At 35.4% G+C, this 144,179-nt stretch overlaps 7 protein-coding genes and 1 pseudogene across 9 annotated transcripts; 5 read left to right on the top strand and 3 right to left on the bottom strand.

Moving 5' to 3' along the window:
* Positions 1-87,633: 87,633 nt before the first annotated feature.
* On the top strand, positions 87,634-93,768 carry LOC141674685 (putative transcription elongation factor SPT5 homolog 1). Its single transcript, XM_074481390.1, has 17 exons — positions 87,634-88,184; positions 89,724-89,962; positions 90,050-90,196; positions 90,295-90,456; positions 90,542-90,625; positions 91,027-91,097; positions 91,202-91,565; positions 91,732-91,887; positions 92,008-92,105; positions 92,183-92,231; positions 92,307-92,459; positions 92,545-92,685; positions 92,782-92,872; positions 93,080-93,238; positions 93,327-93,375; positions 93,454-93,548; positions 93,641-93,768. Exons 1-17 carry the CDS (start codon positions 87,863-87,865, stop codon positions 93,766-93,768), a joined length of 2,508 nt encoding a protein of 835 aa, XP_074337491.1. The 5' UTR covers positions 87,634-87,862.
* Positions 93,769-93,947: 179 nt separating this feature from the next.
* Positions 93,948-95,955, top strand: LOC141674684 (putative transcription elongation factor SPT5 homolog 1). The gene is made up of 6 exons (XM_074481389.1): positions 93,948-93,991; positions 94,233-94,287; positions 94,385-94,502; positions 94,609-94,752; positions 94,937-95,037; positions 95,426-95,955. The coding sequence occupies exons 1-6, from the start codon at positions 93,948-93,950 to the stop codon at positions 95,453-95,455; spliced, it is 492 nt and encodes a 163-aa protein (XP_074337490.1). The 3' UTR covers positions 95,456-95,955.
* Positions 95,956-96,034: 79 nt separating this feature from the next.
* LOC141674683 (protein TRACHEARY ELEMENT DIFFERENTIATION-RELATED 7A-like) lies at positions 96,035-96,391 on the bottom strand. The gene has a single exon (XM_074481388.1). It carries the CDS (start codon positions 96,389-96,391, stop codon positions 96,035-96,037), a length of 357 nt encoding a protein of 118 aa, XP_074337489.1.
* Positions 96,392-96,546: 155 nt separating this feature from the next.
* Positions 96,547-100,550, bottom strand: LOC141670674 (pentatricopeptide repeat-containing protein At3g09040, mitochondrial). Its single transcript, XM_074476625.1, has one exon. The coding sequence runs from the start codon at positions 100,449-100,451 to the stop codon at positions 97,449-97,451; it is 3,003 nt and encodes a 1,000-aa protein (XP_074332726.1). The 5' UTR covers positions 100,452-100,550; the 3' UTR covers positions 96,547-97,448.
* A 982-nt stretch (positions 100,551-101,532) lies between these two features.
* Positions 101,533-102,457, top strand: LOC141674682 (uncharacterized). The gene is made up of 2 exons (XM_074481387.1): positions 101,533-101,636; positions 101,731-102,457. The coding sequence occupies exons 1-2, from the start codon at positions 101,533-101,535 to the stop codon at positions 102,455-102,457; spliced, it is 831 nt and encodes a 276-aa protein (XP_074337488.1).
* Positions 102,458-113,730: 11,273 nt separating this feature from the next.
* Positions 113,731-118,095, top strand: LOC141672014 (disease resistance protein RUN1-like; annotated as a pseudogene).
* LOC141672013 (serine carboxypeptidase-like 42) lies at positions 117,069-122,388 on the bottom strand. Of its 3 annotated transcripts, XR_012555323.1 has the most exons (11): positions 121,706-122,387; positions 121,214-121,321; positions 120,999-121,091; positions 120,784-120,876; positions 120,171-120,256; positions 119,725-120,003; positions 119,494-119,627; positions 118,957-119,049; positions 118,749-118,866; positions 118,204-118,500; positions 117,069-117,204 (listed from the first exon to the last, which is right to left on the bottom strand). XR_012555323.1 is itself a non-coding variant. In XM_074478496.1 (10 exons), the coding sequence occupies exons 1-10, from the start codon at positions 121,935-121,937 to the stop codon at positions 118,333-118,335; spliced, it is 1,404 nt and encodes a 467-aa protein (XP_074334597.1). In that variant the 5' UTR covers positions 121,938-122,387; the 3' UTR covers positions 118,108-118,332. The 3 variants fall into 3 exon arrangements, 2 of the variants coding, with proteins under 2 accessions (XP_074334597.1, XP_074334598.1); XM_074478496.1 differs by lacking the exon at positions 117,069-117,204 and having other exon boundaries at positions 118,108-118,500; XM_074478497.1 differs by lacking the exons at positions 117,069-117,204; positions 118,957-119,049 and having other exon boundaries at positions 118,108-118,500; positions 121,706-122,388.
* A 1,890-nt stretch (positions 122,389-124,278) lies between these two features.
* On the top strand, positions 124,279-125,430 carry LOC141674680 (protein FAR1-RELATED SEQUENCE 5-like). The gene is made up of 3 exons (XM_074481386.1): positions 124,279-124,482; positions 124,567-124,833; positions 124,876-125,430. Exons 1-3 carry the CDS (start codon positions 124,279-124,281, stop codon positions 125,428-125,430), a joined length of 1,026 nt encoding a protein of 341 aa, XP_074337487.1.
* The last annotated feature ends 18,749 nt before the right edge of the window (positions 125,431-144,179 follow it).

The raw sequence follows: 144,179 nt of genomic DNA, 5'->3' as shown, positions 1-144,179 counted from the left end.
ACATGGTTTGTTCTTCTCATGGTATTGTCCAACCAACTGAGATGCATTCCTGAATGACTTCAGTTTTACTTCATTCTTCTCCAACTTTTCCCTCAACACTGCTTCTATTTCACTTGCAAAACTGAGCTTGTTCTTCAGATATTCATTTTCTTGCTTGACAATTTCAAACTCAACAAGCTGCAGTTCCAATTCTTGCTTCTCAATCTCAAGGTTCTCATTTAACTTTGACAGTCTACTCACTTCCTCAGTAGCTGCCACTATGCTTGTGTGGATATGAAACATCTCTACACTCATCTTTTCAACAGTTTCTTTATATTGGCCTGTATTTAAATCAATGGTAGTTAAAGTTGCTACCTCTGATTTTGATGAGTATGATTCTCCTTGATCAAGATCCATAAGTGCATAGTTTCCAAACTCTTCATTCTCATCTTCATCATCAGTGTCATCCCAACTCTTGCCTTCATCTATGTAAGCCTTTCCTTGTTTTTTTATTTGAGCTTCATACTTTGCCTCCAATTCCAAATAGGCTTTATCCTTCTTCAATTTCTTTGGCTTCCTACACTCAGTAGCAAAGTGACCCAACTCATCATAGTTGAAGCACCTTATCTTTGATCTGTCAACAGATCCATTCTTATAGCCACCTTTGCTAGCTGAGTTATACTGAGCTTTTGGTTTCCAATTGTTGTTGTTGGAAGACTATCCATTTTTCTTGAAAAACCTTGGTTTTTTGACCCTTATGTTAAAAAAAATTCTAGCCAAGTAAGCCATAGATTGGTCCATCTCATTTAGCTCATCAAGGGTGTAGAACTCATCTTTCTATAGCTCCAAAATAACTTGCTTCTGAGGTCCTTTGTTCTTTTACTCCACAACATGAATAATTGGAACCTGAGCATCTTGTTCATCTTCACTGTCATTTACAGCTAAGGCACCAGAACCATCAACCATATGTCCTTGGTTTGCCTTTAATGACTTTCTTTGCAACATTTCAACTCATAAGTTTTCAAGATCCCATATAAAACTTCCAGTGTTATTCTGCTCAAGTCTCTTCCTTCTCTAATAGCTGATAATTTCTGTTCAAGGTGGTCAGGATGAGCTAGCAAGAACTTTAGGTTAACCTCCTCAGTTTCATAATATTTATCATAAAGTTGCAAGTCATTTATCAATTTGTTAAACCTTTCAAAAACTTCAGTAATTCCTTCTTTAGGATTTTCCATGAAACCCTCATACTGAAACATCAGTATTCTCCTTTGATTTGATCTAACTTCCTATGTACCCTCACACAAAATCTCAATCTTCTCCCAAATCTATTCGACTGTGTCACAATTGACAATATTATTTGTTAGATATATTTGATAATGTCATGGCTAATATAATTTATGTTTAGATTTCAGATCTTACTTAACAGGACAAATCAGTACTTAACCGTTGATCAGTACTTATACTGGAAGTCAGGACTTAAGGATATCAATACTTATATTATCAGGAGATAATCATAATAAGTTAGATAACAGAACTTAAGTGCTGAAGGACGATCAGATAAGGACAGTAGCTGATTAAAGGAAAGAAGATCCAGATAAACATAAGAAGAGATATGCATGAAGAAGGAATTCCGTGAAGAATGGAATACTTGGAAGAAAAGATATCTGATTGATATATTTTAGGAAGCAGAATTATATTCCATATCAATTAGCGATTATCTTGTAACTGTGTAGTATATAAACACAGACATAGGGTTTACACTATAAGTGTTATCATATTCGAGAAGATTATTCATTGTAACCCTAGCAGCTCTCGTGATATTTGTTCATCACTGAGAGGTAACAGTTCCATACTGTAACAGAGTTTATTGTTTCAATAAAGTTTGTTTTCTGTTACTTAAGATTTTAAAGTTCGATTTGATTGTATTATACACTGTATTCACCCCTTCTATAGTGTGTGTGACCTAACAAGTGGTATCAGAGCCTATCTGTTAACACACATACAGTTAAAGATCTAAACACAATCATGTCTGACACAGAAACTCCAACTAAGCCTACCAAAACTGAGGAACCACCAAAGACACATATTCAAAGTCGGTATGAGACTATCAAAGTTCCCATACTGAGACCATCTGAATATCCCATATGGAAGGTAAGGATGACCATGTTTCTGGAAGCAACAGATCCAGAATACCTTGATAGAATCAAGGAAGGGCCTCACAAACCAACCAAGCTCGCAGTTGCAGTTGCAGGTGAAGCAGCAAAGACCGTACCAAAGGAGAAGAGTGATTATACTGCTGAAGATATAGCATCAATTGCTAAGGATGCTAAGGTACGACACTTACTGCATAGTGCCATTGATAATGTAATGTCAAACAGGGTAATCAACTGCAAGACTGCTAAGGAGATATGGGATGCTCTGGAAATAAGGTGTCAGGGAACTGACACAATTAAGAAGAATAGGAAGACAATACTCACTCAAGAGTATGAACATTTTGACTCAAAGACTAATGAGTCATTGAATGATTTATATGATAAATTTGTCAAACTTTTGAATGATTTGTCATTGGTTGATAAAGAGTATGATCTTGAAGATTCAAACCTTAAATTCCGGTTAGCTCTTCCTGAATGCTGGGATTTGAAGGCAACAACAATAAGAGACAACTACAATCTTGATGAAACAACTCTTGATGAAATCTATGGAATGCTCAAGACTCATGAACTTGAGATGGAACAAAGAAGCAAGAGGAAAGGAGGAAAGTCAAGGACAGTTGCTCTTAAGGCTGAAGAAGAATCCCCCAAAGCAGCTTCCTCAAGGAAAGACAAGGGTAAAGCTCTTTTCATAAAGTCTGATATTGAGTCATCAAGTTCTGAAAGTGATGATGACTCAGATTCTGAAAGCTTGCCTGAGACTGATGCTGATGAGGAGATGATGAAGCTGTGTGCTCTTATGGTGAAAGGAATCACAAAGATTGCATACCGGAAGTTCAGGAAGGGAAAGAAGTTTTCCAGGAAAGGCATAAGTCCTGATAAGAAGAATTTCAGAAGATGTGAAGGCAGAGGAGGAAAGTCTGACAGAGGAGATTATACCAATGTTAAATGCTATAACTGTGGTGAGAAAGGCCACATTTCTCCTGATTGCAAGAAGGTAAAGGGTGACAAAGACAAGGCTCTTGTCACAATGCAGAAAACCTGGACAGACACCTCAGACTCTGAAAGTGAGGAAAACTATGCATTGATGGCAAATGCTGATAAAGAAAGTGCTGAGAGCAGTTCTGAAGCTGCTGAAACAAAGGTACCTCAGACTACTTATGCTTTTCATACTGATGATATTAATGAGTTGAGAAGATATCTTAAAACCATGTTTGTTAGTTATAGAGATCAAACTTTAACATGTGAAAGATTAACTTCTGAAAATCTTGCTTTTAAGAAAAGAAATGATTTCTTAGAAAAAGAGTTAGTCATGTTTCATCAAACTCAGAAGGATAGAGATGATACTTTCTATGTTAGGGATGAAGTGCTAAAAATGAATGAATCTCTAAAAACTGAGTTAGAAAAGGAAAGAGAGATTATCAGGACTTGGACTAATTCTGGCAAAACAACTCAAAATTTGCTAAGTAGTAGAAACTGGAAAGAGGGCTTAGGTTATGGAGATGATAAGAATGATAAAGGAACTGAAGAAATTAAGCCTGTAGTTAAGCAAAAGCCAAAGTTAAAACCTGTTAATTTTGTAACTGTAAAGTCTGAAAATGAGAAATCAGAAGTTAAAGAGGAATTAACTTCTGACAAACTAAAACTGGAAAAGACAGCTGAAGTGAACATAGGCTTAATGACAAAGAAGCAGCTTAAGCATATGTTGAAAGATGTTAAGAATGCAAACAAGGTAAAATCACCTAGGAAAAATAGGAATGGAAAGGAAGGTGTGAATAAAAGCAATGATTATAAACCTGTTCCTGATGCTCCTAGGAAAACATGTCATAACTGTGGAAGTTCTAACCATCTGGCTTCTTTTTGCAGGAAGAATAAGAATATTAACTCCTTACCTTCAAAATCAGGAGTTAAGAGTCAGTCTGTTAGATACAAACCACAAAATCCTTGTTTTCATTGTGGTAGTTTATGGCATTCCATTTATACTTGTAAGGAATATCATAGTTTGTACTATGATAATTATCAAATAAAACCTTCTTTGAAGAAAGTTTCCATTGTTCCTTCCAGTGTAAATTCTGATTCAAAGTCTGATAGTGTAAGTTCTGATAAGAAAAATGTTAACATAAACTCTGATGCTAAATCCGTTGCAAATGTTAACAAACTTAATAAGACCAAAGGATCCAAGCAAGTGTGGGTCCTTAAAACTAATAATTAGTGGTCTTTGTGATTGCAGGGCAACAGGAAAAATATTCTAGTTCTGGACAGTGGATGTTCAGGACATATGACTGGAAATAAGGCCCTGCTATCAGACTTTGTGAAGAAAGTTGGCCCAAGTGTTTCTTACGGAGATGGCAATATTGGAAAAATATTGGGATATGGCAATATCAATCTTGGGAATGTCATAATTAAACATGTAGCTCTGGTCTCAGAACTTAAACACAATCTGCTGAGTATAAGTCAAATCTGTGACAGAGGTTATCATGTTGATTTCTTTGAAGAACACTGTGAAATTATGAGTAAATCTAAAGGCAAAGTTGTTCTGAAAGGATACAGGCGTGGTAACATTTATGAAGCTAAGCTTTCAACAAGTACTGATGGTTCTGCAATTTGTCTGATGAGTAGAGCATCAATTGAAGAAAGCTGGAATTGGCACAAGAAACTCTCTCATTTAAATTTCAACAATATAAATGAACTGGTCAAGAAAGAACTTGTGAGAGGACTGCCAAAGTCAGTATTTGCTCCTGATTGCCTTTGTGATTCCTGTCAGAAGGCCAAATAAAGAAAATCTTCATTCAAGAGCAAGACTGAATCATCAATTCTTGAGCCTTATCATCTACTACATGTTGATCTATTTGGTCCAGTGAATGTCATGTCTATTGCAAAGAAGAAATATGCGTTGGTCATAGTGGATGAGTTCACGAGATACACATGGGTATATTTCTTGCACACAAAAAGTGAAACTGCATCTATCTTGATTGATCATGTCAAACATCTGGATAAATTGGTCAAAGATTCTGTGAAAATCTTAAGGAGTGATAATTGTAAATCATATGTCATAGACCTATTTGTATATTCGAGGATTCAACTCAACTCAAATAAGAATGTAATAAGTAAATAGTGGATCTACCGTCAGAGAGATCTCGCAAAGTAATATCTGTCAAAGGATTCAGAGACAAGGTTCATCTACAGACTTGAGGAGTTAATTCACTGGAAGAAGTTCAAGAAGTTGATCATGCCTCAGTGATATAAATCAAGATCGTGGATTTAATCAAGTGACAGAGATCTCGTCAGAGTATCAATTAATTACAAGGATTTAATCTGAAGAAAATCAAAGTGTCAAAGTCAAGACATGAAGAAACGTCACGGAAGTTAGTCACTCATGAACCAGACAGTACATCGAGTGTCAACGTTGAAGTGATGGAATTGATTCATAATTTTCAGTGATTTTCAGAAGATTTGCAGAAGAATGGTTGCTGCTCAAGACTAGAATTAATTCTCTATTAATTAATTAAGTCATCTAATTTAATTAAGAAAATAAATTATATCTGCGAAGAATAATTTATTTATTAATTGAATTAATTGATTAATTAATTCTGAATTAATTCTAGGAATTTTAGGAATTTTCAGAAGCTTAATTGGATTAAATTCAAGCATTAAATCAGCAAGACAATTGAAAATGAACTAGCATGACAATCAGGATTGTCATACCGATTGTCATGCTAGGCCATATTCAATTGTCACACCGAAAGTTACTCTAGGAGGATGATTGTCTTGCTAGTTCATTCTGATTGTCATGCTAGTTCATTCTGATTGTCATGCTAGTTCATTCAGATTGTCTTGCTAGTTCATTCAATTGTCTCACCGAAAGTCTTGCCAGCTATAGGATTGTCATGCCAAGTCAATTCTATTCGTTTGTTGATTTAAAAAGAAGCAGAGAAGCAGCAACTTAATATCAAGAACACAGAAGTCAAGAAACAAGGCAGAAAAGAAAATCAAGAAGAAATATTTCATCTTTTCATCTGCATACTTCAAGATTAAATTTCTAGATTGTAAAGTTAAATCCAATCCACTAGAAATCTTTATCTTGCTCTTGTGTATCAATCTAGCGGATCAAAATCCCTAGAACTTAATCTCAAATTGCGTTTAGCATTTGAATCTTTTTTATTACAAAAATAGAAAAAGTTCATGTCGAATTTATTCTAGATTTGTGATAATTAATTTGAGATTAATTCCTTGTAATCGATACAGTTGTTGTAACACCTTTCAAGTTTAATAATATTTTTATTTAACTTGAATTTTGTTTCACATTTTTTATTCCGCATTTAATTCGATTATTCGGTACTGTTTGTATTCAACCCCCCCTTCTACAAACACATTGGGACCTAACAATTGGTATCAGAGCCTTCTGATTAACGAACAAATCAAGATCCTAGACTTTTGTGATTTTTCAACTCCTTGAATTTTTATTTATTCAAAAATTCATAATGACTTCACATAAAGTTGGAACCGTTAAAATTCCACAATTTGATAAAGAGAATTATATCATGTGGAAGAAGAAGATGCTATTATTTTTACAAGTTGCAAATCCCAAATATTCAAACTTGTTAAAGAAGGGTATAAAAACTCCGATGGTTATTGAACCGGAGGTAATAATAGATGGTGTGGTGACTACTGAAGCTAGAACCTATCCAAAAGAGCCTGAAGATTTTACTCCTGCTGAGAAGGAAGAAGCCTCCTTGGATGCCAGCCTTCAATTAATATTAATTGATTTCCTTGATCCCTTGATGAACAGACATGTGATGAACTGTAAAAATTCCAAACACATGTGGGAAACTATTGAGGTAATTAATGAAGGCACAGAGGAAGTTAGGGAGAACAAGTTGGAAATCCTAACCTCTGAATATGAACATTTCAAATCAAATCCAGGAGAAGGAATTACTGAAGTGTTTGAGAGGTACAATGCGTTGATCAACAACCTGAACATTAATGGAAAGTATTATTCAATCAGGGAGGTCAACAAAAAGTTCCTTTTAACACTGCCAGCTCATCTTGAACATAGAATCACTGCCATTAGAGAAGCTAGAGATCTGAGTGAGATTTCTTTGGACAGGCTCTATGGAGTGTTAAAAACCTATGAGTTGGAGCAGATTCAACAGAAGGAAGTCTACGGGAATGATAGAATGGTCAGCACATCTACTGCACTTGTAGCTGAAGGTCAACAACAACAACAATCTCAACAGTTAGAAAGAATGGTACAGTTTTCCAAGGGTGAGGAAAATGAGTTAGTAGCAGAATATGATCCTCCTACTACAAATCAATCAAGTGATGATTTTTATTCCTTGGAAGAGCTGGAGCAATTGGAAGATGAATCAATGGCCCAAATTGTCAAGAGATTCTCCCATGTCAGATTCAGGAGGAATCCCAAGCTTAAGTACAAGTCCAACTACAACAAATTCCAGAAAGGTGGATCTTCATCCTCTAACACCAGCAGTGGTGGGTACAAAACAGGGATGGTTGATCGAAGCACCATTAGATGCTATAACTGCAATGAGTTGGGACACTTTGCCACAGAATGTAGGAAGCCAAAGCAAGTAAGAAAGAACTCTGAAAGGGCTTATCTGGCAAAGGGAAGAAGCTGGGATGATACTGACAGTGAAGATGAAGATGAAGGAAATCTTGCTCTTATGGCTATTGATGGAAAAGCTTCATCGTCAAGAATAGAGGTAAAACTTTCTGATGCTGAAATGGTTTATCATCTAAGAGGTAACTTAGATTGTGCACGTCGTGATAATGAACTGTTAAGTTTACAGATCACAGACCTTGAGAAAGAGGTCAATGAATTAAGACTTGTGCACATTAATCAAGACAAATTAAAAGAACAGGTATCTTTTCTAGAGAATAGAGTTGACTGTTATAGAAAACTCGAAACTATTCTCAAAGACAAGATCACCGGTCTTGAGACTAAGGTTAGAGCCTACTTCAATTCTTGTTCGAAGGCTAAAGAGTTCTACAGTAAGCAAGCTGTTAATCAAACATCTGGAATAGGTTATGATTACAATGCTGCTATTGGAGAATTAGGCATAAACTCCCCTCCTCATGTATGTGCTAAAGGGAGGGAAGTACCACATGTGCTTAAGGGTGTTGATGAACCCCTCTATAAAGCATCAATTGCTGAACCATTTGATGCGACCTCTTCTGTTATTCAAGAAGAAATACGTGCTGAAGATCATGCTAATGAGAAGATTGTTTCCAAGTCAAGTGAGTCGAAAGTTCCAGTCAAAGTTGTAAAAGCAACTGAGACTAACTCAGACACACATGAGTTGGATAACAATAATGCCATGTCTGCCATGCATAAATTGCCTGCTGTTAATCACTCTCATAAAGCATGTGGTGTTGCTAATTGTATGTCTTGTGCTTTTAATATGATGTATGCTTATTTTAATGGTAAGCATGTGTCTAATGATAAGACTACTCCTCGTCAGCATGTGAATAACAAGAAGCATGATAGGTCTAAGACTGCTAGTCCTTCTAAGGCTAGAAAGGAGACATTTGTGCCTAAGCTTAAACAGAAATTTGTTAACGCTGTTTACAAGGTCAAATGTTCAGTCATTGAGAAAGTTGAGGCAATTAAAATTAAAAATGTTGTTTTGCCTGACAAAGGACAGTTCTACAAGTATGCCGGGCCCAACCAAGTTTGGGTTCCGAAGAAGGGTTAATCCATTTGTGTTGCAGGGCATTAAAACAGGTGAAACCGGAAGTGTGGATTCTTGACAATGGATCATCAAGACATATGACCGGAGATAGAGCCCTGCTATCAAATGTGGATTGAGAAAGCTGGCCCCCTGATTACCTTTGGAGATAACAGCAAAGGTTTATCCGAGGGATATGGCTGTTTGCAAGCTGGGAATGTTATCATTATAATTTTGTATATTGTGCTAGGTTATTTTCAGGAAGCATCATCTAACATATAGCACCAGTGACGAGACTTGAGAATATTACGACATATCAGACACCTGCTGCACATTACACTTGGAATTGTACTCTAGTAAGATGTGTACAAATGTACTCCTGATTGGTAAGTCAAAAGAGGAAGTCAATGCACCACAGTTCATGGACTTTGCAGCTGCAGATCTATTGGACTATGCAATTTCGTCTTCACAATCTCACTTCAGGTTGGTATGAACTAGTATACTGCTCAAGCAATCGTCAAGGACATGGTATGGCACTCTAACAGAAATTGTAATTTTATATGAACTAGTAGAGTCGTCATAATTATGCAACATAACAATTAGTATCTAAAGTACTTGACAAGTATCGGTCAATGATATGTTGTTAACATTATGTTGCAGATATTTGTAAGCTTTTGATATGAATGAGAATTACTTAGACTTTACCCTAAGTGATCAATGTTTTATCAAAAACTCATTCATATTGAAAAACAAAATTAAACTTCTTTCTACATTAGTGATTTCTTATTTCATGTAAAATCTTTTGAAATCACTATTGTAAATCATTTTCTCTCTATTACCATATGTTCTGTGTTACAGGTTCAGTCTCCAATGACTTTCTTTCATTGACAGTCATGAGGTTGAAAACCCACAACGTCTATCCCAGACTGTAAAGACAAACACAAAAACAGAACCAACCAACACTCTCTTACCACTAAATGTAGTATGAATGAGCGTGAGGGAGATAGTGCCTTAGTGCACCACATAAGGAAGGTTCTGTAGTCAACCCAGTAGCTCTGTCTCCTACATAGATGAGTAGTATTTAAACCGAGACAACTGCTAGCCCCCATACATCTTCTCAAAAAGATGTAATGGCTGAAAAGGCTCAAAAACAGTTACTAGATTCATTCTCTCAACAGGGTGAGTCTATTGAATTTTGCCTGTCGGCCAAGGTATCCGATGTAGTGTCACCACTTCAAACATAATCAATTCTTGATGCACAAGGAGAGGTTACACACACAAAGGATGAGTTGACGGAAACAAGAGTTTCGACCATTTTAAGGTCAGATTCGATTGTTCAAGGTTCGTTAGTGGACCAATTGCCTTTACAGGTGTTAGGAGAGGATACTGATCCAAAATCCATATGTCAGTGGTCAGTGTCTACCTCCCCAGGCTTAAATCCCCTGGATGCATCTGCGGATAGTGGATCTGACATAGGTGCAGATCGGCAACTTGTTGACAATGATTCAGATATTACCTGATAAGTCACAAGGAAGTGTCTTCACAGACATTAGAAGGGAACTTTGATCTTTATGCTAAAATCGTTGGATCATTGTTTACCTTCCCAGAATTCAAATCTGGAACCCTAAAAGGGAAACTAGCAACTTGTAGATTATGACTCAGATTTATCTGACGAGTTTAACAAGGATGGGGATTTGTGAACTCCCATTGCACCACCTGTGACCTCCTTAAGGATGGCTAAGGTGATTTTCCTTGCAGGTACAGCTGATTTTTGGAGCTATGAGAGGAGTGATACACTTGTGAGAATGAGTGTAAACACGAGTGGAGAGAAGAGTGAAACACATGTGAGGTACACTAAAACAGGATCACACACTCACAGTGAGGAAGAAAGAGAAACTACTTGTTATTTCTTTTCCAACCAAGTGAAATATGAGAACTCCTTCAGACGACGGCATACATTCCTTCTTTAAGGGGGAGATAGAAGCTTAAGTAATAGTTTGGAGGATTCCTCAACTAAGGGGGAGAAATAGCAGGGAGTAAGAAAAAGATCCTACTTGTACACTACACCACACCATTGTTGTTTCTAACTACGGATCCTATTGTACGGGAGAGGTGGTAAACACAAGGTGATTTCCTAGTAAGGGAAGAAGCAGTTAGGGGAGTACCATTGGTTTTTATCTGCGGATCCTATTGTACGGGAGAGGTGGTAAAACGAAGGTGATCTTCTTTAATCAGTTGATTCTCATAGGGGGAGAAGCAAGAGATATGGGCTTCTCAACAGGGAAATGTGGTTGTACAAATGAAGATGAAACTACTTGAAGATATGTTCAGTCTAGAGGAACATCTACTTGGAATCTGGAAAATGTTAAATCTCATCCAGAACTTTTCTGCTATTTACTTTGCATGTATATTTATATCTTTTTCTTATTTGTTAGTTGAGTTATCCTCTAGGTATTTGTGTGTTATTGTCTAACAAACAAATAGGGGGAGATTGTAAATCATATGTCATAGACCTATTTGTATATTCGAGGATTCAACTCAACTCAAATAAGAATGTAATAAGTAAATAGTGGATCTACCGTCAGAGAGATCTCGCAAAGTAATATCTGTCAAAGGATTCAGAGACAAGGTTCATCTACAGACTTGAGGAGTTAATTCACTGGAAGAAGTTCAAGAAGTTGATCATGCCTCAGTGATATAAATCAAGATCGTGGATTTAATCAAGTGACAGAGATCTCGTCAGAGTATCAATTAATTACAAGGATTTAATCTGAAGAAAATCAAAGTGTCAAAGTCAAGACATGAAGAAACGTCACGGAAGTTAGTCACTCATGAACCAGACAGTACATCGAGTGTCAACGTTGAAGTGATGGAATTGATTCATAATTTTCAGTGATTTTCAGAAGATTTGCAGAAGAATGGTTGCTGCTCAAGACTAGAATTAATTCTCTATTAATTAATTAAGTCATCTAATTTAATTAAGAAAATAAATTATATCTGCGAAGAATAATTTATTTATTAATTGAATTAATTGATTAATTAATTCTGAATTAATTCTAGGAATTTTAGGAATTTTCAGAAGCTTAATTGGATTAAATTCAAGCATTAAATCAGCAAGACAATTGAAAATGAACTAGCATGACAATCAGGATTGTCATACCGATTGTCATGCTAGGCCATATTCAATTGTCACACCGAAAGTTACTCTAGGAGGATGATTGTCTTGCTAGTTCATTCTGATTGTCATGCTAGTTCATTCTGATTGTCATGCTAGTTCATTCAGATTGTCTTGCTAGTTCATTCAATTGTCTCACCGAAAGTCTTGCCAGCTATAGGATTGTCATGCCAAGTCAATTCTATTCGTTTGTTGATTTAAAAAGAAGCAGAGAAGCAGCAACTTAATATCAAGAACACAGAAGTCAAGAAACAAGGCAGAAAAGAAAATCAAGAAGAAATATTTCATCTTTTCATCTGCATACTTCAAGATTAAATTTCTAGATTATAAAGTTAAATCCAATCCACTAGAAATCTTTATCTTGCTCTTGTGTATCAATCTAGCGGATCAAAATCCCTAGAACTTAATCTCAAATTGCGTTTAGCATTTGAATCTTTTTTATTACAAAAATAGAAAAAGTTCATGTCGAATTTATTCTAGATTTGTGATAATTAATTTGAGATTAATTCCTTGTAATCGATACAGTTGTTGTAACACCTTTCAAGTTTAATAATATTTTTATTTAACTTGAATTTTGTTTCACATTTTTTATTCCGCATTTAATTCGATTATTCGGTACTGTTTGTATTCAACCCCCCCTTCTACAAACACATTGGGACCTAACAATAATGACACTGAGTTCAAGAATTTGATGATGGAAGAGTTCTGCAAAAACCATGAAATAAAGTAGGAATTTTCTGCTCCTGGAACTCCACAGCAAAATGGAGTTGTTGAAAGGAAGAATAGAACTCTCATTAAAGCTGCACGTACAATGCTTGAAGAATCAAAGCTTCCAACCTATTTCTGGGCTGAAGCTGTGCAGCTGCTTGTTTTACTCAAAATGCAACACTCATTAACAAGCATGGAAAAACACCATATGAGATGGTGAAGAAAAAGAAGCCAAATCTGAAATACTTTCATGTATTTGGATGCAAGTGTTTTGTTCTCAAGACTCATCCTGAACAGCTATCCAAGTTTGATCTAAAAGCTGATGAAGGAATCTTTGTTGGATATCCACTTTCCACAAAAGCCTTCAGAGTCTATAATTTGAGAACAAAAGTGGTCATGGAATCTATCAATGTCTCTTTTGATGACAAGAAGATTACTGGTCTTGAAGATTTCATTCATCATGATCAGCTGAGATTTGAAAATGAAGACTCAAATTCTGATACTGAAAATCCTGACAGTCTAAGTCCTGATACTGTAAACTCTGATGGATTAAATTCTGATATTATTGAAACTGTGGTGACTACGTTAAAGGAAGATGCACCAATGCAGGGGGAGCATACTCAAGATCCTACCACATCTCAAGAAACATCAGAACATACATCTGGCTCTTCAAGTTCTGATTCGTCAAGTTCTGATAAGCCAAGTTCTGATAGTGCTGAAAATCTAAATTCTGAAGAATCCAACTCAGAGAGCATAGTTTCAGGGGGAGCATCAGAAAATGAAAATGAAGACAGCATGGATCATGGGGGAGCATCCAGTTCTAGAGAAAACCTTCCATCTGCAAGGAAGTGGACAAAGTCACATACACCTGATTTGATAATTGGAAATCCTGATGCAGGTGTCAGAACTAGAACTGGTACTTCAAATGAATGTCTTTACAATTCTTTTCTCTCTCAGACTGAGCCAAAGAAAGTGGAAGAAGCTCTTCAAGATGTTGATTGGGTGCAAGCAATGCAGGAAGAGTTAAATGAATTTGAAAGAAACAAAGTCTGGACCCTAGTGCCAAGACCAAAGAATAAATCTGTTGTTGGTACAAAGTGGGTATTCAGAAACAAAACTGACAGTGATGGCATAATTACAAGGAATAAGGCAAGGCTGGTTGCAAAAGGATATTCTCAACAGGAGGGAATTGACTATGATGAAACATTTGCACCAGTTGCTAGGTTAGAAGCCATAAGGATATTTTTGGCTTATGCTGCTCACAAAAAGTTTACTGTCTTTCAAATAGATGTGAAAAGTGCTTTTCTCAATGGAGAATTGGAGGAGGAAGTATATGTTGAACAACCTCCAGGCTTTGTAGATTCCAAACATCCAGATTATGTCTACAGGCTTGATAAAGCACTTTATGGACTTAAGCAAGCTCCTAGAGCATGGTATGAGACTTTAGCTCAGTTTCTTCTGGAAAGTGGATTCAACAGAGGAACAATAGACAAAACACTCTTCTACCTCAACCATGGAAAGGACTTACTTCTGGTCCAGATTTATGTTGATGATATCATTTTTGGGTCTACAAATGACAGACTTTGCAAGAAGTTTGCCAAACTGATGCAGTCAAGATATCAAATGAGTATGATGGGGGAACTTAGCTATTTTCTGGGCCTTCAAGTCAAGCAGAATGAAGAAGGCACTTTTATTTGTCAAACTAAGTACACCAGAAACTTGCTAAAGAAATTCGGAATGCAAGATTGTTCAAGTGCATCCACTCCCATGGCCACTGCAACAAAACTGGATAAGGATACTGGTAAATCAGTAGATATTACTGATTACAGAGGTATGATTGGCTCTCTACTCTATCTAACTGCTAGTAGACCTGATATCATGTATGCTACCTGTCTTTGTGCAAGATTTCAAGCAGATCCAAGAGAACCTCACTTAACAGCTGTGAAAAGAATTTTTAAGTATCTTAAAGTAACAGCTGATCTGGGATTGTGGTATCCTAGAGAATCAGATTTTAAACTAATAGGTTACTCAGATGCAGATTTTGCAGGTTGCAAAATTGACAGGAAAAGCACAAGTGGAAGCTGCCAATTTCTTGGAGGCAGATTGGTTTCTTGGTTCAGCAAGAAACAAAAGTCAATTTCCACATCAACTGCAAAAGCAGAGTATATTGCTGCAGGAAGCTGTTGTGCACAGATTCTTTGGATGAAGAATCAGTTACTGGATTATGGGTTAACATATTTCAAAATCCCTATTTACTGTGATAATCAAAGTGCTATTGCTATGACAGGTAATCCAGTTCAACACTCTATGACAAAGCACATCAGCATCAGGTACCACTTCATAAGGGAACATGTGGATGAAGGTACAGTGGAATTGCACTTTGTTCCAACAGATCAACAACTAGCATATATCTTCACAAAACCACTGTGTGAAGCCACTTTTACAAGATTGGTAAATGAACTTGGAATGGTTTCAGGTTCTTTTTCTAAATTTGTCTAGTTTTGTTCTGTTTCATTAGACTTTATGATCAGTATTTACAGAATGTAATCTCTTTGTGTATTCTGTGATTAATTGAAATATGTGTTCAAGTACTGATTGTTGTCTGATATATGTTTCTAAACTCTGATAAGTGATATGTCTGTTTAAGTAACTATTCAATCCTATGAGGATAACCGTGCTAGATACTGACCTAGTAGTCTTCAATAAACAAATGATCCCATGTAAGAAGTAATTATTTCTGTGGAAATCTTATGACACAAGCAAATTCTGATAATTGAGCTTAGTTGAGTTTACTTTGTTTATCTTATTACTAAGTCACAAATTAAAATAATGCTACTCATCTGTTAAGTTCTGATACTAGTAAATCTGCTGAATGTACTAAGTACTGATAAACCTCAATTATCAAAAGAAAAAGCAAAAAGATCAAAGAATAAAATCAGGTACTCCTTTGAGATCTAGAGTAAAAATGTGGAAGGGACGACCCAAGTGCATTGCCGGTATTAAGTAAATATGCATTAGAAAAGCAAAATATTTTCTTGGTGACTTTTCACACTCTATGATTACTGGAGAAATACTCTGATAATAGCATAAATTCTGATAAGTAGTCGTGACTCACTTACACTGAGAAGCCACTGTAAAATAGAATTTAAAAAGATGCATAAAATTAGCACAAAACAGTTGAGGTGGACTCAAGCATGAACTCATTCATCAGTAGGTTTCAGGAAAATGACAGCTCTTTAGCAAAATTTATTTATGCCTTATTTCTAAGATGTACTGAAGTGAATCAGACTTTACTCCTTGTCTGAAATTTAGCTTAATGCACACACTAATCACTCCATCTGAATGATGAAAATTACTGTGGTGGTCTATGTTGTTTTAGATAAACAGTCATTGTGTCACTTTGCACTAACTCTGAGGACACGTTCTGGTTGCATATTCTGACGATTAATGTAATAACCCCAATTTTTGAGAAATTTTGAAACCCTTATGAATAGTGTTTTTGCTGAACGAGAAAACTTTTCATGCCACGCTATGTAGGGGTTCTGTTATGGATATTCTGGGATATTATTAGTACTCTATGAAGTATATAAGTGTATGTAAAGATCGTCAGAATCCAATTCCGAACACTTTGGTTTTTCCCCGGAAATCCACAAGATACGGAGAGAATTGAGTATAAGGTAACATGATAAAAAGGATTGAAATTAAAGGATTATAGGAGAGGATCATAAAAGGAATATAATATATTGAGAAAGGTTAAGGGAACCTAAGTAATAAGGTCCCGGGTATGATCCCTCAAACGATAAACGAGAACGAAAGATAAGCGAACCGTAAAACAAATAAGTGACCAAGAGACAAGCTTGTACAAGAAGCCAGGGATTGTGACATCATCAAACCACAAGGTGTGGACAAGTGGGAGCATTATGACATGTGCAAGGTGACACAAGCATGACAAAGAAGGGAAGGAAGTGTGGTTGAATTATAACCACACAAAATCAAGGTTAATTAAGTCATTAACCAAAAACAACATAAAAATCAACCAACCAAGCAAATCATTTCATTTTCATCAAACAAAACACAAAAATCTCTTTCTTCCCAAGCTAGCTCTCGGCCCATTTCTTAAAATTTGAAGATCCAAGCTCCACCACTTACTATTTAGCAAGGTAATTATCTAAGCTTCCCCATGGATAGTTACATACTTCCTATAAGTTTAAGCTTCTAATTCCAAGCCAATCTTTTTCTATAAATCAAGGAAGAAGATGGTGAATAGTAACCTTCAAGAAATAACTTTAGTTTTCTTGAATTTTTATGAAAGATTAAGGTTATACAAGCAAGGATCAAGGTTCTTTAGGCATTCAAAGCTCTTGGGTTGTGTTAAAAAGCTTCAAGGAAGGTATAATCTCTTAACCAAGCTTTGTTATTGAATGTTAAGAGCATAATATGAGTATTTTAGTTCATGAGAGGCTTGATGGTTGTGTATGTAGAGATTAGTGAGTTTTGGGATGTTGTTGGATTGGTAAATGTTGTTGTTTTGATTAAAAGAACTTAAGTATGGTTAAAGTTAAGCTTAGGCATAAGTATGAATGTTAAACTTGAATTGGTTGGGGCTGTTATGATGTGGTTTGGATGGATGTTGGTTGTATGATTGATTTGAGGTTGAATTGTGATGGTGTTTGAATGGTTTAAATTTGGGAAATCGCGTAAACATAGCCGTCGTAACGTCCGATTTTCTTTAGACTGTTTTTGTGCATAACATTAGGACCCGAGAACCCCCTGCTAGATTATGACCATTGCCATGTCTAGATAGCTCGTGTTACAAGCTTCGTTTTGATATGTAGTTCGTTCGATTCCGATGCACGGTTTAGGAAAAACGACCATTTCAAGTAACGGCGTTTCGCGAACGAAACATTTCCCCTCGCCTTACTTTGAAACATAGGTTAAAGACCAAAAAGGGTTAATTAATGTATGAAACAATTATGGTAAGAGTGTTAGGCAGTTGGTAAGACACTCGCGAAGGAATCGCCTTAAAATTCGTAATGGTTAATTTATTAAAAATGGTGGAGCCGAGGGTACTCGAGTGACTTAAGAAAATCAGTAAGCGCAAAACAAGCGTTAGAGTCTAAGTTAGTTAAAGTATAGATTTACAAGTGACTTTGGTTTAATTCCAACTTACTTGTTGTTTATAGGTTACCAGACTCGTCCCGAGCCATTCGTAACCCCCAGTCGCTCAGGCAAGTTTTCTACCAATTATACTGTTGTTGTGATGAATATATGTATATGCATTATCTTGCGATAGATGCATGTTGGTTAATTAGCAAATGTTGCGATATATTGAAGCATGCTGATATGGTATATATATGCATGCCTGTTTCGTATTCTTGATTTATATATCTGTTGGTTCAAATGCTTATTCGTTGCATAATACCTATGCTAGAGATAAGCGGTATTTGCGTATACCCTTAGTATAGGGACCCAAAGGTGGAAATATTTTCTAAAACCGGGAGTCGAGGATCCCGAGTAGATTTTGTATATATGGATATATATATACTTATATATATATATGTATGGTCATAGTTTTCAAAACTATTAATCGAATAAGGTTTATTCGATTACTTTAACTTTATTTTATTATTGAATATTATTTCGAATATTATTCAAAGGCGTATGACTCCTTTATATTAAATGAATATTATTTTGAATATTCATTCGAGGACTTATGACTCCTTTTATTTTATTAATGAATATTATTTTAAATATTCATTCGAGGACTTATGACTCCTTTTATTTATTTATCTGAATATTATTTGAATATTCATTCGAGGGCTTATGACTCTTTTATATTATTTATTGAATATTATTTGAATATTCATTCGAGGGTTTATGACTCAGTTTATATTATTTAATGAATATTATTGAATATTTATTTGAGGATCTATGACTCCGATTATTTGCTGAGGTATATTCTTTATTTTATTAAAGAATAAGGTGTCAATAATCAAACTTATTTTCGATTATTCAAATAAAGATAGTACTTTCATATAAGTATATCTTTGGTTATTTAATACTCATTTCAAGTATAAGTTTTACAACTTCTACTTCAATTATTTTTATAAAGATTATTCTTTATGGGAATATTATTTAAATAATAATATTCAGATATTCCTTTCATATTGGGACTGATTTTTTTTATAAATCAGCATTACTCCAAACATTCTTAAAAATGTTTTCGAGTCTTCAAAATGAATTTAAAAAGGGTAGAGCGGATCCCAAAACTTGTTTTCAAATTCAAGATCTTCCATTTTAAGGGGACTTGAATACTCGCTCAAAAATCTAAGGGATCCGGCTCTATGGTGTATTTTATATTCGCAACAAGGTTGCAGTTTTGGTAAATGAATTGATTACTTACCCAACGTTCGGGAAGTAAGTCCATCTATTGAGTCGGCATAAGCAACATGGGCTCAGTGGGCGTCCATGATAGTGTAAGTGGCTCAATGGGAGTCCATCAAATGCATAAGTGGCTGAGTGGCAGTCCAGCATAAGGTCCTAATGCGACCAGGGTGATGACCAGTGGGGAATTCGTCCATCTACTAGTAGAAAAGGTTACTTATTGGTATCTTTGTCTGATCAGCAAGATATCAGGTTTATGCCAAGGTTTTCTCCTTTCCAAATTCATTGGATATTGCAACTCTGTTTATAATTTTCATAACCGAGGTTTTCAAGGAGTGTATGAAATGTATATATATAGGTGTATATATATATCGGGATTTAATGAAGTATCTCGTAACTTCATTATTTATAATGATATTCAAAGATTGAATCTATTCAAATCTTGTCTTGTAGTCTCATCTATGTGATGAACTTTTGAACTGATTATAACTTGAACGGTGGTAGTTCAAGTAATATTTGGAAAAGATATAAGTATATTGGGGTATCTTGTAACTTCATCTTTTAAACTTATATCTAGTATATGATTATCTTATGCATGACAAAGATTTTCAGAAAAACGTTGAGACAAGGTTAGATATATGAGATCACCTTGCAACGATATTTTTATACAGTTATAAACTGGAACTCTGTGTATATTATGCATGGAAGAGGACTTCCAAGATTTTGAAAAGTATATATATATATATATATATATATATATATATACTGAATATTTTGCGACTTCATCGCATTAAGATATCAACTTGGTTCATTTCTTTTGACCAAGACTTTCATGAGTACTAAGAGAAGGCTCATATACTATTAATCATTATACATATTATTTTGGTGGGCTTGCTGCTCACCCTTGCTTTCTTCTTTCATCACACAACAACAGATAGAAAGGATGAACAGGACCAAGCTCCCGATTCGCAAGCGATTAGGAGACGTTCCGCAGTTTTGTAGAAGCATTGATGCCGCCGTAGCTGAGGTAGGAACTACCAATAGGCTAGGCTTTCAACTTCTAATGTACCAGATTTATGTATAATTATGAATTGTAATAATGGCAAAGAAATGTAAATTTATTCAGAAAACCTTTTAAGGTGTATTGGCAGATAATTGTGGAATAAAATGACTTGGGGTTATTTTTGGATGTTCATCTCTGAGACTATAACGTATGGTGTGTGTGTTTATTGTGGGGTCACATTACAGAGTAGTTGAGTAATTATTAAGATTGGGTGTTATTAAGGGAAATGGAACTCGTGACAACCCGGATCCCCGACCCCGGATTTGGGGGTGTTACAGAAATGGTATCAGAGCTAAGCGTTATAAACCTCAGAGATGATGTGACGTTAAGATAATAAGTTCACTAAGATAATAAGAACTCTTGCCAAGTTCATAGTCGGGCTACCTAACGTAGCACTGACAGTTAAAACCCTTACGGGAACCCTTATAAGTATCGTGATAGTAACATAGTTCATTCTCGTATAGGGCAGCGGGGCACCGAACCTTGAGGTTCAGGAGCATCAGCATGAGGATGTTTTATTACAAGTTGGAGATCAAATTGTGAATCCGATGGAGTACCCTAATGAGGGACCGGATGAGGTTCAGATAGAGAATGTTGCGGTTGAGGATGTTATTCCGGAAAGGATTGTGGCTGAGGAGGATCTCATGGAGGATCCTGATGAGAATGAAGAGAGGACCGCTGAGGAACAGATGACAGTAGTCAGGGCGACTACCAGAGCAAGAATGGCCGCGAGGGTGGCACTAGAGGATGAAGAGTTACCAAGGGCACAAAGGTTAATGAGGGCAGAAGGAGTGGGGCCTTCCACGACCCCAATTATACCAGTATCAGACCCTCTTCTAGAGGCTCCTGTAGACATCCATGAGGTTCCACCAATTCCTATTCCCTCCCCTGTACAGAGCCCAGCATATATTGAGGAAATGCCACCTTTATCCCCTGCACCATTGTCACCTGATACCGTGCTTGGTTATCCGTTTGGATCTCCTGGGTCTACGCCACCTGCACCCCATGGACTGCTAGATGCTACCACTCAGGCTTCTCTTATCGCTGATTATCATATGACTTTGGGTGGCCTGTCAGAGGCCCGAAATGTTAGGAGTGATCTGTTGGATCGACTTACTGCACCAAGGATTGAGGGTGGGATACTTCCGGCAGGATTAGCGTATAGCATGGAAAGGATTGAGGCTACCACCCGTGTTACAGCTAGAGGCCATCTTGAGGGTCAGGTTGATCCAGCTCTACTTGCGACTATCTTAGACCTCATCACCTCTGTGATGGAGCAGGTTAGGGATGTCGTGCGTGCTCGCATTTCTTGATCCATGGTAGTGTGCAGAGTCAGAGCTATCAGACAAGAATTTCATGCAGCACCACTTTTGGAGGATTAGCCTAAGTTACAGATGATTAGTTTTAATGACGAGATGACTATCTATGGTAGTACTTTTGGGATAGGAGCGATAAGTTCAAATGATGTAATCCTCTTTAATATGTTCAGTTGTTGTACCCTCGAACAAATGGTTATGTATATATTCGTTAATTTCAGTTCAGGTCAGTTTGTTTGTGATAAATCATATTGTTAATTGCTCTATTAACACTTAAGAGAGTGTCATGAAGTTTATCGAACTTAAGAATTCATAATTTGCAATCGTGCAAGGACTAAACGAGGGAAAGACTTAAGCAAAGTAAGTAAGAAAACTATCCGGAGATTCTCAAAATTTTCCAAGTAATATGCCCCCACAAGGAATAAGATTAAGGGCAAACCTGGAACGTGATAATCAGGGAGGTTGTAATTAAGATATAAAGAACCCGGAATATAATAAAGTGGAAAATGAAGATTTTAAATTAAAAGATGACTCCAATTATGGGGAGTAGGAAGAAATATTTAGACTAAGAAAGTAAAAGTCGAGCGAGATAAGGAGACCCGAGACGGTACTCCTATACGGAAATTCATGAACCTGTCTAAACAGAACTTATATTTTATTCCCAACCACCACCTTGAGGAAACAATGTGGTGTGAAATTCTTTCAGGACCTCTAAGTCGCTAAGCTCTCAGAGTTCCAAGGAACAAGCTGACCCAGTCGAGGCAAGAGCCTGGCTAAAGGAAATATAGGAATCATTTGAGATTCTAAATGATTGACGAATCACAAAAGACTGTTTTTATCACTTACCCTCCTAAAAGAGAGGCCACCTGCTGGTGAAAGACCAAGAAAGGCACGGAGCCAGAGGTTAGAATAAACTGATTTAAGTTCAGTCAATTGTTTTCGGGAAAGTAATTCCCAAGGTTATGGAGATAGTGTAAAAGCTTTAGAGTCAGAACAAAGGCAGACGAGTATGATAAATTATGAATCTAAGTTGTAAAAGTTGTCAAGATTCGTTCTGAGGACACGAATCCAGAATGACGGGATGTTTGAAATCAATGCTTATATTGTGATTGGTTTGTGAAATAATGATAAGAGAAAGGAAAAAAAAAAGAAACTGAAGTGGAAAGGAAAATAAAGGCAATAGAGTTTGAGGAATGATAAGGGAGTTGGGTATGAGGAAACCCTAAAGACTCATAGCAATAGAAATAGAAAAGTATGTAATCGTCAGGATGATGATGATCCACCATGAGTTAAAATTGATGGTTGAAGGCATAATAGATACATATATTGTACCCCCTTTAAGTTGGGAGGATTCAAGGAAACCTTTAGATAGTTCGAAGGATAAATAATAAGACGCGGATAGACTAAGGAGACAAGAAAGTAAGAAAGTAGGAAAATTGGATGAAGGAAGTGACCTCCAATAATGTGAAATGTAAGACTGGTGGCTCGATACTCAGAAAGGGAGACGCCGGGTATGAGAGGTATCCCAACTTTGAGATGACTGTTGAGATAAACAACAAAAGTAAATAAGGAATTATTAAGAAGAAGTTCACGTTGAACATGACCAATATCTTCCAGAACATCCATGTTATCATTACCAAATCAGGAAAGAAAAGCGGATGACCATTGTTATCTTTTGGAGGCCATATGGATTGACCTCAATTTGAATAAGGATGCTATTATGAAGTTAGGTATAGACTATCGAGGTGGGAATGATGAATAAGATAATCTATCAAGGATATATGACTTGATTTATCCATGGAAGGATGCAGGTACCTTTTAAAGGTGGAATTAAGGATAGAACATTGGTAACTTAAAATGAATCCTAGGGGACTGCATAACGGTTGGCATGTCACCCTTAATAGGGACAGTATGAGTTTTGACAGTATGATTGGGAAAGGGTTAAAGTAACAACAACCTTTAAGAATCAGTGGAGAAATTTTTCAGAAGAATATAAACAATGGTTCTAGTATTAGTAAATGGTATTGTGATATGCCATGTATCTAGGGAATACAGGAGGAACGATTGAAGGATAACCTTAGAGGTTTTACAAGGAGAAAGGTAATATTCAAAATTCTCAAGAATAGAAATGTTGATAAAGGAAATATGACGTAATTATAATGTTGCCAAGTGGGGCACGTGTTAAACCACGAGAAAGTATGGATCGAACCAGTAATGGTCGAAATTGTTCAGGGCAATTAGGACTTAAGATAAAAGATGTTCTAATTATGATTGAGAGTCAGTCATGACAGTGATTAACCTCTAAAGACTGAGGCAATAACTTATGGAAAAATGGTGATTTTTTTTTTTTACTCATCAGATTTTAAGGAAAGCATTTTCACATAAGCTGTGATTGAAATAAGGTAGAAAATTTATTTGGAGATGGTTAAAGTGACATTGACTGTAAGGAAATTTTACTATCAGGAAAGGCCAAAGAGGTGGCCGACACTTTAAAGGTAAGAGGATAATTATAGGCGCTTGTGCCAAAAGAATATAGTGATGATGGTTAAAACTGTGAAGGTTGTATTATGGTTTGGAAGATTGACATTCCTTCTCATAACTGTGCAATACCCAGCCGTAATAGTAGTTGGTAAAGGTTTAATTCATGTAATCGCCATGAGTGGGCTATCTATCTTAGAAGGTACTATCTTGAGAATGAGCCTGGACCATATTTCAAAAGGACTAAACGAACCTTTGAGATCAGGAGTGTTCTTCATGAATCAGAAATGGTGATTATGTTACCTCCTTAGAAGGATTTGATACGACATGTATGGACTCCGTATGGTTAGCTATTAAGATTTCATGGAAAGTGAATGATGACAGTGGGTCAGTGGTGGACCATAGTAAGGCAGCAATGATTCTGCGAGTAACGAGCTGATTACAACTGTGAGAGTTGTATTGGAATGGATGTTGAGATTGAGTACCACTAAACGGGTCGTGGTAGTGTATAAGTTATCATTGATAGACTAATTAAGTAGAGTATCTACCTATTGAATATTTATTCCCTCTTATGAAAAGAGAGTCGTATTACTATATGAGGAAGGTTGCGGTGCAAGCATAGAACTCTAGTAACGGTGATGTCTAAAATGAGATCCCAGGTTCGATTTTCGAAATCGAGGGAGTTTCAAAGGTGATTGTGTATAAGCTCGAGGAAGAGCATGGGTCTATAGAATGATGGACGGAATAGAAATATTTAGGCATGGGAAATACGATGCTATAATACTTGATGCTGATATAAATACGTATATGTTTTGTTCTCCTATGACAAACCTCTATAGTTCAGAGGTAGGTTCCAAGCCAGATATTTTGTGGCAGTATATTTTTTTATATATACAATTCTCTTCAGTTCGTTCTTTTCTCTTCTTTTCATTTCATGTAAGTTGAGAAGAACAACCCTTCCAGAAGGGGAGGTATTGCCGAATGACTGTCTATCTGTGTGATAGAAGCCTAGTAGGATACCAACTATTGTTTAATTGCTTGTCAAGTACTAAAGGCTGGCCACCTTCTGTACTAACTATGCGAGATAACAAGTGTTCATGATCATAGTGATCTCTCAATAAATTCTTTTACTTCTATATGAAGGATTAAGCTTTCGAAAATAGAAACAGCTGAAAAAGGAGTAGTAAAGTTATGGTGGTATTCAGAATGGGAACACATTCGTAATACTAAGGTTGACGTGGTTATTAAAAGGTTATAGAATGCTAACGAGCAAAAGTATAACCAGTATAATATTAGGAACGGAAGGTAGTAGCGATTACGAACTGGAAAAGAATGGGTATTGAGAAGCAGAAGCTCTAATGCTAAAAGCAATAATGAGAGTCTGTGCAATAGACTTGAAAGAATTTGGAATGATCACTTAATTCGGATTGAGTTATCTTACGACAATAGATCATATGTCATTATCGAGATGTCGCCTTATGAGATCCTTGAGGGAAGACAATGTCGATCTCCCTTATGTTAGGATGAAGTTGTAGAGCGCAAGATGCTCAGACCCGCAGTAGTCCAAAGGACCAAGGATATGATAGATCTAATCAGAGGACGGCTGGTAGTAGCCCAAGATGGACATGATAAGTATGTTGATTTGACACGAAAGGATAAAGAGTATGAAATAGGGGACCTAGTAATGTTATAGGTATCCCTTGGAAAGGATTGATGAGGTTCGGAAAGAAAGGAAAGCTAAGTCTACAATTTGTTGGACCCTTGGATATATTAAGACGTTTGGGAAGTTAGCTTATGAGCTAGCCCTAACCCCGAACATGTAGCAGGTCGTAACGTGTTTCACGTATCAATGTTAAGGGAGTGTAATTCAGATGCCAGATAAATAGAGGCATATGAGCGCATAGATATGCAACCCGACGTAACCTATATGGAGCAACCAGGAAGGGTTATAGAGTGAAAAGGAACAAGTGCTTAGGAGAAGGATTATCAAACTAGGCAGAGTTTGGTGGTAGAACCACAATGTGGGAAAATTGACTCAAGAGTTAGAAAGTGTAATGCTAAGAAAGTATCCCCATTTGTTTCTATCTGATTCCGGGACGGAATCCTTTTAAGGAGGGGAGACTGTAATAACCCCAATTTTTGAGAAATTTTGAAACCCTTATGAATAGTGTTTTTGCTGAACGAGAAAACTTTTCATGCCACGCTATGTAGGGGTTCTGTTATGGATATTTTGGGATATTATTAGTACTCTATGAAGTATATAAGTGTATGTAAAGATCGTCAGAATCCAATTCCGAACACTTTGGTTTTTCCCGGAAATCCACAAGATACGGAGAGAATTGAGTATAAGGTAACAGGATAAAAAGGATTGAAATTAAAGGATTATAGGAGAGGATCATAAAAGGAATATAATATATTGAGAAAGGGGAACCTAAGTAATAAGGTCCCGGGTATGATCCCTCAAACGATAAACGAGAACGAAAGATAAGCGAACCGTAAAACAAATAAGTGACCAAGAGACAAGCTTGTACAAGAAGCCAGGGATTGTGACATCATCAAACCACAAGGTGTGGACAAGTGGGAGCATTATGACATGTGCAAGGTGACACAAGCATGACAAAGAAGGGAAGGAAGTGTGGTTGAATTATAACCACACAAAATCAAGGTTAATTAAGTCATTAACCAAAAACAACACAAAAATCAACCAACCAAGCAAATCATTTCATTTTCATCAAACAAAACACAAAAATCTCTTTCTTCCCAAGCTAGCTCTCGGCCCATTTCTTAAAATTTGAAGATCCAAGCTCCACCACTTACTATTTAGCAAGGTAATTATCTAAGCTTCCCCATGGATAGTTACATACTTCCTATAAGTTTAAGCTTCTAATTCCAAGCCAATCTTTTTCTATAAATCAAGGAAGAAGATGGTGAATAGTAACCTTCAAGAAATAACTTTAGTTTTCTTGAATTTTTATGAAAGATTAAGGTTATACAAGCAAGGATCAAGGTTCTTTAGGCATTCAAAGCTCTTGGGTTGTGTTAAAAAGCTTCAAGGAAGGTATAATCTCTTAACCAAGCTTTGTTATTGAATGTTAAGAGCATAATATGAGTATTTTAGTTCATGAGAGGCTTGATGGTTGTGTATGTAGAGATTAGTGAGTTTTGGGATGTTGTTGGATTGGTAAATGTTGTTGTTTTGATTAAAAGAACTTAAGTATGGTTAAAGTTAAGCTTAGGCATAAGTATGAATGTTAAAATTGAATTGGTTGGGGCTGTTATGATGTGGTTTGGATGGATGTTGGTTGTATGATTGATTTGAGGTTGAATTGTGATGGTGTTTGAATGGTTTAAATTTGGGAAATCGCGTAAACATAGCCGTCGTAACGTCCGATTTTCTTTAGACTGTTTTTGTGCATAACATTAGGACCCGAGAACCCCCTGCTAGATTATGACCATTGCCATGTCTAGATAGCTCGTGTTACAAGCTTCGTTTTGATATGTAGTTCGTTCGATTCCGATGCACGGTTTAGGAGAAACGACCGTTTCAAGTAACGGCGTTTCGCGAACGAAACATTTCCCCTCGCCTTACTTTGAAACATAGGTTAAAGACCAAAAAGGGTTAATTAATGTATGAAACAATTATGGTAAGAGTGTTAGGCAGTTGGTAAGACACTCGTGAAGGAATCGCCTTAAAATTCGTAATGGTTAATTTATTAAAAATGGTGGAGCCGAGGGTACTCGAGTGACTTAAGAAAATCAGTAAGCGCAAAACAAGCGTTAGAGTCTAAGTTAGTTAAAGTATAGATTTACAAGTGACTTTGGTTTAATTCCAACTTACTTGTTGTTTATAGGTTACCAGACTCGTCCCGAGCGATTCGTAACCCCCAGTCGCTCAGGCAAGTTTTCTACCAATTATACTGTTGTTGTGATGAATATATGTATATGCATTATCTTGCGATAGATGCATGTTGGTTAATTAGCAAATGTTGCGATATATTGAAGCATGCTGATATGGTATATATATGCATGCCTGTTTCGTATTCTTGATTTATATATCTGTTGGTTCAAATGCTTATTCGTTACATAATACCTATGCTAGAGATAAGCGGTATTTGCGTATACCCTTAGTATAGGGACCCAAAGGTGGAAATATTTTCTAAAACCGGGAGTCGAGGATCCCGAGTAGATTTTGTATATATGGATATATATATATACTTATATATATATATATATATGGTCATAGTTTTCAAAACTATTAATCGAATAAGGTTTATTCGATTACTTTAACTTTATTTTATTATTGAATATTATTTCGAATATTATTCGAAGGCGTATGACTCCTTTATATTAAATGAATATTATTTTGAATATTCATTCGAGGACTTATGACTCCTTTTATTTTATTAATGAATATTATTTTAAATATTCATTCGAGGACTTATGACTCCTTTTATTTATTTATCTGAATATTATTTGAATATTCATTCGAGGGCTTATGACTCTTTTATATTATTTATTGAATATTATTTGAATATTCATTCGAGGGCTTATGACTCAGTTTATATTATTTAATGAATATTATTGAATATTTATTTGAGGATCTATGACTCCGATTATTTGCTGAGGTATATTCTTTATTTTATTAAAGAATAAGGTGTCAATAATCAAACTTATTTTCGATTATTCAAATAAAGATAGTACTTTCATATAAGTATATCTTTGGTTATTTAATACTCATTTCAAGTATAAGTTTTACAACTTCTACTTCAATTATTTTTATAAAGATTATTCTTTATGGGAATATTATTTAAATAATAATATTCAGATATTCCTTTCATATTGGGACTGATTTATTTTATAAATCAGCATTACTCCAAACATTCTTAAAAATGTTTTCGAGTCTTCAAAATGAATTTAAAAAGGGTAGAGCGGATCCCAAAACTTGTTTTCAAATTCAAGATCTTCCATTTTAAGGGGACTTGAATACTCGCTCAAAAATCTAAGGGATCCGGCTCTATGGTGTATTTTATATTCGCAACAAGGTTGCAGTTTTGGTAAATGAATTGATTACTTACCCAACGTTCGGGAAGTAAGTCCATCTATTGAGTCGGCATAAGCAACATGGGCTCAGTGGGCGTCCATGATAGTGTAAGTGGCTCAGTGGGAGTCCATCAAATGCATAAGTGGCTGAGTGGCAGTCCAGCATAAGGTCCTAATGCGACCAGGGTGATGACCAGTGGGGAATTCGTCCATCTACTAGTAGAAAAGGTTACTTATTGGTATCTTTGTCTGATCAGCAAGATATCAGGTTTATGCCAAGGTTTTCTCCTTTCCAAATTCATTGGATATTGCAACTCTGTTTATAATTTTCATAACCGAGGTTTTCAAGGAGTGTATGAAATGTATATATATAGGTGTATATATATATCGGGATTTAATGAAGTATCTCGTAAATTCATTATTTATAATGATATTCAAAGATTGAATCTATTCAAATCTTGTCTTGTAGTCTCATCTATGTGATGAACTTTTGAACTGATTATAACTTGAACGGTGGTAGTTCAAGTAATATTTGGAAAAGATATAAGTATATTGGGGTATCTTGTAACTTCATCTTTTAAACTTATATCTAGTATATGATTATCTTATGCATGACAAAGATTTTCAGAAAAACGTTGAGACAAGGTTAGATATATGAGATCACCTTGCAACGATATTTTTATACAGTTATAAACTGGAACTCTGTGTATATTATGCATAGAAGAGGACTTCCAAGATTTTGAAAAGTATATATATATATATACTGAATATTTTGCGACTTCATCGCATTAAGATATCAACTTGGTTCATTTCTTTTGACCAAGACTTTCATGAGTACTAAGAGAAGGCTCATATACTATTAATCATTATACATATTATTTTGGTGGGCTTGCTGCTCACCCTTGCTTTCTTCTTTCATCACACAACAACAGATAGAAAGGATGAACAGGACCAAGCTCCCGATTCGCAAGCGATTAGGAGACGTTCCGCAGTTTTCTAGAAGCATTGATGCCGCCGTAGCTGAGGTAGGAACTACCAATAGGCTAGGCTTTCAACTTCTAATGTACCAGATTTATGTATAATTATGAATTGTAATAATGGCAAAGAAATGTAAATTTATTCAGAAAACCTTTTAAGGTGTATTGGCAGATAATTGTGGAATAAAATGACTTGTGGTTATTTTTGGATGTTCATCTCTGAGACTATAACGTATGGTGTGTGTGTTTATTGTGGGGTCACAGTACATAGTAGTTGAGTAATTATTAAGATTGGGTGTTATTAAGGGAAATGGAACTCGTGACAACCCGGATCCCCGACCCCGGATTTGGGGGTGTTACAGAAATGGTATCAGAGCTAAGCGTTATAAACCTCGGAGATGATGTGACGTTAAGATAATAAGTTCACTAAGATAATAAGAACTCTTGACAAGTTCATAGTCGGGCTACCTAACGTAGCACTGACAGTTAAAACCCTTACGGGAACCCTTATAAGTATCGTGATAGTAGCATAGTTCATTCTCGTATAGGGCAGCGGGGCACCGAACCTTGAGGTTCAGGAGCATCAGCATGAGGATGTTTTATTACAAGTTGGAGATCAAATTATGAATCCGATGGAGTACCCTAATGAGGGACCGGATGAGGTTCAGATAGAGAATGTTGCGGTTAAGGATGTTATTCCGGAAAGGATTGTGGCTGAGGAGGATCTCATGGAGGATCCTGATGAGAATGAAGAGAGGACCACTGAGGAACAGATGACAGTAGTCAGGGCGACTACCAGAGCAAGAATGGCCGCGAGGGTGGCACTAGAGGATGAAGAGTTACCAAGGGCACAAAGGTTAATGAGGGCAGAAGGAGTGGGGCCTTCCACGACCCCAATTATACCAGTATCAGACCCTCTTCTAGAGGCTCCTGTAGACATCCATGAGGTTCCACCAATTCCTATTCCCTCCCCTGTACAGAGCCCAACACATATTGAGGAAATGCCACCTTTATCCCCTGCACCATTGTCACCTGATACCGTGCTTGGTTATCCGTTTGGATCTCCTGGGTCTACGCCACCTGCACCCCATGGACTGCTAGATGCTACCACTCAGGCTTCTCTTATCGCTGATTATCATATGACTTTGGGTGGCCTGTCAGAGGCCCGAAATATTAGGAGTGATCTGTTGGATCGACTTACTGCACCAAGGATTGAGGGTGGGATACTTCCGGCAGGATTAGCGTATAGCATGGAAAGGATTGAGGCTACCACCCGTGTTACAGCTAGAGGCCATCTTGAGGGTCAGGTTGATCCAGCTCTACTTGCGACTATCTTAGACCTCATCACCTCTGTGATGGAGCAGGTTAGGGATGTCGTGCGTGCTCGCATTTCTTGATCCATGGTAGTGTGCAGAGTCAGAGCTATCAGACAAGAATTTCATGCAGCACCACTTTTGGAGGATTAGCCTAAGTTACAGATGATTAGTTTTAATGACGAGATGACTATCTATGGTAGTACTTTTGGGATAGGAGCGATAAGTTCAAATGATGTAATCCTCTTTAATATGTTCAGTTGTTGTACCCTCGAACAAATGGTTATGTATATATTCGTTAATTTCAGTTCAGGTCAGTTTGTTTGTGATAAATCATATTGTTAATTGCTCTATTAACACTTAAGAGAGTGTCATGAAGTTTATCGAACTTAAGAATTCATAATTTGCAATCGTGCAAGGACTAAACGAGGGAAAGACTTAAGCAAAGTAAGTAAGAAAACTATCCGGAGATTCTCAAAATTTTCCAAGTAATATGCCCCCACAAGGAATAAGATTAAGGGCAAACCTGGAACGTGATAATCAGGGAGGTTGCAATTAAGATATAAAGAACCCGGAATATAATAAAGTGGAAAATGAAGATTTTAAATTAAAAGATGACTCCAATTATGGGGAGTAGGAAGAAATATTTAGACTAAGAAAGTAAAAGTCGAGCGAGATAAGGAGACCCGAGACGGTACTCCTATACGGAAATTCATGAACCTGTCTAAACAGAACTTATATTTTATTCCCAACCACCACCTTGAGGAAACAATGTGGTGTGAAATTCTTTCAGGACCTCTAAGTCGCTAAGCTCTCAGAGTTCCAAGGAACAAGCTGACCCAGTCGAGGCAAGAGCCTGGCTAAAGGAAATATAGGAATCATTTGAGATTCTAAATGATTGACGAATCACAAAAGACTATTTTTATCACTTACCCTCCTAAAAGAGAGGCCACCTGCTGGTGAAAGACCAAGAAAGGCACGGAGCCAGAGGTTAGAATAAACTGATTTAAGTTCAGTCAATTGTTTTCGGGAAAGTAATTCCCAAGGTTATGGAGATAGTGTAAAAGCTTTAGAGTCAGAACAAAGGCAGACGAGTATGATAAATTATGAATCTAAGTTGTAAAAGTTGTCAAGATTCGTTCTGAGGACACGAATCCAGAATGACGGGATGTTTGAAATCAATGCTTATATTGTGATTGGTTTGTGAAATAATGATAAGAGAAAGGAAAAAAAAAAGAAACTGAAGTGGAAAGGAAAATAAAGGCAATAGAGTTTGAGGAATGATAAGGGAGTTGGGTATGAGGAAACCCTAAAGACTCATAGCAATAGAAATAGAAAAGTATGTAATCGTCAGGATGATGATGATCCACCATGAGTTAAAATTGATGGTTGAAGGCATAAGAGATACATATATTGTACCCCCTTTAAGTTGGGAGGATTCAAGGAAACCTTTAGATAGTTCGAAGGATAAATAATAAGACGCGGATAGACTAAGGAGACAAGAAAGTAAGAAAGTAGGAAAATTGGATGAAGGAAGTGACCTCCAATAATGTGAAATGTAAGACCGGTGGCTCGATACTCAGAAAGGGAGACGCCGGGTATGAGAGGTATCCCAACATTGAGATGACTGTTGAGATAAACAACAAAAGTAAATAAGGAATTATTAAGAAGAAGTTCACGTTGAACATGACCAATATCTTCCAGAACATCCATGTTATCATTACCAAATCAGGAAAGAAAAGCGGATGACCATTGTTATCTTTTGGAGGCCATATGGATTGACCTCAATTTGAATAAGGATGCTATTATGAAGTTAGGTATAGACTATCGAGGTGGGAATGATGAATAAGATAATCTATCAAGGATATATGACTTGATTTATCCATGGAAGGATGCAGGTACCTTTTAAAGGTGGAATTAAGGATAGAACATTGGTAACTTAAAATGAATCCTAGGGGACTGCATAAAGGTTGGCATGTCACCCTTAATAGGGACAGTATGAGTTTTGACAGTATGATTGGGAAAGGGTTAAAGTAACAACAACCTTTAAGAATCAGTGGAGAAATTTTTCAGAAGAATATAAACAATGGTTCTAGTATTAGTAAATGGTATTGTGATATGCCATGTATCTAGGGAATACAGGAGGAACGATTGAAGGATAACCTTAGAGGTTTTACAAGGAGAAAGGTAATATTCAAAATTCTCAAGAATAGAAATGTTGATAAAGGAAATATGACGTAATTATAATGTTGCCAAGTGGGGCACGTGTTAAACCACGAGAAAGTATGGATCGAACCAGTAATGGTCGAAATTGTTCAGGGCAATTAGGACTTAAGATGAAAGATGTTCTAATTATGATTGAGAGTCAGTCATGACAGTGATTAACCTCTAAAGACTGAGGCAATAACTTATGGAAAAATGGTGATTTTTTTTTTTTACTCATCAGATTTTAAGGAAAGCATTTTCACATAAGCTGTGATTGAAATAAGGTAGAAAATTTATTTGGAGATGGTTAAAGTGACATTGACTGTAAGGAAATTTTACTATCAGGAAAGGCCAAAGAGGTGGCCGACACTTTAAAGGTAAGAGGATAATTATAGGCGCTTGTGCCAAAAGAATATAGTGATGATGGTTAAAACTGTGAAGGTTGTATTATGGTTTGGAAGATTGACATTCCTTCTGATAACTGTGCAATACCCAGCCGTAATAGTAGTTGGTAAAGGTTTAATTCATGTAATCGCCATGAGTGGGCTATCTATCTTAGAAGGTACTATCTTGAGAATGAGCCTGGACCATATTTCAAAAGGACTAAACGAACCTTTGAGATCAGGAGTGTTCTTCATGAATCAGAAATGGTGATTATGTTACCTCCTTAGAAGGATTTGATACGACATGTATGGACTCCGTATGGTTAGCTATTAAGATTTCATGGAAAGTGAATGATGACAGTGGGTCAGTGGTGGACCATAGTAAGGCAGCAATGATTCTGCGAGTAACGAGCTGATTACAACCGTGAGAGTTTTATTGGAATGGATGTTGAGATTGAGTACCACTAAACGGGTCGTGGTAGTGTATAAGTTATCATTGATAGACTAATTAAGTAGAGTATCTACCTATTGAATATTTATTCCCTCTTATGAAAAGAGAGTCGTATTACTATATGAGGAAGGTTGCGGTGCAAGCATAGAACTCTAGTAACGGTGATGTCTAAAATGAGATCCCAGGTTCGATTTTCGAAATCGAGGGAGTTTCAAAGGTGATTGTGTATAAGCTCGAGGAAGAGCATGGGTCTATAGAATGATGGACGGAATAGAAATATTTAGGCATGGGAAATACGATGTTATAATACTTGATGCTGATATAAATACGTATATGTTTTGTTCTCCTATGACAAACCTCTATAGTTCAGAGGTAGGTTCCAAGCCAGATATTTTGTGGCAGTATATTTTTTTATATATACAATTCTCTTCAGTTCGTTCTTTTCTCTTCTTTTCATTTCATGTAAGTTGAGAAGAACAACCCTTCCAGAAGGGGAGGTATTGCCGAATGACTGTCTATCTGTGTGATAGAAGCCTAGTAGGATACCAACTATTGTTTAATTGCTTGTCAAGTACTAAAGGCTGGCCACCTTCTGTACTAACTATGCGAGATAACAAGTGTTCATGATCATAGTGATCTCTCAATAAATTCTTTTACTTCTATATGAAGGATTAAGCTTTCGAAAATAGAAACAGCTGAAAAAGGAGTAGTAAAGTTATGGTGGTATTCAGAATGGGAACACATTCGTAATACTAAGGTTGACGTGGTTATTAAAAGGTTATAGAACGCTAACGAGCAAAAGTATAACCAGTATAATATTAGAAACGGAAGGTAGTAGCGATTACGAACTGGAAAAGAATGGGTATTGAGAAGCAGAAGCTCTAATGCTAAAAGCAATAATGAGAGTCTGTGCAATAGACTTGAAAGAATTTGGAATGATCACTTAATTCGGATTGAGTTATCTTACGACAATAGATCATATGTCATTATCGAGATGTCGCCTTATGAGATCCTTGAGGGAAGACAATGTCGATCTCCCTTATGTTAGGATGAAGTTGTAGAGCGCAAGATGCTCGGACCCGCAGTAGTCCAAAGGACCAAGGATATGATAGATCTAATCAGAGGACGGCTGGTAGTAGCCCAAGATGGACATGATAAGTATGTTGATTTGACACGAAAGGATAAAGAGTATGAAATAGGGGACCTAGTAATGTTATAGGTATCCCTTGGAAAGGATTGATGAGGTTCGGAAAGAAAGGAAAGCTAAGTCTACAATTTGTTGGACCCTTGGATATATTAAGACGTTTGGGAAGTTAGCTTATGAGCTAGCCCTAACCCCGAACATGTAGCAGGTCGTAACGTGTTTCACGTATCAATGTTAAGGGAGTGTAATTCAGATGCCAGATAAATAGAGGCATATGAGCGCATAGATATGCAACCCGACGTAACCTATATGGAGCAACCAGGAAGGGTTATAGAGTGAAAAGGAACAAGTGCTTAGGAGAAGGATTATCAAACTAGGCAGGGTTTGGTGGTAGAACCACAATGTGGGAAAATTGACTCAAGAGTTAGAAAGTGTAATGCTAAGAAAGTATCCCCATTTGTTTCTATCTGATTCCGGGACGGAATCCTTTTAAGGAGGGGAGACTGTAATAACCCCAATTTTTGAGAAATTTTGAAACCCTTATGAATAGTGTTTTTGCTGAACGAGAAAACTTTTCATGCCACGCTATGTAGGGGTTCTGTTATGGATATTCTGTGATATTATTAGTACTCTATGAAGTATATAAGTGTATGTAAAGATCGTCAGAATCCAATTCCGAACACTTTGGTTTTTCCCGGAAATCCACAAGATACGGAGAGAATTGAGTATAAGGTAACAGGATAAAAAGGATTGAAATTAAAGGATTATAGGAGAGGATCATAAAAGGAATATAATATATTGAGAAAGGTTAAGGGAACCTAAGTAATAAGGTCCCGGGTATGATCCCTCAAACGATAAACGAGAACGAAAGATAAGCGAACCGTAAAACAAATAAGTGACCAAGAGACAAGCTTGTACAAGAAGCCAGGGATTGTGACATCATCAAACCACAAGGTGTGGACAAGTGGGAGCATTATGACATGTGCAAGGTGACACAAGCATGACAAAAAAGGGAAGGAAGTGTGGTTGAATTATAACCACACAAAATCAAGGTTAATTAAGTCATTAACCAAAAACAACACAAAAATCAACCAACCAAGCAAATCATTTCATTTTCATCAAACAAAACACAAAAATCTCTTTCTTCCCAAGCTAGCTCTCGGCCCATTTCTTAAAATTTGAAGATCCAAGCTCCACCACTTACTATTTAGCAAGGTAATTATCTAAGCTTCCCCATGGATAGTTACATACTTCCTATAAGTTTAAGCTTCTAATTCCAAGCCAATCTTTTTCTATAAATCAAGGAAGAAGATGGTGAATAGTAACCTTCAAGAAATAACTTTAGTTTTCTTGAATTTTTATGAAAGATTAAGGTTATACAAGCAAGGATCAAGGTTCTTTAGGCATTCAAAGCTCTTGGGTTGTGTTAAAAAGCTTCAAGGAAGGTATAATCTCTTAACCAAGCTTTGTTATTGAATGTTAAGAGCATAATATGAGTATTTTAGTTCATGAGAGGCTTGATGGTTGTGTATGTAGAGATTAGTGAGTTTTGGGATGTTGTTGGATTGGTAAATGTTGTTGTTTTGATTAAAAGAACTTAAGTATGGTTAAAGTTAAGCTTAGGCATAAGTATGAATGTTAAACTTGAATTGGTTGGGGCTGTTATGATGTGGTTTGGATGGATGTTGGTTGTATGATTGATTTGAGGTTGAATTGTGATGGTGTTTGAATGGTTTAAATTTGGGAAATCGCGTAAACATAGCCGTCGTAACGTCCGATTTTCTTTAGACTGTTTTTGTGCATAACATTAGGACCCGAGAACCCCCTGCTAGATTATGACCATTGCCATGTCTAGATAGCTCGTGTTACAAGCTTCGTTTTGATATGTAGTTCGTTCGATTCCGATGCACGGTTTAGGAAAAACGACCGTTTCAAGTAACGGCGTTTCGCGAACGAAACATTTCCCCTCGCCTTACTTTGAAACATAGGTTAAAGACCAAAAAGGGTTAATTAATGTATGAAACAATTATGGTAAGAGTGTTAGGCAGTTGGTAAGACACTCGCGAAGGAATCGCCTTAAAATTCGTAATGGTTAATTTATTAAAAATGGTGGAGCCGAGGGTACTCGAGTGACTTAAGAAAATCAGTAAGCGCAAAACAAGCGTTAGAGTCTAAGTTAGTTAAAGTATAGATTTACAAGTGACTTTGGTTTAATTCCAACTTACTTGTTGTTTATAGGTTACCAGACTCGTCCCGAGCCATTCGTAACCCCCAGTCGCTCAGGCAAGTTTTCTACCAATTATACTGTTGTTGTGATGAATATATGTATATGCATTATCTTGCGATAGATGCATGTTGGTTAATTAGCAAATGTTGCGATATATTGAAGCATGCTGATATGGTATATATATGCATGCCTGTTTCGTATTCTTGATTTATATATCTGTTGGTTCAAATGCTTATTCGTTGCATAATACCTATGCTAGAGATAAGCGGTATTTGCGTATACCCTTAGTATAGGGACCCAAAGGTGGAAATATTTTCTAAAACCGGGAGTCGAGGATCCCGAGTAGATTTTGTATATATGGATATATATATACTTATATATATATATATGGTCATAGTTTTCAAAACTATTAATCGAATAAGGTTTATTCGATTACTTTAACTTTATTTTATTATTGAATATTATTTCGAATATTATTCGAAGGCGTATGACTCCTTTATATTAAATGAATATTATTTTGAATATTCATTCGAGGACTTATGACTCCTTTTATTTTATTAATGAATATTATTTTAAATATTCATTCGAGGACTTATGACTCCTTTTATTTATTTATCTGAATATTATTTGAATATTCATTCGAGGGCTTATGACTCTTTTATATTATTTATTGAATATTATTTGAATATTCATTCGAGGGCTTATGACTCAGTTTATATTATTTAATGAATATTATTGAATATTTATTTGAGGATCTATGACTCCGATTATTTGCTGAGGTATATTCTTTATTTTATTAAAGAATAAGGTGTCAATAATCAAACTTATTTTCGATTATTCAAATAAAGATAGTACTTTCATATAAGTATATCTTTGGTTATTTAATACTCATTTCAAGTATAAGTTTTACAACTTCTACTTCAATTATTTTTATAAAGATTATTCTTTATGGGAATATTATTTAAATAATAATATTCAGATATTCCTTTCATATTGGGACTGATTTATTTTATAAATCAGCATTACTCCAAACATTCTTAAAAATGTTTTCGAGTCTTCAAAATGAATTTAAAAAGGGTAGAGCGGATCCCAAAACTTGTTTTCAAATTCAAGATCTTCCATTTTAAGGGGACTTGAATACTCGCTCAAAAATCTAAGGGATCCGGCTCTATGGTGTATTTTATATTCGCAACAAGGTTGCAGTTTTGGTAAATGAATTGATTACTTACCCAACGTTCGGGAAGTAAGTCCATCTATTGAGTCGGCATAAGCAACATGGGCTCAGTGGGCGTCCATGATAGTGTAAGTGGCTCAGTGGGAGTCCATCAAATGCATAAGTGGCTGAGTGGCAGTCCAGCATAAGGTCCTAATGCGACCAGGGTGATGACCAGTGGGGAATTCGTCCATCTACTAGTAGAAAAGGTTACTTATTGGTATCTTTGTCTGATCAGCAAGATATCAGGTTTATGCCAAGGTTTTCTCCTTTCCAAATTCATTGGATATTGCAACTCTGTTTATAATTTTCATAACAGAGGTTTTCAAGGAGTGTATGAAATGTATATATATAGGTGTATATATATATCGGGATTTAATGAAGTATCTCGTAACTTCATTATTTATAATGATATTCAAAGATTGAATCTATTCAAATCTTGTCTTGTAGTCTCATCTATGTGATGAACTTTTGAACTGATTATAACTTGAACGGTGGTAGTTCAAGTAATATTTGGAAAAGATATAAGTATATTGGGGTATCTTGTAACTTCATCTTTTAAACTTATATCTAGTATATGATTATCTTATGCATGACAAAGATTTTCAGAAAAACGTTGAGACAAGGTTAGATATATGAGATCACCTTGCAACGATATTTTTATACAGTTATAAACTGGAACTCTGTGTATATTATGCATGGAAGAGGACTTCCAAGATTTTGAAAAGTATATATATATATATATATATATATATATATATATACTGAATATTTTGCGACTTCATCGCATTAAGATATCAACTTGGTTCATTTCTTTTGACCAAGACTTTCATGAGTACTAAGAGAAGGCTCATATACTATTAATCATTATACATATTATTTTGGTGGGCTTGCTGCTCACCCTTGCTTTCTTCTTTCATCACACAACAACAGATAGAAAGGATGAACAGGACCAAGCTCCCGATTCGCAAGCGATTAGGAGACGTTCCGCAGTTTTCTAGAAGCATTGATGCCGCCGTAGCTGAGGTAGGAACTACCAATAGGCTAGGCTTTCAACTTCTAATGTACCAGATTTATGTATAATTATGAATTGTAATAATGGCAAAGAAATGTAAATTTATTCAGAAAACCTTTTAAGGTGTATTGGCAGATAATTGTGGAATAAAATGACTTGTGGTTATTTTTGGATATTCATCTCTGAGACTATAATGTATGGTGTGTGTGTTTATTGTGGGGTCACAGTACAGAGTAGTTGAGTAATTATTAAGATTGGGTGTTATTAAGGGAAATGGAACTCGTGACAACCCGGATCCCCGACCCCGGATTTGGGGGTGTTACAATTAATTTCTGAAGAGTATAACTCAGAACTTGTATGAGGATTTACTCAGATAGGCATTCCTTTTTCGAGTTAAGAAATTATGTTCTGATGACTGTTAAGTTCTGATATAAGTCTAAGTTCTGATATTACAGTCTAATTCTTTACTTGACTTATCTGTGGATAAAAATTGATAACAGTCTCGGTTCAAACTAGAATATGTTGAAGTGGAAGATTAATAGTCATTATGGTTAGGGTTAATGGTATTCGTACTTGAACAGTCCACTTTTACTTGTTTCTTGTGCGCATTCAACCATGTTTTCTCCTTCCAATGAATGTTATTCTTTTTCCAAGTCTGGGGAGACGAGGTAGAATTAATTCTACCTGTTAGCATTAAATACTTTTACATCTCCTGGCATTCTCTTGCCTATATAAGCAGCCACTTCACATCAGCCTTCCCATCAAATTATTTCTCACAAACTTACCTTCATACTTTTTCTTTCAAAAACACAATGGTCAGATACAACATGTTTTTGAACTACCAAAACTTCAATATGGAGCTAAGTTGTGCCGACTGGCAGCAGGAATGGCACGTCACGGCCATTCCTGAGGAGATATGGGACTCTGTCCCACAGGAGGTACTGACCCACCTCCTGTTCTTCTATATGGACTACCATCGCCATCTGGAGCGATTGGAGGAGGAAAGGATGGAAGCTCTCCGCCAGCAAGAGCGAATCATCCGACTCGCCATTCTGTTTGTCGAGAGTAGGAAGAAGATATGATTTAATCTCGTCTTCTTCCTATTTTTCTTCATCATCAGCCTTGCCCTGCTTCTTGAGCTAGGACAAAGGCAGTTGACGTTAGGTTTAGTAGCTTAGGGAAATCTTGTATAAGTACTGATGTAATTTCAATCTCATGGTTGTATTCACTTGATATATTAATGAAATTTGTTTTTGCTTCAAGATTTTGTCTCTAAGTTATTTTGTAATGCATTGATAAATCCTGATTGATATTCTGATGACCATATAAATTCTGTTTTAATTTAAGTTCTGACTTTTCTTTATCAGTACTTACTCATATGATTTATCTTGGTCATTTTCACTTGATTTCCTTTCCGAATATTGATGTTGCAGTGAAAAATAAATTAACTCAGTGGGAACGGTTTCAATTTTGAATTAAAACTGTTTCACCTTGATTAATGGAATATCTGGGTAAGTGGAACGGTTTTTCCTTAAAAACAGGCAAGTGGGCAAGTAATGATTACTGTTTTCTCGCGCCCAGTAACTATCTGTTCTTACTGCATGTCTGACAGGTGTCCAACGGTAACATTTTTTTCAGAGTATAAGTACGACAGAGAAAGGATTTCTTTAATCTTTTACTTCCTTCATACTTTTTCTCTCTACTTACTTTTACTCTCTCTTTCTCTCTTCTTCTCACGTTGGTTTTTCATACAGACATTTTATCAAACACCTAACAAGTACTCTTCAATCTCAATTTTTCACATGGCACCTAAGGATTTAATCATTGATGGAGCTAAGTTTGTTCCAAACAACTATGCTGTAATTCTTGATCATGCTGAAGCTCCATCTGAATTGCATTTTGTGCAAGATCTTCTTGCACACAGTGAGATTGGGTATGCATTAACCCAGCCTTCAGTCTTTTCGAGCCAACAAGTTCTGATATTTTGGCGGACTGGGCACTTTGATGATGGTGGTAAACATGGGAATCCTAGTATTGTTTTCGAAGTGGGTGATTCTTCTTATGCAGTCACTCCTGGTATAATACGCAAGGCTCTACATCTCCCAGAAAGTTGCACCTTTTCAATTCCAGAAGAATCAGCTCTTCAGGAATTAATGGCAAATTTGGGGTATGAAAAGAGTTTGGAAAAACTTGGGCAGTTGAAACGGGCTCATATCAGAAGAGAATGGAGCTTCTTCTTCAACTGCATCACCAAAGCTTTTGGGAACAAATGTTCGAATTTTGATGCTATCCCAATTCTGAGTCAGCACATCGGGTATGCTATTATCAATCAAACTCATTTTGATTTTGCAACTGGTATAATTGATTTTATTGGGGATAGGATGACAGAGGATAGGAATGTTGTCTATTTTGCTAGATTCTGTCAACTTATTTATACTTTTTGTACTGATGAACCTCAATTAGTTAGTTCCTCAACCCCACCTTTTAAAGTTGCAAAACGCTACTTTAATGACCTGGTAAATGCTAACACTAAGAAATCAGTGGTTAGACCATTACAGATTCCTCAGTCTGTAAAACATATCCTAGTAAATGCTGATCCTGATACTTATAGATCTGTTTACTCTGATGTCCAACCAACAACAAACACTCAAAAACCATCATCCTCAGCACCTACCACTCATTCTACTCAACCTACCCTCAGGAAATATCTCAAATACTATCTCTCCACTTCACAGACTGATCAACCCTCATCCTCAGCACCTACTGTGAAGCCTTCATCCTCCAAGCCAAAGAGGACAAAGACTGTTCCTCAAACACCTCAAAAGAGAAGGAGGATTGCCTTGAGAGATGAATCTGATACTGAGGACCAGGTTCCCTCTTCAGAACCTGTTGTAGGTGAAGCTGAGAAAGAGACTTCTCAGAAGGATTCTGGAATTGGGGGATCTAGGCTTCTCAAAAGGCTTAGAAGAATGACAGTTCCTGAAACTCCCAAGGAATCCAAATCAACAACGAGATACAAGAAACAGAGGGCAAAAAGGCCAGTTTCAGATGATGAAGAGGAAGCAGCTAAGGAAGGGGATCAGGAATCTCTGATCTCACAAGACAAGGAATTTGCTCCAGTCACTTCTTCTCCATCAACTACATCTAAGGAAGCTGTTTCTGAAAAGGCTAACACACCTTCTGTGTCTCCTGTTCATCCAGGCACAAGTGCTGATATTGATGTTCAAAACTTGGTTGTGCCTGAAGTAATTCTCTTAGAAGCTCCAAAAGCAACTAATCCTTCCACAACACATGTTACTGATGCTGTTCAAACTCCAGAGTTATCAACAACACCTTCTCTGTATCATGATGCTGCTGATCAGACTTTAGGTGAGCATCAGGATTTGGCTGTTGATCAGAACTTAGAACCAGATAAGCAACTAGAGGATGTTGAAGCCTCCATTGCTGCTCACACTATTGTTTTATCAGAAGATACTGATTCTGTAAGTTCTGATGCTGCAAATGCTGGAGATACTGGTGATGCTGCTCCAACTGCAGATGTTGATGCAGCAGGTCCTTCAGGACATGTTCCTCAACAAACTATTCTTAAGTCTGAACTTATTAAGAAGTTTGTTACCAGAGAAGCACCAGTACCTTGGAGTGAAACTCCTGCAGGACAGGAGTGGACTAAGGAATGGAACTCAATTTCATGTGTTCCAACTGAAAAGCATCTTGCTGAGCACTTGACTAAAGCTGATGAAATGTTAAATTCTGATGATTTCAAAACCCAGCTTAGAGTCACTGCATTGAGTACTAAACATCTACAAGGTCTTCACTCAACTACTCATGCAGAGCTACACAAGATTCAGGAAGAATTTATCAAACAGGAATAAGTTAAAAAAATTGATAAGAAAAAGTTCTTCCAACCTACCTTTGACAGGATTGCTGATATTGAGAAGACTCAAGATCATCAACAAGCTCAGATTGATGTTATTCTGAAAAATCAAGCTTCTCAGCAATCACAACTTAATGAAATCCAGACCTCAGTGGAATTGCTTATCTCTCTTCTACTACCTGCTGATGCCAAAAAGGGGGAGAAAGTAATTAAGTCCAAATGCAAGACTGACAAGACACTGAAAGGGAAGGATGATGGAAACGATGATCAAGGAAACCCTGGAATGGGTAGAGGTCATAGTCAAGGTAGAGGATTCACATCAAGACAAGCAAGTCACATGACAAATTCTGATACTGGGAAAAGAATAAGTTCTGCTGCTGGTAAAGGATAAGTTCTGATGAACTTTTAGATCTTGATGAGGAAATGTCAAGACAGTTATTTCTTCAGGAAAATCCAGGAATGGACTTGGAAAGTTTAATGGAAGAAGAAGCCAGGCTTAAATCAGAGAAAGTCACATCTAAATCTGAAGCTTCTGGTAAAAAGTCACTTCCAAAACTCAAAGGCATTGTGATCAAAGAAAGGACACATTCTGAAGTAACATTGGCTAGATCACAACCACAGATAGATCCAAGATCCAAGGGTAAAGAAAAGGTTGGTGAACCTATCAAGGTTTATGTGCCTCCTGAGGATGAAGAAATTACTGATGAAAAGGATGATCTTGCTCTGACTTCAAGAAAAGTTCTTAAAACAACCTCTGACATAGCTCAAGTTGTTCAGAGTCAAGAAATTGTAAGTTCTGATATTCAGAAGAAGCAAGTAACCTCTGATATAGCTCTAGTTAACTTGATATCAGAAGATAGACCAAAGACACTCCTACCAGGATTCACTAAAGCAAAACAGACTCAACCTTTGAAGACTACTGCAAGTGGTTTTAAAGCAAGAGTAGTTATTGGAAAGGAAGCAAGAGATAAAACTGGATTGGGAAGTGCTGATGAAAGGAGAATACATAACACTACCAATTATCCAACTTCCTTGAGTGAACCGGGTACTGGAGCAACTCATGAGAGATTGAATCAACTGGAATCTGTACAAATGGTTTACCATACCTACTTGAAAGAATACATCTTATTGTATTTCATGACAGATGGTAGGGTTTATCATATAAGGCAAAATGCCATTCCATTGAAGTATTTTGAAGAATTGGAGCATGTACTATTCTTACTTCAAGTGGATGACAGAATAACAGGAACTGCTGCAAACTATTTGAAAGATCAGATTCAGAGACAGAAAAGGCTTTATTCTGTTAAGTCTGACAGCACATACGTTCCAAAGTACAGAGATCACAATGGTGATATAGTTGAAATGAAGCCTAATTCTGCTCAAATTGTAACTACCTTTCTGGGGTACAGGGCTGTTGAATTCAATCTTGAGTCTGATAAAGCTTATTTGATCAGACTGGATCAGGATATAAGAAAAGCAAAGATCAATGATCTCAGAGCTGCAATCTTTCAAATTGGTGAAGATACTGCGGAGCTTAAAGATGCCAAAAGGAGAATGATTGATGAACTTAGATATGCTGAGAGATGTTTGTTGAAGAATTATCTCTGAACAACTCCTGACATCAGAGAGATCAGATAATGAAGCCAAGTCGAAGATCTACAACTGCTTAAATTCTGATATTTGTACAGACTGAAGTTGTTATCAGAAGTTGAATATTGGTAAAGCTTTAAGGACTATAAGTTGTAGTTATCTAGTCTAATTCTCATGCATTTGTACTTAATGTTTTTGACATCATCAAATATCTGTTAAACTTGTATATTATGATAATTTACAAGTTGGGGGAGATTGTTAGATATATATGATAATGTCATGGCTAATATAATTTATGTTTAGATTTCAGATCTTACTTAACAGGACAAATCAGTACTTAACCGTTGATCAGTACTTATACTCGAAGTCAGGACTTAAGGATATCAGTACTTATATTATCAGGAGATAATCATCAGAAGTTAAATATCAGAACTTAAGTGCTGAAGGACGATCAGATAAGGACAGTAGCTGATTAAAGGAAAGAAGATCAAGATAAACATAAGAAGAGATATGCATGAAGAAGGAATTCCGTGAAGAATGGAATACTTGGAAGAAAAGATATCTGATTGATATATTTTAGGAAGCAGAATTATATTCCATATCAATTAGCGATTATCTTGTAACTGTGTAGTATATAAACACAGACATAGGGTTTACACTATAAGTGTTATCATATTCGAGAAGATTATTCATTGTAACCCTAGCAGCTCTCGTGATATTTGTTCATCACTGAGAGGTAACAGTTCCATACTGTAACAGAGTTTATTGTTTCAATAAAGTTTGTTTTCTGTTACTTAAGATTTTAAAGTTCGATTTGATTGTATTATACACTGTATTCACCCCCTCTACAGTGTGTGTGACCTAACAGTATTGTACATAACATTGTCAAGTGACTCTATCATAATTAGTTACAGGCCACGATCCATAAAGACTTTTTCTTTTTCAGTTTCAGTGTATTTTGAGGGGTCTTTAGGGGCATAATGAGCTGGAATGACCATATCTCCATCAGTAGATTCATCAACCCTTTCCATGGGAGTAAAAGGGCTATTCTTGAGAATCTGTATATACGATGGGTTGACCATTCTTATGAACAATATCATCTTCTTTTTCCAAAGTGTATAGTTGATTTTATCAAAGGCTGGTATTTTAATACTGCTTATCTTTTCTGCACTCATACTTCCAAGATCTCTATCTGTTTACTTTCAGATTTTGCTCTGATACCACTTGTTAGATATTGAGTACAACACATGGGGGTGAATGTGTTTCTTTGGATTTTTAGCCTTTTAAAACATTTTGGATATTGTGTGTGAACAAGGCAATTTATTTGCAGAGATATTGTGTTAGCAAAATTAAAACAACAAGCACAATATTTCAAAACTCACTTAATTTGTTTAATTAAGTTTGTCTTGCTACAAATTTTATGTTCCTAAAAATATAAGAACTCAGCTTCTTCCTTGAGAGAATACAAGAAAATATGAATCTGTTTGTTACACCTAACTAAGGACCATTGCATGCTTTATACACTAGTGTTGAGTGGCATTTATGACACTTTATAATGCTCTAATAAGCTTTGAATTGATGTATTTGTACTCAAGTTGTTAAGTGTTTTAACGTATTTTTCTAGTGTTTTTGCATTCCAGGCATTAATCTGTGAACCAGATGAATTAGCATTATTTTGGTGCTAATTTGGTGTCAAGGTGGTGTTGGAATAAAAGCTCGTGGAAAGACGGCTCGAAGCAGCAAGGAAAAAGATGAAATTTGAGTTTTTCCCAGAAGGACGGCGCTGTGATAGCGCGCGGCCGCGCCGGTGCGGAAAATATGAATCCTGATTCTAATTCGATTCTAAGTGGGGAGACTTCCAGATTGCAAAGGGCTTCTATATATATTCAAATAAGAACGTTTTCATAGGAGAGACATATCAGAGCGCAAGGAGAGCCGTAAGAAGACCGTTTTTAGCATAATTTAATGAAGACGAAGAAGATCTTGTTTTTACTTGTGAATCTTTGTTTTAAGTTGTATTTGGATGCTAGTTTTCTTACTTGTGAACCTGTTGGGTCCCAATGTGTTTGTAGAAGGGGGGGTTGAATACAAACAGTACCGAATAATCGAATTAAATGCGGAATAAAAAATGTGAAACAAAATTCAAGTTAAATAAAAATATTATTAAACTTGAAAGGTGTTACAACAACTGTATCGATTACAAGGAATTAATCTCAAATTAATTATCACAAATCTAGAATAAATTCGACATGAACTTTTTCTATTTTTGTAATAAAAAGATTCAAATGCTAAACGCAATTTGAGATTAAGTTCTAGGGATTTTGATCCGCTAGATTGTTACACAAGAACAAGATAAAGATTTCTAGTTGATTGGATTTAACTTTACAATCTAGAAATTGATCTTGAATTAAACAGATGAAAAATGTAATATTTCAAGGCGGCTGCTTTTCTTGTTCTTTGTTCTTCTGTTTGAATGATTGATAATTGAAAGAAGGTCTTCTGCTTCTTTTTAATCAACAAACCAATAGAATTGAATTGGCATGACAATCCTATAGCTGGCAAGACTTTCGGTAGGACAATTGAATGAACTAGCAAGACAATCTGAATGAACTAGCATGACAATCAGAATGAACTAGCAAGACAATCAGAATGAACTAGCAAGACAATTATCCTCCTAGAGTAACTTTCGGTATGACAATGGAAATGACTTGGCATGACAATCGGTATGACAATCCAGATTGTCATGCTAGTTCATTTCCATTTGTCTTGCTGATTTAAGACTTGAATTTAATCCAATTAAACTTCTGAAAATTCCTAAAATTAATTCAGAATTAATTAATCAATTAATTCAATTAATAAATAAATTATTCTTTGCAGATATAATTTATTTTCTTAATTAAATTAGATGAATTAATTAATTAATAGAGAATTAATTCTAGTCTTGAGCAGCAACCATTCTTCTGCAAATCTTCTGAAAATCACTGAAAATTATGAATCAATTCCACCACTTCAATGTTGACACTCGATGTACTGTCTGGTTCATGAGTGACTAACTTCCGTGACGTTTCTTCATGTCTTGACTTTGACACTTTGATTTTCTTCAGATTAAATCCTTGTAATTAATGATACTCTGACGAGATCTCTGTCACTTGATTAAGTCCACGATCTTGATTTATATCACTGAGGCATGATCAAATTCTTGAACTTCTTCCAGTGAATTAACTCCTCGAGTCTGTAGATGAACCTTGTTTCTGAATCCTTTGACAGATATTACTTTGCGAGATCTCTCTGACGGTAGATCCACTATTTACTTATTACATTCTTATTTGAGTTGAGTTGAATCCTCGAATATACAAATAGGCTATGACATATGACTTACAATCTCCCCCTATTTGTTTGTTAGACAATAACACACAAATACCTAGAGGATAACTCAACTAACAAATAAGAAAAAGATATAAACATACATGCAAAGTAAATAGCAGAAAATTTCTGGATGAGATTTAACATTTTCCAGATTCCAAGTAGATGTTCCTCTAGACTGAACATATCTTCAAGTAGTTTCATCTTCATTTGTACAACCACATTTCCTGTTGAGAAGCCCATATCTCTTGCTTCTCCCCCTATGAGATTCAACTGATTAAAGAAGATCACCTTCATTTTACCACCTCTCCCGTACAATAGGATCCGCAGATAAAAACAAACGGTACTCCCCTAACAGCTTCTTCCTTTACTAGGAAATCACCTTGTGTTTACCACCTCTCCCGTACAATAGGATCCGTAGTTACAAACAACAATGGTGTGGTGTAGTGTACATTTTTAGGATCTTTTTCTTCCTCCCTGCTATCTCTCCCCCTTAGTTGAGGAATCCTCCAAACTATTACTTAAGCTTTTATCTCCCCCTTAAAGAAGGAATGTATGCCGTCGTCTGAAGGAGTTCTCATATTTCACTTGGTTCGAAAAGAAATAACAAGAAGTTTCTCTTTCTTCCTCACTGTGAGTGTGTGATTCTGTTTAGTGTACCTCACATGTGTTTCACTCTTCTCTCCACTCGTGTTTACACTCTTTCTCACAAGTGTATCACTCTTCTCTCATAGATCAATAATCCAGCTGTACCTGCAAGGAAAATCACCTTAGCCATCCTTAAGGAGGTCACAGGTGGTGCAATTTGAGTTCACAAATCCCCATCCTTGTTAAACTCGTCAGATAAATCTGAGTCATAATCTACAAGTTGCTAGTTTCCCTTTTAGGGTTCCAGATTTGAATTCTGGGAAGGTAAACATTGATCCAAAGAATTTAGCATAAAGATCACAGTTCCCTTCTAATGCCTGTGAAGACATTTCCTTGTGACTCATCAGGTAATATCTGAATCATTATCAACAAGTTGCCGATCTGCACCTATGTCAGATCCACTATCCGCAGATGCATCCAGGGGATTTAAGCCTGGGGAGGTAGACACTGACCACTGACATATGGCTTTTGGATCAGTATCCTCTCCTAACACCTGTAAAGGCAATTGGTCCACTAACGAACCTTGAACAATCGAATCTGACCTTAAAATGGTCGAAACTCTTGTTTCCGTCAACTCATCCTTTGTGTGTGTAACCTCTGCTTGTGCATCAAGAATTGTTTATGTTTGAAATGGTGACACTACATCGGATACCTTGGCTGATAGGCAAAATTCAATAGACGCACCCTGTTGAGAGAATGAATCTAGTAACTGTTTTTGTGCCTTTTCAGCCATTACATCTTTTTGAGAAGATGTATGGGGGCTAGCAGTTGTCTCGGTTTAAATACTACTCATCTATGTAGGAGACAGAGCTACTGGGTTGACTACAGAACCTTCCTTATGTGGTGCACTAAGGCACTATCTCCCTCACGCTCATTCATACTACATTTAGTGTTAAGAGAGTGTTGGTTGGTTCTGTTTTTGTGTTTGTCTTTACAGTCTGGGATAGACGTTGTGGGTTTTCAACCTCATGACTGTCAATGAAAGAAAGTCATTGGAGACTGAACCTGTAACACAGAACATATGGTAATAGAGAGAAAATGATTTACAATAGTGATTTCAAAAGATTTTACATGAAATAAGAAATCACTAATGTAGAAAGAAGTTTGATTTTGTTTTTCAATATGAATGAGTTTTTGATAAAACATTGATCACTTAGGGTAAAGTCTAAGTAATTCTCATTCATATCAAAAGCTTACAAATATCTGCAACATAATGTTAACAAGATATCATTGACCGATACTTGTCAAGTACTTTAGATACTAATTGTTATGTTGCATTAACAATATACCACTGCACATATAAAACAATATGATTGTGCTTAGTGATAAGAGAGTTATAAATATGACGACTCTACTTATTCATATAAAATTGTAACTGCAGTTAGAGTGCCATACCATGTCCTTGACGATTGCTTGAGCAGTATACTAGTTCATACCAACCTGAAGTGAGATTGTGAAGAAGAGATTGCATAGTCCAATAGATCTGCAGCTGCAAAGTCCATGAACTGTGGTGCACTGACTTCCTCTTTTAACTCACCAACCAGGAGTACACTTGTACACATCTTACTAGAGTACAATTCCAAGTGTAAAGTGCAGCAAGTGCCTGATATGTCGTAATATTCTCAAGTCTCGTCACTGGTGCTATATGTTAGATACTGCTTCCTGATAATAACCTAGCACAATATACAAAATTACAATGATAACATTCCCAGCTTGCAAACAGCCATATCCCTCAGATAAACCTTTGCTGTTATCTCCAAAGGTAATCATGGGGCCAACTTTCTCAACCACATTTGATAGCAGGGCTCTATCTCCGGTCATATGTCTTGATGATCCACTGTCAAGAATCCACACTACCGGTTATACTTGTTTAATGCCCTGCACTACAAATGGATTAGACCTTCTTCGGAACCCAAACTTGGTTGGGCCCGGCATACTTGTAGAATTATCCTTTGTCAGGCAAAACAACATTTTTAATTTTAATTGTCTCAACTTTCTCAATGACTGAACATTTGACCTTGTAAACAGCCTTAACAAATTACTGTTTAAGCTTAGGCACAAATGTCTCCTTTCTAGCCTTAGAAGGACTAGCAGTCTTAGACCTATCATGCTTCATGTTATTCACATGCTAACGAGGAGTAGTCTTATCATTAGACACATGCTTACCATTAAAATAAGCATACATCATATTAAAAGCACAAGACATACAATTAGCAACACCACATGCTTTATGAGAGTGATTAACAGCAGGCAATTTATGCATGGTAGACATGGCATTATTATTATCCAACTCATGTGTGTCTGAGTTAGTCTCAGTTGCTTTCACAACTTTGACTGGAACTTTCGACTCACTTGACTTGGAAACAATCTTCTCATAAGCATGATCCTCAGCACGTATTTCTTCTTGAATAACAGAAGAGGTCGCATCAAATGGTTCAGCAATTGATGCTTTATAGAGGGGTTCATCAACACCCTTAAGCACATGTGGTACTTCCCTCCCTTTAGCACATACATGAGGAGGGGAGTTTATGCCTAATTCTCCAATAGCAGCATTGTAATCATAACCTATTCCAGATGTTTGATTAACAGCTTGCTTACTGTAGAACTCTTTAGCCTTCGAACAAGAATTGAAGTAGGCTATAACCTTAGTCTCAAGACCGGTGATCTTGTCTTTGAGAATAGTTTCGAGTTTTCTATAACAGTCAACTCTATTCTCTAGAAAAGATACCTGTTCTTTTAATTTGTCTTGATTAATGTGCACAAGTCTTAATTCATTGACCTCTTTCTCAAGGTCTGTGATCTGTAAACTTAACAGTTCATTATCACGACGTGCACAATCTAAGTTACCTCTTAGATGATAAACCATTTCAGCATCAGAAAGTTTTACCTCTATTCTTGACGATGAAGCTTTTCCATCAATAGCCATAAGAGCAAGATTTCCTTCATCTTCATCTTCACTGTCAGTATCATCCCAGCTTCTTCCCTTTGCCAGATAAGCCCTTTCAGAGTTCTTTCTTACTTGCTTTGGCTTCCTACATTCTGTGGCAAAGTGTCCCAACTCATTGCAGTTATAGCATCTAATGGTGCTTCGATCAACCATCCATGTTTTGTACCCACCACTGCTGGTGTTAGAGGATGAAGATCCACCTTTCTGGAATTTGTTGTAGTTGGACTTGTACTTAAGCTTGGGATTCCTCCTGAATCTGACATGGGAGAATCTCTTGACAATTTGGGCCATTGATTCATCTTCCAATTGCTCCAGCTCTTCCAAGGAATAAAAATCATCACTTGATTGATTTGTAGTAGGAGGATCATATTCTGCTACTAACTCATTTTCCTCACCCTTGGAAAACTGTACCATTCTTTCTAACTGTTGAGATTGTTGTTGTTGTTGACCTTCAGCTACAAGTGCAGTAGATGTGCTGACCATTCTATCATTCCCGTAGACTTCCTTCTGTTGAATCTGCTCCAACTCATAGGTTTTTAACACTCCATAGAGCCTGTCCAAAGAAATCTCACTCAGATCTCTAGCTTCTCTAATGGCAGTGATTCTATGTTCAAGATGAGCTGGCAGTGTTAAAAGGAACTTTTTGTTGACCTCCCTGATTGAATAATACTTTCCATTGATGTTCAGGTTGTTGATCAACGCATTGTACCTCTCAAACACTTCAGTAATTCCTTCTCCTGGATTTGATTTGAAATGTTCATATTCAGAGGTTAGGATTTCCAACTTGTTCTCCCTAACTTCCTCTGTGCCTTCATTAATCACCTCAATAGTTTCCCACATGTGTTTGGAATTTTTACAGTTCATCACATGTCTGTTCATCAAGGGATCAAGGGAATCAATTAATATTAATTGAAGGCTGGCATCCAAGGAGGCTTCTTCCTTCTCAGCAGGAGTAAAATCTTCAGGCTCTTTTGGATAGGTTCTAGCTTCAGTAGTCACCACACCATCTATTATTACCTCCGGTTCAATAACCATCGGAGTTTTTATACCCTTCTTTAACAAGTTTGAATATTTGGGATTTGCAACTTGTAAAAATAATAGCATCTTCTTCTTCCACATGATATAATTCTCTTTATCAAATTGTGGAATTTTAACGGTTCCAACTTTATGTGAAGTCATTATGAATTTTTGAATAAATAAAAATTCAAGGAGTTGAAAAATCACAAAAGTCTAGGATCTTGATTTGTTCGTTAATCAGAAGGCTCTGATACCAATTGTTGGGTCCCAATGTGTTTGTAGAAGGGGGGGTTGAATACAAACAGTACCGAATAATCGAATTAAATGCGGAATAAAAAATCTGAAACAAAATTCAAGTTAAATAAAAATATTATTAAACTTGAAAGGTGTTACAACAACTGTATCGATTACAAGGAATTAATCTCAAATTAATTATCACAAATCTAGAATAAATTCGACATGAACTTTTTCTATTTTTGTAATAAAAAGATTCAAATGCTAAACGCAATTTGAGATTAAGTTCTAGGGATTTTGATCCGCTAGATTGTTACACAAGAACAAGATAAAGATTTCTAGTTGATTGGATTTAACTTTACAATCTAGAAATTGATCTTGAATTAAACAGATGAAAAATGTAATATTTCAAGGCGGCTGCTTTTCTTGTTCTTTGTTCTTCTGTTTGAATGATTGATAATTGAAAGAAGGTCTTCTGCTTCTTTTTAATCAACAAACCAATAGAATTGAATTGGCATGACAATCCTATAGCTGGCAAGACTTTCGGTAGGACAATTGAATGAACTAGCAAGACAATCTGAATGAACTAGCATGACAATCAGAATGAACTAGCAAGACAATCAGAATGAACTAGCAAGACAATTATCCTCCTAGAGTAACTTTCGGTATGACAATGGAAATGACTTGGCATGACAATCGGTATGACAATCCAGATTGTCATGCTAGTTCATTTCCATTTGTCTTGCTGATTTAAGACTTGAATTTAATCCAATTAAACTTCTGAAAATTCCTAAAATTAATTCAGAATTAATTAATCAATTAATTCAATTAATAAATAAATTATTCTTTGCAGATATAATTTATTTTCTTAATTAAATTAGATGAATTAATTAATTAATAGAGAATTAATTCTAGTCTTGAGCAGCAACCATTCTTCTGCAAATCTTCTGAAAATCACTGAAAATTATGAATCAACTCCACCACTTCAATGTTGACACTCGATGTACTGTCTGGTTCATGAGTGACTAACTTCCGTGACGTTTCTTCATGTCTTGACTTTGACACTTTGATTTTCTTCAGATTAAATCCTTGTAATTAATGATACTCTGACGAGATCTCTGTCACTTGATTAAGTCCACGATCTTGATTTATATCACTGAGGCATGATCAAATTCTTGAACTTCTTCCAGTGAATTAACTCCTCGAGTCTGTAGATGAACCTTGTTTCTGAATCCTTTGACAGATATTACTTTGCGAGATCTCTCTGACGGTAGATCCACTATTTACTTATTACATTCTTATTTGAGTTGAGTTGAATCCTCGAATATACAAATAGGCTATGACATATGACTTACAGAACCTTTACTCTTGTTTGTACTTGGTTTTAATTATTTGTTATAAAGACTATGTTTGTTATACCATGCTTTCATCGGAACCCACGTTGATGATGAGTCCGATCATGGGCTAATCGATATCGTGGGGTTCTAGCGGATTTACTTATGGATTCCTTTAGTTAAATTGTTTTATACCTTAGTGTGTGGTGATTGATTGATATCCTAGTCTTGGTTGTGCGTATTTATCTTATAAGCGTCGCGGACTTATAAGATAGTGTGTTAATTCTTAATGAAGTGACAATGAATTTAAGGATTTAGAACTTGCCATGCTAGCATAGGTTCATGTATTGTTATGCATGATTCGTAGGTAATTTTACCCATCTTACTTGCCCTGTGTAATTAAGATAGATAACTTGTGCTTAAACCTTTATGTTGTCAAATTATATAGACATATAGGGTCTCAATATAATTGGTGTCTATTCTGCTTCTATCTCTTTTGTGGATGTCTGGTAGTATGGTACTCGTGCAATGAAAGTTGGCGTTTATCAGTTTCGTGTTGTCTGATTAGTGTCATCACCATTGCATGCTAAGGTTGAGAACAATAAGGCTATTGAATGAAGTATTTAATGAAGTTAGATTCCTATGTTTGTCATATGTATTAATTCAGTCAATCTTAATTTCTTAGTTATAATAATTAGCGTAATTCTTAGTTATAAACTACCTCAATTTGTTATCGTCTTAGCATTGAATAATAACCATACATTGTTTCTTAAGAGCCTGAATTAATTAGTTAACCAATACAGTCTCTGTGGGAATGAACTAGAAAGGATTTTATACTACTTGCGAACTCGTATACTTGCGTGTAATATTAGCGCGTGTTTAGAGACTAACAACTAGCATCACGGGTTTACAAGACTTGCACTAAAATGTACTAAACTCTTTTCTAAAGCAACCTTTTTCTATTTCCATTTCTAGCTTAGAAAATCTGTGCAGAATCTTGTAGGTCTGTGACCATCCTTTGTCCAGTTAATCTTGGACCTTGATCTTGTATACTCTCTAGCTAATTTGTAGACTTTTCAATCTAGTTGATAGATCGCTTGTTGACTGATAATATTGAATTTTAAATTTGTTTGCATTCTGTATTAGAGAGGCATATCGAGATCTCCAGTTTATTCTATAGAGAAGTGACATCTCGATAAGTATAATGACTTATTGAGATCTCTGAGTTCTCAATAGATATATTTGACTTGTCGAGATCTCTCGATCTTTGTATGTGAAATGACTTGTCGATATGTCTGAGATCTCGACAAGTAGAATTGACTTGTCGATATCTATGAGATTTCTATATACATTTTGACTTATCGATATCTCTGAGATCTTTATATGAGAAATTGACTTGTCGATATCTCCATTTCTTCATATCTTCATTTTGACTTGTCGATATCTCTGATTTCTCTACATGCAGAAATGACTTATCGATATCTCCAACCTTCACATCTTCACTTGACGTGTCGATATTTCTGAGACTTCTCTATAGCCATTTTGGACTTCTCTATAGCCATTTTGGACTTCTCTATAGCCATTTTGGACTTCTCCATAAGTCATTATGGACTTCTCGAATGACTTCTCGATATTTCTTGATCTGTGACTTGTCGATATCTTGACTTAGAACATTTTTCATAAAACAATTTTATTAAACTCCGAGCTTCTTCACTTTTTTTAGGCATGATCATGGCTTGATCTTCTTCCAAAATTTATTCCTTAGCTTGAATCTGTTTACAGAAAAATACTCCAGTCTAATCTTCTAACTTTTTACAGACTCAAGTAATATAATACAAAATACAAAAAATGATTATCAAAGAACTAAATATCAGGGTTGTCAATGTGACTTAGTCGTGTTATTATACATGCATGTCTTGCACAACAACAACAAATTTTGACTAATAGTCATAATAATCGGTTATTTTAATGGTGATCGATTATCAGTCGTTATGCAGTTGATATAATTGGTCGGAATAAAATGAAATGAATGTCATGTCAACTGTCAGTCAAACAATATTGACCGCGGTGGCAATAATTGGTTGGTAAATTAATAATATCGACCGATGTTGGTAATCGGTCGTTATTGGTTTTTTAAATTCCGACCGAGTTTGTCGTTCGGTCATTTTTTGCCCTAATTTTTAGTCAGTCGAAATAAAACAGTAGAAAATTCTCATATTTTTTTATAGTGACCATGATATTATGTAAACCATTATCAACAAATAATTATTACAATAATCCCCTCCATTTTCTATTCCAGATAAAAATATAACATTTTTTTATTAAAAATTGAGAAAAAAACTCAAAATAAGAGATTTTAAAATTCAAAATATAGGTATAAAAATTCAATTACCGATTATAACTACTCTTTATAAGGAATTTTTTATTAAAAATTAATAAAAATTGAGTAAAAGACGGTGTAAATAAGTTTATCACAAAAATAATGAAAATAGAGTAAAAATATTAAAAAAAGTTTCCAACCAATTTTAATAACTTCAAAGTCGATAAATCCTTGGAATTCATGTTTAAATTCCGTGATTAGTGGTGATTTGTCTGATTTTGTTTTGTTGAGTTTATTTGATTATATGATTTTGGTTAGGGGTGTACAGACGAATGGCTAAACCGCATTAAACCGCTCGCAACCGAACCACATTTTGCGGATAAATACGGGTTGGTTGCGGATTTAAATTTTAATAATCGTTTGTTCGCTATTTAAATGTAATTTTAAAATTTTAAAAATCACAAAATCGCAACCGCAAAATGTGACATATTTTAATAATAAAATATATTTTCAGAAAAATACTTGATATCATATAAATTAAATAAGTAAACATATTTATTTTTTTATAAAAGTTATCCTTTAATATTCCAAGATTAACTAACCTTTCTTAATACTTAATTGTCATGACTTCAAAGGGTAAAAACCAACCCAATACTTGAAACCAAACTAAACTAAGTCATAACGATAAGTACCCAAAGTTGAGTTGTGCACATAAATGTAGATGAAGACTTGGATTGCTGATACTTTACTCACAAATTAAAGTCCCTAATAATTTTTATTTTTAGATGCTTATATGAAAGTTTAATTTATAATTTAACTTCAGTCCATTCCTCACGTATATTCAGTTCAATTGACAATTGACTAATTTAAATTTATAATTTATTCAGCTTCAGCTTGGTCGTTAGGAAGCAAAATATGCGACTTAATTTTTCTGACTGATTTTAGTTTTGAATGTAAACTTATCAAGCATATTAAACTTAAATTTATTAATGTTCTAAATTTATATTTTTGGGAAGTTATTAATTATTTTATAGTAAGTGGTTGAACCGCAAACCGATTCGCAATAATCGCAAATTCGCAACCGCAATTAACATGGTTAACCGTAACTGCAAACACGTTTGTAGTTGACAATTGTCTAAAACCGCTCTTCGCGGTTTGATTCGACTTTTACCCGAAAATTGATCCGATCTGAACAACGTACACCCCTAGTTTTGGTGGTTGAAATTATGTATATAGGTGTTGGATTGGATGCATTTGCTTGTTATCTACTTGCGAGTTTTAAGATGGTGTAGATCTGTGTGTACATGATATTTGTTAACATATATAATGATATTATATTATTGGATAGTTTTATTATTATAATAGTTTCCTTGTTAGGATAATTTCCTTTATTATGTATGGTTGTTAGCTATATAAACCCCTCTTCTATTGTAATCGAGAACAAGTCATATTATAATAAAATCCTACTATTATTTCTTCTCTCTATACTTTATCATGGTATCAAGAGTTATGGTTAGATCCGGGATATGTTGATTATGAGTTATATCGGGTTGGGTTTCACATTTTGGGTTTAAGACATGTGATATGATTATTGTTTCTTCTCGTATTCTTCTTATTCAAATCGGTTATTTTCTCTTTTTCTTGGATGATTTTGAGTTTTAATCATGACATTTTTTTTCGATTTGGTTGGATTTCTAATGGGTAAACAAAATTGATTTTGGTTGAATTTTTTTTTTCAGCTGGTTTTGGTTGAGACTCTCATACAACTTTTCTGCTGATTTTCGTTGGAACTCTCGTATAATTTTTCTGTTGGTTTTGGTTGGGACTCTAATACACTATCGGTCTCTGTTCGATGATATTGACACCTTGTTATATTTTTTTTCTTTTTTCCCTCTCATATTCCTTTCCTTTTCTCGTGTTGATGACGGGGGTAGCCCTAGGCGCATCTGTATACTTCTCCGCCTTTTATTTTATTTTATCTGGTGCTCTAGGCACATTGACTGTTAGGTCACACACACTGTAGAGGGGGTGAATACAGTGTATAATACAATCAAATCGAACTTTAATATATTAAGTAACAGAAAACAAACTTTATTGAAACAATAAACTCTGTTACAGTATGGAACTGTTACCTCTCAGTGATGAACAAATATCATGAGAGCTGCTAGGGTTACAATGAATAATCTTCTCGAATATGATAACACTTATAGTGTAAACCCTATGTATGTGTTTATATACTACACAGTTACAAGATAATCGCTAATTGATATGGAATATAATTCTGCTTCCTAAAATATATCAATCAGATATCTTTTCTTCCAAGTATTCCATTCTTCACGGATGTCCTTCTTAATGCATATCTCTTCTTATGTTTATCTCGATCTTCTTTCCTTTAATCAGCTACTGTCCTTATCTGATCATCCTTCAGCACTTAAGTTCTGATATCTAACTTCTGATGATTATCTCCTGATAATATAAGTACTGATATCCTTAAGTCCTGACTTTCATTATAAGTACTGATCAACGGTTAAGTACTGATTTGTCCTGTTAAGTAAGATCTGAAATCTAAACATAAATTATATTAGCCATGACATTATCAAATATATCTAACAATCTCCCCCAACTTGTAAATTAGCATAATATACAAGTTTAACAGATATTTGATGATGTCAAAAATATTAAGTACAAATGCATGAGAATTAGACTAGATAACTACAACTTACAGTCCTTAAAGCTTTACCAATATTCAACTTCTGATAACAACTTCAGTCTGTACAAATATCAGAATTTAATCAGTTGTAGATCTTCGACTTGGCTTCATCATCTGATCTCTCTGATGTCAGGAGTTGTTCTAAGATAGTTCTTCAACAAACATTTCTCAGCATATCTGAGTTTATCAATCATTCTCCTTTTGGCATCTTTAAGCTCTACAGTATCTTCACCAATTTGAAAGATTGCAGCTCTGAGATCATTGATCTTTGCTTTTCTTATATCCTGATCCAGTCTGATCAAATAAGCTTTATCAGACTCAAGATTGAATTCAACAGCCCTGTACCCCAGAAAGGTAGTTATAATCTTAGCAGTGTTGGGCTTCATTTCAACTATATCACCATTGTGATCTCTGTACTTTGGAACGTATGTGCTATCAGACTTAACAGAATAAAGCCTTTTCTGTCTCTGAATCTGTTCTTTCAAATAGTTTGCAGCAGTTCCTGTTATTCTGTCATCCACTTGAAGTAAGAATAGTACATGCTCCAATTCTTCAAAATACTTCAATGGTATGGCATTTTGTCTTATATGATAAACCCTACCATCTGTCATGAAATATAACATGATGTATTCTTTCAAGTAGGTATGGTAAACCATCTGTACAGATTCCAGTTGATTCAATCTCTCAGGAGTTGCTCCAATACCTGGTTCACTCAAGGAAGTTGGATCATTGGTAGTGTTATGTATTCTCCTTTCATCAGCACTTCCCAATCCAGTTTTATCTCTTGCTTCCTTTCCAGTAACTACTCTAGCTTCAAAACCACTTGCAGTAGTCTTTAAAGGTTGAGTCTGTTTTGCTTTAGTGAATCCTGTTAGGAGTGTCTTTGGTCTATCTTCTGATATCAAGTTAACTTGAGCTATGTCAGAGGTTACTTGCTTCTTCTGAATATTAGAACTTACAATTTCTTGACTCTGAACAACTTGAGCCATGTCAGAGGTTGTTTTAAGAACTTTTCTTGAAGTCAGAGCAAGATCATCTTTTTCATCAGTAATTTCTTCATCCTCAGGAGGCACATAAACCTTGATAGGTTCACCAACCTTTTCTTTACCCTTGGATCTTGGATCTATCTGCGGTTGTGATCTAGCCAATGTTGTTTCAGTATGTGTCCTTTCTTTGATCACAATGCCTTTGAGTTTTGGAAGTGGCTTTTTACCAGAAGCTTCAGATTTAGATGTGACTTTCTCTGATTTAAGCCTAGCTTCTTCTTTCATTAAACTCTCCAAGTCCATTCCTAGATTTTCCTGAAGAAATAACTGTCTTGACATTTCCTCATCAAGATCTAAAAGTTCATCAGAACTTATCCTTTTACCAGTAGCAGAACTTATTCTTTTCCTAGTATCAGAACTTGTCCTGTGACTAGCTTGTCTTGATGTGAATCCTCTACCTTGACTATGACCTCTACCCATTCCAGGGTTTCCTTGATCATCTTTTTCATCATCCTTTCATGTCAGTGTCTTGTCAGTCTTGCATTTGGACTTAATTACTTTCTCCCCCTTTTTGGCATCAGCAGGTAGTAGAAGAGAGATAAGCAATTCCACTGAGGATTGGATTTCAGTCAGTTGTGATTGCTGAGAAGCTTGATTTTTCAGAATATCATCAATCTGAGCTTGTTGATGATCTTGAGTCTTCTCAATATAAGCAATCCTGTCAATTGTAGGTTGGAAGAACTTTTTCTTATCAATTTTCCAAACTTGTTCCCGTTTGATAAAGTTTTCCTGAATCTTGTGTAGCTCTGCATGAGTAGTTGAGTGAAGACCTTGTAGATGTTTAGTACTCAATGCAGTGACTATAAGCTGGGTTTTGAAATCATCAGAATTTAACATTTCATCAGCTTTAGTCAAGTGCTCAGCAAGATGCTTTTCAGTAGGAACACATGAAACTGAGTTCCATTCCTTAGTCCACTCCTGTCCTGCAGGAGTTTCACTCCAAGGTACTGGTGCTTCTCCGGTAATAAACTTCTTAACCAGTTTAGACTTTAGAATAGTTTGTTGAGGAGCATGTCCTGAAGGACCTGCTGCATCAGCATCTGCAGTTGGAGCAGCATCACCAGTATCTCCAGCATTTGCAGCATCAGAACTTAAAGAATCAGTATCTTCTGATAAGATAACAGTGTGAGTAGCAATGGAGGTTTCAGCATCCTCTAATTGCTGATCTTATTCTAATGATCAACAGCCAAATCCTGATGCTCACCTAAAGTCTGATCATCAGCATCATGATGGAGAGAAGGTGTTGTTGATAACTCTGGAGTTTGAACAGCATCAGTAACAGGTGTTGTAGAAGGATTAGTTGCTGTTGGAGCTTCTAAGAAAAGTATTTCAGGCACAACCAGGTTCTGAATATCAATTTCAGCACTTGTGCCTGGATCAACAGGAGACACAGATGGTGTGGTAGCCTTTTCAGAAACAGCTTCCTGAGATGGAGTTGATGGAGAAGAAGTGACTGGAGCAAATTCCTTGTCTTGTGAGATCAGAGATTCCTGATCCCCTTCCTTAGCTGCTTCCTCTTCATCATCTGAAACTGGCCTTTTTGCCCTCTGTTTCTTGTATCTCTGTGTTGATTTGGATTCCTTGGGAGTTTCAGGAACTGTCATTCTTCTAAGCCTTTTGAGAAGCCTAGATCCCCCAATTCCAGAATCCTTCTGAGAAGTCTCTTTCTCAGCTTTACCTACAACAGGTTCTGAAGTGGGAACCTGTTCCTCAGTATCAGATTCATCTCTCAAGGCAATCCTCCTTCTCTTTTGAGGTGTTTGAGGAACAGTCCTTGTCCTCTTTGGCTTGGAGGATGAAGGCTTCACAGTAGGTGCTGAGGATGAGGGTTGAATAGTCTGTGAAGTGGAGAGATAGGATTTGAGATATTTTCTGAGGGTAGGTTGAGTAGAATGAGTGGTAGGTGCTGAGGATGATGGTTTTTGGGTGTTTGTTGTTGGTTGGACATCAGAGTAAACAGATCTATAAGTATCAGGATCAGCATTTACTAGGATCTGTTTTACAGACTGAGAAATCTGTAATGGTCTAACCACTGATTTCTTAGTGTCAGCATTTACCAGGTCATTAAAGTAGCATTTTGCAACTTTAAAAGGTGGGGTTGAAGAATTGACTAATTGAGGTTCATCAGTACAAAAAGTATAAATAAGTTGACAGAATCTAGCAAAATAGACAACATTCCTATCCTCTGTCATCCTATCCCCAATAAAACCAATTATACCAGTTGCAAAATCAAAATGAATTTGGTTTATAATAGCATACCCTATGTGCTGACTCAGAATTGGGATAGCATCAAAATTTGAACATTTGTTCTCAAAAGCTTTGGTGATGCAGTCGAAGAAGAAGCTCCATTCTCTTCTGATATGAGCCCGTTTCACTTGCCCAAGTTTTGCCAAACTCTGTTCATACCCCAAATTTGTCATTAACTCCTGAAGAGCTGATTCTTCTGGAATTAAAAAAGTACACTCTTCTGGGAGATGTAGAGCCTTGCGTATTGTACCAGGAGTGACTGCATAAGAAGAATCACCCACTTCGAAAATAATACTAGGAGTGCCATGTTTACCACCATCATCAAAGTGCCCAGTCCGCCAAAACGTCAGAACTTGTTGGCTCGAAAAGACTGAAGGCTGGGTCAGTGCATACTCAATCTCACTGTGTGCAAGAAGATCTTGCACAAAATGCAATTCAGATGGAGCTTCAGCATGATCAAGAATTGCAGCATAGTTGTTTGGAACAAACTTAGCTCCATCAATGAGTAAATCCTTAGGTGCCATGTGAAAAATTGAGATTTGAAAGTGCCTGTTAGGTGTTTGATAAAATGTGTGTATGAAAAACCAACGTGAGAGAAAGAGAGAGTAAAAGCAAGTAGAGAGAAAAAGTATGAAGGAAATAAAAGATTAAAGAAATCATTTCTCTGTCGTACTTATACTCTGAAAAAAAATGTTACCGTTGGACACCTGTCAGACATGCAGTAATAACGGATAGTTACTGGGCGCGAGAAAACAGTAATCATTACTTGCCCACTTGCCTGTTTTCAAGGAAAAACCGTTCCATTTACCCAGATATTCCATTAATTAAGGTGAAATAGTTTTAATTCAAAATTGAACCCGTTCCCACTGATTTAATTATTTTTCACTGCATCATTAATATTCTGAAAAGAAATCAAGTGAAAATGACCAAGATAAATCATATGAGTAAGTACTGATAAAGGAAAGTCAGAACTTAAATTAAAACAGAATTTATATGGTCATCAGAATTTCAATCAGGATTTATCAATGCATTACAAAATAACTTAGAGATAAAATCTTGAAACAAAAACAAATTTCATTAATATATCAAGAGAATACATTCATGAAATGGAAATTACATCAGTACTTATACAAGATTTCCCTAAGCTACTAAACCTAACATCAACAGCTTTAGTCCTAGCTAAGAAGCCTGACAAAGCTGATGATGAAGAAAAACAGGAAGAAGATGAGATTAAATCATTTCTTCTTCCTACTCTCGACAAACAGAATGGCGAGTCGGATGATTCGCTCTTGTTGGCGGAGAGCTTCCAGCCTTTCCTCCTCCAATCACTCCAGATGGCGATGGTAGTTCATATAGAAGAACATGAGGTGGGTCAGTACCTCCTGTGGGATAGAGTCCCATATCTCCTCAGGAATGGCCGTGACATGCCATTCCTGCTGCCAATCGGCACAGCTTAGCTCCATATTGAAGTTTTGGTAGTTCAAAAACATGTTGTATCTAACCATTGTGTTTTTGAAAGAAAAAGTATGAAGGTAAGTTTGTGAGAAAGAATTTGATGGGAAGGCTGATGTGAAGTGGCTGCTTATATAGGCAAGAGAATGCCAGGAGACGTAAAAGTATTTAATGTTGACAGGTAGAATTAATTCTACCTCGTCTCCCCAGACTTTGAAAAAGAATAACATTCATTGGAAGGAGAAAAAAGTGGTTGAATGCGCACAAGAAACAAGTAAAAGTGGACTGTTCAAGTACGAATACCATTAACCCTAACCATAGTGACTATTAATCTTCCACTTCAACATATTCTAGTTTGAACCTAGACTGTTATCAAATTTTATCCACAGATAAGTCAAGTAAAGAATTTAGACTGTAATATCAGAACTTAGACTTATATCAGAACTTAACAGTCATCAGAACATAATTTCTTAACTCGAAAAAGGAATGCCTATCTAAGTAAGTCCTCATACAAATTCTGAGTTATACTCTTCAGAACTTAATCGTCAGAATATGCAACCAGAACTTGGCCTCAGAGTTAGTGCAAAATGACACAATGACTGTTTATCTAAAACAACATAGAACACCATAGTAATTTTCATCATTCAGATGGAGTGATTAGTGTGTGCATCAAGCTAAATAGCAGACAAAGAGTAAAGTCTGATTTACTTCAGTACATCTTAGAAATAAGGCATAACTAAAATTTTGCTAAAGAGCTGTCATTATCCTGAAACCTACTGATGAATGAGTGCATGCTTGAGTCCACCTCAACTATTTTGTGCTAATTTTATGCATCTTTTTAAATTCTATTTTACAGTGGCTCCTCAGTGTAAGTGAGTCACGACTGCTTATCAGAATTTATGCTATTATCAGAGTATTTCTCCAGTAATCGTAGAGTGTGAAAAGTCACCAAAAAAATATTTTGCTTTTCTAATGCATATTTACTTAATACCAGCAATGCACTTGGGTCTTCCCTTCCACATTTTTACTCTAGATCTCAAAGGAGTACCTGATTTTATTCTTTGATCCTTTTGATTTTTCTTTTTATAAGTGAGGTTTATCAGCACTTAGTTCATTCAGCAGTTTTACTAGTATCAGAACTTAACAGATGAGTAGCATTATTCTAATGTGTGACTTAGTAATAAGATAAACAAAGTAAACTCAACTAAGCTCAATTATCAGAATTTGCTAGTGTCATAAGATTTCCACAGAAATAATTACTTCTTACATGGGATCATTTGTTTATTGAAGACTAGTAGGTCAGTATCTAGCACAATTATCCTCATAGTATTGAATAGTTACTTAAACAGACATATCACTTATCAGAGTTTAGAAACATATATCAGACAACAATCAGTACTTAAATGCATATTTCAATTAATCACAGAATACATAAAGAGATTACATTCTGTAAATACTGATCATAAAGTCTGATGCATCAGAACACAACTAGGCAGATTTAGAAAAAGAACCTGAAACCATTCCAAGTTCATTTACCAATCTTGTAAAAGTGGCTTCACACAATGGTTTTGTGAAGATATCTGCTAGTTGTTGATCTGTTGGAACAAAGTGCAATTCCACTGTACCTTCATCCACATGTTCCCTTATGAAGTGGTACCTGATGCTGATGTGCTTTGTCATAGAGTGTTGAACTGGATTACCTGTCATAGCAATAGCACTTTGATTATCACAGTAAATAGGGATTTTGAAATATGTTAATCCATAATCCAGTAACTGATTCTTCATCCAAAGAATCTGTGCACAACAGCTTCCTGCAGCAATATACTCTGCTTCTCCAGTTGATGTGGAAATTGACTTTTATTTCTTGCTGAACCAAGAAACCAATCTGCCTCCAAGGAATTGGCAGCTTCCACTTGTGTTTTTCCTGTCAATTTTGCAACCTGTAAAATCTGCATCTGAGTAACTTATTAGTTTAAAATCTGATTCTCTAGAATACCACAATCCCAGATCAGCTGTTCCTTTAAGGTACTTAAAGATTCTTTTCACAGCTGTTAAGTGAGGTTCTCTTGGATCTGCTTGAAATCATGCACAAAGACAGGTAGCATACATGATATCAGGTCTACTAGCAGTTAGATAGAGTAGAGAGCCAATCATACCTCTGTAATCAGTAATATCTACTGATTTACCAGTATCCTTATCCAGTTTTATTGCAGTGGCCATGGGAGTGGATGCACTTGAACAATCTTGCGTTCCGAATTTCTTTAGCAAGTTTCTGGTGTACTTAGTTTGACAAATAAAAGTGCCTTCTTCATTCTGCTTGACTTGAAGGCCCAGAAAATAGCTAAGTTCCCCCATCATACTCATCTGATATTTTGACTGCATTAGTTTGGCAAACTTCTTGCAAAGTCTGTCATTTGTAGACCCAAAAATGATATCATCAACATAAATCTGGACCAGAAGTAAGTCCTTCCCATGGTTGAGGTAGAACAGTGTTTTGTCTATTGTTCCTCTGTTGAATCCACTTTCTAGAAGAAACTGAGCTAAAGTCTCATACCATGCCCTATGAGCTTGCTTAAGTCCATAAAGTGCTTTATCAAGCCTGTAGACATAATCTAGATGTTTGGAATCTACAAAGCCTGGAGGTTGTTCAACATATACCTCCTCCTCCAATTCTCCATCGAGAAAAGCACTTTTCACATCCATTTGAAAGACAGTAAACTTTTTGTGAGCAGCATAAGCCAAAAATATCCTTATGGCTTCTAACCTAGCAACTGGTGCAAATGTTTCATCATAATCAATTCCCTCCTATTGAGAATATCCTTTTGCAACCAGCCTTGCCTTATTCCTTGTAATTATGCCATCACTGTCAGTTTTGTTTCTGAATACCCACTTTGTACCAACAACAAATCTATTCTTTGGTCTTGGCACTAGGGTCCAGACTTTGTTTCTTTCAAATTCATTCAACTCTTCCTGCATTGCTTGCACCCAATCAGCATCTTGAAGAGCTTCTTCCACTTTCTTTGGCTCAGTCTGAGAGAGAAAAGAATTGTAAAGACATTCATTTGAAGTACCTGTTCTAGTTCTGACACCTGCATCAGGATTTCCAATTATCAAATCAGGTGTATGTGATTTTGTCCACTTCCTTGCAGATCGAAGGTTTTCTCTAGAACTGGATGCTCCCCCATGATCCATGCTGTCTTCATTTTCATTTTCTGATGCTCCCCCTGAAATTATGCTATCTGAGTTGGATTCTTCAGAATTTAGATTTTCAGCACTGGCAGAACTTGGCTTATCAGAACTTGACGAATCAGAACTTGAAGAGCCAGATGTATGTTCTGATGTTTCTTGAGATGTGGTACGATCTTGAGTATGCTCCCCCTGTATAGGTGCATCTTCCTTTGACGTAGTCACCACAGTTTCAATAAAATCAGAGTTTAATCCATCAGAGTTTACAGTATCAGGACTTAGACTGTCAGGATTTTCAGTATCAGAATTTGAGTCTTCATTTTCAAATCTCAGCTGATCATGGTCAATGAAATCTTCAAGACCAGTAATCTTCCTGTCATCAAAAGAGACATTGATTGATTCCATGACCACTTTTGTTCTCAAATTATAGACTCTGAAGGCTTTTGTGGAAAGTGGATATCCAACAAAGATTCCTTCATCAGCTTTTAAATCAAACTTGGATAGCTGTTCAGGATGAGTCTTGAGAACAAAACACTTGCATCCAAATACATGAAAGTATTTCAGATTTGGCTTCTTTTTCTTCACCATCTCATATGGTGTTTTTCCATGCTTGTTAATGAGTGTTGCATTTTGAGTAAAACAAGCAGTCTGCACAGCTTCAGCCCAGAAATAGGTTGGAAGCTTTGCTTCTTCAAGCATTGTACGTGCAGCTTCAATGAGAGTTCTATTCTTCCTTTCAACAACTCCATTTTATTGTGGAATTCCAGGAGCAGAAAATTCCTGCTTTATTCCATGGTTTTTACAGAACTCTTTCATCATCAAATTCTTGAACTCAGTGCCATTATCACTCCTTAAGATTTTCACAGAATCTTTAACCAATTTATCCAGATGTTTGACATGTTCAATCAAGATAGATGAAGTTTCACTTTTTGTGTGCAAAAAATACACCCATGTGTATCTGGTGAACTCATCCACTATGACCAACATATACTTCTTCTTTGCAATAGACATGACATTCACTGGACCAAATAGATCAATATGTAATAGATGATAAGGCTCAAGAATTGATGATTCAGTCTTGCTCTTAAAAGAAGATTTTCTTTGTTTGGCTTTTTGACAGGAATCACAAAGGCCATCAGGAGCAAATACTGACTTTGACAATCCTCTCACAAGATCTTTCTTGACCAGTTCATTTATATTGTTGAAATTTAAATGAGAGAGTTTCTTGTGCCAATTCCAGCTTTCTTCAATTGATGCTCTACTCATCAGACAAATTGCAGAACCATCAGTACTTATTGAAAGCTTAGCTTCATAAATGTTACCACGCCTGTATTCTTTCAGAACAACTTTGCCTTTAGATTTACTCACAATTTCACAGTGTTCTTCAAAGAAATCAACATGATAACCTCTGTCACAAATTTGACTTATACTCAGCAGATTGTGTTTAAGTCCTGAGACCAGAGCTACTTCTTTAATTATGACATTTCCAAGATTGATATTGCCATATCCCAATGTTTTTTCAATGTTGCCATCTCCATAAGAAACACTTGGGCAAGCTTTCTCCACAAAGTCTGATAGCAGGGCCTTATTTCCAGTCATATGTCCTGAACATCCACTGTCCAGAACTAGAATATTTTGTTGGGTTCCGAAGGTATAAAACACAGCGGATAAACGTAAATAAAACAAAAAATTCGAAACCCAAAACAGGATCCATGTATAATTATGGGCAGATTATGGAGATAACGAATCATACCTTTCAAGAGCTTAACTTTCACGAACTCAACGGAGATCCTAGCTATCACGCTTTGTGTCTACCTCTCGGAGAAACACCTCTATGGTATCCACACGAGCACCTTCAAGAACGTCTCACGAACTTGACTACGGAATGGATGTACTAGCCTCCTTCTTGACGATCTGAATTGCCTCTGCCTCTCTTTGCTACTAGGGTTTTCTCAAAAACGTACAAGCCTCTTTAACCTATCATTATGTATTTATAATGGCTGATTAAAAAGGCCCATAACAACAAAGCCCAACCCTAGTAGGTATTGAATTAAATAATAAAAATGAATTTCTATTATTTAATTAAAAACTAAGTCATACTTAATTATTATGGGCAAAAACATTCCTTTTAATTTGAATTTATATTATTTCAATTAAGTCTTACTTAATTATAATAAAATTCAAATAATCATCAATTAATTTAAATCCATAATTTAAATTAACTATTCCATTAAGTGTTCTATTTGTGCGACCCTATAGGCTATTATTTAATTGGCAATAATTTTATTCTCTAATAAAATTATAAACAATGAGCGGTATATAGTAATACATCATTGTTACCCAATTAAACAATAATTAAATCATGATTAGATAAAACCTTTCGTGATTAATATTTTTCGTGTAATATAATCCCTTTAACCATACATATTATAGATTAAACTCGAGGCATGTATTTAGTCATCCTCTTCAACATTTAATCCGGGTTTACTTGATCCATGAGTAGATTATCAAGACAAATCATTATTTGAGCATGGTCATGCTTTTATAATCTCACTCAATCAAGAGGCCAATAATATCTCTCCTAATTATAGGAGGGTTAAATCCTTTATCTATCATTCATATTTCTCATACGACTCATGATATACCCGATGTCCACTTTTATCATCACCCGATTAAAAGTAACTTTTAATGTAGTCAAAGTATATTAATCCTAGTATAGAAATATAATGATTTCAAGTCAAAGGATCGTTATACCATTATCACTGTGAGTCTTTCTTATGACTTTATTAAACATGAAGAATCTCACTGTGGGTCTGTCCAGTACCATGTACTCTCACATGTACCTATGTATTGACTTTAGTATCCCCATACTTATAACCAATGAGATGTGGTTATCTTGTCAAACAGCATACTAGTCTATTTATGTATTATTATTGTCCTATATAATAATACTCGACTAGGGACCTTTAAGAACATGATATATTATATAATCTCAAGTTCAAGTCATGTACTTAAACTATACAATTTGTATCATGATTCTAAGGACATTTATTATGCTAACAAAATATCGCAGTAATTAAGGTCATAATAAATACATTTATTGAATGATCAACTGACATAAAGATTTAAAAGAATAATGTATTGCCTCTAGGGCACCTACACTAACAATCTCCCACTTGCACTAGAGCCAATCACCCATATATCTAATACCCATGGAACTAGTGTGACCATCGTGTTTCTGCTGCGACAAGCCTTTGGTCAGTGGGTCTGCAATGTTATCATTTGTGTGCACTTTACATATGTGTATATCACCCCTTTCATTAATCTCTCGAATAAGGTGAAATCTCTTGAGTATATGTTTAGCCCGGGAGTGTGATCTAGGTTCTTTAGCCTGTGCAATGGCTCCATTATTATCGCAGTATAGATCAATGGGATCTGCGATCGATGGAACCACTCCCAAATCAGAAATGAACTTTCGAATCCAAACGGCCTCCTTAGCTGCTTCACAAGCTGCAATGTACTCAGCCTCCATTGTAGAATCAGCTACTGTTTCTTGCTTTGAACTCTTCCAGCTTACAGCACCTCCGTTTAGACAAAACACAAAACCAGACTGTGATACAGTATCATCTCTGTCTGTTTGGAAACTTGCATCGGTGTAACCTTTTACAACGAGTTTCTCTTCTCCTCCATACACCAAGAATGAATCTTTAGTTCTTTTCAGGTACTTAAGAATATTCTTAACCGCCTTCCAGTGACCTTCACACGAATTAGACTGGTATCTGCTCGCCATGCTTAAAGCATACGAGACATCTGGGCGAGTACATACCATTGCATACATGATAGATTCAATTACTGAAGCATATGGAACTTTATTCATGTGGTCCTTCTCATCCAATGATTTCGGGCATTGGTCCTTAGAGATCGTTATCCCTTGAGACACGGGGACATATCCCCTTTTTACATTTTGCATTCCAAAACGATGCAAAACCTTATCAATGTATGTGCTCTGACTTAGACCGATCATCCTTCTAGATCTTTCTCTATAGATCCTCATTCCTAGAATGTAGGATGCCTTTCCTAAGTCTTTAATGGAGAAATTGCTCCCTAACCAAGTCTTAACAGCCTTTAGAGAAGGTATGTCATTCCCCATTAGTAGTATATCATCAACATATAGTACTATGAATGCCACATAGCTCCCACTAACCTTCTTGTAAATACACGGTTCATCTTCGTTTTGAACAAAGCCATACTCTGTGACTATTTCATCAAAACGGATATTCCATCTCCTAGAGGATTGCTTCAATCCATAAATGGATCGACGCAATTTACATACCTTGCCAACATTCCTTGGATCGACAAAACCCTCAGGTTGTGTCATGTACACATCCTCTTCAAGGCTTCCATTAAGGAAGGCTGTTTTGACATCCATTTGCCATATTTCATAATCATGGAATGCTGCAATGGCAAGTAAAATCCTTATAGACTTGACCATAGCCACTGGTGAGAAAGTTTCATCATAGTCAATACCATGAATTTGTTTGAAACCTTTTGCAACCAGCCTAGCTTTATAGGTCTGAACATTTCCATCCATGCCCTTTTTCTTCTTAAAAACCCATTTGCACCCTATGGGTTTTACCCCTTCAGGTGGATCAACCAAAGTCCATACTTGGTTTTCGTACATGGAATCTATCTCGGATTTCATGGCTTGAAGCCATCTCTTAGAGTCTGGACTGTTCATAGCATCTTGGTATGTGAGAGGCTCATCTTCATCTATGAGCATCAAATCACCACACTGAGTCATGAGAAATCCATATCTCTCTGGCTCATGGAGAAATCTACCAGATCTACGAACAACCTGTGTTTGTTGAGCATTATCATTATTCTGCTCTTGTTCCACTTCAGGTTCAATGCTATTTTGTGGTTCTCGATCTTCATCGAGATCTATAGTTCTCCCACTGTTTCTTTTGGAAACAAAATCTCTTTCCATGAAGACAGCATCTCGAGCAATAAACACTTTCTGCTCAGAAGGACTATAAAAATAATACGCTTTTGTTTCATTAGGGTATCCTACAAAAATGCACTCTTCGGATTTAGGTCCAAGCTTATCAGATTCTTGACGTTTCACAAACGCCTTACATCCCCAAACTTTCATAAAGTTCATGCCTGACCGTTTCTCCTTCCATATCTCATATGGGTCTTTTGAACCTTCTTAGTAGGAACACGGTTAAGTGTGAAAGCCGTTGTTTCTAGAGCGTAACCCAAGAAACTAATTGGAAGACCTGCATGACTCATTATCGATCGCACCATGTCCAACAAGGTACGATTTCTCCTCTCTGAAACTCCATTCCATTGAGGTGTTCCTGACGGAGTGAGTTGTGATACAATACCACATTCTTTCAAATACTCTCTAAATTCGGTGCTTAAGTATTCACCCCCACGATCGGATCGTAAGATCTTAATACTTGCATCTCCGCCAATTTGCTTCTCTACTTCAACCTTGTATTCTTTAAATTTTTCAAAAGAATCGGATTTGTTCTTCATAAGATATACATATCCATATCTACTGAAATCATCAGTAAATGTTATGAAGTAGTAGTAGCCTCCTCTAGCCATTACACGCATTAGGCCACATACATCACTATGTATTAGCTCCAGACGTTTAGTGGCCCTTTGACCCTTACCAGTGAAAGGGGCTTTAGTCATCTTACCAAACAAACAAGATTCGCATTCTTGGTATGATTCAAAATCAAACTTATCCAAGTATCCATCCTTATATAATTTGGATATGCGTTTCTCATTTATGTGGCCTAGACGACAATGCCAGAGGTATGTTTGATTTGAGTCATTCATTTTAAGTCGTTTATTTTCTATATTACAGACAGGGTTATCTAAATCAAGAACATATAAACCATTAAATAAACGCGCAACACCATAGGTTAAATCATTCAAAGCAAAAGAGCAACTGTTGTTCTTTATTGTAAACGAAAAACCTTTCTTGTCCAGACAAGAAACAGAAATAATGTTTCTGCGAATCGCAGGCATGTAAAAACAGTCTTCTAGTTCTAAAACAAGCCCAGAGGGCATAGATAAATAATAAGTCCCTACAGCTAAAGCAACAACTTTTGCTCCATTGCCTACTCTTAGGTCCACTTCTCCCTTAGCCAAAGTTCTACTTCTCTGCAGGCCCTGCATATTTATACAAATGTGAGAAGCACATCCAGTATCAAATACCCAAGATGTAGAAATAGACAAATTGATTTCTATAACATAAATACCTGATCCAGAAATCTGAACTGCTTTCTTTTTCTTCAGATCCTCCAAGTAAATTGGACAGTTTCTCTTCCAGTGACCATCTTTCTTACAGTAGTGACATTCACCCTTGGCCACACCACCTTTAGGCTTTAAAGCCTGTTTGGGACCTGAATTTGGCTTGGGTGTAGAATCAGATCCAATCTTCTTCTTACCCTTCCATTTACCCTTCCCTTTGGCCTTACCTTTATTTCCCACCATCAGTATGGGAGCAGGTTCAGCTGTCTTCATGTTGGTCTCATATGTTCTCAACATATGCAACAATTCAGTAGGTGTTTTGTCAAATTCATTCATATTGTAGTTCACAACAAACTAAGTGAATTTGTTGTTCAAAGAATTCATGATTAGGTCAATACCAGTTTCCGGACCAATCGGGAAACCCAAAGTTTCAAGGTACTCAATATAACCAATCATCTTCAGAACATGTGGGCCAACCGGTTCACTCGCCCCTTGTTTGCAATTAAAAAGTGACTTACTCGTATTGAACCTTTCTTGACGAGTTTGGCTTGCAAACATGCTTTGCAAGTGCTCATTGATAGTATATGCATCCATATGCACATGCTGTCTTTGAAGCTCAGCACTCATAGTTGCCAACATAAGACATGCAACATCATTTGCATCATTCTCATCCCTTGTGCGTGCTGCTCGTTCATCAGCAGTAGCACCCTCAGGAAGGGGGCCTGGAGGAGGAATATCAATGACATGAAGCTTGCGCTCCTGCCTGAGGACAATCCTCAAATTCCTCTGCCAGTCTAGGAAGTTGTTTCCTCCTGTCAGCTTGTCCTTCTCAAGGACTGAACGTACGGATAGTGTGTTTGTGTTGTTTGCCATTACTCAGTATCTACAATAATAAAAGCGCAAAATAAACATTAGATTGTCTGAGTTAAAATTTTATGTTCATATGATTATGATATATTCATAATATATCTCTCACTATTTTTTTTATCAAATTAATAGCCCTAACTATTAATTCGGAAAGTATATCCCATAAATCTTTCTAGTGAGCCAAGATCCATATTTCGTCATGTTCTAAGTCAACCACTGGTATCCTTAAAACATGATTATTTAGGTAGACAACAGTTGTCAATTATATCATATATAATTCTTGGATAATTTGGTGAACAACAATTGATCTTATCTATCTAATAGATTTTTAACCAAACTCTATGCTTCTAAGTTCATAATAGTTGAATATAACCGTTTATATTCACCTTATTATGATGACTCAGTTAAGTTAGACTCAATGATACAACGTCCGAATATAACCGTTTTTATTCGTCGCATTTCACCACGATAGATAGGAGTCCCCTGCCACTGACAGCCCTTCCCCTTATCGATCTAGGATTTAATGAGTGTTCATTCATTGGAAAGCATCTGATTAAAACTTAATATTTTTACTTAGAGATTTTTAATTTAGAACGATCATGATCCCATCATAAAGAGATTCCCAATTTTTCCTTGAATAAAATACTTCAAATCAATACTCGTCAATGGTTTGATTTCCAGGTAGTGGAGGAGTCACATCGGTCTCGCTTAAAACCCACAGCCTTACAAGTTCTATGAACCCGTTGTTGACAAAATCGCCCCATGTCAGAAATAAAGAAAATTCATATTTTATTTCGTGTTTCATAAACACGAGAATCTCATGATCGTTTGTTAATTTTAAATCTTGAGTCGTTACAGATTTTATCTTGTTTAAAGGCATGGCATGGGTGATGTATCTAATACATACATGCATCATTAATCTAATTAAAACATGCATTTTTTACTCTACACATACTATTTATACATCATATGAAAAGTGCGTAAAGTAAACGTGCAATAGTTATGGCCCAATCCTATGTGATCTTTTCAGGCTAATGAAAAGATCAAGGTCAACCTATGGTGTAAAAATAACTATTACATATGTCTTCTCTATTGCTTCCATTGTCTCCTTGGCTTCCATTGGATTCCTCCTCTTTCCCTTGTCCTTCTTGGATGTTACATTAAGAATTATACTAATGAACTTACAAAAGAACTCGAGTTACATTCGAGATAAAACAAATACAAATAGAAAACGACATGCAAGTCGTATTTATTACAAACCAAAAGAATAAACCATTACAACTAAGGTCTTAAGGCCATAACTATGCACCATGCTCAAGTAACCATTAAAGAACATGTTAGATCATATAAAGATGACATACTATTTATCACTTATCATGATCCAATCAAGAGTAATAAATAAGTAAAGCATATGTCATAAGCACAAATTAAAAACGAAACCCTAAGCACGCGGATCGAATACTAGCAAAACATGTATCAGAATACTATTCCAGAAGCATGTATCAGTATACACACGATCCATATCCCAGTTACCAAAAACATGTATCAGTATACATATTTTAAGAGATCGCATACATATGAGTTATGGCAGATCTTAAACATACTAGTATCATCATATAGATCATTAACAGATTCATCATATCATTCATATAACATAACTGTTATCATGGCAGACACATCATACATGCATACTTTTAAATATACAGTAAACACGTAACCAAATCAGCCCCTTATACACGTAGCTCTGATACCATTGTTGGGTTCCGAAGGTATAAAATGCAGCGGATAAACGTAAATAAAACAAAAATTCGAAACCCAAAACAGGATCCATGTATAATTATGGGCAGATTATGGAGATAACGAATCATACCTTTCAAGAGCTTAACTTTCACGAACTCAACGGAGATCCTAGCTATCACGCTTTATGTCTACCTCTCGGAGAAACACCTCTATGGTATCCACACGAGCACCTTCAAGAACGTCTCACGAACTTGACTACGGAATGGATGTACTAGCCTCCTTCTTGACGATCTTAATTGCCTCTGCCTCTCTTTGCTGCTAGGATTTTCTCAAAAACGTACAAGCCTCTTTAACCTATCATTATGTATTTATAATGGCTGATTAAAAAGGCCCATAACAACAAAGCCCAACCCTAGTAGGTATTGGATTAAATAATAAAAACAAATTTCTATTATTTAATTAATAACTAAGTCATACTTAATTATTATGGGCAAAAACATTCCTTTTAATTTGAATTTATATTATTTCAATTAAGTCTTACTTAATTATAATAAAATTCAAATAATCATCAATTAATTTAAATCCATAATTTAAATTAACTATTCCATTAAGTGCTCTATTTGTGCGACCCTATAGGCTATTATTTAATTGGCAATAATTTTATTCTCTAATAAAATTATAAACAATGAGCGGTATCTAGTAATACATCATTGTTACCCAATTAAACAATAATTAAATCGTGATTAGATAAAACCTTTCGTGAATAATGTTTTTCGTGTAATATAATCCCTTTAACCATACATATTATAGATTAAACTCGAGGCATGTATTTAGTCATCCTCTTCAACATTTAATCCGGGTTTACTTGATCCATGAGTAGATTATCAAGACAAATCATTATTTGAGCATGGTCATGCTTTTATAATCTCACTCAATCAAGAGGCCAATAATATCTCTCCTAATTATAGGAGGGTTAAATCCTTTATCTATCATTCATATTTCTCATACGACTCATGATATACCCGATGTCCACTTTTATCATCACCCGATTAAAAGTAACTTTTAATGTAGTCAAAGTATATTAATCCTCGTATAGAAATATAATAATTTCAAGTCAAAGGATCGTTACACCATTATCACTGTGAGTCTTTCTTATGACTTTATTAAACATGAAGAATCTCACTGTGGGTCTGTCCAGTACCATGTACTCTCACATGTACCTATGTATTGACTTTAGTATCCCCATACTTATAACCAATGAGATGTGGTTATCTTGTCAAATAACATACTAGTCTATTTATGTATTATTATTGTCCTATATAATAATACTCGACTAGGGGCCTTTAAGAATATGATATATTATATAATCTCAAGTTCAAGTCATGTACTTAAACTATACAATTTGTATCATGATTCTAAGGACATTTATTATGCTAACAAAATATCGCAGTAATTAAGGTCATAATAAATACATTTATTGAATGATCAACTGACATAAAGATTTAAAAGAATAATGTATTGCCTCTAGGGCACCTACACTAACATATTTTTCCTGTTGCCCTGCAATCACAAAGACCACTAATTATTAGTTTTAAGGACCCAGACTTGCTTGGATCCTTTGGCCTTATTAAGTTTGTTAACATTTGCAGCGGATTTAGCATCAGAGTTTATGTTAACATTTTTCTTATTAGAACTTACACTATCAGACTTTGAATCAGAATTTACACTAGAAGAAACAATGGAAACATTCTTCAAAGAAGGTTTTATTTGATAATAATCATAGTACAAACTATGATATTCCTTACAAGTATAAATGGAATGCCATAAACTACCACAATGAAAACAAGGATTTTGTGGTTTGTATCTAACAGACTGACTCTTAACTCCTGATTTTGAAGGTAAGGATTTAATATTCTTATTCTTCCTGCAAAAAGAAGTCAGATGGTTAGAACTTCCACAGTTATGACATGTTTTCCTAGGAGCATCAGGAACAGGTTTATAATCATTGCTTTTATTCACACCTTCCTTTCCATTCCTATTTTTCCTAGGTGATTTTACCTTGTTTGCATTCTTAACATCTTTCAGCTTATGCTTAAGTTGCTTCTTAGTCATTAAGCCTATGTTCACTTCAGCTGTCTTTTTCTGTTTTAGCTTGTCAGAAGTTAATTCCTCTTTAACTTCTGATTTCTCATTTTCAGACTTTACAGTTACAAACTTAACAGGTTTTAACTTTGGCTTTTGCTCAACAACAGGCTTAATTTCTTCAGTTCCTTTATCATTCTTATCTTCTCCATAACCTAAATCCTCTTTCCAGTTTCCACTACTTAGCAAATTTTGAGTTGTTTTGCCAGAGTTAGTCCAAGTCCTTATAATCTCTCTTTCCTTTTCTAACTCAGTTTTTAGAGATTCATTTATTTTTAGCACTTCATCCCTAACATAAAAAACATCATTTCTATCCTTTTGAGTTTGATGGAACATGACTAACTCTTTTTCTAAGAAATCATTTTTTTTCTTAAAAACAAGATTTTCAGAAGTTAATCTTTCACATGTTAAAGTTTGATCTCTATAACTAACAAGCAAGGTTTTAAGATATCTTCTCAACTCATTAATATCATCAGTATGAAAAGCATAAGTAGTCTGAGGTACCTTTGTTTCAGCAGCTTCAGAACTGCTCTCAGCACTTTCTTTATCAGTATTTGCCATCAATGCATAGTTCTCCTCACTTTCAGAGTCTGAGGTGTCTTTCCAGCTTTTCTGCTTTGTGACAAGAGCCTTGCCTTTGTCACCCTTTTCCTTCTTGCAATCAGGAGATATGTGGCCTTTCTCATCACAGTTATAGCATTTAACATTGGTATAATCTCCTCTGTCAGACTTTCCTCCTCTGCCTTCAGATATTCTGAAATTCTTTTTATCAGAACTTATGCCTTTCCTGGAAAACTTCTTTCCCTTCCTGAACTTCCTGTATGCAATCTTTGTGATTCCTTTCACCATGAGAGCACACAGCTTCATCATCTCCTCATCAGCATCAGTCTCAGGCAAGCTTTCAGAATCTGAGTCATCATCACTTTCAGAACTTGATGACTCAGTTTCAGACTTTATGAAAAGAGCTTTACCCTTGTCTTTCCTTGAGAAAGCTGCTTTGGGGGATTCTTCTTCAGCCTTAAGAGCCACTGTCCTTGACTTTCCTCCTTTCCTCTTGCTTCTTTGTTCCATCTCAAGTTCATGAGTCTTGAGCATTCCATAGATTTCATCAAGAGTTGTTTCATCAAGATTGTAGTTGTCTCTTATTGTCGTTGCCTTCAAATCCCAGTATTCAGGAAGAGCTAACAGGAATTTAAGGTTTGAATCTTCAAGATCATACTCTTTATCAACCAATGACAAATTATTCAAAAGTTTGACAAATCTATCATATAAATCATTCAATGACTCATTAGTCTTTGAGTCAAAATGTTCATACTCTTGAGTGAGTATTGTCTTCATGTTCTTCTTAATTGTGTCAGTTCCCTGACACCTTGTTTCCAGAGCATCCCATATCTCCTTAACAGTCTTGCAGTTGATTACCCTATTTGACATTACATTATCAATGGCACTATGCAGTAAGTGTCGTACCTTAGCATCCTTAGCAATTGATGCTATATCTTCAGCAGTATAATCACTCTTCTCCTTTGGTACGGTCTTTGCTGCTTCACCTGCAACTGCAACAGCGAGCTTGGTTGGTTTGTGAGGCCCTTCCTTGATTCTATCAAGGTATTCTGGATATGTTGCTTCCAGGAACATGGTCATCCTTACCTTCCATGTGGGATATTCAGATGGTCTCAGTATGGGAACTCTGATAGTCTCATACCGACTTTGAATTTGTGTCTTTGGAGGTTCTTCAGTTTTGGTAGGCTTAGTTGGAGTTTCTGTGTCAGACATGATTGTGTTTGGATCTTTAACTGTATGTGTGTTAACAGATTGGCTCTGATACCACTTGTTAGGTCACACACACTGTAGAGGGGGGTGAATACAGTGTATAATACAATCAAATCAAACTTTAATATATTAAGTAATAGAAAACAAACTTTATTGAAATAATAAACTCTGTTACAGTATGGAACTGTTACCTCTCAGTGATGAACAAATATCACGAGAGCTGCTAGGGTTACAATGAATAATCTTCTCGAATATGATAACACTTATAGTGTAAACCCTATGTCTGTGTTTATATACTACACAGTTACAAGATAATCGCTAATTGATATGGAATATAATTCTGCTTCCTAAAATATATCAATCAGATATCTTTTCTTCCAAGTATTCCATTCTTCACGGAACTCCTTCTTCATGCATATCTCTTCTTATGTTTATCTCGATCTTCTTTCCTTTAATCAGCTACTGTCCTTATCTGATCATCCTTCAGCACTTAAGTTCTGATATCTAACTTCTGATGATTATCTCCTGATAATATAAGTACTGATATCCTTAAGTCCTGACTTTCAGTATAAGTACTGATCAACGGTTAAGTACTGATTTGTCCTGTTAAGTAAGATCTGAAATCTAAACATAAATTATATTAGCCACGACATTATCAAATATATCTAACATTGACCCTTCGCGGGATTTGATTGGTTTTGGATACAATTTGAATTAGGATACATTTTTTATTTGGTTGAGGATTGAATACAGTTTGTTGACCCGGATTCAAGTTTTTGGAGTTTGTATTGGGTTGATTATGGAGTTTGGTTTTGGATTAGGATTCAGTTTGGATACAGTTTTGGTATTATTTTCGATGGTTGTAGATTTGTTACTTTGGTGATTTTGATTATGGAGTTTGGTTTTGGATTAGGATTCAGTTGCTGCGTCTTTGGACGATTTCTCTTTTATTGCGGCGTTCTCTTTTGTTGTTGCGTCTTTGGATTCCTTTGGAAGTTTTTGAATTTGTTTGGATGTTCTTGAATCTAGTATTGCAGCTTTGGATTTGTTTTGTTACGTAGCTTCGTCTCTTGGTTGGCAAACTCCTGATCCAACATCGTGAGTTTGAGGGGGGATGTTATCATATATAATGATATTATATTATTGGATAGTTTTATTATTATAATAGTTTCCTTGTTATGATATTTTCCTTTATTATGTATGGTTGTTTGCTATATAAACCTCTGTTCTATTGTAATCGAGAATAAGTTATATTATAATAAAATCCTCATTTTCTCTCTTCTCTATATATTTTATCAATATTAATGTATGTATAAGTTAGGGTTTTGTAAATTTTTTGAGTATTATTTACGTGTGAGGTTGTCTAATACTATACTTTAGTCAATTGTGTGTTTTGTACATATGTTGCATAGTTTGCTTTTTATTGATGAAAATTTGCGTGAATGATTCCAATAAATAATAGTGTGTGTTAGTTCGTATCTGTATATGGAATGGACATTCATTAATATTTTGAATGTTATACGTTCTTACTCTTAATTTTATTTTTAGTTCATCATGTTATGTTATATACGTGAATGATACAATTTTGTGATACTATTTATTTGAAATAATGTTGCATATAAAGTGCCATTTTGGGTGGCTTTTTGTGCCTATGATAATCGTGTCATATATGATAGATTTTTGGACCCAATATGGGGTGTTTTAGGTTATTAATGATATTTTTATTTTTAACCAAGTGGACTCTTTTTTGTGTGGAAGTTTCTAGTAGTTATCCTGCAAAGTTCAGTTTGTTGACAAGACTGATGTAAAAATCATTTTTAAGATAAGTATTCGATTATTTTGTTATCTACTATATGATAGTGTCTAAGTAGTAATAAACAACAAATTTTAAAATCTTTGGATTAGGCCTTCGGGTAACCATGTTTTACTAGTTTAAGGGTCCATTGGCAAATCTGAATTATTGATATCTGAATGATTAATATTTCTGAATGATCTGAACGAATCAAAAATCTGAACAATGAAAAAAATAAAATTGTTTCGCTTTTAAAATTTTATACTATCTGAATGATAATTTTTTTTTGTAATTTATTCTATCAAAAATATAATAACCGATAGATAACACTGATTTTTGAATAAGGACAATAACATTAATATGATATTATTAAATAGCTTTTTGGAAAGCAAAACAAATAAAATATTTTTTTGTTGTAGTTTTTTATTTCATTGTTCTACTTTTGTGTAAAAATAGATGATACAATTAAAATCTATTTCCAAAAATATTCTGATATTATTTTAAATTATCTTAAATCTCGTGCGATACACGAGTTTCATTAATATTTAATAAAAATTTTAAATTTTATTTATTCAAACATATATTATTTTTAATATATTTATATAAATACATAATATTTATATATTTATATATTTATAAAAATAAAAGAATTAGGAAGAAACTGTGATCATAGTTTAATACAATAAGTTTTGGTCATATTTTAGTGGTATAAGGAGATTATATCTAGTAATTTAACAATTTAGTAGTTTAGCACATTTATAACACTATTTATTTTTATTTTTAATAACTAAAACAAGGGTATAACTGTTGAATCAAAATATACTCCGTTCGGTTATTATATTATAGTACATATATAGCCTTTTTAAGTGAATAACCAACAAATATAAATATTTTAAGATTTAATAGACATCGTTTCAGAAAAAAGATATAAAAAATATTGCAAACTTATTAAACAGATAATAAAATGTTTTAAAAAAATATGGTCAAACAATATTTAAAGAAAATTTGAATGATTCAAGTAGAATTTTGAGGAGGAATGATTCAGCTAAATCAGAAATAAAAAAATGGCAGCCAAATGATATGACTGGAAGAATCGCTCACCTAACAACACATTCATTCAGTTGAAAACAAATGAGGCCGTAATACTTCAAATATTTAATGTATCTAAAGAAAGGATTTCCCGTTGGCCTGTTCTTTGGACAAGATGGTAGAATCGAAAGAAGATTTGAAACAATCAAGTAGTCAGCTTTAGTATAGATTTCAGATAAGTGATTTTATTTTTATTTCACTTTTTTCGGGTGTTCTCTGTTTAAACCTTATAAGTGATCATTTCATATTTTTTTTTCTGATTTTGCATCTCGATAGAGTATGTACCTCAACCAAAAAAATCATAGAATTGAGGACTATACTTCGAAAGAGCGAAAGAGTTTTTATCATTTTATTATATACCGGAAATTGTATACATCAATATTTGTTTGTACTGTTTTCTTGCTAAATCATTTATTAGTATTATGGGCACGGGTATATCTTAACACTCAGTATTTTTTGTTGTTTAAATTATAATAGAGTTAAAATAAAGAAATGTTAAGGTAAATAGTAAATCATAATTTTTCCTTTTTTTGTAGAAATGATAAATTTAGTTCTTGAAAAAATTTATGTTCAATAAACTCTTAATATGATGGTTAAATCAGTACAATCTTAAATTCCCAAATCATAATAGGGTAGAAATTGTTTCTACCAAATCATTTTTAAAATTCATAATTTTATCAATTATTTTGAAAATTATACCGTACAGATTGAAAGAATACAAAAAAATTATTGAGTATGCTACATAACAGGAAAATTGATATTATATATCATGCAATTTTTAATTAAATTAATATACAAAATCTAAGTCATTATAGATTCAATATAATTGATGATATATAAAATATAATGTTATAATAACAAGGATCTCTGGGAATAAAAATCTTAAAATTTTGTACAACTTCTTTTGGCATAATATTTTCATCAGTGCGATTAAATTTATGATTTTTTTTAAAAACGTGATTTTGAGATGGGTGGGTGGAGAAATTTTCTACCCTATTAGGTAGATTCTTTTACCCAAAAAGGTTTTGGGCATTTAAGGTAACATTGATTTAACCAATAATAACGATGGTTACTTATTCTAAAATTGTAAAGGCAAATGATTATATTTAGTTTAACTAGATATATATTCATATCAATCAAATATAATTAATTATATTTAATTTTTTTTAAATTTTATTATATTTCAGATCAATAATATAATTATATTTGAAACCGAATGAAAAGTTTAAATTATTTTATTTTATCCCGAGACAATAATTATCTTATGACTTTATATATATATATATATATATATTATCTAATAGATATTAATATCTATATTATAGTTTAGTTAAATATTAGTTAAATTGGTTGTTATAATAAAGATGTTTTAGAGATTAAGTTGACATCAATATCAATAAAAATAATATATAGGTTAATATGAACAAGAATTTAAATTGATAGAAAAAGTTGACTTAAATATCAATTAGTATTATATAGAGTTCAATATAAATTAGAATTTAAATTGGTAGAGAAAGTTAACTTAATATAAATTAGGATTAGAATTGACCGAGCTACCGACTGATCAACCAAAATTTTAATGTTTAGCTTATTATATATAAAGCTATATATAGTACAATATAAGAATGAGAAATTGAATTAAAGCTATATATAGTACACTATCTAATCATATTAATTCTATCTACTCTTATATTATTGTATATTTTGGTGTTTGAATAGTATTAAAACAATGTAATCTTTTTATATTTATGATGGGTTAAATCTTTAATCATGTTCTATCGAGAATTGTATTTGGACATTGTATCTCATTTGATGTTTGAATAATATTAGAAAAATATAATCATTTTCTATTTGTGATTGTATTAATAATATAATTATTGCAATAAAATTTAATCTTAACTGTCTATTTTTAACTATATCAGATCAAGTTTTGTCGGTGCATTACCAAAATTTTGGATAATAAGTCCCTTACGCTTATTATCTATAAAGGATATAATAGTTATAGTATTTAATTAAATAAAAATTATATTTGAAGAGTAAGTTGACTTCAATATCAATAAAAGTAATAAAAAGCTTAATCTTAATTAGAATTTATATTGATAAAAGAAGTTGACTTAAACATCAAATAGTATAATATAGTATTCAATATTAGTTAGAATTTAAATCGGTAGACGAAGTTAACTTCAATATAAATTAGGATCAGAATTGACTGATCGACCAACCGACCAATTAAACTTTTAATGTTTCGTCTGTTATAAGATAATATAGTTTTAAAAATAGCCATGGTGTTAAGGGATGTTTGACAAATTTGAATGATTTATTTTTGAATAATTAATAAATCTGAATGAATTAAAAATCTGAATCATGAATGAATATTGTTATTTGGATATAAACTTTTAAACTATCTGAATGCGATTTTTTTCCCAATTTTATATTAATATTGAACAAAGTAATTGACAACTTTTTGTATATAAAATATGTAATTGATATATATTCTAACAGATGAAAATATAAAGAAGTTAAAAACCTATAATTTATAAATTAATTAAATCATAATATGAATTATGGTTAAATACCTAGGGGAAACCAAACCAAACGTATCCAGTATATCCCGTAAAAGTAGGTTTTACGGAGGGTATGATGTACGCAACCTTCCCCTCATTCAAAAGAATGAATAGGTTGTTTCCCGAAAGACTTCCGCATTGTGTGTGAACATGTGTAAATATGAAATATAACTATAAAAAAGATATAATACACAAATCAAATAATGACTGTTTGAAGTCACTTTTATCCCACATAAAAATATTTTTGATATCTTCAACTCAATCTTGCTTAAGAAAACTCCTAGAACTTCTGCTTTGTAAATCAAATGACTTCTTGTAGAAAAAGAAAAGACATTCAATCTACCAAAAAATGATTAGTGTCAATAATGTATGAAACATACAATACAATAATAATAGAATTAAGTACATTAACAGAATGAAAATAAATGAATAAACTGACATTATATGCTATGAACACCTCAAAATACAAGATTCATTTATCCCATAAGTTAATCAAGAACTCTAATTTAACGCCTCAAAGACCTTCTATCTAATACCATATCTCCCCAAAGGCTTAAAAAACGCAAATCTAATGAAAGTAGGTTATCCCAAGTTTTTCTCGGTCTTTCTTTCCTTCTCGCACCCGGCAACACTAAACCTTCAACTCTTCGCACTGGTACAGGTATACGTCTTCTCCATACATGTCCAAACCATCGCAGTCTACCTTATCTTACTTTTTTTATTATAGATGTAACTCGTAATTGCCTTCTGAAAAAATAAATCGGCAATCTATGTAGAAGGTGCGGCCACAAATCTAACGCAACATCCTCATTTCCGTTACTTGTAGTCATCGTTCTTGGGCCTTCTTTATTGCCCAACATTCTGCCCCATACAACAAAGCTGGTCTAATCGTCATTCGATAAAATCTTTCTTTTAATTTTAAAGGAATTTTTTTATCACACAGTATTCCTGAAGCAGCCCTCCACTTTAACCATCCGGATTGGATACGATGAGTAACATGAGCATCTATCTTACCATCTTTATGAATCATAGAACCCAAATAATTGAAATTTTCTTTCGGAACTAATAAATGCTCCCCAATTCCAACATCAACCACCTCTTCATCTGGTACGTTACTAAAATTACACCACAAGTATTCAATTTTTAAACGGCTAATATGCAAGTCCGAAGTGTCCAATGTAACTCTCTATTGTTCTAATTTCTCATTAATCACCAACTTTATCTCAGTAATAATAATTATGTCATCCGCAAAAAGCATACACCACGGTACAATATCATGGATTACTCTAGTGAGCATATCTATAATTATTGCGAATAAAAATGGACTAAATAATTATCCTTGATGAAGTTCTATCTTGACCGGAAAATCATATTTTTAAAATAAAAAATTTTGAAAATCAATTTTTTACATTTTATTTTGAAAATAGATAAGAATCGATCAGAAGCTCATTTATAGTTCAGCGCTAAATAAATGAGATCCAAGTCAAAAACTGAAAGTGCAAAAGATTGTACAAGCCCAAATGTGTGAATTGAAGCCCAAAACTCCCTCCATCGAGACATATAAATGAGCATCCCTCGATTTGTAATACGAAATTTCAATTCTCTCATTCATTCCCTGAATTTACCCAAATTTCTCTACTATTCAACTTATACGTACATTGCACAACCTCGGTCCCTATATTTTTTGATTATCACCTAACCCTAACCCTAATTCTCTCCACACATTATTCACACACACACACATTCCCATTCAACCATGTCGCGCCGACACTTGGACGAAGACGACGATGATCTCGACCCCGAAGAAGAAGAAGAAGAGTACGTCGATCTTAAGTCAAGTCGTAAGCGTTCGCGCGATGACATAGCGGAGGAAGATGAGGATGACGATGACTATGATGACGAGGAGGAGCTGGAGGATGATGATGATGAGTATGATGATGGTGGCAAAGGAGGAAAAGGCGGCCGTGCTAAGAAGAAGAAGAAGCAGCGCATATCTGGTGCACAGGATTTTTTTGAGATAGAAGCTCATGAGGATGACGATGAAGATGATGATGAGGAGGATTTGCAACCCGAAGACGGTTAGGGTTCTTCTTACTATTTTCCTTTTAAAAAATATATATATATGCGCAATGTAGGTATATTGGTGATTTAGTTTTATGATTAGTGATTACACGTACGTAAATGCTTACAAACAAATTAGATGTTGCCAAATTAGTCTATCTAGCTACATGTATTTATAGTGGTGAATGAGTTGGATAATTAGATAATTGCTAAGTACTAACTTCGGAAAAGGGTTAGATTGAGTTGTGCAACACTAATATATGCCAATGTATGTAAATTTGGTAATTGAGTTGGATAATCAATCATCAATCATTAATAGTAATATAGTAGACATGCAACTAATTAAAACACTAAATAATTGCCTTTTTAATTTGATGTGAAACGACCTTCTCACTTAAATTTAGATGTCACAAATAGTAATTTGAACTCTTGCGTACTTCTGGCAAAATAGTTGCGGACCTACATTAATTGTTGTCAAGATTCAAGATAATCCATTTTTAATGGTATGTCTTTGGGGGAAAAGTGTATTAACGAATGCTAACATTATGAAGTAATTGACTGACTAGAATCAACATAGTGATAATGTTAAGTCCTTTGATGACGACATTAGATTTTTCTAAGAAGTAGGGAATTGATTTTTATCATAGGAGGGACTGTAATTGATTTTATTCATTAAAGTAAGGAGGATGGTTTACATGTGAATTAATTAAGATGTTGCCAATGCTTTTGTCTTTGAAGCATCTGCATCGGTGACATGACTATTAGCATCCTAGTAATAGGACTTTGTTGTAGATCGTGAGTGTTGCTAATTATTTGTATGTTGAATGTAATTAGTGGTTGAATTGCTTTTATTGAGACAATCTCTAAAGGTTTGGTTTATGGGGGGTGGGGGGGGGGAATCCATCACTTTTGTGGTGTAGGGATTAACCAATTACTACATATGTTTTCCTAACCTTAACGTTTAAGTTCATACTTGAAATACTGAAATCTGGGCGGACTAAGGTGTTCAATGTTAAAGTTTAGAACTCCAAGTCTATTATGCAATATAAGGTCGGAGGTTAAGAATTTTCGGGACACCATCCTAAAGTCGCACGGGTAACCTTTCCGAATACACAAATTAGTAATGGATCAGGAACAAATTTACACTGTTTGTCTAGATAGTGGTTTGAATGCTTGGCTATGGCCGAATATGGCTAAATGCTGCTGTACCATTTCTACATTTCTGCCACCTACCCCTTGCTAGAATCATTTGGGATTTTATCAGGCATGATTTTGCCGAGTGAAACAAATATTATTCATATATGCAAGAATTAGGGAACTCAAATTAGATCAAGACATAGAAGAAGATAATAGAGAGATTTTGCAGCGTTATTAGATTGTAATTTGTTATTATGAGTCTCAGTCTCAATAAGATTCCTCTGGTTTTATGATACAGGGAGAAGTTGGGTTTATCAAAATAATTCATTATTGAAAATGTAGTAGCCGGCCTTGTGTTCTTTATTTTTTTTATACTGTTTAATTTCTCATTGCTAATTGTTGAAAAGAATAATACATAGGTTTTTTTGTGGATAATGGAGACGATCTACCTGATGATGAGGACTCTAGACGGCCACACCGTGAACCTTTGCTACCATGCGAGGATGACCAAGAAGATGTTGATGCTATTGTAGAAAATATCAAGGCAAGGTATGCTAGGGCCAGTCAAGCAGAATACGAGGAGGAGGCCACAGAAGTAGAGCAGCAAGCATTGTTGCCATCTGTCAGGGACCCAAAGTTATGGCTGGTTAAATGTGCGGTATGATTAAAAATGTATGATTTTCAAGTTGGTGTGATGCATTGCAACATGGTGGTTTTTATTGATGTCTATCTTAATGCTGCTTAGGTTGGCCATGAGCGGGAGGTAGCTGTATGCCTGATGCAAAAGTGCATTGATAGGGGACCTGACTTGCAAATTAAATCAGCCATAGCACTGGATCACTTGAAAAATTACATATATATAGAAGCAGATAAAGAAGCCCATGTTAAAGAGGTAGGCTAGTTGTCACCAAGATTCAGCGTGTACACAAGTGTATTAAGGGCCTTGCAAAAATAATGACCTAATTTTTATTGAATTTATTCCGCTTCCAGGCTTGCAAGGGTATGCGCTACATATTTACCAGCAGTAAGATTCTTCTTGTTCCCATCAAAGAAATGACAGATGTCCTTGCTGTTAAAAACAAAGCGAATGAACTTTCTAGGGACACCTGGGTTAGAATGAAGATCGGTACATACAAGGGTGACCTTGCAAAGGTAGTACCAGTGACATTGCTAACATTTGTTAGTTATAGTTGTTTTGCTACCATAACTAACATTTTGTGTACTCCCTCTGACATAGGTTGTGGATGTGGACAATGTGCGGCAGAGGGTTACTGTGAAATTAATACCGAGAATTGACTTGCAGGCTTTGGCAAACAAATTGGTATGTATGCTGGCCATTTTTAATATAAAGTTTCGTGCTCAATGACCTACTTTAATAGCAAACATTAAGTTTAGTATTTAAGTTTAATAGCAAACATTAAATTTAACCTTCATGGCTTTTAAACTCTACGCCATGTTTTCCATTTTTCTATATTTTTGAAACTAATTGTTTATTTTGAATGTTTAAGTAGTGAAAACATGAATATTTCTTAAAAAGAATTTAAATGTGAAGTTATAGATTAGAAAATATTGTTTTCTTATTTTCTATTTTGGATAACAGCCAACTGAACGTGTTTTAATTTGTTTAGTTTTCTTAGAAAATTTTATAGAGATAGAGTGGAGTCAATAGGCCCTAAGTCATTCCCGATTATTAAATAGCAATTGTTATTTTTCCTTTTCTAGGAAGGTAGAGAAGTTCCAAGAAAGAAAATGTTTATTCCGCCACCACGGTTCATGAATGTTGACGAAGCTAGGTAAGTTTTCTTCTGTTATTTATAGTAATAGTAGTATCTTGCAGGTGTTACTCAAGTCTTGAATTCTCTTACTATGCCTTGTAACTGCTATGTTCTGTCTACAGAGAAATGCATATTCGTGTAGAGCGTAAGCGAGATCCATTGAGTGGTGATTTTTTTGAAAACATAAATGGCATGATGTTTAAAGATGGTTTTTTATACAAAACTGTATCAGTAAAATCTACAACCACCCAGGGTACTGAACCAAGTTTTGATGAACTTGAGAAATTTCGGCAATCTGATGAAAGTGGTGATGATGACGATGATATGGCTAGTTTGTCAACCTTGTTTGCAAATCGAATGAAAGGCCACTTTATGAAGGGTGACAATGTTGTTGTAGTGAAAGGAGATCTTAAAAATTTGAAGGGGGTGGTCGAGAAAGTTGAGGAAGGCACCGTTTATATTAAACCGTATGATGAAGGACTTCCGGTAAAAATAGAACTTAATATCTTTATTAGACTTAATTTGCTTTACAATATCATATATTTGTACAATGATAATTGAATGGCACATAAGCATGTCTTTACAATTAAGTGTCAGTTTATCATGTCAGAGGATACTTCAGAATTATTGATATACATCTCTAATTTTGAAGAAAACACTAGCTGTAAGGGAAAAGGAGCTATGCAAGTACTTTGAACCTGGTAATCACGTGAAGGTTGTATCTGGTGCAAGCGAAGGTGCTACGGGCATGGTAGTGACAGTTGAGAGGCATCTGGTCAACATAGTGTCAGACACAACTAAAGAAGTGGTAAGTGTTAGATTTTACTAATCGGTATTTGTCGTGTTAATTGTTGTCCATTTGCCCATGAATGAATGATGCAGTACATTATAATATTGTTTAGTACTAATCATTATAGTTCAATCACAGATTAAAGTATTCTCTGATCATGTCGTGGGAAGTTCTGAAGTTACATCGGGTAAAACCAGAATCGGGGACTATGAGCTTCATGATCTAGTGGTGTTAGAGTAAGATTTTGCAACAGACAAAATTGTCGAACTTTAATTCATGAACAGTTCTCAAATATTGATTTGTTTTCCTGCAGTAACATGAGCTTCGGTGTGATCATACGTGTTGAGAATGAAACTTTTCAGGTATATTATATAATATGAGATATCGGAAGTATATGATGAGTAGATTGCTCTCGTATATAACTTATCAAATTCCAGGTTCTTACGGGAGGGTATCATAGACCTGAAGTTGCAGTTGTTAGACTCAGAGAGATCAAGTACAAGATTGAAAGAAAGAATTCAGCACAGGATCGGTCAAAAAACATAATAGCAGTGAAAGATGTCGTAAAAATTCTTGAGGGACCTTCCAAAGTGTGACATCAGACTCCAATCTTGCACATATATAGTTATATTTTGTTTAATGTCTTTCCATGCTTATGTTTTTGGTTGTGTGCAGGGGAAGGAAGGACCTGTTGAACATATTTTTAAAGGCATCTTGTTTATATATGATCGTCACCATCTCGAGCACGCTGGTTATATCTGTGTTAAGTCCCAGTCTTGCATCCTAGTTGGGGGACGTGCAAATGGTGATAGAAATGTATGCAACTTATACACCTTGTTGACAGTAACATCTAAAGTAGGATTTCTAGTGTAATGTTGTTTAGTTTTTAATCTTCTTAAATAATGTTTGTAGGGGAATCCATCATTAAGATTTGCGCCTAAAACTCCCCACCGGGTTCCGCAGTGGCCTAGGAGAATTCCTAGAGGTGGCCAGCAAATGAACTGTATGTTGCTATATTTAAGCCTTCCTGACCGTTGAATCTAATCATAATGCTCTGATGCTTGCAGTCAACTTATATTATGCAATTTTCACATATATTGGTGTCACTAGTCTGCTGGATCGGTGCCCTATCTATGGCTTTTGTGTATCTTAATTCTTAAATGATCAAGTTGGTAGATATCTGTTACTAAGAAAATGCTTTATTCTGCAGCTGTGGGTAGGATTGGTGGTGGCCGAGGGCATCAGTCTCTGATTGGTACTACCATTAGAGTTCGCCCCGGTAGCTTTAAGGGCTGCATAGGAGTTATTAAAGAGGTTAAAGCACAAACAGTTCTTGTTGAATTGGAGGCTCAAATGAAGATTGTAACAGGTCAGTTACTATTACTTTGAAGATTTTATTTTATCTTGCTTGGTTTTCTTGTGCTCCTGGAATCATATCTCTGGATTTATATGTGCAGTTAATCGTGATGCAATTGTTGAAACCGTGACTTCTTCGACGTTATCCCGGTACATGAAAGCACATCTTTGTTATCATTGTAATTTTTAGGTTTATTATTATTAATATTATTGATTATGCTTTATCAGTGAAAAACCACGCTATGGTGCTGGAAGTGAGACGCCACTGCACCCCTCACGGACACCAATGCATCCTTACATGACTCCTATGCGAGACTCTGGAGGTTTGATTCTTTTTGAATTTTGATTTTGTTACTAAACATTGATGTGTAATCATTTCATAATATATACCGTCATATTTCTGTTTTGCCCTCAGCTACACCTATTCATGATGGTATGAGGACCCCAGTGAGGGATAGAGCTTGGAATCCTTACACTCCAGTGAGTACACCAAGTTATGTACTTGATTTCTTGCGACATATTTACGTTATTAATAATTTCTAGACACTAGCATGGTATGGACATAGTTATGAATAAGTCAGGATTATGTTACTGAAAGAAGTGATTAGTGAGTGCAGTGGTATGCTCAAATAAAGAGAAGTACAGGTTTAGACATATAAGGGGAATTGAGATATATGAAAAAGCTACCAGCACTAGCTTCTCATTGCTTTACTATGCTGATAATGGCTATGAGGGTTGTGGATAATAATCTTAGACAATCTACTTGGTTCTCTAGTACATATTTCTGCATTACTTGTTTTTTTATAATCATTATACTAAACTTTCCTGTGTTCCATTTAAAAAATAAAAAGAGGCTTACTGTGTTACTTGAATATGTTTTTTGTTGTAGTAGTAAGAGATTTAAGTATGCTGCTTAACAGAAAATAAATTAAGTATGTTTTTCATTGTACGAGGATTCAATTATTTACTATTACTAACAGTCGCTGGTTGGTATTGAAACACAACAGGGATAATTGGGAAGAAGGAAATCCTGCTTCTTGGGGGACAAGTCCGCGTTATCAGGTTTTAGTTATGCTATGAAAATTAGTGGTGAGATTAGTGAAATTTTCTAAAAATATTCATTAAGTGGTAACACGCGGAGTGCTTGCTATATGTACAGCCAGGAAGTCCACCTTCAAAAACATATGAAGCGCCTACACCTGGTTCAGGCTGGGCCAACACTCCCAGTGGCAGTTATAGTGAAGCTGGAACCCCAAGGGATAGCAGTTCAGCATATGGTAATTTGATCAGATTTTGTCTGTTTATTCACTTGGTATAAAGCTCAACCAAGTGACTCAGCTTTATTGTATGATCTTTTAAAAATTGCCCCATGTTTCCTTGCAGCAAATGCTCCAAGCCCATACTTTCCTTCAACTCCCGGTGGTCAACCACCTATGACACCAAGTTCGGCATACCTACCTGGTACACCTGGGGGGCAACCAATGACACCTGGAGTTGGTGGTTTGGATATGATGTCGCCTGTGTTAGGTAGGCGAAGGGATTTAATTTTGTTTTAGCATAGTAAAATTTTACTTAGTTAAACAAACAGGGCCTATAAGACATCTTTATATCAGAACGACAAAGATGTTTGTAGTTGAATTAGCGTGTAGGATTAAAATTTCTTCAAGTCGGAAGTGGAATCTTGTTTACTAGGTAACTCACTATATGGCAGGTGGGGATCATGAGGGCACTTGGATTTTGCCCAATATATTGGTCAATGTACGAAGGTTCGCTGATGAAACTTCAATGGGAGTTGTTCAGGAGCTACTTCCGGTATGGGCTTTTCATGTGATTTTACTAGTCTTTTAATTTGATTATGTTACAGAGTGAAATGTGTATGTTTCTGTGTATAATATCTGCATCAATTACGTAAAGGTACTATATATATTTTTTAAGAGTATTTTCTTTTGTAGTAAGTAAAAGTAAATTGTTATATTAGAATATTACAATTTCCCTAGTTGCTTGCTTGAATTCTGAACCTCTCCCTCCCTCCCTCAAATACAAAATTGAAAATATTTTCAATGTTATATTTTCAACTATAACATTGAATATATTTTGTGACAGTGTCTTTTACTCTGCCAAAAACTTGCTCTGTTGATCAAGTACTAGTTTGATTTTTTTTTAAAATTGCAATAACAAAACAGCTGTGCATTGGTTGCAGAATGGTTCCTGTAGGGTGGTTCTGGGTTGAAGCAGCAGTGGAGAGGCAGTCACTGTTTTCCCTAATGAAGTCGATGCAGTGGTACCAAGGAAGTCTGACAAAATAAAAATCATGGGTGGCATTCATCGTGGGGTAACAGGGAAGCTTATTGGTGTCGATGGCACGGATGGTATAGTGAAGCTAGATGATACACTTGATGTCAAAATATTAGACATGGCCATCTTGGCTAAACAAGCCTAGTAACAGATATCTTTGTAAAATATTAGTTTGACCTATTTTAGGGGGCGCCTTAGTTGTAGAAAAGGTTAAACCTAGTTTTAAAGTGCTCTTTCTTACAGTACAATTTTAGAAGTAAAGACTTGAAGAAGAGGCATATGGGAGAAGTAGGTCTATTCAAATGTAAAATTAAATATTCTAGTTGTGCATCTTACTTGTAAAACACTTTCAGCTTCAACAGATATGAGTCCGGTACATTTTAATGGCATAAAACAGAAAACAAATGTTATTCATACGAATTTTATTACATCATTTAAGTTTGCGCTGAAAATGGTAAGTAGGCATAGATACGTTCCCGGTGAACATACACTAATCACCCTCAAGTTTCTTAACTCAAGGCTTGTGTTCTACCTGGTGATGACCTGAACTGGAAGATGATTCTGCACCCACAATATTATTATTCTTAGATTTCGTGTTCATTGCTCGACCAACCTGTTCATTTTTCCGGATCTCTTCTTCTACGTGAACATCATCCTCAATTGTTAGAACCACGGCTTTGCCACCAAGAGGTCCTTCTACGATTTTTTCCTTGATATTCATATGCTCGTCTACGTGCACATGATCAGCTTCTTGAGTTGTTTTCTTCTTCCTGCACTTGAGGAAGCAACAAAGAGCAAACGGAACAAAAGCAAGGAGGCAAAGGCCACCCAAACACACAAATACTACAACTATGACGGTTGAAATGGCCATTTGATTGTTTAGTGAGAAATTGTTGATTTGTTTGATGTTGAAGAAGTGAATGTTCATTTGTGCTTATTTATAGTGAGAGTTTGATAATGTTGTAGTAAGAGAATGCTTTTAAGTTTCCAGAGACTTGTTTCACATTTTAAGATTTAAAAACTTGCTGTCATTCATTACATTAAACAACACTCCTCTTACTTCCCTTCTATTCTAATTTTTTTTCCTTTCCTTCATTATTCATTACATTAGTTACTTGGACTTCACAAAATACAAATTGAACAAAATACAAACAGGATATTAGATATAGTTTCGTTAGAAAATTTTATCACCAAGAATTGGTATTACAAAGAACTGAATTTGAGACCGCAGATTGTGTGGCTTATGATCAGGGTCTGCTACAGCCTATAGAGAACAATAATACAAACTCCTGTTTTTTTTTACATCCACATCAATACCCGCATTTTCTTGTTCACCAGAGGGTCACCCCTGCCCTCACTGACATGATAGTCAAGTATCTACTTGTTGCTCACTTTATGTCACAGTTTCACCGGAAACAACCTGTTCACGAAAATATAAGGGTAATGTCGCGTAAATCTGGACCACAGCAAGTCTCGCTGATGTAGGAGCCTTGTGCACCCGGTACACCATTATATACCCAGTATCGATTTCAAACTGCCCATTTGCGAAAATAATGTTTCATGAGAAATGTACTGCTCCTTCCAACTATAAGGAGAACAAGTACCTGGAAATGATATCAAAGACGAAGATATTTTGATAAAGAACCATGAATCTGGATTTGACTGTAATGTAAAACTTGTAACTGTAGGTCACTTCAACTTCACATCTTCATTCTTCACATATATTTGGTAGCTGTTTTCTTTGTTGCATGCATTTGCTTTTCAGTAAAAAAAGAAACACGTACTTATAGAAATTTCAGCTCAGCTGTAGGCTGAATAAGTAAATTTGCCATTAAATCCTTAATTTTGAAATACAATGCACAACATCCGGTATCTTATCTGATCTCTGCTTGGGCAATTGCACCTTAAATGTGAGTAGAACTAAAATTTTAGCCTTCAATCTGCATACAAGATTCATCCTCAGCAACATAACTATCATCTCTCATTAATGTAGTCAAATCCTTCAAAAACTCGTGTATTTTATCCGAATCAGGATGACAATCATCGCCTGCAACAAATAAATTTGTTTTCTTCTCTAATACAATCCAACTACATCCAGGAAACTTCCTTACGTTCTTTTCTTTCATTTCTCTCCTCACTAAATTAACCCCATCCCACTTGCCTAATGCAGCATATATATTTGAAAGCAGAACATAGGAGGAAGAACTCTGGGGTTCCAATTCAAAGAGTTTTGCAGCTGCAAGCTTCCCTCTTATGTCATCACCATGTAATTTGCAGGAACCAAGATATGCGGCCCAAATCATTGGCTCCTGTTGAAACTCTAGTTTCTCAATTAAGGCCTCTGCTTCATCCAGAAGCCCACATCGTCCAAGGAGATCAATCATGCAGGCACAATGATCTACTCGTGGCTTAATCTTGTAATAGCCAGTCATTGTGTCAAAGATTCGACGACCTTCAGATACCCAACCTACATGACTACAGGCACCAAGGATACCAAGGAATGTGACGTCATCGGGTTTTATATTAGCTTGTTCCATCTCATAGAAAGTTTTTAGTGCATTTTCAGCATGTCCATTCTTTGCAAATCCCACAATCATCGAGTTCCAAGAAATAACATCTCTCTTGCTGAGCATTTCACCAAAAACTTGTGCTGAACTTGTTATATCTCCGCATTTTGCATACATGTCCACGAGGGCACTGCATGTCAATTCATCCAAGTCATATCCAGTATGAAATACAAGAGCATGGATCTCCCTGCCATTACTCAAAGAGGCAGAAACTGCACATGCTTTGAGGATACTAACAAATGTTGCTTGGTCTGGCATATTATTATGGTGACGCATTTCATAAAATAAGAGTAATGCCTCTTCACTAAAATCGTTTTGGGTGTGCCCTGATATAGCAACAGTCCATAGAACTGTACTCTTTGGACTGGGTATTTCCAAAAAAAGAAGAGCCGCATCTTCTTTTTCTTGGGAGTTGAAATACATACTTAGAAGAGAGACAGCCAAGTATTCATCCTCATAAGGAAGGCCAGCCTTTATAATGGCACTATGTATTTGCTTTCCAAGGTGCAACTTCGAAGGTCCATTGCATCCATCCAGAAGACAAGCATATGTGACTTCTGATGGTCTAAGTTCTTGATCTAAGATAGATTGTAATATATATACAGCTTCCTCAATATTAGTTTGAGCATATCCAGCAATTAAAGCATTTATAGAGACAACACTTCTCTTACTCATCCGTGAGTAAACTTTATGTGCAGCCCTTATGTCCCCACACTTCACATACATGTCAATAAGAGAGCTCCCAGCAAATAAACTTGTTTCTAGTCCATATTTGATCAATGAACAATGCATCTGTATACCTTTCTCAATTGACTGAATATTTGAGCAAGCACTGAGTATGCTAGCCAAAGACGCCTCATCAGGAGGAAACCCTTCTGACCTCATTTTCCGGAACAAGTTGAAAGCCTTTTCTTCCTCTTCATTCTGCACATATCCAACAATAATTGCATTCCAAGAAACATGGTCTCGGTTTCTTATGAGATCAAACTGTTTTATGGCATCATTTAGAGCACCTGATTTTGCATACATATCTACCAACGCATTGCCTGCATATAAGTTTGATCCAAACTTGTTCTTGATAATAATTGAATGTAACTGGCGTCCCATTCTTATATTTTTTAACACAGCACATGCACTAAGAATGCTAGTATATGAATATTCATCAGCTTGAAAAGCAGAATTCCTCATCTCCGTGAACAACTCCACAACTTCATAAACATATCCATTTTGAACATAACCTCCAAGCATTGCATTCCACATTACTATATTTTTCTCATCCAATGCATCAAATATCTCCCTTGCAGCTTCCATTTTCTGACACTTCGCATACATATTAAGCATTGAACTCCCCACATAAACATTAGAATCCAACCCCAGTTTGGTTGCCAGAGGATGCACCTGCATACCATAGACAAGATTCAACAAGTTCGCAATTGCACTGAAAACACTTCCTAAGGTTGACCTCGTAGGTTTAATACCAGAAATTGTCATGTTTCTGAAATAATTAACAGCTTCCACCTCATAACCTCTTTGAGCATGTCCTGAAATCATCACATTCCATGAAATATCACTCGGGCTAGGCATCTCATTAAAAAGGCGTCGAGCTTCAACAAGCCTTCCTAAGCTCATGCATGCATTTATAATAGTACCAAATGCCACTTGATCAGGTTCACGACCCAACTTCTGCATATCACCAAAAACACTCAACGCCTCATCAGGATAACCACTTTGAACATACCCTGAAATCATTGCAGTCCAAGAAACCGTATCAGGGTCAAGAGCAGCATCAAGTATTCTCCGTGCATCAACAACACACCCACATTTCGCATACATATCAATCAAAGAACCTTCACAAAAATGACTAAACTCATACCCCATCTTAATAACATCACAATGCACTTGCCTTCCCAATCCCACATTCACCAATCTCCCACACCCCGAAAAAACAATAGCAAAAGTAAACTGATTAGGCACCAAACCACAATTCCGCATGGACCCAAAACACCACAAAACATCTTCCACCATTCCCCTTTTTGAATACATCGACAACACCGAGTTCCAAGCCAATGTATCCCTATCCACAAGGCGCGAAAACGCCTTCTCCGTAACATCCAAATTGCCACATTTTGCATATAAACTAACAAGAGCATTCCCTAATTTCCCTTCTAAACCAAACCCAAGTTTCACAATTTGAGAATGTACTAATTTGCACACTTGTAATGAATATTTAACTCTTTGGGGAATTTCGTCGAACAGTACGTGGGTCTGTAATTGCTTACAATGTTGTATGCATGTTTTTACCAAAAACTCTATAGTTGTTAAATGTGGACCTTGGTGAGTTGTGAATAAACTTTTCTGACGCATAACTCGGAGCTGACTCGACTCTACTTCACCATTTGTAGTTTGTAGTTTATTTCTAACTTGGCGCCAAAATTGGTGAAGTTAATGTTGTGTTCGTTCTTATTTATACTCCCTCCATCCCCGCCCGGAAACATAATAAAGTAATGTTATTTTTGGTAAGATAGTGGAATGAGAGGAAAAAAATGTAATTTAGTGAAAAAAAGTAAAAAGTTGGGTAAAGTGATGGGATCATTCAATATTTAATGAATAAAGTAAGTGTAGTGGGAGAAAGTAGTGGATGTAGTTGATTTTTATATTATTAAAATTTTTACTATTTTTGATAAGTTTGAAATGTATAGAATTAAATGTGACGTCCAAAAAAGGAAAATGTATAGAAATGAACGGGACAGAGGGAGTATATTTTTGTAAATAAATGAAAACTACAATTAATTAAACTTTGTTATAATAATAATTGTCAAATCTTACTAAGGAATACTCGCGATACTTAACTAAAGAAGACTCGCACAACTTCTCAGATAAGAAACTTAGTAAGACTAAGAAGAATTTTGATTAAAATCATATCTTATCTTTTTGTAGCACGTGCAATCATATCTTATATTTTCGTAACACGTGCAATCCTATCTTATCTTTTCGTAGCACGTGCAATCCTATCTTATCTTTTCGTAATACGTGTAATCTTATCCTATCTTTCTGTAAGTATAAATAGAACCTTCAGTTATTGAAATCAGATACACTGAAAAACATATTGAACAACAATTCTCTCTCTTCAATTTCTACCCTCTCTATGTGTATTTATTAAGTCATACATTATCCAGCAATTCGAGATTTACAACACGTTATTCACAATACGTTATCAGCACGAGTCTCTGCCAACTGAAACTTTATTCTCGAAAGAGTTACGACTTATTCTGACCCACGAGTCTCTACCAACTGAAACTTTATTCTCGAAAGAGCTCCGACTTATTCTGACCCGCGAGTCTCTGTCAACTAAAACTATTTCATAAAAGAACTACGATTTCTTTTACTCATTTTATTCTAATTATTATTACATATTTATTTATGTTACTGATTGAAATCTATAAAGATGGTTATGCCGTCAAATAATACTATAAAGATGGCTCTGCCGTCAAGAATTACTACTATAAAGATGGCGATGTCGTCAAGTAATAATCAAAAGTTTTCTGGCCGGTTATGTCGTCATAACTTTTGTATAAAGTTATTATTTCAACTTGTCTGTTTAAATATTATGTGACATATTTAATCTTATTTAAAATCTATTCAGAATGGCGAATCTTGCAAAATTAGAGTTTGTTGCTTTGGATGTTTCGGGGAATAAATATTTATCATGGGTCCTTGATGCGGAATTACACCTTAGTGCTAATGGCCTAAAACATACTATTGACCCAGAAAAAATCCCAACTGTTGAACAAAATGCAAAAGCAAATATATTTCTTAGGCATCACATCCACGAAGATCTAAAGTCTGAATACCTCACTTTCAAAAATCCACTCACCCTTTGGAATAATCTCAAGGATAGATTTGATCACCAGAAACTTGTTCACTTGTCATCTGCTCGATATGACTGGATTAATTTGAGGTTACAGGATTTCAAATCTGTATCCGAATATAATTATGCTCTTTTCAAGATAAGCTCAAATTTAATTTTATGTGGTGAAAATATTACTGATGCTGAAATGATTGAAAAGACCCTCTCAACCTTTCACCCCAACACTATGATCCTGGCTCAACAATATAGGGAGCGAAATTTTCAGAAATATGGCGAGCTGATATCTCTCCTTCTTGTGGCTGAAAAGAATAATGAGTTGCTACTGAAGAATCATCAGATATGCCCCACAGGCTCTACCCAGTTACCTGAAGTACATAACACGTCATTCCTGAAGAATGAATGTGAGAAAGGGCATAGAGAGGAGAACGGGGTTATGGACGAAACCGTGGACGTGGAAATTTCCGTGGTCGGTTTCGCAATCAATATCATTATGGACACCTGAAGTGGCAACGTGATGGTTACAACTCTGGCCACCAGAAATGGCAACGTGAAGTGCCAAATAAAAGAAAGACATCCCAAGAAGGAAAGAACCGAGGCATCTGTCATAGGTGCGGATCTGAGGGGCACTGGAAACGTACATGTCGCACACCCAAACATCTTGTTGACCTCTACGAGTCATCCAAAAGGAATAATGGAAAGAAAATAGAAACCAACTTCGCTAATTATAATCTAGTTAATGAACCAATCAATAAGGCCTCAAATGAAATAGACATTGGTGCTAATCTTTATTATGGTTTAGACGACTAGACTTCATATGTATTATCTTGCTTTACTTATTTCCTTTGTGTTTTACTTATTTCCATTATGTACTCATTTTATGTACTTGTTTCATGTTGTTGTTCTATGTACTCGGTGTGTTTTTAATAAAAATATTTTTCATTTATATATGTATAGAGATGGAAGATATATGCATTGTTGACTGCGCAACCACACACACTATTTTACAGAGTCAGAAATACTTCTCACAGTTGACTAAAACCAACTCACATGTCTGGGGTACCCGAAATACAGCCTTTGCCAAATTACTTGCCCAAATAATTAAACTCCAAGCTCAATTTCCTAATCATCCCATTAAATCAATCCGACTAGATAATGCTGCTGAATTTACATCTGCAACTTCTAATGATTATTTTATTTCAGTAGGAATCTCAGTCGAACACCTGGTAGCTCATGTACATACACAAAATGGTTTAGCAGAATCCTTAATTAAAAGACTTCAACTTATTGCCCGTCCTTTACTCCTAAGAGCAAAGTTACCTATATCTGTTTGGGGTCATGCAATACTTCATGCTGTAAATATAATTAGAATAAGGCCTTCTACTTACCATAAACAATCCCCTCAAGAATTAGTTCTTGGACAAGTACCTAATATATCTCATTTAAAAGTATTTGGTTGTGCTGTGTATGTTCCTGTACCACCACCACAAAGAACTAAAATGGGACTTCAAAGAAGAATTGGTATATATGTTGGTTTTGATTCTCCGTCTATTATAAGGTATCTGGAACCATTAACTGGTGATGTTTTTACTGCTCGCTATGCTGATTGTCATTTTGATGAATCCGTGTTCCCTAAATTAGGGGGAGATAATGATTTGCATAAATTAAATTCCGAAATATCATGGAATGCATCAGGATTAAATTCTATTGATTCACGTACTAATCAATGTGAATCTGAAGTTCAAATAATTATTCATATGCAAAATATTGCTAATCAAATGCCAGATGCTTTTAGTGACTCTAGACATATTATAAGGTCACATATACCTGCTGTTAATGCTCCGGCACGAGTTGAAATCCCTACTAAGAAATCAATTCCTGAAGAATTGATTGGTGATTTAAAGCTACGCCAGAAGCGTGGTAGACCTATTGGTGCAAAAGATATTGTACCACGGAAACAAAAATTAATTGGAATTGCCCCAGAAGTGGCAAAAGTTTCAGAAAATACCCCAGAAGTGGTATTGCCTCCTGAAGAGGTTCAAGTCCCTGAAGTGGCTGTAACAAAACTCCGAGATGTGGGATTACCTCTAGAAGAGAATGTTGCCCCAGAAGTGGCAAATGATTCCACAGAAGCAAAGGTACCTGAAAACTATGATATCTCAATGAATTATGTTCATAACGCGAAATTACTGGATCGTGGGAGTATTGAGATTGATGATGTATATGCTTTTTCCGTGGCATCTGATATTATTATGAACTCCGATCCTGAACCACAAAGTGTGGAAGAGTGTCGACACCGAGATGATTGGCCAAAATGAAAAATTGCGATTCAAGAAGAATTGCAATCCTTGCGCAAGAGAAAAGTATTTGGACCTGCAGTCCAAACACCAGTTGTTGTAGTCCCCATCGGGAATAGATGGGTATTTGTACGAAAATGAAATGAGAAAAATAAAATTATGAGATATAAAGCCCGGCTTGTAGCCCAGGGATTCTCTCAAAAACCTGGTTTTGATTACCAGGAAACATACTCTCTTGTGATGGATGGAGTTACTTTTCATTTTCTAATAGGTATGGTTTGTATAGAAAAACTAAAAACACGTTTGATGGACATTGTGACAGCATACCTATATGGATCACTTGATAGTGATATTTATATGAAAATTCTTGAAGGATTAAATATTGAGAACACTAAGCCTCGACATTTATATTCTGTTAAATTACAACGATCATTGTATGGTTTGAAACAATCTGGTCGTATGTGGTACAACGGGCTTAGTAAATACTTATTGAATGATGGATATGTTAATAATCAAGTGTGTCCTTGCATTTTCATTAAATGATCATCAACTGGTTTTGTTATTATTGCTGTATATGTGGATGATTTGAATATTATCGGTACTACTGAAGATATTACTAATATTGCTAACTATTTGAAAAATGAGTTTTAAATGAAAGATCTTGGAAGGACAAGATTTTGTTTAGGTATACAGGTGGAGCACTTATCTTCAGGAATATTTGTTCATCAATCAAACTAAACTGAAAAGATTCTTGATCGGTTCTATATGGACAAAGCTCATCCACTAACCACAACAATGGTTGTTCGATCACTCAAGGTTGAAAAAGATCATTTTCGTCCTAGAAAATAAGATGAAGAGGCTCTTGGACCTGAAGTTCCATATCTCAGTGCAATTGGCGCTCTCATGTATCTTGCAAACAATACACGACCTGATATTGCATTTGCAGTGAATCTGTTGACAATATTTAGTTCTGACCATACTAAAAGGCATTGAGATTAAATCAAACATATATTCAGATATCTTCGAGAGATAATCGATCTTGGACTATTCTTCCCAAATAATTCAAGATCACGGCTAGTTGGATATGAAGATGCGGGATACATGTCAGATCCTCACTCTGGGCGATCACAAACAGGTTACCTATTTACATATTGTGATACTGCTATCTCTTGAAAATCTATAAAACAGACTATGGCTGCAACTTCATCAAATTACGCAGAGTTACTAGCAATTCATGAAGCAAGCAGGGAATGTACTTGGTTAAGGTCGGTCATTCAACATATTCGAGAATCATGTGGAATATTATCAAGTATTTCAGACAGTCGTACAGTTTTATTCGAGGATAACTCGGCCTGCATTAAACAACTTAAGGAATGATATATTAAAGGGGATCGAACAAAACACAAATTGCCAAAATTCTTCCACACTCATGAACTTCAAGAAAATGGTGATATTGATGTCCAACAAGTTCGCTCATGCAATAATCTGGCGGATATACTTACAAAGTCACTACCTACATCAACATTTGAGAAGCTGAGCAATAATATGGGTATGCGGAGGTTAAAAAATTTGCGACATCAAAATGTCAAAATATGAGACATTTTATTCAGGGGGAGGCTGTACTCTTTTTCCTTCGTCAAGGTTTTTATCCCACTGGGGTTTTCCTTGCAAGGTTTTAACGAGACAGTCAATCTTTGCAATAACTCACATTTGACAATCAAGGGGGAGTGTTATAATAATGATTGTCAAATTTTACTAAGGAAGACTCTCGATACTTACTAAAGAAGACTCGCACAACTTCTCAGAGAAAAAACTTAGTAAGGAAGAATTTTGATTAAAATCATATCTTATCTTTTCGTAGCACGTGCAATCCTATCTTATCTTTTCGTAATATGTGTAATCTTATCCTATCTTTCTGTAAGTATAAATACGAGTTTCAGTTATTGAAATCAGATACACTGAAAAACATATTGAACAACAATTCTCTCTCTTCAATTTCTATTCTCTCTATGTGTATTTATTAAGTCATACATTATCCACTAATTCGAGATTTACAAAACGTTATTCACAATAAACTATGGATTTTTACACCTCAGTCCCATTAATGTATTTTTGGAAAAAAAGTCGTCCCCAATTCTTCATCCATTTCTTATTTCAATACAAATTTAAGATAATTTATCAAAAATAGTCTTATAAATACTATTATCAGACTAACTTTACCTAATATGTATAATTTTTTTTAAGAGACATGTAATAAATGAGTCGGAATTATTATTTTCGCCCCCTAATTTTTTTACATTTGTTTTTCAATTTTTGGCTATTACTTATTTTTTAAAAATTATTTTTCTAAATAAAAATTTGAATATTTAATTTTTATTCAGAAAAAAAATTACAAATAAATTATGGAGTTATAGTATATAAGTGTTTTAAAATTCGTGTCAATCACTCTCTTTCAAATTTAAAGAACCGGTGGACATAGGGTAGAGATGTAAAAAAGTTCATCGGGCCGGATTTTAATCGGACTTTAAAAACCCGATATTTTTAAAAAACGGATCGGGACGGGCTTTATTAAAATCGAGCTGGACTGGATTTTCTCAAAAATACGAGATGTGTGTGAGGCCCGCGGGCCGGGTCAGATAAGGCCAAACCGGGCTTTATTAAAATAATTTAAGTACCAATACAAATAATTATTTTTTGATATATACATAATTATAATTATTTAATATAACTATATAAAAGATTATGTACATAACCAAAATTTATTACGGTCATGTAATATATAATAATAAGCTGAAGCTTGGAGTATGGTTAAAAAAGCCCAGAAGCTTGGCAGTTTGTTACTCAAAAACTGTCCTCAAAACTGTCCTCACTGTTTGGCTGATTCATAACTTCGGTACAATAATTACTTAACCGACATTTTTAAATTTAAATATAACTTAATTAGTTTTAATATATTAGTATAATTTTTAACAATATATTAAAAATGTTGGGTACCATTTAATTTTTTTTTATAAAAATTCAGTTTTTTATCCGGGTTTTTTGAAAAGCCTAGACTTTTATCCGGGCCGAACCAGGATTTTATCCTGATTTTTTAAACCCGGATTTTTATCCATATTTTTTTAAATCCGGGTTTTTCGATTCCAGAACGGTTCGGATTTTTAACAAAAAAAGGAGGTCCGTTTGATGTCCTCGGGCGGGATTAAACCGGGCCGAACTTTTTTCGGAATCGGGCTTTTCGGACTTTTTTCGGATTGGATCGGATCCGATTTCGGGTTTTGAATTTCTTAAATACCTTTAACAGAGGGAGTAGTATAATTGTAATATAAAATTATTATTTAAAAAGTGAATATAAGATAGCCACTCTAAGATTTGTTCAGATCGACAATGTAGATCTCAGCGGAAGCTTCAAAAATAAATTAAAAAAAAGTTAAAGTGTTTACATTGGCGTATATAAACCGTATGATTTCAAGTCACAGAAACTCGACAGCCTTAACCTGTGTGTATGGCTGGATGACAACATCAGACACGACCCGAAACCTGACATGAACCCAACCCGCAAAAATATGAATTAGGATTGAGAATTTTGACTTTCAGATCGGGTTCGGATTGGGTAAAAATTTACCCAAAAAATCGGGTCATTTTCGGGTTGACCCGAAATACCCGAACCCGACATGTTTATTTAAATAATTAATATATATATATATATTATATGTATATATAAATGGTAGGTTATATTTTATAAATCATTTATAATATTATATTTTATTATATTTCTATTTTCTATATTAAAGTGGCGTAACCTTTTAGTTTTGTAATGTTGTAAATTATTTGTTTTAATTTTAATTTTATTAATTTATTCTAAATTTCAAGTTATTTCGGCTCAAACAGGTCAATTTCGAGTTATTCGGGTATCTACCAGGTCGGTCAATTTCAAGTTACTCGGGTACCAACCAGGTCGGGTTCCTGTCACAATTTTTGAACCCGTTTCGGGTCGGGTCGGGTCGGAGTCGGGCCAGACTAAAAAAACAGGTACATCAAATCCGACACGAACCCGACCCAAAACGCGAAATTGTCACCCCTACCATGGCCAGTTCACTATATTGTGGCGTGATGGAAAGGTATGATACATTAAAAATATATCTGTAAAAGTCTTGAGAAATTGTACCTAGATGAATGCATAATTAAGCTTGCTTAAAATTCATCCGATAATTGAACTTCTTGTTCGTCTGTGTATCTTGTGTTTAGATGAGTGTGATATGATTCATAATATTCCAGACAACCTTTGTGACTTGGAATCTCTTGAACAACTTGGACTGCATGGGTGTTCAAAAGTGGAAGATTTTCCTGAGCAAATTGGAAGATTTAAAAGCCTGAAATTTCTTGATGTAGCACGTATTCCAGTCAAGCACCTTTCTGCACCTATCAAACTTCTTAGTTGTCTGGAATTCCAGAACATATATTGTGGAAAAATTACAAGTCTTCCGCAAAGTATATGTGATTTGGAGTCACTAAAAGCGCTATCAATCAGATTATGTCTTAAACTGCAAAATCTTGCAGAGCAACTAAATAGAATGTGGGGCTTAAGGCTGTAGATGGTGCATATATCAAAAACAGATTACAATGCAACAAAGTTCTCCATAGGGTGAACTATGAGAAGCCAGAACGTGCATGTTACATGGAGGTGAATCTTCAGGGGAATTTTTTATTATCGAACGTGGAAGAATATACTCCCTCCGTCCCTCCCCAATGTTTACATTTGTGTGGGGCGCGGAGTTTAAGAAAAATGATAAAATAATGGAGGAAAGTTAAAAAAGTGAGTAAAGTAGTGAGACCGATTAATATTATATATATAAAGTGGGTATAGTGGAGATAAGTAGTTGATGTAGTTATTTTAAAAATTATAAAAACCTTACCATTTTTTGAAAGTTTTGAAATGTAAATAATTGGAAAGGACATCTAAAAAAAGAACGTGTAAATAAATGGGAGGGACAGATGGAGTAACTTTTATAATCATTAATTCGATCCAGGGTAATCGTCAAAGGCCAAGATATAAAAGATGATTGACGTGAATCTTAGGAAAATTCGTGCCTAATTCAAAGGCCTATAAAATTTCCCAAAATCCATTATGAAGATTCTTCACGTTAAACCTGAAATTATAAGATTTATTCATAATATTCCAGCGATTTGTAAAATTATATTGTTAGTCAAGATATGATAATGTACGATAATATAATATCCAAAATTACAATGTAATGTATAATAGATCCAATAATTCATCACAAGTAAGTCAAAAATAGCATCAATACCGGACTCATATTGATGCTAAAGATACCATCTCGAGGGATAATATAATAGGATATCCAAAATCCTAATGTGATATATACCGGATCCAATAACTCATAGCTATTATGTGGTAATATCCAAAATCACAATGTGATGTATATTAGACGCATTAAGATTCTTCACGCCAAGCCGAAAATTATAAAATTTATTCACTATATTGCAGCAATTTGGAAATTTATATTGATAGTCAAGATACTATCACATGGGATAAGATAATATCCAAGCCCACACTGTAATTTATGTTGGGCTTATTAGACAGGTATAACTACATATTAGTATGATATTATTCGCTTTGGATCGAGATCGCACAGATTTGATTTTGGACACCCAAAAAGCATCATACTAGTGGAGTTATTTGACTGCTTATATTCTAGCAATTTGATCCTCCCAACATGTGTTGTGAAATAATTCCTAACAATCTCTCACTTCACACATCGAGCTCGACATATGCTGAATCTGCCACCTTTAGTGTGATCTGACTCCCCATTACCCGTATCGAAGTTAAATGTCACTATAAAATTTCACTGTATAGTTCTATTTATACATGCACCTAATTATTTACTTATACAAATCTGACATGTTAATTTACTAATACGATTATTTTAAAGCAATTGACGCTTGGATGTTCAACAACAAATAAAAATTGAAGGAAAATAAAATTTTCAAAGAGTAAAAGTTAATTTTTGTCGGTTGAGATTTTATTACATAAAATTTTAAAAATAGTTGTATAATTTTTTAGTGAATACCAAGATTTGGGACCTAAACATGTTTTCGCTTATTAGTATAGATAATTGATAGTTGATAACCCGTGCGAAACACGGGCCCGAGACTAAAAATATCGAATTAATATTTGTAGAGAATTATTCATAATTTGTGCGAAACACGGATTAAAATTAATATATTAATATCAAATATTAAATTGGTACTTGCAAAAAATAGTTATGTGGTTAAAAAGAATCGAATCAATTATGAAATTTTCACTATAATTCTAGTTTTGCATTGTTTTACTTGATATAGAAATCTAACATATTAGTTTTATTTTTGTGAAAGAAATTGTAGCTCTATCTTACGAACCAAATATCTGTTCTTTAAATAATTTAATATTAGTTATTTTTATTTTATAATTATCTTATAATTAGCCTTTTCAATATAGTTTATTTAATATTACCTAATTATCGATAAAAATTAATTTACAAATTAAAAGTAAATAGATATTATTAAACATAATTTAATATTACTTAATATAATCTAAATACAACCCATAAATTTGTTATTATTAAAATATATTTTTTAATTTTAAGTAAATAAACGTTGTGATGGACAGTAACAAATATGGTCGTTAAATCAATAATTTTCAGTTTAAGAGTTAATAAATGTTACTAAGTCATTTGCTATTACTTAATTATTTTTAAAATAATATTATCCAATTTAAAAGTAAACTAACACTAGGATTGACACTAAGTAATAGAAAATAAAGTTTACAGCGTGTTAATAGTTTATTTTGCAGTTAGTAGTTTTTCAAAATAAAAGCAAATATATGTTATTTTACTTAATTTAACGTAATTTAATAAATTTTTAATATAATTTCTAAATAAATAAAGTTTACAGAGAATATAAATCAATTCGTGTTATTAATTTACTTAGTAATTTGCAAAAAAAATAAAATTTACAAACAATGGAAGTCGATTTGTGTTAAAAACAAAGTTAATAGAGAATAAAAGTCAATTTATGTCAGGTAAGTACCAAAATTTGGTACTTTGGTACTTTTTGCACCAAATTATATATGGTTTCGCTTATTAATAAAAAGTATATATTGTTCTATTTGAGTCGAACCCGCACGGGTTTGATTTTGGACACGTTTCAAAAGACCTGATGCTAGTGAAACTACCTAACTGCTTATATTCTAGAAATCTGTCCCTTCCACAAATAATATGAAATAACTCCTGACAATTTATATCAGACCCATTAAGAAAAAATTTCACACCACACCTGAAGTTGTAAGATTTATTCACTACACTGTAGCAATTTAGCAGTTAATTTTGCCAGTCAAGATATTATCACGTGGGATAATATAATATCCAAAACCCGAATGTAATGTATACCAGACCATTAAGAAGATTCTTCGTACTAGATTGATTCACTATATTGCAGCGATTTGATAATTAATTATGGCAGTCAAGATATAATCACGTGTAAAATATAATATTCAAAACCACAATATAATGTATACCGGATCTATTAAGAAGATTCTTCACGTCAAACCTGAAATAATTAGATTTATTCACTATATTGCAACGATTTAAAAATTCATATTGACAGTCAAAATATTATGACGTGGGATAATATAATATCCCAAAACATAATATAATGTACATCAAACCCATTAAGAACTAAGAAGATTCTTTTTTTTTGTCAAACCTGAAGTCGTAAAAAATTATTCACTGTGCTACCGTGATTCGGCAATTTATATTCACAATCAATATACTATCACGTAAGATAATAAAATATCAAAAACTATAAAATAATATATATCAGACCCATTCAGTTTCCATTTTGAGGGACAGTATAATGAGACATTTAAAATCATAATAATATAATGTATACTGAACTAATAACCCATCACCAACATATGAGAAAATATAATATTCAAAATCACAATAGTTGACCTAATAACTCATCACATGCCTATTCAAGGATGTAATAACTCATCACATATCAATTCTTAAAAAGCTAACAATTTATATATCCAATTAAAGGTGGACTCCATAGAACTTTACTCTAGTCATATATTTGTCCTAGTCGATATATTTTTCCTAAATTACTTAAGGACTACAAATTCGGTTTAAAAAAACCAGCAATTTGACCTCAATTGCTAAGTAGAAGAGATGTTAATCTCTGCTCCAAGTAGGTGAACACGTCAGTCATCGGAATTTAATTCGTTTGGTATGAGGCTATCCCGAGTGGGTGAAGTCGGTTTCTCAATTCCAAAATGTTCTTTCACGCTTGGGCTTGCATTGAAGAAATATTACTTGCTAAAGACCGGATAATTGGTCTTCGAATGAAAACTGAATCGAGATGTCCTCTTGTGCAATAATGCAACTCAATCTTGTGCGCATCTCTTTAGTACTTGCTGTGTTTATTCTGCTCAAGTGATGAAAGACTCGGATCTTGTTGTGACTGGACAAATTATCTTGCTAGGCAATTCACTTTGGCTATTACTTCTTAAAAAAGCGCTTCTTTTTTCCGTGAGGTATGCCTGTAGATTATGTACATTTTTTTCCTTTCTAATTGTGCTTAAAAAATAAACCATTTTTAGTGTGTACCCGTGGATTTATTTAGTGTTTGATGATGTGTTATAAAATATTGGTGGAGCTCGTTAATAATAATGAACCCGCATATACAAAAATCACCACCAATAAATTTTTTATAATTTATTAATCACACTTTCTTAATATGTAAAATTTTTATAACTTATCAATCACATTTTCTTACAATGTTAGCATGTGTCAAACACAAAAATAAACACTCTGTGTTAATCTGATTTGTGATGACCAGAAAGTTATCTGAGTTAATCTTTTGCATGCGTTTATCTGAGTTATCTAGGAACAATCCGAGACCAAATGAAAGGATATAATTAAAACATAAAATTACTAAAACAAGACTAGATTAGGCCGAAGTAATTGCTCATGCGCCATGCCATAAGACAAAACAAAAAAAAAGATCCCCAGGAACCTGCAGACCTCTCTCTTAACATGGATAAGAATGCTGTTTTATATAATCTTAAGTTAATACTTGAATTTGACATAAGGTTTGGATTAACCGTTAAAAGATCATAATACGTTGACTATCCTTAGTGCGAAATATCTTGAAACCTTCTTAGAGGTTGAAAGATTTGTCAAGCACATTTAATAGGAGTATTATTATGAGAGTACTATTAATACGGATCAGTACTGGTTGGTTTGTTTTTTTATCTAATATTGCTTGTCGTTTATCATAAGTAGAATGAGTTAAGCAACAATATCATTTGTTCCCAATAGGCTATAATGAAATCCTCTGGTAAAAAACACTTGCAAAGAACATTACTCATGATATCTTTAAGTTGTTCACCTTCATTTTAGAGTAAGGTGCGGTATCCTACTACTGTTTTACAATGATCAGCCATTATTCATTCATCACTCTTTTTTTTATTAGGCCTTGTAATCAGTAATCATATGTTCGATACTATTAAAACCTAACGATAGTGACTTGCTTTGGTCGTGCCATCAGCCATATATCATATCAGTGCTAGAAATTTCAAGGAAACTTACTGATGGAATACTAGTTTCAAGGGAGGAACCAGGGGAAGTAACCTAGGCAGGAGCCTCGGCTTACCTCCAAAAATCAGAAGAAATTTTTGATTTGAAGCCGGGTAAATGTGACAAATAGCAAAAAAATCTATCAGCCTTATGAGTATATTTTTTTTCAAGTATTTTAGCCCCGACTTATCTAGGATCGTGTCTGGTTCCGCCACTGACTATAGCTGGGTAATGATTTTATGTGCTGCATACTTAACTAAGAACCCTAGTGACGGTGATTTAAAAGTATATTATTACTTTTGCCGGCTTAGACAAATTTAACAAGAAAAACAAATCAGACAACTACGAAATACATATGATCACATCTCGAAAATATCATCACTTTCACACTAAGCTAATAACTAAAATCTCATACTAGGAGACCAAAACCATGTCATTCATTCTGGCTATATATACTCCAGAAACACTAGAGGTATCTACAAGTTGCTCAGCTTCTTACACTCTTACAAGATCTTAGCTTCTTTCTATATGGCTTCTACTTCTAGTAATCACTATGACTTTTCCAATTTTGCTTCAACATCCACATCTTCTACTCATCACGACTGGAACTACCACGTTTTCATGAGTTTCAGGGGCAAAGACACGCGGAACACCTTTACAGGCCATCTTGTTGCAGCGTTGAAGCAGACAGGACTCCGCATTTTTATAGATGAAGATGAAATGCCAAGAGGAGAAGAAATCTCGCCACAACTACGAAAAGCTATTCAGGAATCCAGGATCTGTATTGTTGTTTTCTCAAAGAACTATGCTTCTTCTAGATGGTGTCTTGACGAGCTTGTAGAAATTCTTGAATGCAAGAAACATACAGGAAACATTGTGTATCCTGTATTCTATGATGTTAATCCTTCAGATGTACGTTATCAAAGGGGCAATTTTGCAGATGTATTTGCAAGTCATGAACAAAGACTTGTATCCAAAATAGAGAGGCAAAAGATAGAAACTTGGAGATCTGCACTATCTGAAGCCGCTGATTTATCAGGATACTGTCAAAAAGCTGATGCTAACGGGTACCATATTCGAACCTTTTTATTCTACTTAGCTCGATTATCTGTTTTTATGTTATCATCTCCATTTACTTTTTTTTAACTTTTATTCATCAATCTTATTTACTTTAAAATGCTTCATATGAAATATTTTCTGCCATATTCCTGCTCAGGGTTTTATGCTTCAACATACATTTAATTTAAGTATCATAGTTATATCACACAATCTCCCTGAATTTGCAGGAATGAAGCTAGACTGATTGAGAATATTGTGACCAATGTCCTTCAAAAAGCAGAGCCAATTAATTCAAATATTCTCTTTGAGAATCTAGTTGGACTAGGTTCGCGCGTTGAGGAAATAGTTTGGCTACTTAGTTTGGAATCAAATGATGTACGCATGCTTGGGATCTACGGCTTGGGTGGAATAGGGAAAACGACTACTGCAGAAGCTGTTTTCAACAAAATTTTGCACAAATTTGAGGGCAGCTACTTCGCAGAAAATGTTAAAGAAATTGCTCAAAAAGAAGGTTTGGTTTCATAACAACAAAAACTCCTGTCTGAAGTTACGAAAAGGGATGTAACCTTTGGTAATGCCAGGAAAGGAAGTGCTTTGATGCAGGAAAGATTTCAGTCCAAAAGGCTCCTTATCGTTCTAGATGACGTGGATGATTTCAAACAAATAAAGTTGTTAGCTGGACAAAGACATATGTTAGGTCCAGGAAGTAGAGTCATCATCACAACAAGAGATGTGCAACTGCTAAATCAAGCAAGAGTAGACACCAAATACGAGGTAGAGAAACTAAACAGAGGCGAATCTATGGAGCTCTTTTGTTGGCATGCATTCAACAAACCCACCCCTTCAGAAGATTTTGAGTGGCTTTCGAAGGAAGCAGTGCGTTATTGTGATGGGCTTCCATTAGCTCTTGAGGTAATAGGTGCGTATTTTATTGATAAGAGCTCGATAGAATGGGAAAGCGGCATAGAGAAACTAAGCCGAGTACCCAATAATGAGATTCAGGAAAAGCTTAAAGTAAGCTTTGATGCACTTGGAGATGACAAATTAAAGGCTGTATTCCTTGATCTTGCATGTTTCTTTGTTGGAGAAAAGAAAGAATATGTTATTGATCTATGGAATGCTTGTGGCTTCTTTGCTGAAGATGCTATTTGCAGTTTGACAAGGAAATGTTTATTAAAAATTGATTCATGCGATACTTTAACAATGCACGATCATCTCCGGGATATGGGAAGAGAAATTATTCGTAAAGAATCCCCGAATAAACCAGAAAATCGAAGTAGACTGTGGCATCAAAACGATGTAATTGATGTGCTAAAGGATAACAAGGTAACATAAATAGATAGATATGTTCACGTCAAGTTTGATATATAAATATTACCCTATTTGTTATTGCTTCTTTTTAATGTGTGTTGACATTGATCAGGGAACAGAAGCTATTGAAGCTATCAAGCTACAGATTTCCGATTCAGAGAGGATGAAGATTAGAACTAGAACATTTGAGAAGATGTCTGCTCTAAGGTTTCTCCAGATCGACAATGTAGATCTCTGTGGAAGTTTCAAAAAAATATTCAAAGAGTTAAAGCGGTTACGTTGGCGTAAAAACACAATGAAGAATTTACCATATGATTTCAAGCCCAAGAAGCTCGTCAGCCTCGACCTCCATCGTGGCCAGTTCACTACACTGTGGCGTGATGTGAAGGTATAATACTTGAAACATCATCTACCTTTCAAATTTCAAATGCAATATTTATTAGATTTCAAACGTTCACATATCATCTAGTTATTGTAAACAGCATCTAGAGAATTTGACCATTCTCAATCTTGGCAACTGCAAGTGCCTGAGGGAAACCCCAAACTTCAGCGGTGTGAAAAGTCTTGAGAAATTATACCTTAATGATTGCACAAGCTTGGTTTATATTCACCCATCAATTGGACTTCTTGTTCGTCTGCGTATTTTGTTTTTGAATGACTGTGAGATGATTCAAAGTATTCCAGGCCTTTGTGACTTGGAATCTCTTGAACAACTCGGACTGCATGGATGTTCAAAAGTGGAAGATTTGCCCAACAATATTGGAAGGCTGAAATGCTTGAAGTTTCTCGATGTAGCACGTACTCCAATTAAGCACCTTCCTGAATCCATCAAACTCCTTAGCAGTCTTGAATTCTTGAACCTAGATGCTGGTAATATTACAAGTCTTCCGCTCAGCATTTGTGATTTGGAGTCACTGAAAGCGCTTTCTATCACTTACTGTCTTAAACTGCAAAAGCTTCCAGAGCAGTTAAGTAGAATGAGGGGCTTAAAGATTGCTGTATGTGGTACGGATATAAAAAATATATTACAAAGCAGCAAACTTGTCCACTAGGTGGAGAATGGGGAGCCAGAATATATATATTACATGGAGGTGAATCTTCAAGGGAGACTTTTACTATCGAGTACACTGAAAGGATATTAATTTTGAAGATAACTACTATCGACCTGGGCACTTGACCCATGCCGAGTTAAAGAAGAGGATAAACCAGATACTGGAGTCTCTTTAAGTGTCTGAATGTCACAGTATACTAATCAACCACCATCCTAAATCCATCAAACTTAATTGAATGGACTTCTTCAAGTTAAAAGTTTGTATATTACAAGTCTCCCGCACAGCATTTGCGATTTGGGGTCGCTCAAAGGACTTCCTCTCCACTCTCCAGTGCTGTGTTAAATTGCTAAAGCTTCCAGATCAGTTAGGAAGAATGACGGGCTTATGGATTGCTGTAATCAGTATAGATATTGTATATTCAACAGCGTATTTATTACTGCAATGCAGCAAACTTCTCTATATGCCGGAGCTTGAGGGGTCGGGAAATATGAATCATGGGGCTTACTTTTCATCTAAGATTATTACCATAATCAACGACCAAGTGAGATTTTGAAAAAAAAAAAAGCAACTGCAAGACATTAATACAAGGAGTGGCTATCTTCATTGACATTCTTCATGTGCTCAGGTGTATGTTATTCCTCTTGTATTTGTCAAGATTATAGCCAAATGCATCACCAAGTACCTTTATAACCCAAATTCTAGTGCTGAGAATAATCGATATAACAAAAGCACTGTTGATCACCCTCGTCTCTTAAAGATGCAATTATCATTTATTGGGGATGTACTTTCCATTTTTATGTAATATGTGGTTATTTATGTTAAACCTTTTCCATAATAAAGCTATTTGCAAATTAAGAAACCACTGTTTATATTTTAATAGATAAACAATGCTACCTCTTAGTTCCAAGGAACCGAAAGGTTCTTTATTTTGTTGTTTCTTTTCCTGTTATGACTAGTTTTATGGCCTTTGGCAGTATAGATAGCTCAACTCCAGAATCTTATCTGTCCTATCTTCTGCAGCATTTAGTCATCAAAAGAAGCGTGTGTCGTATTTGGCAATCTGCGGCCTCGTACGAAAGAGCTGAATAGATGCAGAGCTCGTGCTGGTTGGGCATAGGGTACCATATGGGCTGCACCTCTTACTGTTGCAAAGGTCAACATATTTCCGTATTCAGTTGCCCAACCTCCCACCTATATTATGAAAAAAAATGTAAAGAGTTAACATATATGGCGGTTTAGTTACAAAGACTCAGTCTACCAGATTCAGGTACTTCGAACAGCTAAATGGGGGTGGAGGGAGGATATTTATGGCCCAGACTCATTTTCATACTAATGAAGTGTTTAAAACTGATGTCTCATGGCAAAGTGAGGATCTAACAAAATCGATCTCAAATTATTCTTAAATGAGGCTTAGCTGACTGAAGTAGGATAAATTATACCTGTTTCTGGTGAAACCAAGCTCCATATGGCACAGTAATCTTGAACTTTAAGTCCTGAGCCAGTTCACGGACTAGTGTCCGGGAGCCCAGTAGTGGTACAACAGAATCTTCATCCCCACTACAAATAGGATAATCCAATCATATTGTCATCAAATATAATACAATGTTACAATTTTGATCCTTTTCACTGAAGTTACCAAAAATTCACCTAAAAATCCAAACAGGAATTCTGTTTTCAATTATCCTTTTGAGCAATGGGAGAATGTTAATGTTGCCATCTTTGTCGTTGTAGTTCAGCTGACTACAAAAGATAACATCTCAAAGAAGTCAGTTATAATATATGCACACATGCTACAGGCTGCACAACAAAGTCTAAACAACTCTACAATGATAGTTCGGGTTATTACTCATGCTTAAGATTTTACAAGGAAATGTGAACATACATTTTGAGCCATGTGTGCCTACACTACAAAGAACATCGCGCACACAACTAAAAGCTTTATGATGCAGGACCAAAAAATATGTAACCTATTCCTGTAGTGTTTGAATTTAAACAAGTTAACTTTAGTGATATAAATTAGATCCAGAATGTTAAAAGCCCAAGTGCCCAACTGTTTCTTAAATTATTCTTTATATGCAATCAAATAATTGTTAGAATTAAGAAGGCATTGTCAGTGAGTATTCTACATGTTCACCGCTCAAGTTGTGTATTCTTTAAATGTATATACTGTCTCAGTGAGCTTACTTGCTGCACATAGACCATCGATAGGGTAAATTGGTCCGATTTGCATGAAGCGCATTCTGAACCTGTGGAAGGTTGAAATAAAAGCTTCTTTCATAGGTAATGCACACATCTATTCCAATGCTAGTTTGGGTAGCCTACAGAAGCATGATCCATTGTTATAATCAATTGATGAACTCCTGCAAATAAGAATTATTCAAAGAATTATGAGGACCGAGTGGAGAGGAGGTTTACCAGTTTCCTTAGTCTCAGCTCCTGCTGTACTATTGATGGGTAACACACATCAAGAATCACATCATAAGGATTTATATAGTTACCAACTATATCATTTGCTTCAGATATAGCATGGTTGCATGCATCTGTTACATTGTGTGGACTCCCAAAGGTATAATCATCAAAATCACACTCGTTCATGATAGCAAGGCCAACCTCATCTGAGATCATTCCGTGTGACCAGAAGAATTCATATGTCGATGGTGCATCTCGATCTAATTTGAGGAGGGGATTGCCAATCTAACCAATAGCATTGACAATTTCTAATTATTAAATCGAATATTAAATAAAATTAAGGAAACAAAAGAAATTTATTTTTGCACTCCTAGAAGTTAGAACAGTAGTAGAAAGTCGTATCAAATAGGAAAGAAGAAAAAGTAGATAGTTCAGTTTTGTGTTTTCCTTACAGCCACTCCTTTAATGTTGAACTTGTAATCTTTTGAATGTTCATTGTGATCCAGAAGAGCAATAGCCAACTGGGGGATGTAATGCCCTGCAATACAAGGTGAGATGCAATTATCCAATTGTTACTTGGTAAAATAAGACATTCAGACTTTTGGGACTGTTCTTCTAGCAGAGAAAATGAATGCAAAATTAATAGGCAGGTTAGTATTATTGACTAAACAAGATATACAGTGTTACATCCCCATGTGTTTCTTTAAACCATGAATCATGACAGCAAATAAGAAGAACAGGTGCAATTACTTGACCCTTTTCCAGCCTAAGTGCTATGTATTTAATTTTCTCATGTGCTGAATATAAGATAGAAGTAATTTAAATGACCAAGATATTCCTGCAATCCTACATAAAATGATTAGATTATGTCATGAAATCCCGACTCCTGACATGAATTAACTTGGATGTGCAGGTAACATCAGGCTATTAAAGTGAGATTGCATCTCTAGCTCACAGATATTATCTGTTAAAATGGTCAAAATCTACTCTCATAGTAACTTTCAACTGATGCTATTTGAATCAATGACCAAATATGGGACTTGAGTACCCTTTTCTATATCGTACCTGCATAGCTTTCTCCTGTTAAAAATAAGTCCCTGGATTTAAAAGCTGGAAACTTCTCCAACCATTTCATCATGAACATGTGCATATCCATGGCTGCAAATGTCAATCAAGTTACGCTGAAGAACACGTCCCATAATCCATACATATATATGAGCACGTAACAAGTGTTACAATTATGCTAATGTATGGTTCTAGCTTGCTAATAGTTCTCTTACCAGTGGAAGCATCTCCACGAGTATAATCTGCGGTCGTGTTTGAGTATGACCATCCTACACCAACTGGAGACTCAACAAACAGAAGATTTGATGCTACAGCGGACACAAAACAAAAAAAAAAATCACATCAAAAGTACCCATATTCAAGATATTAACTTAGGATTAATCATGGTCTTGAATTTTAATATATCTTGCTTACGAACTCTTAAGTATACCTCTGTTCCATGATTTTGAATTTTTTCGAAGTCCTCTACCATCCCCTCTAGGATAAAATGGACCTAATTCTGTGAAGGCACCCCCACCAACTGAGGAACAACCCGGGCCTGCAAACAAAAGTTACAAACTACTCACTAAACAATCAAGAAAGGACTAAATAAAACCCACGGTGCAATGCAAATGTCACAGGCATTGCATATGTTGCACTGAGACACTTTACTAACTGAAATCCCAAGTTTTTACACAATTCATAAAAACTACACAAAATTTAAAATTCAACCATCAATTAAAAGTTGAACCAAAAAAACCCTAATGCAATGTCAGAACCTGTACATAATTTGAAACAAAAACCTTTAAATAAACGAAACAAATGTACTAAAGATAATTCAAAAGCATAAAGAACCTAAGTAATGTACTAATTGCAGTAGACAGAGTCACAGACACCAAAAAAACATAAAAACACACACAAACACAAAATTTATAAAACAAACCTCCATTGAGCCAGAGAGCAAGAGGCTTAAGATGAGCATCAACTTCAGCTTCAACAAAATAATAAAACAAGCTCCTCCCATTTTTAACATCCACATCAACATATCCAGCATATTGCTTGAACCCAACTTTAGGCTGACCAGGTAAACTCACCACAAGATCTTCTTCAGGGAAACCATTACTACCTAGCACAAAAAAACCCAACACAACCAGCCACAAAACACTACAGCCCATGTTTTCAAAATTCAAGAAAATGATCTCAACATTAAATTCTCGAAATTTTAGTACTAGCCCTTTAAACTAAAAGTGTAGTGAGAAAGAATCTAAAAGACTATGATGCAACACGTGAAGATGTTACTTTAAGTTGTTAAAAAGACATGTATGTACGTAAGATGTGTGTGTTTTATGTAACTGACTATGTGTATTAGTGTGTACTGGCCACTGGGAGGTTATGTGGGTTTGTACTCATTTGCATTTCAAGATAACAGAGAGAGAGAGAGACGTTAAGGGAGGGAGGGTGGCAGGTTTGTTGCAGGCGAGGTGAGCAAGATTGTCATAAATGTAGCCTTAATATTTGCAGTGTAGATAGATGGTCTTTTTTTCATTTTTGTCACCATAATTTTTGCACAATATATGGGATCCGGTTTAGTAATACAGAGTTTTTATTAGTCTTGGGTGTTTTATTAGAGTATATACGCTTGTCTAGTTGTCTGTGTGACTGTGTAGTGTGTGTGTGCAGAGACTCGAAGAGAGATAACGAGTCAAAGTTGAAAGTGAAGGAAGATAAGATGACCTTTCTACAACATGTACGCCTTTTCCTACAATGTTAGTTACCAAAGTAGGAGTACACATTACACAATGACATTCAAATTTTCACATTCAACCCTATCTCTCCCTCTCTCTCTGTGTAAAAGATTTGTTTATGCATAAATTCTTTTATAATTTCTGTTATGTGTACAAACCAAAACATGAAATTTGTACATAAATCGAAATTATGATAAAAGTTATGTGAAGTAAACTTTTACGACTCGTTAAAATTGTGTAAATAGTTAATATTTTTCACTGCTCGTTAAAATATGTGTAAAAAGTTAGAATGTCCCTTAAAATAATTGTAAAAATATGTCTAAAAAACTAGGTTATACTCTCTCCGTTCCCCCTCTAAAAAAGTATCCTACACGCATTTTAAGATGAATATAAAGTATAATTTTATAACTTTTTTTAAAAATTTTCTTTTGATGAATAAATATATAAACATTCAATTTTTATTCAGAAAATGAAAAATTTAAAAAAAAATTAAAACTATACTTTATATTCATCTTAAAATGTGCGTGTCTGATACTCTCTCAGAAACGATAATAATTGGTTGGGAGTGAGTAATAAGCTTCAAATACTACAATAATTCCTCTTAAAGTATATCATAAAATGATGGTAATGAAAAGACTCGAAAGAAGTCATTTAAGACAAAAAATTGGTGGAAAATCATGATCAGTTTGCAGGTTTTCTTTTCCCACGGGACGTCCAAATTTGACTGGAATTGGGGGTAATTACATAGATGGATTTAAAACTTGATTTGCCTCTCTGGGATATGTCCAGGTGAGATGTATGTAGACATGTTTTAGTAAGCAGGAAGAAAAAGTGGATATTGATTTATTGTTTTGTTTTGTATGATATCGTAATCCTCGTAAACAAATCAACTGCTATTGTTAGAGAGATTGTAAAGCTGCAAATGCAGCAAAAACTTGGATTCCTAGCAACGATTTGGTGGTGATCAGTTAAATAACAAACCACTTTATAGCCATTGGATTAATTATCTAACGGTTCACATTGGGGTAATGTTTGTTTCATAGTATTAAGTTGAGAATATAATTATAATCCTTTAAATTTTTCAATTCCATTTTTGCTTAGTTAAGGGTTATCTAAGGATTATAATCCTTTAAATTATCTGATCTCATGTTTATTTTGTTAGATTTAGGGATATGACTATAATCTCCGCTACCCGCTAATACTTGGTGGGAGGAGGTATTATTTTATCCCCTCTTACAAGTCATTTTTTAAAAGATTATAATCCCCTCATTGTAATGCCATGTAAAACAAACATATGATTGAAAAATTTAAAGGACTATATTTCAATCCCAAAGATTATCCCTCAAAACAAATATAGGATAAAATTTTAAAAAATATAGTCCAATCCCACACTTAATCCTTCCAAACAAACATATGATATGATTATTTTATTCATACGACTAATTTTAATGGATTAGTTATCCCCGGATTATAATCCCATGAAACAAATATGGCCTAAAATAATTATTTTTTACGGATCGTTGACAATGTCTGTGGTCAGGATAAAAGACAAATTTGCCCTCGCACACGGACTGCGGACATTGTCTACGGTCCGGTCTTGTTCCTCCTTATACGCGACAGCCCTTTTTCCTCCCTCATTTGTACTCAATTGAATCCAAAGTACTCTCCTCAAAAACTCCAAGTTTTGATGGTTTTTAGGCGATTTTTTCGAATAAATTCAAGCAACTCTCTAAATTTAAGGTATATTTTTTCTCTTAAATTTTTATTTATCATGGCGGATAATTTATTTGCCCGTATGTTTCGTCATAAATGTAAAAATGAGAGAGAGGAAAAAGATGTTGGTCATTTTTTACTTCTTGATGATTTAAGTACGAGTGAACAACCTAGAACCCCTCAAATTGGTGAAGATGATGAGTTCGTGGATAATATTGGGAAAAATGAAGAATTTATTAATTTAGATGGAAATTTTGTTGATGTTGAGGAAAATTAAATTTTAAAAAGTGAAAATGAGCTTGAAAATAAAAATGTTGAGGGTGAGGATAAAGTTGGTAATGTATAGGGTGCAAATTTGTATGAAAATGTTGATGGTAACGGAGTTTCATATATGAATCAGTTGTTCCAAATTTTGGATGAGACCGATAATTCTTTTAGGGCTTATACTCTAAGAAATGGATTTGCCATTAAAATTCAAGCGACCCATCAACGTAATCAAGAAAAAGATCTATATGGTCGTCTATATGTTTATAAACTTTCAGGGAAAAGTGTCGCCGCGAAAAGTAGTAAAGCTAAACAGTGTCGAGAGGCTCTTCCAAAAATTAAGTGCAAGGTGAGAATGTATGTGATATACCAAAAGATTAAATGTCTTTAGGATATAACTAATCTTGAGTGGGTACACAATTACAGTCATGTTTCCCCTATAAAGATGAATTTGGTACAACGTGAAAGACATATGAACACCGCTACCCGTAGTTTGATTAAAACTCTTTATGGTTCGGGAGTTCGTAATTGTCAAGTGATGAATTTCATTGGTAACCCACATAGAGGTAATGATAAAGTTGGTTTCGGTGCTCAACATGTTAGGAATGTGAAAATTGATGAGAGGAAGAAAATGTTTGGAATTAGTGATTCCCAAGCGGGGTTGGACTTGTTACATAGTTTGAATAAAGAAAGTGGTTCCAAATATTTTATTAGGACTGAAATTGATGAAGAGAATCATTTGAAGTGTCTTGAATGGATTGATCCGACATGTTTAATGGCCTACCAAAATTTTGGCGATGTTGTTGCTTTTGACACGACTTATCGAACAAATAGATATGTTATGCCATTTGTCCATTTTACCGGGGTGAACCATCATTATCAATCGGTGATTTTTGGGTATGCACTAATGCGGGATGAACACACAACGAATGTTAGATATATTTGATAATGTCATGTCTAATATGATTTGTGTTTAGTTTTCAGATCTTACTTAAACAGGACAAATCAGTACTTAACTGGAAATCAGCACTTATACTGAAGTTAGAACTTTAGTTATCAAGAGATATTTATCAGACGATAATATCAGGACTTAAGGATACTTTCAGATAAGGAAGGCGGTTGATTGAAAGGAAAGAAGATCAAGACAAACACAAGAAGAGATATGCATGAAGAAGGAATTCTATGAAGAATAGAATACTTGGAAGAAAAGATAACTGATTGATATATTTTAGGAAGTAGAATTATATTCCATATCAATTAGAGATTATCTTGTAACTGTGTAGTATATAAGCACAGACGTAGGGTTTACACTATATGTGTTATCATTATCGAGAATAATATTCATTGTAACCCTAGCAGCTCTCGTGATAATTTGTTCATCAGTGAGAGAGGACAGTTCCATACTGTAACAGAGTTTATTATATTGAATAAAGTCTGTTTTCTGTTACCTGAGTTCTTTAATTCGATTTGATTGTGATAAACACTATATTCAACCCCCTTCTACAGTGTGTGTGACCTAACAAGTGGTATCAGAGCCTTCTGTTAACACACAAACAGTTTAAGATCCAAAATCAATCATGTCTGAAGCAGAAACTCCAACCAAGTCCACCAAAACTGAAGAACCTCCAAAGACTCAAATCCATAGTCGATATGAGACTATTAGAGTTCTCATACTGAAACCATCTGAATATTCCATATGAAAGGTGAGGATGTCTATGTTTCTGGAAGCTACAGATCCAGAATATCTTGACAGGATCAGTGAAGGACCACACAAGCCAACCAAACTCGCTGTTGCAGTTGCAGGTGAACCAGCAAAGTCTGTACCAAAGGAGAAGAGTGATCACACTGCTGAAGATATCTCTTCAATTACTAAGGATGCTAAGGTACGACACTTGCTGCATAGTGCCATTGATAATGTAATGTCAAACAGGGTAATTAACTGCAAGACTGCAAATGAGATATGGGAAGCCTTGGAGACAAGATGCCAGGGAACCGAATCAATTAAGAAGAACAGGAAGACTATACTCACTCAAGAGTATGAACACTTTGACTCAAAGCCTGATGAGTCATTAACTGGTTTATATGACAGATTTGTCAAACTCTTGAATGATTTGTCACTAGTTGACAAGGAATATGATCTTGAGGATTCAAATCTTAAAATCCTGTAAGCACTTCCTGAAAGTTGGGATTTGAAGGCCACAACTATAAGAGATAACTATAATCTTGAAGAAACAACTCTTGATGAAATTTATGGGATGCTCAAGACTCATGAACTTAAGATGGAACAAAAAAGCAAGTGGAAAGGAGGAAAGTCAAGGACAGTTGCTCTTAAGGCTGAGGAGGAATCTCCCAAAGCAGCTACCTCAAGGAAAGGCAAGGGAAAAGCTCTCATCACAAAGTCTGATACTGAGTCATCAAGTTTTGATAGTGATGATGACTCGGAAACTGAAAGCTTGCCTGAGATGGATGCTGATGAAGAGATAATGAAGCTGTGTGCTCTTATGGTAAAAAGAATCACAAGGATTGCATACAGGAAATTCAGAAAGGGAAAGAAATTTTCCAGGAAAGGTGCAAGTTCTGATAATAAGAGTTTCAGAAAATCTGAATGCAAAGGAGGAAAGTCTGACCGAGGAGATTACTCAAATGTCAAATGCTACAACTGTGGTGAGAAAGGCCACATATCTCCTGATTGCAAGAAAGTGAAGAGTGACAAAGGCAAGGCTCTTGTCACAAAGAAGAAAAGCTGGACAGACACTTCAGATTCTGAAAGTGAGGAGAACTATGCCTTGATGGCAAATGCTGATAGCAGTTCTGATGCTGCTGAGTTAAAGGTACCTCAAACTACTTATGCCTTTCATACTGATGATATTAATGAGTTGAGAAGATATCTTAAAACCATGTTTATTAGTTATAGAGATCAAACTTTGACATGTGAAAGATTAATTTCTGAAAATCTTGCTTATAAAAAGAGAAATGATTATTTAGAAAAAGAGTTAGTCATGTTCCATCAAACTCAGAAAGATAGAGATGATGCTTTCTATGTTAGGGATGAAGTACTTAAAATGAATGAATCTCTAAAAACTAAGTTAGAAAAAGGAAAGAGAGATTATCAGGACTTGGACTAACTCTGGCAGAACAACTCATAATTTGTTAAGTAGTGGAAACTGGAAAGAAGCCTTAGGTTATGGAGATGATAAGAATGATAAAGGAACTGTAGAAATTGAGTCTATAGTTGTTAAACAAAAGCCAAAGGTAAAACCTGTTAAGTTTGTAGCTGTAAAGTCTGATACTGAGAAATCAGAAGTTAAAGAGGAATTTACTTCTAACAAACTAAAACAGGAAAAGCCAACTGAAGTTAAGATAGGCTTAATGACTAAGAAGCAGCTTAAGTACAAGCTGAAAGATGTTAAGAATGTAAACAAGGTAAAGTCACCTAGGAAAAATAGGAATGGAAAGGAAGGTGTGAATAAAAGCAATGATTATAAGCCTGCTCCTAATGCTCCTAGAAAAACATGTCATAACTGTGGAAATTCTAATCATTTGGCTTCTTTTTGCAGGAAGAATAAGAACATAAACTCCTTACCTTCAAAGTCAGGAGTTAAGAGTCAGTCTGTTAGATATAGGCCACAAAATCCTTGTTTTCATTGTGGTAGTTTATGGCATTCCATTTATACTTGTAAGGAATATCATAGTTTGTACTATGATTATTATCAAATAAAACCTTCTTTAAAGAAAGTTAGCATTGTTCCTTCTAGTATAAGTTCTGATGCAAAGTCTGATACTGTAAATGCTGATAAGAAAACTGTTAACATAAACTCTGATACTAAATCCGCTGCAAATATTAACAAACTTAATAAGGCCAAAGGATCCAAGCAAATCTGGATCCTTAAAACTAATCATTAGTGGTCTTTGTGATTGCAGGGAAACAGGAAGAACATCTTAGTTCTAGACAGTGGATGCTCAGGACATATGACTGGAAATAAAGCCTTGCTATCAGACTTTGTGGAGAAAGCTGGTCCAGGCGTTTCTTATGGAGATGGCAACATTGGAAAAACACTGGGATATGGCAATATCAATCTTGGGAATGTCATCATTGAGAAAGTAGTTCTGGTCTCAGGACTTAAACACAATCTGCTCAGTGTTAGTCAAATCTGTGACAGAGGTTATCATGTGGATTTCTTTGAAGAACACTGTGAAGTTGTAAGCAAATCTACAGGCAAAGTTGTTCTGAAAGGATACATGCATGGTAACATTTATGAAGCCAAGCTTTCAACAAGTACTGATGGTTCTGTAATCTGTCTGTTGAGTAGAGCATCAATTGAAGAAAGCTGGAACTGGCACAAGAAACTCTCTCATTTAAATTTCAACAATATAAATGAAGTAGTCAAGAAAGATCTTGTGAGAGGACTGCCAAAATTAGTATTTGCTCCTGATGGCCTTTGTGATTCATGTCAGAAGGCAAAACAAAGAAAATCTTCATTCAAGAGCAAGACTGAATCATCAATTCTTGAGCCTTATCACCTACTACATGTTGATCTATTTGGTCCAGTGAATGTCATGTCTATTGCAAAGAAGAAATATGCTATGGTCATAGTGGATGAGTTCACCAGATACACATGGGTGTATTTCTTGCACACAAAAAGTGAAACTGTATCTATTTTGATTGATCATGTCAAGCTACTGGATAAATTGGTCAAAGATTCTGTGAAGATCATAAGAAGTGATAATGGCACTGAGTTCAAGAATTTGATCACGGAAGAGTTCTGCAAAGACCATGGAATCAAGCAGGAATTTTCTGCTCCTGGAACTCCACAGCAAAATGGAGTTGTTGAAAGAAAGAATAGAACTCTTATTGAAGCTGCGGACTATACTTGATGAAGCAAAGCTTCCAACCTATTTTTGGGCTGAAGTTGTGCAGACTGCTTATTTTACTCAGAATGCAACACTCATTAACAAGCATGGAAAGACACCATATGAGATGGTGAAGAAAAAGAAGCCAAATCTGAAGTATTTTCATGTATTTGGATGCAAGTGTTTTGTTCTTAAGACTCATCCTGAACAGCTATCCAAATTTGATCTAAAAGCTGATGAAGGAATTTTTGTTGGATATCCACTTTCCACAAAAGCCTTCAGAGTCTATAATTTAAGAACAAGGGTTGTCATGGAATCTATCAATGTCTCTTTTGATGATAAGAAGATTACTGGACTTGAAGATTTCAATGATCATGATCAGCTGAGATTTGAAAAAGAAGTTTTAAATTCTGATACTGTAAATCCTGACACTCTAAATCCTGATACTGCAAACTCTGATGGATTAAACTCTGATGTTATTAAAACTATGGTGACTACGCCAAAGGAAGATGCACCTTTACAGGGGGAGCATACTGAAGATACAACCACATCTCAAGAAGCATCAGAACCTACAACTAGCTCTTCAAGTTCTGATTCATCAAGTTCTAATGAGCCAAGTTCTGATAATTCTGGAAACTCAAATTCTGAAGGATCCAACTCAGAGAGCATAATTTCAGGGGGAGCATCAGAAAATGTTGATGAAAACAACATGGATCATGGGGGAGCATCCAGTTCTAGAGAAAATCTTCCATCTGCAAGGAAGTGGACTAAATCACATACACCTGACTTAATTATTGGAAATCCTGATGCAGGTGTCAGAACTAGAACAGCTACTTCAAATGAATGTCTCTATAATTCTTTTCTTTCTCAGACTGAACCAAAGAAAGTGGAAGAAGCTCTTCAAGATGCTGATTGGGTGCAATCAATGCAGGAAGAGTTAAATGAATTTGAAAGAAACAAAGTCTAGACCCTAGTGCCAAGACCAAAGAACAGATCTGTTGTTGGTACAAAGTGGGTGTTCAGAAACAAAATTGATAGTGATGGCATAATTACAAGGAATTAAGCAAGGCTGGTTGCAAAAGGATATTCTCAACATGAGGGAATTGATTATGATGAAATATTTGCACCAGTTGCTAGACTGGAAGCCATAAGGATATTTTTGGCTTATGCTGCTCACCAAAAGTTTATAGTCTTTCAAATGGATGTGAAAAGTGTTTTTCTCAATGGAGAATTGGAAGAGGAAGTATATGTTGAACAACCTCCAGGCTTTGTAGATTCCAAACTTCCACATCATGTCTACAGGCTTGATAAAGCACTTTATGGCCTTAAGCAAGCTCCAAGAGCATGGTATGAGATCTTAGCTCAGTTTCTTCTGGAAAGTGAATTTAATAGAGGAACTATTGACAAAACACTGTTCTACCTCAACCATGGAAAGGACTTACTTTTGGTACAAATATATGTTGATGATATCATTTTTGGTTCTACAAATGACGGACTTTGCAAAAAGTTTGCCAAACTGATGCAGTCAAGATATCAAATGAGTATGATGGGGGAACTTAGCTATTTTTTGGGCCTTCAAGTCAAGCAGAATGAAGAAGGCACTTTTATTTGTCAATCCAAGTGCACCAAAAATTTGCTGAAGAAATTTGGAATGCAAGATTGTTCAAGTGCATCCACTCCCATAGCCACCACAACAAACATCAGCACATAACACACCTACACCTCAAACTTCTCAACCTCAACCTACTCAACCCTCAATCAGAACATATTTCAAACCATCACAGACATCTGAACCTTCACCATTAGCACATCTTGTGAGGCCTTCATCTTCCAAACCTAAGAGGACAAAGACTGTACCTCAGACATAACAGAAGAGAAGGAGGATTGTTCTGAGGGATGAGTCAGATAGTGAGGAACAGGTTCCAGTTTTAGAACTGTTGTTGTAGAAGCTGAGAAGGTCTCTTCTCAGAAGGATACTGGAATTGGGAGTTCTAAGCTTCTCAAAAGGCTTAGAAGGATGTATTCTGATGAAACTCCCAAAGTCTCTCCACCTTCAAAGAGATACAAGAAACAGAGAGCTCACAGGGACATGGCTAAGTCAGTTTCAGAGGATGAGGAAGCAGCTAAGGAAGGAGATCAGGAATTTCTGATCTCAAAAGAGCCAATTGTTGAAGCTACTGCATCTACACCTCCATTGTCACCAATTCAGGAAACTGCTCAAGACAGAGTATCTACACCTCATGTGTCTCCTGTAATTCAACCAGTACATACTGAAGACCCAGACACAAGTGCTGAGATTGATATTCACAACTTGATTGTGCCTGAGGTTCTGTACGTAGAAGCTCCACCAGCTCAAATCACTCCACCAACAACACCAATTTCTGATGCTGATTTTAATCCAGAATTGCCTACGACACCTTGTCTGCATCTAGATACTGAAGATCAGATATTGGGTGAGCATCAAAATATGGCTGTTGATCAGAACTTAGTTGGAGATCAGCACTTAGAGGATGATGTTGAAGCCTCCATAGCCTCTCATACTATTCTTTTATCAGAGGATGCTGATGATGCTGATTCTATAAGTTCTGATGCTGCTAATGATAAAGTTACTGGTGAAGCTGCTGCTACAAATGTAGATGCTGATGCAGCTGGTCCATCAGGACATGCGCCTCAACAAACTGTTCATAAAGCTGAGATAATCAAGAAGTTTGTTACAGGGGAAGCACCAGTACCTTGGAGTGAAACTCCTAGAGGACAGGATTGGACTAAGAAGTGGAACACAGTTAGTTTTGTTCCTTCTGGAAAGATTCTTGTTGAGCACTTGGCAAAAGCTGATGAGATGCTAGTTAATGATAATTTCAAGACACAGCTGAGAGTTATTGCATTGAGTAATAGACACCTTCAAGGTCAACACTCAACAACTCATGCCGAGGTGCATAAAATTCAAAAAACTTTACTCCAGCAAGACATGAATGTGAAACTTGAAAAGAAAAGGTTTTCCAACCTACCTTTGACAGAATTGCCTACATTGAGAAAACTCAGGAGAAGCAGCAAGCTCAAATTGAAGAAATTCTGAAGAATCAAGCTTCTCACCAAAATCACCTCAATGAGATCCAATCCTCAGTGAAATTGCTTGTCTCTCTTCATTTACCTGCTGATGCCAAAAAGGGGGAGAAAGTAATTAAGTCCAAATGCAAACCTATCAAGACACTGACGGGAAAGGATGATGGGAAAGATGACCAGGGAAACTTTGGAATGGGTGGAGGTCATGGTCAAGGTAAAGGTCTTTCATCAAGTAGAACTGGAACTACAAGTCAAAGAACAAGTTGTGATACTGGGAAAAGAATAACTTCAGATATTGGTAAAAGGATAAGTTCTGATGAATATCTGGAACTTGATGAGGAAATTTCAAGACAGTTATTTCTGAAAGAAAATCCAGGAATGGACTTTGAGAGTCTAAAGAAAGAAGAAGCTAGACTTAAGTTAGAAAAAGTCAACTTCAAATCTAAAGCTTCTGATGTTGAAAAGAAAATTTCTAAGGCTAAAGGCATTGTGATAAAAGAAAGGATAAATCCTGAGGCAACCAAGGCCAAATCACAGATGGAGATAGATCCAAGGTCAAAGGGCAAGGAAAAAGTTGGAGAACCTGTAAAGGTTTATGTGCCTGCTATGGATAAAGAAATATTTGTTGAAGATGCTAATCTTACTCTGATTTCAAAGAAGATTTCTCAAACAACCTCTGACATGGCTCAAGTTGTTCAGAGTAAAGATATAGTAAATTCTGATATGACACTGAAGCAAACAACCTCTGACATAGCTCAAGTTGACTTGATATCAGAAGATAAGTTAAAGGAAACCTCTGACATTGCTCATATTAAATATTCAAAGTTACTCTTACCAGGATTCACTAAAGCTAAACAGACTCAACCTTTGAAGGCTGCAACAAGTGGTTTTGAAGCAAGAGATAAATCTGGATTGGGTAGTGCTGATGAAAGAAGAGTACAGAACACAACCAATGATCCAACTTCCTTAAGTGAACCAGGTGTTGGAGCAACTAGAAAATGTTCTATTCCTACTTCAAGTGAAGAACAGATTAACAGAAAGTGCTGCAAATTATTTGAAGACTCAAATTCAGAGACAGAAGAAGCTTTATTCTGTAAAGTCTGACAGCACATACTGTCCCAAGTACAGAGATCACAAGGGTGATATTGTCGAGATGAAGCCTAACTCTGCTAAGATTATAACTACCTTTCTGGGTTATAAGGCTGTGGAATTCAATCTTGAGTCTGACAAGGCATATTTGATCAGACTAGATCAGAACATAAGAAAAGCTAAAATAAATTATCTCAGGGCTGCTATCTTTCAAATTGGTGAAGATACAGTTGAATTGAAGAATGTTAAAAGGAGGATGATTGATGAACTTAAATATGCTGAGAGATATTTGTTAAAGAACTATCTCAGAACAACTCCTGACATCAAAGAGATCAATAATTGAAGCCAAGTCAAGATCTACAACTGCTCAAATTCTGATGTGTATACAGACTGAAGTTGTTTTCAAAAGTTAAAGATAGTAAAGCTGAAAAGACTGTAAGTTGTAGTTATCTAGTCAAATTCTCATGCATTTGTACTTAATGTTTTTGATATCATCAAATATCTGTTAAACTTGTATATTATGCTAATTTACAAGTTGGGGGAGATTGTTAGATATATTTGATAATTTTATGTCTAATATGATTTGTGTTTAGTTTTCAGATCTTACTTAAACAGGACAAATCAGTACTTAACTGGAAATCAGCACTTATACTGAAGTCAGAACTTAAGTTATCAGGATATATTTATCAGGAGATAATATCAGGACTTAAGGATACTTTCAGATAAGGAAGGCGGCTGATTGAAAGGAAAGAAGATCAAGATAAACGCAAGAAGAGATATGGATGAAGAAGGAATTCTATGAAGAATAGAATACTTGGAAGAAAAGATAACTGATTGATATATTTTAGGAAGCAGAATTATATTCCATATCAATTAGAGATTATCTTGTAACTGTGTAGTATATAATCACAGACGTAGGGTTTACACTATATGTGTTATCATTATCGAGAATAATATTCATTGTAACCCTAGCAGCTCTCGTGATAATTTGTTCATCACTAAGAGAGGACAGTTCCATATTGTAACAGAGTTTATTATATTGAATAAAGTCTGTTTTATGTTACTTGAGTTCTTTAATTCGATATGATTGTGATAAACACTGTATTCAACCCCCTTCTACAGTGTGTGTGACCTAACAACGAGTTTTCAGTGGATTCTTCGTACTTGGCTTGAAGAGGAATAAGCATCCAATTACTATAATAACTTATCAAGATCAAGTCATGGCAAGCGCTATTGCGGATGTACTCCCGAATACTACCATTTGTTGTGTTCTTGGCACATAAGTCATAAATTACCCGAGAAATTAGCTCATTATTATTCAGCTTTTCCGGATTTCAAGCCGGACTTCAACGATTGTATTTATAATTCCCTAACCGAAGATATTTTTTAGGCTAGATGGGAATTTGTTAGGTAATGAATTACACACAGAGGGGGGGGGGGGTGAATGTGTTTTTATGTTTTTCTGTTTTTCTTGAAATATTTTTGGTTGTGAACAAAGTAAATCAAATCTTGTAGTAAGACGTGTTAAAACAAACATGCAACAATGAATAACACAGATCTTTCAAAACTCACTTAATTTTATATTAAAATTAAGAATGTTTTGCTACAAAATTTCTAGGCTCTTTGTTGATAAAGAGCTTAGCTTCTATCTTGAGAGAATACAAGAATTTCCTTGATCTAAGTTGTTACATCTAACAAAGGACCGGTGTTAACTTTATATGATAGTTAACTCCTGGTTTACACACTGTACAATAAGAGATGATATTCACTTTAGTAAATTGTCACTTATCATTACATTTTAGGAAAAGTATATCTTCCATTTCTGGCTTAGCATATCTTTGCATACTGTGTTAACTTTGATCTTCCTTTGTCAGTTAATCTTCACCCTTGATCTTGCACACTCTTCAAGCTGCTTTTTGTAGACTTATCAATCCAACTAGTTGGATTGTTTGTTGATTGTTAATCTTGGATATTGAACTGGTCTGCAATTTGTACTTTGAGATTTTACCTCGAGATCTCTAGTTAGGCATATAGAGATCTTGACATCTCGATAAGTATATTGGATTATCGAGATCTCTCATTACTCTATAGTTGATTTGACTTGTAGAGGTCTCTGAGTTCTCTATAAGATAATTTAGTTTGTCGAGATCTCTCGTCTTCATATCTTCATTTTGGCTTATCGATATCTCTGAGTTCTCTGGTGACTTGTTGACTTGTCGATATCTCTGAGTTCTCTAGTGAAATTTAACTTGTCGATAACTCGGAGTTCTCTAGTGAATTTTGACTTGTCGATAACTCACAGTTCTCTAGTGAATCTTGACTTGTCGATAACTCAGAGTTCTTTAGTGAATTTTGACTTGTCGATAAATCTGAGTTCTTTAGTGAAGAAATGACTTGTGGAAATCTCCAATCTTCATGTCTTTAATTTGGCTTGTCGATATCTCTGAGTTCTCTAGTAGCTTTCCTGAGTTCTCTATAAGTCATTCTGGAGTTCTCGAATGACTTCTCTATAACACTAAATCTGTGACTTGTAAAGATCTTGACTTAGAATTTTTTTTTTCAAAACAAATTTATTCAACTCCAAGCTTAGGCATAGAATTCTTAGGCTTGATATTGTTTAAAGAAAAAGACTCCAGTCTGCTCTTTGACATTTTTACAGACTTTAAATGTTACAATACAAAATGCAAACTAAGATTACAATACAACTTACTTAGGGTTGTCAATTTGACTTAGTCTTGTACATGCATGTCTTGCACAACAATCTCCCCCAATTTGTTAGAAGATTGCTTAACACAAATTCATGCTTGTTAACTAGACTAACCCCAAGCTATAATGGAAAATAAAGTTAATACATAAAAATTGACACAATTACAACTTTTATACATTAATGATTTACAGAGTTTAAATGTTTACAAGCATCAGGTAAAGACTGTTTTTGCTTCAGCTTCTTTTCTAATGAGATCCTTTAAGTAATTAAGAATTTCAAGTTCTTCTATAATAGGTGTCCCACTTAGAGCTTCTACAAGTTTGAGTCTGTCTTCCTTTGGATAACCACTGTCTAGTAAATCAATCCTAAATCTTGAGAATTTGCCAACTTAAATGTTTAAAAACTTTCCATCCTTAGAGATTCTGCTCATTCCTTTTGCCTTGAGTTCTTATGATCTTTTAATGAACATCTCAATCTCCTCATCATACTTCCTTATCCTTTCTTTATATTCAGCCTCATTTCTTTCTCTTCTTTTCTCCCTTTTAATCAACCATTCATCCAAAATTGATCTCCATGCTCTTGTAGCAGTATCCTTATCTTTTAGCAAGCTTTTCACTCTCTTGATTTCTGTGGGAGAGAGAGAGTCCATTAAAGTACAGCCAAGGAATGTGAAGGACCCATCTTCATAGTAAATTCTGACTTCCCTTAGAGATACAACCCAGACTTTAACTATTTTCTCAGCTAGTTGTTAAAAATAATCTTCATCTGAGATGCATCAATTTAAAGGTAGGAAGTCACTTTGCTTGAAACAGTTCCAGATGGCCCTTTCAGTAACTTGTACTTTTTCAGCATCCTTAGCCTTCTTAGGTTTCCTCCCAACAGTTTTATAGTGAATTTTGAGTGAAGGCTTGTCTAAGGGTAAGTTTGTGATTTTCTTGAGAGATGTTTGGTTTGAGGTGATTGGTGTTTTTAGGAAAGTCTTTGCAGTTTGTTTGTATAGAAACTTTGGCTTGTTGGGTTAAAGAAGTGGTCTCAGCTTGGGAAGGTCCTTGTGGGTGTTCTTGTGTTTGTACTTCCACAGGTTCAGGGACCCTGGCTGTGCTAGACTGTGCATTTGATCTCATGTCAGGCATTGGGTAAGGGTAAGTCCTAAATCTCTCTATCATGAATGGAGTGATTTTCAGACTCACATTTACCTTGTTCTTTGTAGTAAGTGAACCAAATATTATTTTGGACACTTGCTTACAATTGCCTATTTTGGTGTTATCTATACCATTCAACAAATGTATGTTTGTTACTTTATGATTTAAAGTAGACATAATGAATCTAGGAAAGAAATGTTCCTTACCTCTAGCAGATTGGGGCATGGTCAGCCTGGTTGCAAGTTCTTTCAAGATTAATAGACCAACATTCAAGTGTCTGTTGTGGGCTATTGAGTACACCAACTTTTGCACCACACTTGAAATGTTGTCATACCCTGTCTTCCTGCATGTGAAGGCCCTCACTACAGAATCAAACACAAAGGACCATTCTTTCCTTAAGTTTGTCCTGTTCAAGCTTGACAAGTTGATTCTTCCACCATAGTTGATGAAGTTCATAAACTCAGTCAGTTCATCCTGGGTTGGCACTTCCACAATGTTTGCAGTTGGAAGACCCAAAGCTATATTCACATATTTCTCATTAAACTCTATACGTTGGCCTCCAACTGAGCAATTTACCACCAGAGATACAGAGTTGTCATTTATAACAGTCCTCACCACAGTTGTTGTCCAAAACTCATGCAGAACATCCAAGTACAAGACTGGGTTAACAGTTAGAGCTCCTGCAAGGTAGGATTCAGACAAGAATTTTACAAATCCCTTGAAACTATCAGGGGCTTGGTTAGCATCAGTAAAAGCTAGGTAGTTTGTTCCTTTCTCTGGGATAATAGCTCTAACAATATTGAGTGCCATTGTTGTTTAGTGAGAGTGAATGGGTAAGAAAAATTATTGAGAAAGGAGTGAAAACGAGAGAGAAATCGGTTTTGGATTGAAAAGCTAGGTCACTTGAGATCTTTAAGGTGTAAGTATGTATATATATCGAGATGTCTGGGTATTTATAGTAAAAGCAAATGACTTTGTCGAAAAGTCAAAAATAGATGTTTGGAGTATACTTATCGAGAAGTCATTTTGAAATATGAAAAACATATCGATAAGTCATTTTATTAATTCTTGTAGAGAACTAAAAAGCAAGATTATCGAGATGTCAAGTAAATACCCAGCTTGTCAAAAATGGACTGAATTGATTCCAATTTTTATTCGAATAAATCAAAATAAAATCAGAATAATTTTACCAAAAGTATTTGACTAAAATAATTTATTAAATTAAATTATTTTAGTTCTGAGTTATCTATAAGTCTAATTAGATACTTGTAGAGAAATCTATAAGTTTACACTTATAGAGAACTCTACAATGACTTATCGATAAGTCATAATAAAGCTTATCGAGAAGTCACTCGAGAAGTCAGTAAATTGACTTATCGAGAACTCACTCGAGAAGTCTTAAAATGACTTGTCGATAAGTCAGTTAGACTTATCGAGAACTCAGTTCTTTATATACTTTTGATCAATTTGATTCTGCCTTGTGTTAATTTTACATATTGAAGATGTAAATTAACATTTAGGTAGTTTTCTTAGAATTTGAAAAATTCCAAGCTGAATTTAAGTTTTTGAAAAATAAATATGCAGAGATTTCTGAAATATTTATAATTTATATTTCAGTTAATTTCCAATTAAATCAAATTAGTTTTTATTTACTAGAAATTAATCTTCTGCAAAATATTAATTGAGTTCTTGCCTTAGGATGAAGAAATTAAGCATTCCAATTTCACCTACAAGTCTAGTGAAAGTTGCTTCATCCAAAGGTTTAGTAAAAATGTTAGCTAATTGTTTTTATGTTGGAACAAAAATGAGCTCAATGGTACCATTTGTATCATGTTCTCTAATAAAATTTTACCTTACATCAATTTACTTTATTCTAGAATGAATAACTGGATTGGCCACTATAGATATAGCACTAGTATTGTCACACATAATTGGAATTTTGAGTAATACTAGGCCATAGTCTATTAGCTGATTTCTAATCCAAAGCACTTGAGCACAACAACTTCCTGCAGCTATGGTTCCAACTCGATCACATGGCTCGCATCAGCATTATACTTCTTTAGAAGAGATACATGAAACACATTGTGCAGATGTTGCATTTGCGGCGGTAGCGCCAATTCATATGCCACTTTCCCAACTTGTCGCAATACTTCAAATGGTCCAATGTACCTTGGACTCAGCTTTCCTTTCTTTCCGAAGCGAGTTAAACCTTTCCAAGGAGATATCTGTAATAAGACTTTGTCTCCAGTTTCGAACTGTACATCTTTCCGTTCTTGATTTGCATACTTTGCCTGTCGATCTTGAGCTGCAATTAATCTCTTTTGAATCGTTTCAACCTTTTCCTTCATTTGCTGAACTAGCTCTGGGCCAATTAACTTGCGTTCACCAACATCGTCCCAATAAGTAGGGGATCTACACTTTCTTCCATACAACACTTCATAAGGTGGCATGCCAATACTCGCGTGATAATTGTTGTTGTAGGAAAACTCAATTAAGGGCAAATGATCATCCTAATTTCCTTTGAAATCTATTACACAGTTTCGCAACATGTCTTCAATCGTCTGGATTGTCCTTTCACTTTGTCCGTCTGTCTGCGGATGATATGTCGTACTCATTTTCAATTTTGTTCCCAAATGATCATGGAATTGTCGCCAAAATCTCGAATTAAACCTTGGATCTCTATCAAACACGATAGATACAGGAACTCCATGACGCATCACGATCTCATCCAGATACAATTTGATCAACTTTTCCAATGAAAACCTTTCGTTTATTGGCAAGAAATGTGCTGACTTTGTCAACCGATCGATTACTACCCAAATCGCATCGTGATTTGACTTGGTTTTAGGTAATCCTACCACGAAATCCATCGCTATATGTTCCCATTTCCATTCGGGTATGTCCAGTGGCTGAAGCAATCCGCTTGGCCTTTGATGTTCCGCTTTAACTCTTTGGCACGTGTAACATTTACTTATCCATTCCGCAATTTCCTTTTTCGTGTTTGGCCACCAATAATTTTCTTTTAAATCCTGGTACATCTTTGTACTTCCAGGGTGAATTGAAAATCTCGAGTTATGCGCTTCTTGCAAAATCTCGTGCTTTAGTTCCACGACATTAGGTATCCAAATACGTGAGTTAACACGGTATATCCCTTTTCCATCCTTTTGAGCTTTAATTTCTTCTCCCATCAACTTATCCTTTTCGCGATTCATCACTTGCTCTTGACAGCATCGAATCTTTTCCAAAATCTCGGGTTGAAAGAACATTGCATATATAGCTTCACCTCCACATTCTGGAGTCTGCATCTCTATTTCCATCTTTTCAAAGTCCTTGATTAATTCTTCCGATGACGTTAACATATTCAATCTTTCTTTTCGACTTAAAGCATCAGCTACCATATTTGCCTTTCCAGGATGATAGTTTATCGCGCAATCATAATCTTTGATCAATTTTAACCACCTTCTTTGTCATATATTTAGTTCTTTCTGAGTAAAGATATACTTTAAACTTTTATGATCCGTATAAATCTCGCACTTTTCCCCGTACAAATAATGCCTCCAAATCTTAAGGGCAAACACAATTGCTGTAAATTCCAAATCGTGCGTTGGATACTTTTGCTCGTGCGGCTTGAGTTGCCTTGACGCATATGCTATTACCTTCCCGTGTTGCATTAACACGCATCCAAGTCCTTTATATGAAGCATCACTGAATATCACAAATTCCCCTTTATCATCTGGTAATACCAACACTGGGGCGGTTACCAATCTCTTCTTTAACTCTTGAAAACTTTCCTCGCACCTTTCTATCCAAACAAACTTCTCGTTCTTTCTCGTCAGTTTTATCAACGGAACGGCAATCTTTGAGAAATCTTGCACAAATCTTCTATAGTATCCGGCTAATCCCAGAAAACTTCTGACTTCCGTCGGAGTCTTGGGTCTTTCCCAATTCATTACAGCTTCTGTCTTGGCTGGGTCCACTTTAATTCCTTCTTTATTGATTACATGACCAAGAAATTGCACTTCTTTTAGCCAAAATTCACACTTTGAAAACTTCGCATACAGCTTCTCTTTTCACAGAATTTCCAAGGAAATTCTCAAATGCTCCTTATGATCTTCTTCCATCTTTGAGTAAATCAGTATATCGTCGATAAACACAATAACAAACTTATCCAAATACTGCTTGAATACTCTTGTTCATAAGATCCATAAATGCAGCTGGCGCATTTGTCAAGCCAAATGCCATTACCAAAAATTCATAGTGTCCGTATCTCGTTCGGAACGCTGTCTTGGGTATATCTTCCGCTTTAATCTTTAACTGATGATACCCAGATCTTAAATCAATCTTTGAAAAACATGAAGCTCCTTTTAACTGGTCAAACAAGTCATCGATCCGCGGTAGAGGATACTTATTCTTGATCGTCAACTTATTCAGTTCGCGGTAATCTATGCATAACCTCATACTTCCATCCTTTTTCTTTACAAATAACACCGGTGCGCCCCACGGGGATACACTTGGTCGGATTACTCCTTTGTCCAACAACTCTTGCAACTGAGCTGCCAATTCCTTCATTTCGACCGGCGCCATGCGATAGGGTGCTTTTGACACTGGTTCTGTACCAGGAGCCAAGTCAATCGTAAACTCGATCTCTCTGTCTGGAGGTAGTCCAGGCAATTCATCAGGAAACACATCCGGAAAATCTCTTATTACCGGAATATCCTCGATCTTCACAGATTCTTTCGCCACGTCCACGACATGAGCCAAATAAACTTCGTATCCTTGACGTATTAATCTTCTTGCCTCAATAGCCGTTAAAAATTTCTTCTCTTGTCTCTTTCCTTTAAATATCACTTCCTCACCATCCTTGGTTCTTAACTTCACCTTCTTACTTTTACATTCTATTTATGCTTCATGGTTTGACAACCAATCTATTCCTAGTATAACCTCAAATTCTCCTAACTTAAAAGGAATTAAGTCAGCAGAATAGTGCCGACCTTCTATAGACACATCACAATCAGGACAAATCTTATTAACAACAACTTTCTCTTGATTTGCTACCTCTATAATCATATTAGGCTCTAGAGGGTACGTAACACAATTTAACTTATCAAGAATACTTTTAGAGATAAAAGATCTAGTTGCTCCAGAATCCATCAAAACTTTTACTTCTACTGAGTTTATAACAAGCATACATGCTACCACGTCCACCTCTTGCACCGCATCTTTCATTGTCATGTTAAAGGTTCTAGCTCTGGGTTGAGCTGATGGTGCTGAGAGTGACGGCGGTCCAGCAATTCTAAGAACATTATCCTTCTGCACAGGCTCCTTGCAATTCTTGGCCATATGGCCCACTTTGCCACACTTGAAACATGTCGAGTCAGGCTTCCTTACTCCATTTGGACACTCTGAAGAATAATGTCCCTTCTGGTTGCACTTAAAACACGTTATATCCAGCTTATTACACCTCCCCGGGTGTCTCTTTCCACAGTTCCTGCATTCTTGCATCTGGGGTCTGCTATCCTTCCCCAGTTGTCCAGCTTTCTGGAAACGGTTCTTCTGAGCTCCATTACCGGGTCTAAACTTCTGGAACTTTTGGTTTTGACCTCCACCATTCTTCCCAAACTTCCCTCTGAACTTTGAGCTTCCTTGCTCTTTCTCAGAGCTTTCAAACCTCCTCTTTCTTCCTTCATTTTCTCTTCGGGCTGCTTCCCACTCACCTTCCATTATCATCGCTTTCTGAACCAAAGCAGCATAGTTCTTGATTTCCAACGTTGCTATTTGACTCCTAATCTACGGCTTAAGTCCCTGTTGGAACCTCTTAGCCTTCTTCGCTTCCGTATTCACGTACTCAGGTACGAATCTTGACAATTCCGAAAACTTCACTTCATATTCCGCTACTGACATTTCCTCCTGTCTAAGATCCGGAAATTTCATCTCCAACTGATCTTGCATATAGCTTGGCAAATACTTTTCCAGAAACATCTCGGTGAACTTCTCCCAAGATAAGTCTTTGCCTTCCAACAATGCCTTAGAAGACTCCCACTAGAAACTTGCTTCATCTTTCAGATAATAACTTGCGTACTGAGCTTTCTTGTCATCCTTAACTTCTGCTAACTCAAAGGCTTTTTCCATTTCTCTCAACCACGACTGCGCTTTAATTGGCTCTGGCAAACCTAAGAACTCTGGGGGATGAACAGATTGAAAGTGCTTGAAATTTCCAACTTTAGGGGCCACAGGTTATTGCAAAAGCTGAGCAAGTCTGCTCATCATAGTGGTTTTTGGGTTTATTTCTAGGTCTTGGGTGGGGATTTCTTCTTCATGGTGATCTAGTGAGTTGGCCATTTCTTACAAACCTGATTGAGCAATTATTTAGCAATACGATGGCATGGCATATATATAACAACAATTTCTATGAAATCTCTTTTGTGGGTTTTAAGTTTTTACCCAATTTTGCATATGCAATCCTTATTACTACATAATTCTCATATCAGTGTTGTTTTATCATGGCACAAAATAGGGTTTTATGATCTTTAAACATGGTTATACGAAAACATGGTATTGAGAACAATTCATAAGATAATCAAGGTGCACAATGGAAAGCAAGACAATGGATTTATTTAGGCAAAGGGTACATAGAGATAATTCTGGTTATCATAAGTTCTGAGATAAGGTACAATAAATAGCAGGGTTAAACAGAGGAAAAATTGGAAAATATCCCCCTATCTACCCCTAACTTTCAACTACTACTACTACTACAACACTGATCTAAATACAATAAGATAAATGAAAAAGGGATCCCGACATCTGACCAAGTATCCCAAAGCCTACCGGCGCTGAAAACAACAA

The sequence above is a fragment of the Apium graveolens genome, chromosome 7, assembly GCF_009905375.1.
Source record: "Apium graveolens cultivar Ventura chromosome 7, ASM990537v1, whole genome shotgun sequence".
In the NCBI taxonomy this organism is placed as follows: Eukaryota; Viridiplantae; Streptophyta; class Magnoliopsida; order Apiales; family Apiaceae; genus Apium; species Apium graveolens.
This window is presented reverse-complemented; position numbering and strand designations above follow the sequence as displayed.

Excerpts from the sequence above, each read along its gene's own strand:
- LOC141674682 (XM_074481387.1), top strand. The coding sequence starts at position 101,533 with ATGGTTATGCCGTCAAATAATACTATAAAGATGGCTCTGCCGTCAAGA. Across the intron at positions 101,637-101,730 it reads AATCAAAAGTTTTCTGGCCG|AATGGCGAATCTTGCAAAAT; the intron begins GTTATGTCGTCA and ends AAATCTATTCAG.
- LOC141674683 (XM_074481388.1), bottom strand. The coding sequence starts at position 96,391 with ATGGCCATTTCAACCGTCATAGTTGTAGTATTTGTGTGTTTGGGTGGC.
- LOC141674680 (XM_074481386.1), top strand. The coding sequence starts at position 124,279 with ATGGCGGATAATTTATTTGCCCGTATGTTTCGTCATAAATGTAAAAAT. Across the intron at positions 124,483-124,566 it reads TAGATGGAAATTTTGTTGAT|GGTGCAAATTTGTATGAAAA; the intron begins GTTGAGGAAAAT and ends GGTAATGTATAG. Across the intron at positions 124,834-124,875 it reads TTCCAAAAATTAAGTGCAAG|GATATAACTAATCTTGAGTG; the intron begins GTGAGAATGTAT and ends AAATGTCTTTAG.
- LOC141674685 (XM_074481390.1), top strand. The coding sequence starts at position 87,863 with ATGTCGCGCCGACACTTGGACGAAGACGACGATGATCTCGACCCCGAA. Across the intron at positions 91,566-91,731 it reads CGTATGATGAAGGACTTCCG|AAAACACTAGCTGTAAGGGA; the intron begins GTAAAAATAGAA and ends CTAATTTTGAAG. Across the intron at positions 91,888-92,007 it reads CAGACACAACTAAAGAAGTG|ATTAAAGTATTCTCTGATCA; the intron begins GTAAGTGTTAGA and ends GTTCAATCACAG.
- LOC141674684 (XM_074481389.1), top strand. The coding sequence starts at position 93,948 with ATGGCTATGAGGGTTGTGGATAATAATCTTAGACAATCTACTTG. Across the intron at positions 94,288-94,384 it reads GGACAAGTCCGCGTTATCAG|CCAGGAAGTCCACCTTCAAA; the intron begins GTTTTAGTTATG and ends CTATATGTACAG. Across the intron at positions 95,038-95,425 it reads TTGTTCAGGAGCTACTTCCG|AATGGTTCCTGTAGGGTGGT; the intron begins GTATGGGCTTTT and ends CATTGGTTGCAG.
- LOC141670674 (XM_074476625.1), bottom strand. The coding sequence starts at position 100,451 with ATGCGTCAGAAAAGTTTATTCACAACTCACCAAGGTCCACATTTAACA.
- LOC141672013 (XM_074478496.1), bottom strand. The coding sequence starts at position 121,937 with ATGGGCTGTAGTGTTTTGTGGCTGGTTGTGTTGGGTTTTTTTGTGCTA. Across the intron at positions 120,877-120,998 it reads TCGTGGAGATGCTTCCACTG|CCATGGATATGCACATGTTC; the intron begins GTAAGAGAACTA and ends TGACATTTGCAG. Across the intron at positions 120,257-120,783 it reads AACAGGAGAAAGCTATGCAG|GGCATTACATCCCCCAGTTG; the intron begins GTACGATATAGA and ends CTTGTATTGCAG.